The sequence below is a fragment of the Pogoniulus pusillus genome, chromosome 5 (assembly GCF_015220805.1).
Source record: "Pogoniulus pusillus isolate bPogPus1 chromosome 5, bPogPus1.pri, whole genome shotgun sequence".
Lineage (NCBI taxonomy): Eukaryota > Metazoa > Chordata > Aves > Piciformes > Lybiidae > Pogoniulus > Pogoniulus pusillus.
The window spans coordinates 39537872-39659767 of NC_087268.1; the positions used below are offsets into that span (position 1 = coordinate 39537872).

At 41.9% G+C, this 121896-nt stretch overlaps 4 protein-coding genes across 4 annotated transcripts; 3 read left to right on the forward strand and 1 right to left on the reverse strand.

Annotated features, from left to right (window-relative positions):
• Positions 1-3808: 3808 nt before the first annotated feature.
• Positions 3809-4843, forward strand: LOC135175718 (G-protein coupled receptor 183-like). Its single transcript, XM_064144038.1, has one exon. The coding sequence runs from the start codon at positions 3809-3811 to the stop codon at positions 4841-4843; it is 1035 nt and encodes a 344-aa protein (XP_064000108.1).
• A 6776-nt stretch (positions 4844-11619) lies between these two features.
• On the reverse strand, positions 11620-120357 carry UBAC2 (UBA domain containing 2). The gene is made up of 9 exons (XM_064143850.1): positions 120127-120357; positions 108917-109044; positions 103240-103359; positions 102711-102817; positions 49425-49548; positions 47042-47089; positions 33353-33598; positions 18721-18843; positions 11620-15166 (listed from the first exon to the last, which is right to left on the reverse strand). Exons 1-9 carry the CDS (start codon positions 120155-120157, stop codon positions 15059-15061), a joined length of 1035 nt encoding a protein of 344 aa, XP_063999920.1. The 5' UTR covers positions 120158-120357; the 3' UTR covers positions 11620-15058.
• Positions 59457-70729, forward strand: LOC135175719 (G-protein coupled receptor 183-like). The gene is made up of 2 exons (XM_064144039.1): positions 59457-59517; positions 67697-70729. Coding segments are annotated over exons 1-2 (1116 nt in total). The 5' UTR covers positions 59457-59515; the 3' UTR covers positions 68811-70729.
• Positions 100196-101161, forward strand: GPR18 (G protein-coupled receptor 18). The gene has a single exon (XM_064144040.1). It carries the CDS (start codon positions 100196-100198, stop codon positions 101159-101161), a length of 966 nt encoding a protein of 321 aa, XP_064000110.1.
• Positions 120358-121896: the final 1539 nt, after the last annotated feature.

Below are 121896 nucleotides of genomic sequence, written 5' to 3' on the forward strand. Positions count from 1 at the left end.
CATGAGAAGCAACTCATCCCAAGGGTTTTAGTTAGCAGTGGGGTTGGTGCTGCTGTGGTATCACAGAATCACAAGATCCACAACTTCGTTGTTAGTGCCTGCATGAGAGCAGACCTTAAGGGACAGGAGAAAGCCCCAGGTGTGAATTTATATCGCAAAATGCCCTGTCATGGCCAAGTGCTGGTGATGGCCACTGGCTTCAGACATTTGGGGCACCTGGCCAGATGGAATTTTGCCCAGCTTTATCCCAGATTTATTTCCTTGATGGTGTTAGTCTGTGGAGATAAAACTCTCATTGGAGATAGTGCGGTGAGGCTGGACAAGGAGACGTTCACGGGCAAAGCATCATCTCTTCCACTGCTAGTACCACAGTGTCCCTGACTTCATAGAAATCACAGAATCAGTCAGGGCTGGAAGAGACCACAAGCATCATCTAGTTCAAATCCCCTTGCCATGGCCAGGGACACCCTACCCTAGACCAGACTGGCCACAGCCTCATCCAGCTTGGCCTTAAACACCTACAGGGATGGGGCCTCAACCACCTCCCTGGGCAACCCATTCCAGGCTCTCACCACGCTCATGCTCAACAACTTCCTCCTCACAGCCAATCTGAATCTCCCCACCTCCAGCTTCGCTCCATTCCCCCTAGTCCTGTCACTCCCTGATAGCCTAAAAAGTCCCTTCCCAGCTTTTTTGTAGGCCCCCTTCAGATCCTGGAAGGCCACAATAAGGTCACCTCAGAGCCTCCTCTTCTGCAGACTGAACAGCCCCAACTCTGTCAGGCTGTCCTCACAGCAGAAGTGCTCCAGCTCTCTGATCATCCTCATGGCCCTTCTCTGGACACGCTCCAGCATCTCCACATCCCCCTTGTAATAGAGGCTCCAGAAATGGATGCAGTACTCCAGTGAGGGACTTCAGGGTGACCAGTATTAGTTTGTGCAGTGTGAGAGGTAGGCAAAAGGATGGTCCTGGATCCACTTACCAGTGTGGGTTCAGGATTTCTGCAGGAATTACAGCTCAGTAATGCTACATCCATCAGGTATTTTCATCAGGATGTTGAAACAGCTCGCGAAAAAGCCTCGCACAAGTTTGATGAGCTTAATTTTTGACAGATGTGCATCTAGAAAATCCCTATCTCACTAAGGAATATTTGAGATTTACTCAGCACTTATTCTCTCATTACAAGACTTTCTCCCTTCATGTGTTATAAATCCCTAACTGGCAAAACTACCTCCATTAATGGATAGGCATTAACAAATTTTTACTGTTAGTCTTAGTAGGTACCTTCCATTTGTAGTAATTCATGGCAGTGGTATTCACTGTGTAATTTCTGTACAAATGACTCACTGCACATGAGTACACAGATCAGTACTGAGTTTAAAGTTACTGTGCTGTAAAACATTTTCAGTGTTGTGCAATTAAAGAACTGTTTGAGCTTTACAAGCTCAGAGGGAAATTCGAATTTAGTTTAGCTGCAGTTCTAACCTTGACATTGTTTGGCTTCAGTACTTTTCAGTGGCACCCTGAGTGCCCCGTGATGGGAATTTCCTGGTTTATTAGGAATTTTGGGGAGGGGAGAAAAAAGAAAATGAGCCAAAGAATCCTCACCAGCAACAACAAAAAAAAACCCTAAAACTACTTTTAAAAGAGCATAAAATCCTTTTGGGGTTTGAAAAACCCCAGTGATCTCCAGTAAACAGCCACCATGGGGAAAGCCATCCCACCAGCCACAAGCCAGGCTGTGCTTCTGCAAACCTTCTGGGAACTGCTGGGTAGGAAAATACTCTCTCCCCACTGCAAGGCACATGGGTTGCCCACATCCCAGTCTCCAGCAGCACTGTGCCGTGGTCAGGACTTCCATGCTCATGTTGGCTCCCCAGCCACACCACAGCCCTGCCAGCCACCCACATGCGATGCTGCAGGGTAAATCAAAGCCCTTCACTGCCTGGCACCCTGCAAGGATGGAGTCTGCCTTGAGAAAGCTCCGAGACAAGGTGGTCTGTCCTACATTCACTTTAACATCCTAATAATGTAAATGCTTTTCCACTAAGGGCAAATTGTCTCATAGAATCATAGAAGCAACCAGGTTGGAAGAGACCTCGAAGATCATCCAGTCCAACCTAGCACCCAGCTCTGTCCAATCAAACAGACCATGCACTAAGTGCCTCATGCAGACTTTGCCTCAACACCTCCAGGGACAGCGACTCCACAATCTCCCTGGGCAGCCCATTCCAATGCCAATCACTCTCTCTGGCAACAACTTCCTTCTAACACCCAGCCTAGACCTCCTTGGGCACAACAACTTGAGACTGTGTCCCCTTGTTCTGTTACTGGTTGCTTGGCAGAAGATATTGACCCCCACCTGGCTACAGGAGCCACAACCGGTAGTCTCTCCATGCAGATGAGGCGTTTTGCCACAGCCTGGGGACACAGCCATGCATGTGTGCATGGTGTGGCTTGTGCTGGCCACGGGCACAAGGAGCTCCACGGGAGATGCATCCCAGCTTCATTGGGCAAGGTGTCAGGGTGTGGATGCACAGCCACAGGTATATATGTGCCCAGGGGTGACCTCTTTGGGCTGCACTTGAATCAGGGCTGAGGTTGTTTTCATCGTTCAGTTGCATTTTGCATCTTTGGAGAAATTTTCGGACTAAAACCCAAAGTCAGCTCAGATGTTGGGAGAGGCTGATGCTCAGGAACAGTCATTTACCTTCTTCAGCACAGCCACCACTGAGAACAACCTCCGCTGTAGCCAAATGCCTCTCACGCATCGAAAAAGAAAAACCCACCCAGAACGAATGTGCATTTTTACTAACCCCAAGAGAAACAAGAAAGAAAAAACGTCATACCAACTCCCCCCTCCCCCCAGCCCTCTCGGTGATTTTATAACATAAGCGAGTACCGAGAGGCGCTCTCACGCCCGGGTATTCGAGAACCAGCCGGTGGCGGACAGGGACGCTCCGCGTGTCCCTTCGTCCACTTCCCCACCGCCCCCACGCACACTTCCCCGCCAGCTCCCCCGCCCCCGCCAGCGTCGGGCGGGAGGAGGCGGCATCGCGGCTCCCAGGTTGTATCCCCTGGTTGCTTTTTCCGGCGTGCCGGGCTGGGTGTGCACACCTCAGCCCCGCGGGACCGCGCCGTCGAGGGCGGCAGGCAGGCAGAGCCGTGACCGGGACACCCCGCGGAGCCTGGCGGCGGGAGGCGGCCCCGAGGCTGCAGCCAGCGGTGAGCGGTGGGGCTGGGGTCGGCCGGGGCGGGGCCTCGGGATCCTGGGGGCAGGCTGGGACTTTTCCTCTCTTTGAATTCCTTCGGGTTTGTTTCCACCCTGGTCCTAGCCCGAGCGCTGCAAAGGTGCAACTTGTCACCTCTGCCCGCCGGCCCCTCCATCCCGGCTCCCACTCTGCTCTTTCCGGACACTTTGCCCATGAAGTCCCCCATTCCTCCCCGCGGTGATGAGTAGTGACATCTCTGCCACCAGGTGAGTTTGGGACCTTGCTAGTGTGACAGGCGATTCACCCTGACACACACATCCCCCCCGTCCCCCGATCCCCATCCTTTCTGGTGCTGAACCAAGAATAAGAGGAGCTGGTGAGAAGAGTGAGTCACGGACTTTGCTGACACCGAAATCACAAGAAATGCATTTTTCCAAATGACTCGAGATGTGTACCACTGCCAGAGAGGCAGGGAGCAGGGCACAGGCATTTCTCCTGGTGACAAATATTTGTCACTTCCATTATTGATGAGCTGCAAGTTTCATGTGTGTTCTTATTCCCAGGGAGAGGGCACGAGCACAGGAGGCACCATGGAAATGGCTGTTGAGGAGACTGTGTTCCCACCCACCAACCTCACCTCCAGCAATCAGAGCAGCTGCAATGTGCACAACTATCCTTTCTCTGCCAAAGTCACCTTCTCCCTCTTCTACACTGCCCTGCTGGTGTTTGGTGCCTGTGGGAACATCCTGGCCCTTTGCATCACCTTCCAGCGCAGGAAGAAGAAACTCAATTCCACCAACCTCTACTTGGTGAACCTTGCCCTCTCTGATGCTCTCTTCACCCTAGCACTGCCAGGCAGGATTGCCTACTACATCCTGGAGTTTGACTGGCCCTTTGGGGACTGGTTCTGTCGGGCCACAGCCTTCATCTTCTACATGAACACCTACGTGGGCATCTACTTCATGACCTGCATAAGTGTGGACCGCTACATTGCTGTGGTGCGCACCAAGTACCCCAGCAGGGTCCAGAGGATGAGCCGTGCCAGGGGTGTCTGTGTCCTCATCTGGTCCTTGGTGTTTCTGCAGACAGCACCCCTGCTTCTGAGGCCCATGACACGGAGGATGGGGGACAAGCTGACATGCATGGAGTACTTCAACTTTGAGGAAATTCCTAAGCTGCCTTACCTGCTCCTAGGTGCTTGTGTACTTGGCTTCTTCCTGCCTGTGGGCATCATCCTGGTGTGCTATGTGAGGATCAACCTCAAGCTCTGCCAGACGGCCAAGGAGAATCCTCTGACAGTGAAGAATGGGCATAGCTACCGGGCCTTCATGGTCATCCTGGTGGTGCTGCTGGCTGTCCTGCTATGCTTCAGTCCCTACCACCTTAACATTGTCCAGTTCATGGTCAGGAAGATTCTCTACCAGCCATCTTGCCATGAGCAGCAAGCCTTCAAGACATCCTTGCAAGTCACTGTGGCGTTCATGAACCTCAACTGCTGCATCGACCCCATCATCTACTTCTTTGCCTTCCGGGGCTACAAGCAGAGGCTGCTCATTGCCTTGAAAAGTGGCTCCAAGACCCACTCTGAGAGCAACAGCACCAGCCAGCCTCCTGGCTCCGTCTCTGTTTAGGGGCAAAAGCTCCTCCCTTTTGCTCTGGCCTGCAGTTTATGGACTGTCCCAGACTGCAGGAGCCAGAGATCTGATGCAGAGCAGACCAGCACCTCCAGCAGGCTTCATCACTCCCCCATCTTAAGCCAGGGTCTCTTGCATAGCCATCCCAACCAGGACACAGACTGTGCCTGCACCTGCACACCTGGCTTCTTTGCTCAGCACTGCTGGATCTGCTGTCATGGAGGGTGGAGAGGCTTATCTTCATCCCAACTCATGCAACTGCTCTTGCTGGGAAACACAGCCAGGGTTTTCCCAGCACTGCACTGCACCACCCTTCCACACCTGTCCTGCATCCCCTGTGGGGCTGCTGGCTGCTGCTGACTACCATGGCTGTCCTGACCTCCCTGACCTCTTTCTGGAGCACTGGGACAGTATCCCTGCAGGTGTCAGGGTAGCCAACAAGGAGCATATGCTCTTAGCACGTTTCAGGAAAAGGCTGGGATGTTACTTCTGTACAGAAAGTCACCTGCAGCTCTTCCTCAACACCGACAATAGCAGCTCTGCTCTTCTGCTGCACAGTGTCCTCCTCTTGCACTTAGGCACTGGCTGGGCTAAGCAGTAAGCAGAGTATTTGGTAGCTAGCAAAAAAAGGTCCATCTTCAAGGTAGAAGCATTGCTCCTGGGAGTGCTGCTGCCTGTGCCTGGTGCTTGGACAGCTGCTTCTTCCCCAGGGTGCCTGCCCTCGCAGCTGAAGGTGCTGCGGTTGCCCTGGGACCTGTTGGCAGGAAGGGGATGCTGGAGCTGGCCTGACTCCCAAGCTCCTGCAAATGCACCCCGGGCGCACTTGCCTGGGAAACCTTCCCATCCCTCCTTAACCTGGGGGAAGTGGAGGAAAGGAGACAAGGACTGAGGATAGTCTTGTGATTTGTCTGACCTTTGCTTCAACCCAGTGCCCTGATGAATCTGAGAGCTGTCCCAAGAGCAGGTTATGTGTGACTTACTGCCACCGTGAGATGAAAAGCCTTGAGTTTGGGTTCCTGCTGACGTTTGAGCCTGTGTGGTAAGAAAATTAGCAGGAGCTGGGACTTCCTCGGGCTCTTTTCTGAAGTCACTGGATTATAAAAAACACCACACCTTAAGATTTTACAGCTGGTCTTCTAATTGAGCTTGGAAGGGATAAAGATATGCACAGAGACATGAAAAGAAGGAAAAAACCCAGCTTCTTTTGATAGAAAGTAAATCTGAAGAAGTTTCATGAATGGATGTTTTCCATTACAGCAACTCATTAAGGTAATAACCTTTCTTTGTGGCTGAAAAGTTAGTCATATGCAGCTCATTATTGTCTTAAATGCACATGAATGAGCTTTCAGATGGTGATGTTTTTACTTATGGTAACTGTAGCATCTTGAAGGCTGCCTAAGAGGGATACCTAAAATAATTCAGGTGAGAAAAGGATTCCAGTAGGTCCTTTTAGGAGCCCTCCTCAAAGCAGGTCTAACCTCAGTGCTTGCCTGCAGAGAGGCTGTGTCCTAAAAAACATGTTATGATGGACAAGGGAGAGCTGGCATGCTGTGTAGTTATGGTGCCCTATTAACATCTCAAAGAAATGCTGGCTGAAAGACAGGCATCTCTCTGCATCGCCTCATTCAGCAGCCTACTCAAAGCAGGACTGTAGCTGGCACAACGTCAGGCTGGCCATGTCTTCAAGCTGAGGTGTGGAAGACCCAGGCAAGGAGATTCTCCCTGCTGAGGTGATGCTTCCTGTGGTGCATCACCTTCTGGATGAAAATGTTTTGCCCACCATCCAATCTGAAGCTCCCCATCCACAGCTGGGGGCTATTGCCCCTAATACAACCTACTCATGGTAAGAATTTGTCTTTGTCATCCTTGTAATTGAAATTCCCGTGGGCGAGAGCTGCCAGGAGAACAGTGGCAGTAGCTGTCGGTCTCAGTGGATCTCCATATGAACGTCAGAGCACAGGTCAGGAGTGGATAACCCTCCTCAGGACCAAAGCATAGCGATGTTCTGCCAGTCTGGAACCTGCAGCTAAAGCAAAGGCAAATCTCTGATGAAGCCTTCTCAGACAAAGGTGAAGTATAAACACAGCCTTGTTTGCTCCCTGTTGGGCTCTACTTTTCTCCAAAGACTTATATAGCAAAGCTGTCCCCACCTGCCATCCTTTTGCCACCAGTCCGAGCCTTTGGAGAAGAATACAGGTGAATAGTTGAGTGTAGGGCTGCAAAATGAGAACACTGAGTTTGTTCAAGCCTGGGAAAAGGCTCAGGTGAGACTTTATCACCATCTTCCAGTATTTAAAGAATGGCTACAAAGAAAGTGGAGATTGTCTTTTCACAAGGAAAAGTGCTAATGGCTACAATTGCTCCTGTCCATATTCCAGGTAGACACAGAAGTAAAACATCTCACAACAAAGACAATCATCCACTGGAATAATCTCCCCAGGAAACGGTGGAATCCTCAACGTTAGACACTTCTAAGATCCATCTGGACAGGGTTCTGGGTCATCTTATCTAGACTGTGCTTTCGCTGAGCAGAGTTGAACCAAATGATCCCTGAGGTCTCTTCCATCTCGGTGTTGTGCGGTTCTGTGGTTCTGTGATATGCAAATGGCAGCATGCAGGAGGGATCCGGCCTGATGCCAGCCTGGGGCCCTCTGCTTTTGAAGGTGCCCACCTGGGGACTGCAGGCAGTTAGCTGGGACTAAGGGGAGACCCAAGGGATGGAGAGGAAAGAGAGCTGGGCAGAACGGGCCAGAAGGAGCAGTTCAGAAGGAACTTCGAAGGAGGAACCTTCAGCGAGCTGTCGCTGCTCTGCTCGACCACTGCTGCTCCTGAGGTGGCCTAGAAGGCCCCTCGGCTGCTGACAGGAACATGAGGGGCGAGTGGGATACCAGCAGCGGAGGGATACCAGCAGCGGAGGGATACCAGCAGCGGAGGGATACCATCTCTCTCTCCGAGGCCCCGCAGGCCATGGCAGGAGCGCGGCCGTGCCGGAGGAGCGGGGCCGCGACGGCACTCGCCGGGGGGGGCAGTGGTAGCCGCCGCTCGTCAGGGTTAAGCCCGCGCCCGCCAATCCGACGGCAGCGGCGGGAGGTGCCCCCTAGCGGCGCGGCGTGTCTCGGCAGCAGGACGGGCGTGGGGTGCAGGGCCGGCACGCGGCAGCGTGGTGGGATCACAGCGTCAGGCGCTGGAAGGGACCTCAAAAGCTCACCCAGCCCAACCCCCCTATGCCAGGTCACACAGGAACACATCCAGGCAGGTCTTGAATATCTCCAGAGAGGGAGACTCCACAGCTGCCCAGGGCAGCCTGTGCCGGTGTTCTGTCACCCTCACAGTGGAAAAACTCCTCCTCGCGTTTACACGAAACTTCCTACGCCTAAATTGTCCCCAGGCAACCAGCAACAGAACAAAGGGACACAGTCTCAAGTTGTGCCAGGGCAGGACTAGGCTGGATGTTAGGAGGAAGTTGTTGCCAGAGAGAGTTATTGGCATTGGAATGGGCTGCCCAGGGAGGTGGTGGAGGCACCGTCCCTGGGGGTGTTCAAAACAAGACTGGCTGAGGCACTTGGTGCCATGGTCTAGTTGACTGGACAGGGCGAGGTGCTAGGTTGGACTGGCTGAGCTTGGAGGTCTCTTCCAACCTGGTTAATTCTATGATTCTGTGAATTGCCACCCATTCCCCATGTCCTGTCATTGGGCATCACCCAGCGGAGCCTGGCTCCATCCTCCTGGCACTCACCCTTCACATATTGATAAACACTGATGAGGTCACCCCTCAGTCTCCCCCAGACTAAAAAGCCCCAGCTCCCTCAGTCTCTCTTCGTAAGGAAGATGTTCCTCTCCTTGAAAGCTTTCTGTGTTACACTAGATAGAAGGAAGATTTTTCTTTATGAGGGTGCTGAAACACTGGCACAGGGTGCCCAGAGAGGTGGTAGATATCCTCCCTCTGGAACCATTTAAGGTCAGATTGTCTGGGGCTCTCAGCAACTTGATCTAGTTAAAGATGTCCCTACTCACTGCAGATGACCTTTCAGAGTTCTTTCCAACCCAAAGCATTCTATGTTTTGCCATGTTAAACCTGTCACAGTGGGTCAGTGTTGGACTCCATCTTAGAGGTCTTTTCCAACCAAAATGATTCAATGGTTCTGTGCTTATTTCTTGCTTCACCCTAGACTAAGCCTATTCCCATACTGTCTTCTGAGAAGTGAAAATGGGATTTTCCTCTAAGGGTACTGAACACACGTCTTGAGGTTGAATAACACTGTGTATAATAGTGCGGATTGCATAGGTACATTTTGCAAGCTGAGGTTTTCCTTAGCCAGTGCATGCTGTGATCCTCGTAGCTCACATGCCCTTGTGACCCAAACTCCTCTAGCACCGTGTATTTCAGGTTTCTCTCAAAGGGTGATTAGCTCACACAGCTGAGTGCAGTGCAGAAAGTGGAGGGGATGTCTGCAGATGAGATGCCTGTATCTTGTAAGCTGTATCTTGGCAGCAAACACATGGAGCTCGATCAGCACTGCCTTCTTCCTTTTAATGGTGGTTTTCAACTTAATGCTTTCATCTAAAAGCATGCATTTCCAGGAGAGCATTGCAGGACCACAGCTCCTGGTTTCATAGAATCAACCAGGTTGGAAGAGACCTCCAAGATCATCCAGTCCAACCTATCCCCCAGCCCTATCCAGTCAACTAGACCATGGCACTAAGTGCCTCAGTTACACATTACCTGTTAGAAAACTCACAGAATCACTGAGGCTGGAAAAGACCTCTGAGATCATCAAGTCCAGCCTATGACCCAACACCACAACATCAGCTAAACCATGCCACCAAGCACCAGAGCCAATCTTTTCTTAAAAGGATAGTGACTCCACCGCCTCCATGGGCAGTCCATTCCAGTGCCTAATCACCCTTTCTGTGAGGAAATGCTCCCTAATATCCAACCTGAACCTCCCATGGTGCAGCTTCAGACCATGCCCTCTTGTCCTGTCGCTAGTTGCCTGACCCCCAGCTGACTACAACTTCCTTTTTGGTAGTTGTAGAGAGTGATAAGCTCCCCTCTAAGTCTCCTCCAGGCTGAACAACTCCAGCTCTCTCAGCCTTTCCTCCTCCAGCTCCCTGTGCTGTACAATGTGTCTCCTTGGTCTGTGCTTGAAGCTGTCCTGTATCGACGCTATCGCATGGTATGGTATCCATCTTTGTAAGACAGTAAAATATTGTCTTGTCAAAATACATCTATCTACTTAAAATAAAAGCTTCTCATGGCCAAGTAACAAGTGCTGGTCTGATTGTTTGGGACAGGTGATGTGGGCAAGGTTTTTTTCACAAGAGGTACACACATTCCTTTGCCCCCTGCAAACAAATCAAGAGGTAAGCAAAAGCCCTCGGTCTACCTCCTTCACTCTAGGGTGTGCAGAGTTGCTGCTGTTTCTCTCCTGCTACACATTCCATTTTACTTGGTCAATCTGGTACAAGATGGTGAGATTCCCCTATTTGACACCCCTGAAAAAAGAGGTGGTTTCCATATAAAATTAGTCACAGTATTGCCTATTTGTATTTTCCACACAGAATCTGTGAATTCTTTCAAAACTGAACAAAGCTTAGTGTGACATTCCTCTCAGCAGCTTTTGCTTTTTTCCTTTGCAGCTTTGCTCCTTTTCTCTCAACTCCCTGGTCACGCACAGTTCCACCTCGTTCTTGTCCCTTGCTACTCTTGAATTACAGTTATAGTGCCTACTTCAGTACAGAAATCCTATTTTCGGTTCAGCCATGACCCCAGAATATTTCACCCATTTAAAAAGTGTATATAGAATCATAGAATCAACCAGATTGGAAGAGACCTCCAAGATCACCCAGTCCAACCTATCCCCCGGCCCTATCCAGTCAACTAGACCATGGTACTAAGTGCCTCAGCCAGGCTTTTCTTGAACACCTCCAGGGACAGTGCCTCCACCACCTCCCTGGGCAGCCCATTCCAATATATTCTTGCTTTCTCCAATGCTACCATTCAGGTTTTGAAACAAGTTTCCTGCAACCATGTGTGAACCCAGCTAACTTCTTGCTTCCTCTTAAAACCTCTCTTTGGAAACAAAAATCAAATGACAACAGCTTAACTACAGATTCGTTGAGATTTTCATCAGTCGCACCCATGCATCAGGTTGTACCATTCCTTTGCTCCCATCATCCACGCCTTGTCTTCTGTTTGAACTCAAAGCTCTTGGTAGCACATACCTTCTTTGAGTTCAAATTAAGTGTGGATTTCCTATGGTCCAAGTATCTCTTTATATACAGAAACAGGAGGAATGTAATGTACTAAAAAATAAACCATTCCCAGTATAAACATATAGGTAAGCACATATATATATATATATGATATACACGTGTGCATGTATATAAACACATGCAGTCTTTGTGTGTTCACGTGACTCCTAACAAAGTAGCATTTATGCTCATTGACATAAAATACTGATTACTATGGTTAAAGCTAATTACTATTACTAAAGCTGACCTCATCGAGGTTTTTCTTGTGGAAGAACACAGACAAGAAATTAACTGCCTGTACGTATCAAAACTCAGTTAGCTCAAAGCCTCATGTTGCAAAGTGTACCTACATAATCTGTACTGTTTATACAACCTCAAATGAAGACTCTGCAATTATTGTCCTCAAACGGGTGCAGTTCCCTTGCCACATCACAGCTGTAGTTCAGAGCGTTTTCAAGTCTGGATGCCTTTGCAGCTGCATCTACACTCCACATACACACGTGCCTGAGCGATGGGAGTCTCTGAATACAGACTTTTAATTTTCTTCAACGCACTTGTAGCTCCAGTTAAATTCATCAAAGCAATACATAAATATTCTTACTCACTTTCTGTATATATACATATGCATACACACACACACACATATATATATATATATATGCATATACCTATACATACACATGCACAAACAGGAGAGTCAAAAGCGTTGTCCTTTGCCCAGTACCTTGTGATAAGTTTTGCTTGCTGTTTCTTCTGTTTTGCACAGAAATCATGAGACCTCTTCTCCATCACACTTTCACAAAGGCACTGACAAGCACTAGACAGCACAGGCTGGTACATGAACCATCTGCAACTGTCCACCAAGTAGCAGGCAACACTTAAGACACTTGTTCTGGGAGAGGAAAATGGGTTTGGTAGGTACAGATTCCAGTCATTCTGCATCTTATTTTAAAAAATTAAGGCTTGAGAACCTGGTGGCTTATTAGGTAGGTTTCCACAAATTCAAACCTCCCTGTGGGTGTATTTCAAAGTATCATGTAACTGTCTAGGAAAGTCCCCAGTAAATTACTCTGATGCTGTGTCAAAAGATGACATTCCCAGTCTTTTAACAGCAGCAAACGACTTTTATTTCAACACACCAAATCTTGGCTTTACTAAAACATATCTCAATTTCCTAGGCACTTAAAATCCTGTCCGTAGAAAAGTGTTCTGCATTCTCGTAACTACCTAAAAAATACTGTTATGTCACACATGAAACAGGAACTGTGCAATGAGATACTCAAAATTGTATTTGACAAACACTGCATAGGCTGTGAAAAACACTCACTGCATTCCCAGAAATGGTCCACAGAAGTTTTACCATGAAGTGAAAATCAAGTTGCTTTGCAGCTTTGCTGTGGGAATCTTACTTCTAGGATTCTTGCACAAAGCAGGAACTGTTGTACTCAACAGCATCTGAGACTCCTCCTTTTCCACGTCTTGTTAGTAATTTAGAAATCACAACCCTGGAAGCCTTTTGGACACAAACTATTCTTCACAGATGTCATGGGGAGTTTTCAGCTGACATCACCAAGACCTACATTTTACCCCTTATGTCTGACCAAGTTTTGTGAAATGCCCAGCAAAAAGGGGCTTTCCACACAATGGTGACATTTGGTTATCTCCTGTACAGACAATGGTAAGAAAGACCTCAGACTTTGAGAATATCTCCTTACATGTTCCAGATGCCATGTTGTAAAATTTCAAGGGATAAATGCTCTTTGTGCTTGTACCTAGAGCAGGGCAATGTCTGAAAGGGCACAAGTCATATCTAATTTATTCTGGGCTGGGCAGACCTTTATTTCCTACAAAGTAATTCACCAGCCTTTAGCACTCCTTTGGATAAAATATTAATGGAGAAAATCTGTTATGTTTCAAAGTTAAAACCTGTATTTCTTTCAAAATATTCAATTAGTTCACAAATTATTTTAAGGCCTTTTTTCTTTTTCTTTTTTTTCCCCCTCCTCTTACATTTGCCCTTTGCTTTGTAAGACAAGAAGTTTCCAAAGTTCTTCTTCCTATGCCTACACACACAGGGAGCCACTCTGCTTCACACAAAGAAAACCTTTCAATTAATAAGACCCTGACTAAGTAATGTGATCATTGCAGCAAGTCAGACCCTGAAAGAGATTGATCAAAGCCCAGGAAACACAGGGTCATTCTGAACCCCCCCCCTTATTTCACCCACTGGAGAATACTAAAAAATACATACAGGAGATTGGTTTTATTAAAAAATATGTCATGTACCAAAAGCTGCACAATTTTGGTTTAATTTCTGGATAAGGACTTGTACTCCTGAAGGACTTTTTTAAATCAGAAAAAGCAAGGCATCTCTCTCTCCCTAAATCTTGTCCTGCAATTCCCTGGTATTTTCAGACCCTGCTCAATTTTTCAGACCATGTGAGACTGTACAGAGCTGTACTTTGGTGCACACACGTTCATTTGGATTTCCAAACTATCCTTCCTTCTCCTGTACTCTTTCACCTCTTGCCCTCTGCACCTGCTGTTGCATTTGTGATGCTTCTGATAGCCTCTATTTTATTCTAAGTATGTATTAAATATGCCTCTCTGTGTATAAACAGACACATATACACACGATATACAAACACAAGTACATACAGAAACATACATCAAATGTTTGAGATATGTGTGTAGATTGGTTTTACAGAGTCGCAGTTTGGAATCTTGTTATTACTGCTTTGTTTTATAGAGATGTTCAATCCTCTCCATCTCATCTCCTGAGGTTCCTAAAGGAGCTGCTGATAGTGAGCATTTCTGAGAGTCGAGCCAAGCAAGCTCATTTATCAGTCTGAACTTCAAACCCAGTATAGTACTACTTTGGCATTACTGTCCTGTTCCCTCCTGTGCTGGCCTCAATCGCCCTTACTGTTCCAGTCTGGGATCAACAATAAGTTGCTTCAGATGGTGAGGATTCAGCAAATGCAGCATCACCCACATCTTCGACAGTACAAAACTAGAACTATATATAGAAAAGTTACCTTTTTATAATTTTAAGACAGTATGTAGCCAGTTCAAAAAATGAAACCAGCAATTGGACACTGAGCATACATCCATTGTTACAGAGGTCTGTCTGAATTAGACATGGCAGTCAGGGAAATCATTTCCAGTTATGATCTTGCTGTATCATCCAATTCACCTTTATTGCTTCCACTGAGTACCTTCATGAGCTGTAATATGAACAGCAATTCACTCACTGTAAAAATGTCAATGTACAGTAATCATTCACCAGGGTTTGTGACACGCACATGAATCTTCTCTCACCCTATCTGTGTATTATATGCTGCATCACAACTTTTATTTGAAAAGGAATTCAAGGAATAAAATATTACAGACATTAATAAAACTTTCCAAAGAATGACAGACTATTCCCATAACCCTTTACTGATCTGAATATGAAATCAACTTCAAACCTCTTATTCCTGTAATTAAAAAAAAATAAATCAAATCCTGTAAAGCAGCATGTAAGCAAGAGAAATTAGGCTGGTAAATGAAGAAAATACAATTATTCTTGAGAAGTAAAGGTAGTTGTTGTGGGTTTTGGAGTTTCTTTTCCTAGTTATTAGGTCTGGTAACATCTAACAAGGCTTTACAAGAACAAAAAAAAAAACCACCCACCTACTTTATTTTTAAAGTAAATTTAGGTGATACCCAGTAATAAGTAGAAACTAAAGTTGTTTTGAAAAGGATAACCAGACTAGAGACCACCAAGTGATCTGAAGGCTTGGGAGCAGTTCACGTCATTCCTTAACATCGCTTTGAATCACCAGTGACGCGGAGCCAGCTTCCCTTTCTGACGCTCTTGTGGGGACGACTTGCCTGAGTCTGTCCAGCAGGTGGCTTTGATCCTCTTTCAGACGTACAAACCCATCAAGTGAAGTTCCTTCACAGAGAACACCATCAGTGCTGCAGTAGAAAATTAGTGGCTACGTTTAAGTCATTATTTGAAGCCCTCAGAGCTTCTAGAGCGTCTCCCCTGGAAAATCCCATTTCCATAAGTCGTGCAACCTGGAAAAGAAAGAGCACAACACTGCTTCAAAATCAGAGTTTTGTTCCTGCTGTGTGCACACTGTTCATGTTCACAGTGCCAGAGATCACTTCTCCACTGATCAGGATGTTCAAAGGCTTACCATTCTAGACAGTAAGGAAGCATGGCTATGCACCATCACAAAGACGTTTCTGGGACAGCATGCTTGCAAACACTGCGGCAGAGGTGACTGCTTCTGACCCAATCACTTGCTGAAAGTGCCACACACATGTTTTCCTAGCTGGCCCAGTTTTGAAAGAGTCAAAAACAAAGTATGGCACCTCACATGACAACTGCAGTCTGATCTCAGGGCTTGCTGCTCTCCACAAGAACGGCCTTGTCACCAGACTCCATAGCTCCTGAACCTAGAAGTCCTGGGGTATAGGAGCTGTGTGAGACACAGCTGCTCCTCCTCTGCATGTACAGAGCCTGAAGCAGCAGAATGAAGCTCAGCAAATCACAGCAGAGGCGCTTTACATCTCAGGAGCAATCTCCCCAGGGTGCAAGAGCAACATGCAGTAGTACTTTAAATGGCTTTTAAAAGAAAGGTGTCATTAAAAGCAACCTCCCCTCCCTCTAAGATGCCTCCAGAAGTTTCAGTGTTTTTAATCTTCACTTCCTTGGCAACTTACTGAAAAATACACTTATTGCCCAGTATGCCCAGAGGTGGGGTCTCTTTTTTTCTTAATCTAACATTTGAAAATGCCTGCCTTTGTTGTCAGAACAGCAAATATGGGCACTGGATCACTCTTGTGCCTTTCTTGCTCTTCCCCACCTTTAGAAACCAATGTCAGTTTTTCACCTTCTCTTAGAGAGAAAAATGAATTATTACTTTCAGCATCTCTGCAACAATAGCATAACTTCAAATTGGATTTCATAACCTATAACATTCTGAAGCTTACTTTGTCTGATTTTTCACTTTTAAGAATGGGGTTTTTTAATGAGAAAAAGGGCAGGCAGTGGAATAAAAGCTAACCACAGAAACACGTCTCAGAAGACAAGTTTTTACTGAGGCTACCATGAATTCTAACCTTAAGAAGCAGTGGATGGAATTGCAATGTTCCCATTACAGAAATATTCAGCAAGCATTACATGGAATAGATTGTAACAACAAAAAGCTTTTTTCATCTGAATGTATCTTAACCACAAGAACTGAATCCAGCTCCAGGAAGCAGAGATGTATACTGGTAGCAGTAATCTAAAGCGCTAAAAAACCCACAAGAAATGCAGAGATTTTTGTACCAGAAGCCTTGCAAACAGTTTCAAATTTTAATCTGGAGAAGAGAACCTTGCATTTCTGCCATTGTAAGACAGCTTGTGCAGTTATTAGTGCAGTCCTGAGCAATCAAAGGTGGTTAGGTCCCTTTTTTCTTTGCAGGGTAACTAGACAGTATTGCAAATGACAGCCATCAGCTCTTCAACTTCAGTGCAAGAGAAAATGCAAGTGTACATTGCTTTCATAAATCTGGGCCTGAAGGCTTTGGCTAAGAACTGGTAAATCAGATTAGTAATTAATAACCATTTCTTTAGTTCTAGCCCTACAATAAACATTCCCAAAGGTTAGAAGTTGTCAATAAAACAAATAACCAAACCAATCCAGCAGAGAAATCTTTTATCCCACTCCATATCTGGCACTGAATAGGCTTTCAGGCCAGCTAAAAGTAAGTTTCTGAGTTTGCCTGAGAAGGTGTTGTTTTGTCAGGGGGTGACATCTGTGAAGTCACCAACTGTGTTGGGGTTTTTTTTTGTGTATTTTGTTTGTTTGCTTGGGTTTGCATGTGTGAGTTGAGTTTAATTCTGGGTTGGTTGTAGGGTTTTTTTGCTGGTTTTGTTGGGGTTTTCATTTTTTTCCAGTTTTTTTTTTGGGAGGCAGGAGTTTATTTTGGAGTTGGTTGCTGGTTTTGTTTTTGTTTTCCTTTTTTTTGGTGTCTTGAGGTATTATTTTCCCTTTTTGGATGTAGCTCAGCAGGCTTACAGTCAATATTGGCCACACAGTTAAAGTTTTGAACACTTTGAACATAAACAAACATTAAATCAAAACTAGAAATCAAATCTTAGCAAAGATTTCTGTTTGGGACAGGCTCATTTTAAACTCACTAGAAATGACAGCACAGTGCTAGAAAGTGTTGATTTACCTCCCTAAAAAAAAATCCAAACACAATAAAACCCAAACTAAAACAATCAACCAAGCAAAAATGGAAACAAAAACTTGCCCTTGAAAACTCCTCTTGTTCAAGGGTAGCAGAGAGCTTAGACTGTAACAAGGCCAGTGCAACTAACAGCAGAGAGGCTGAGAGGTTACAGCTGGAGAACCTGATTGCATGCAATAAACCCTGAAAACAGAAATAAGACTCAGCCTAAATTCTTGAATTTCCTGGTAAACCATTCTCTCTTTTGAGAATAAAATCATCAACAAAAGTCTAAAACTATCCAGTAAGTCTATGTTTGACAGAAAAGATACAAACTTCTCTGTTTGTATCAGTATATTAAATCAGTCAACTCATAAAATCATCCACAAAAGTCTAAAACTATCCAGTAGGTCTGAGTCTATGTTTGATAGAAAAGATACAAACTTCTCTGTTTGTATCAGTATATTAAATCAGTCAACTCATAAAATCATCCACAAAAGTCTAAAACTATCCAGTAAGTCTGAGCCTATGTTTGATAGAAAAGACACAAACGTCTCTGTTTGTATCAGTATATTAAATCAGTCAACTCATAAAATCATCAACAAAAGTCTAAAACTATCCAGTAAGTCTATGTTTGATAGAAAAGATACAGACTTCTCTGTTTGTATCAGTATATTAAATCAGTCAACTCATAAAATCATCAACAAAAGTCTAAAACTATCCAGTAAGTCTGAGCCTATGTTTGATAGAAAAGACACAAACGTCTCTGTTTGTATCAGTATATTAAATCAGTCAACTCATAAAATCATCAACAAAAGTCTAAAACTACTCAGTTGGTCTGAGCCTATGTTTGATAGAAAAGATACAGACTTCTCTGTTTGTATCAGTATATTAAATCAGTCAACTCATAAAATCATCAACAAAAGTCTAAAACTATCCAGTTAGTCTGAGTCTATGATTGATAGAAAAGATACAGACTTTTCTGTTTGTATCAGTATATTAAATCAAACAACTCACATTATTGAGGGAAACATCTGAGTTTTAGACCAAGAGTGTGTGCAGCCCACAGCTAGCATAACATTTATATTACAAAAAAACCCTACACTTTACTTTATTGGCTTTGAATAGCTCCCATCAGTGAAACTGTCCCATCTTTAGATACAAAAGACAAGCCCTTAACACATAAGAGCAGAAAACTCCCCAGTCGATGTGTTGCTCTGATTTGGACGGCAATGACAATTTGCTGTCTCTGCACTGTGACCGTTATCTGATACACTGATTTGTGCTGCTACAGAGAACGTTTTAAGAAACTGTGTCAACAGATAACAAGGAAAAAAAAATAGTGTAGCTAATTCCTAATCGATTTGTTTTTAAAAATGCCATTTTAAAATAGAAAAATATGTTACCTGCTCTTCAGAAACCTCGGTAGGTGGAGGTGTGTCTTGTTCCGACGGGCGACGGTCTTGGTAATTTGCATTATGTCTATGACGTAAAGGAGGAAACAGTCTATTCCAGTTAATCATCCCACCCTGAAACCAGATACTTCTGTCAGTCTTGGCAAAAAGAGCTACAGATCATAGAATCATAGAATCAACCGGGTTGGAAGAGACCTCCAACATCATCCAGTCCAACCTAGCACCCAGCCCTAGCCAGTCAACTAGACCATGGCAATAAGCGCCTCATTGATTCTTTTCTTGAACACCTCCAGGGATGGTGACTCCACCACCTCCCTGGGCAGCCCATTCCAATGCCAATCACTCTCTCTGTCAAGAACTTCCTCCTAACATCCATCCTATACTTCCCCCAGCACAACTTGAGAGTGTGTCCCCTTGTTCTATTGCTGGTTGCCTGGGAGAAGAGACCAACCCCCACCTGGCTACAATGTCCCTTCAGGTAGTTGTAGACAGCAATGAGGTCACCCCTGAGCCTCCTCTTCTCCAGGCTAAACACCCCAGATGTTTTTAAACAAAAAAGATCATTTATCCCACATAATACGAAAGGCAAATACTGCATTTCAAACAATGAAAACTGATGGAATCTGTCAGAAGGTAAAACGTTGGTCTGGTTACTGCTTTACTAGTTATGAGGAGTAATCACTGTAAATTAAGGAGAAGTGCTAAAAGAAGGAAGAAAGGATGTTTTGTATGGATTATGAAAGACCTAGTTTACTACAGTACTAGATTTCTGAGGCTGAAGGACTGCTCTCTTTACTGAGAGGGATTTGCCTGGCAAGAGATGCAACAGCATGCCCTGCAAGCGCTTTGCATGACTGCTGCTGCACCAAAACAAGAGCACAAGAGGTAAGATGGGGGGAGCAAAAATGGATTCTCAGTGCAGCAGCAAAACTATATCAGGAAACACAGAACAAGCCCAGTCTTTGGGATACCTGTGATGTCCTTGTAAGTGATTACTGCTGTGATATCAACACAGCTGTTATATATGTGCACACCACCTCACTTAACTTCTGCCTGTTAAATACTGTTGCAAAATCTGGCTATATTACAGCGCCAAAACATTTGGTAACTACAAGGTAATACTACAAATACACAGCAGTAACAAACATATGGTGTGAATCACAAAACTGAAACTTTGTTTTAGCAACCAAGTTTGAAGTTTTCTAACAGTTAGCTGTTCAGAATATGAAACATGAATACTAAACTACAAGCTTTATAATTTATAATTCCAGAAATAATCTTCTTTTAATAAAAAAACATCTTTAAAGGCATTTTGTATCACACTAAAACCACAGGCCTTGAAAACAGGAAAGAAGAGCAAACCCCAAATCTGTCTTTACTACATAATTTGTTAACACATCTTCTGCACTTTGTGTTGTCCTTTTCCTTCTGCCCTGTTCACTCTGTTACTATGGAGAAGCTCCCCCTCCCTTGCTGTTTATGTAGGACATGGCCTTCCTTCCTCTAGTTGCTCTATTTTAGTTCTATAATGTTGTTTCTCAGAAGACCTTCCTCTTAGGAGTTTTCTTTTCTTCTCTCAGTGAGGGCTCTTCCTGCCTTTATGTACCTCTAGAACACGAAACGTTTGCTGCTCAATCTGATCACCAGCAGTTAAACCTGCTCCTAGACCAAAAAGAAAATAAAAATCAGTGTATTTAGCTTTCCTGCCCTTCCCTTTGTTTTCTCTGTCTCACCAAAGGACACCCAACCGTGGCAGGCACCACAGGGGGCAGTGCAATAGCACTTTTATAAAGGCATCTGGGGAGTCAGAAGAATGAAACACTAGCTTGTGAAGTGTTCCAGTCCTTCTTATATACTACAGCACGTTTTTGCCCTGTGTAGAGTCATTGCTGGCAGTTTCCACTGCTAATGATTCTGTACTGTAAAATTTATTGTGCAGCTGCATTTCTGTTTTGCATACTGCCTAAAACATTTGCTTAGAAGTCATGAGTCCTTAACCAAAGAATTCCCTATAAGCCTTGAGTCAGCCAAACAGCGTAGCATAGTAAAAAAGGAGAATTGGGTTGTAGTTTGAAACCATTGAAACCAGACAGGGATCTCAGATCTTCTACTGACACCACTACACACTATTCTGTGGTCTTGGAAGATCACATGTCCTGTACATCTATAATTTCCCCTAATTCAGTATGACCATAGAATCATAGAATCAACCAGGTTGGAAGAGACCTCCAAGATCATCCAGTCCAACCTAGCACCCAGCCCTAGCCAGTCAACTAGACCATGGCACTAAGTGCCTCATTGAGACTTTTCTTGAACACCTCCAGGGATGGTGCCTCCACCACCTTCCTGGGCAGCCCATTCCAATGCCAATCACTCTCTCTGGCAACAACTTCCTCCTAACATCCAGTCTATACTTTCCCCGGCACAACTTGAGACTGTGTCCCCTTGTTCTGTTGCTGGTTGCCTGGGAGAAGAGGCCACCCCCCACCTGGCTACAGCACTATAGTTCAGGAGGAGACATACACTGATGCTGTTTTGCCTGATTTTAGTCATTTGAAAAGATGTGAGTATGAGAAAATAAGACATCCAGGAGTCATTCACATTAAACTGTTGAAGTGAAAAATCCCAACAGGACAATGACACAATCCTTGGAAGCATTAGAAGTTATACAGAATAATGTATAAGAAAAGCAAAATCTACAATAGAAGTAGAAATTTACCACTATTCCAATGTATCTGAAGGCTGAAATAAATGCACCTCTCCAGCTTTGCTCTCAGCTTTAATACTGAGCTGTCTACTCTAGCTTGGTTTTGCATCCTCCCTGTCCTTTGCACTGTCACCTAACACTACAAAGAGACTTGTCAGCTTCCTTATTCTAAACGTACAACATATTTTAAATTAACATATACAGAATTTGTTGCTTTGAATAATGATTAAAGAAAGCATATTCCTTACAAAGGTGAGTGTTTAGTTTTCAAAGTTTACAGCAGGTATCTTGATAAACTACAGATGTGAAGTGATGTATCCCAGGCAACAGAACAAGGGGACACGGTCTCAAGTTGTGCTGGGGGAGGTATAGGCTGGATGTTAGGAGGAAGTTCTTGATAGAAAGAGTGATTGGCATTGGAATGGGCTGCCCAGGGAGGTGGTGGAGGCACCATCCCTGGAGGTGTTCAAAAAAAGCCTGTATGAGGCACTCGGTGCCATGGTCTAGTTGATGGGATAGGGCTGGGTGCTAGGTTGGACTGGATGATCTTGGAGTTCTCTTCCAACCTGGTTGATTCTATGATTCTGGAGAGTTCCATATGAAGACTGTTAACCCCTTTCCAAATGAGATGAAAACAGTTACAAAAAGATCTTTTTTTTTCAGCTGCCCTTAGAATATTCAAATTACCTTTGAAAATTGTGACTACCATAACCCATCAGTTCTTAATTATATTAACAAGATATGAACATCCAACATTCAACAATAGTAAGTGTTAAAGGCTGAAGCTCCTAATGGCATGTGAACACTGATGTTCAGCATTAATTCCAACACTAGAATCTCCCTCTCCTCTGTGTAGTACTTTACACAGTGCATTAAACCCAGGCACATATTAACTGCAAGAAAATGGTTTCTCCTCACAGACTTGCTTCTAATTACACGATGGACATGCACAAAGTCAGGCTCCAGAGAGCAGAGATTCAACTGCAGCAAGAGCTACGGGACTGGCACTGTGGCAAATCCCGTATAGGAAAAGAAAAATCTGGAAGTTCAACTAATGTCTCAGAGTCACACAAGATGGAGATCAAGGTTATGGTGACTGTGTTAAGATTTTCAGACAATCTTAGCTACCACAGCAGAATTTTTTGTGAATTTTTGATCCAAAAGTGTCTTAATTATTACAAGTTCCAGGTAAAACATCTTCAGAAGGAGATTTCCAGACTAATACTCTACCTTTTTTGGAGCCCTGCTTCCCAGTTTTTGGATGTCTTCTGTATTGCAGTGGACTTTGACCATGCTACCACACTTGCTATGTGAGAAGTCAGGGAGATTTCACATGAAGACATCCAATCTGATGAATTTATTTAGAAGTGATGCTTCTAAACCATCTAAGAGTCCCTACTGGGTAATCAGCAAAATGTATTTATGCATTTCACAATATAAGTACTTAATAGGACTGATGAGCTCACACCCATCTCCTAACCCGCTGCAGAAGCCTTGTCTCAGGTAACAGAACTCTCTGGAGTGCTCCAGAGCAAAGGCAGGAAGGAGCTAATAATTAAGCACTGAATATATTCAAAGATCCAGTACATAAGCTCCTTTCCTGAGCAGCACCTTAAGTGACAAGTATCTGACAGTCTAATTTATTTAATGAAGCCCAGAGAGTTCTTCTGCAATTTCAATTTGTTGGTTTGTTTTAAAAAGATGTGAGTTTAATGCCACTAAATGGTTTGAGCACTGAGACTTCACATGATTCAGGACTAAGTAAGGAGGCTGCATTAAACTTCTTCCATCCAGAGCCAGTTTCCACATCTCAGGCTGTCCTGCACTGAGATTACCTGAGGTGAACATTTGTCTTTGTCCTGAATCTTAGGTGCTGGAGAGCAGCAAGCTGAGAGCCAAGGGTGAAAACAAGGCAAGCAGTGGCAGCAGCCTCACTCAAAACATGCTGTGTTCCCACAGGATCCAAGTGAGAAGAGCAAAGCAGGTCCAGTGACAGTAACTATTGTCAGCCAGAAGTCCAAATCACCAGGGACATGTAAGATCAAGCCTAAAAATTGAGTCAGCAGGTCAGGAGCAAGGATGGAGATACACTGGTTGGTACAAGCACCAAGTGCAGGGACCTGAACTTAAAGGCAACTCCTACTCACAGTGAGTGAGGTCTCAGCAAAGCTTCTTCTATCACAGCTCCTTCTCACATGAGTCTGCTCCAAGGCTGAAGAGCTGTACTGCACCAGAGCTGTCTCTCTGCACAGCTAGCCAACCCCCTAGAGAGTCTGCTAGTGCACTCAGGGACATGACACCAAAGCCTTCTGCCACTCAGTGCTCTGGATAACAGCCACTTGTCACTTGCCTACGTAAAGGCAGTATTTTTTGTTCACATCCGCTTCCTTCATCTATTTTTTCCCATGCCCAATTGTGTGAATGATGCAAGATTTAACAGAACAAAAGGAAAAACAAAATTTGCACATACAATTCCTCCATTGCTTTTTTTGTGCTGCAGGTTGAGCACAAGGAGCTTCAAGGGGGCTTGAAAAGTGCACCAAGCTCACTATAGTCAAGAAGCTGAAGAGTCGCGGTCCCTGCAGTGGGATGCCATGTAAAACTTCTAATCTCCACTGCCAGATGACGTTTTCATGGCATTAATCAGAAACTCTGTTTTGAAAGACCTGATTGCTGTGCTACTAGAGGGAGACAAGCACTGAAAAATCCATCATTCATGAAAATATTTTGCACAAATTGGTGACTGTGCCCTTATTTCTGTCCTCCGCACAGTCTTCCACATATCAGCAGGAGAAACACTTGACAGAAAGAATGCTTCATTAATTATATGGCTGGAAGGTTGATAGACATACCTAAGAAAGGCCTTTCCCCCTCTCTTACTTCTAGGTTGCATTTTTTTAAATAAAGAAATATTCAGTTTCCTTTGACTTAACAGTGAGTGAAAAGACTGGGTGAATCACTTCATTATTCTAGTCTAGTCTATCCTATTCTTATTCTTTGTTACTGCCTGATAGGACACAAACATATTAAAGAGAGCATTTTATGTTTCTCTGACAAATCACTACTAGGAGTGGTAAACTCTGATGGTGTTGGTACTTCACAGTATCACCAAGGTTGGAAGAGACCTCATAGATCATCAAGTCCAACCCTTTAGCACAGAGCTCAAGGCTAGACCATGGCACCAAGTGCCACGTCCAATCCTGCCTTGAACAGCTCCAGGGACGGCGACTCCACCACCTCCCCGGGCAGCCCGTTCCTATACTTCTCTTATAGGAAGAGAAAAACACTAGTCACAAGTTTAGATGACCAAAGAATGAGATTTAAAACCAGACTGGATCAAGAGAATGGGAAAAGAGCAGCTCTTCATCTCAGAAAGGGTTGTAAGGAAATGCTATGTTGATGACCTATTCTTGAATAGCTGCCAGGGCTTTACGTACTTCAGTTGTGCCTTATGAGGTCATATCCTTGATGTCTGTTTTGTTTTGGGTTGGTTGGGAATTTTTTTATGGTGTCTAGGACAATACTATTTACAAGGAAAGGAGTATCCTCCTTTCCTACAGAACAAGGAAGGGCTATCTAGAGCTAGTAATGCCTCTAATTGTACAGCCTGCTATAACCCCCGTTATGCCATTTCTTTTTACATTGTCTCCTTCCTCTCTGAAACACAGCTCTACCTGTTTCCCATATACATACCTGCCATGGATTAACTTCTAAAAATACTTTTTATCCAAAGCTTGCCAATTAAAAATGTTGTATTGTGGATAATCACTAAATACCCAGTTAAGTAGCTGCCACATCTGCACATTTTTAGTGAATCTTGAAAGAAAGGAAAGAAAAGCTTTATAAAAGTCCTCTTGAAAGTGATGCCTGTGGTTAAAGTATTTTGATGATGTTATCTCAAGGGTAAGGTTAATGCCATCTTGCCATCTGTTTGCACAAACAGGAAGTGCCTCCTGTTCACCTTTTCTTAACACAACAACCACAGCTAATCTTTTTTTTTTTTTTCATTGCTTTGCATTTGATATTTTAAAGTAACATTGAAATGTTTGCTACTCTGTATACAAGCCATGATTTGGTACAGACATAAATACTGTCTTACTTCCTTCATATAAAGGTTAGTGTTTTCTAAAGGAAGTTAACTGAAGGAAGAAACACTTACTTGATTTCCAGACAATCTTTCCCCCACAAATTACTGACACCAAAGTGCACATACTGATGATATAAACAACGTAGTCATGAATGACAGAATAGTATCTGCTGCCCTTAACACTAAGAAATGGTGACATTTCCCAAAGACTTATTCAAATGTCTACCCTGCCTCTTTTTGTGAGCAAAAAACTCTCTCTTATTTTTTTGTTAGGTTATTTGCATTTGATTTGGGGTTGGGTTTTATTTGTTTCTTTGTTTTCTTACTTTATTACCTTTCTTCTTTTCAAAGGAGGTAGAAATGTAACATTAGTGTCCTGAGCATCCTTCTTAGTGATGGAATTTTTCACCAAGGAAAGCAGCAAATTTTAATGATGTCCCAATTTCCTCTGAAACATATCCTACAGCCAAAGACTCTCTAGCCAAGAGGCTCTGTCTCCAACTCTTAGTTGCTGCATCCTGAACTTTGATGCCTGCATTGTCCCTGAGGAGCTCATATGTCAGAGAAATTCAGAAATCCACATGTGGTCTTTTCTGAAGCTTGATCAGCTACTTCCTTTGAAATATAGGAGGAACACCTTAGTCTGGCCTCTGAAGCTGCCTGAAAAACAATGGAAGGAATTTCAGCACAGGCACAATGCCTTCCTAGCAGCAGAAGCCAGAAATGCCAAGAGGCAGACATATCAGTTCCTTCAAGGCTGCTTCTCCTACTGCATGCATTCAAGGATGGTGCAGGGAGTAGCACGTACTTGTGCATGCCTAAGCACTTGGCAGCATTTAGCAGGATTTTCAGACTTTGTCTGCAAAAATATATTGGGCTTTGGATGTTCTGTAGACAGCAGAGACAGGTCTTCAACCACCTTTTCAAAGAGCTTACTTTTCCAGACTTCTCAGCTTCCTCTGCTTGTGTCATCTGTTCATCCAGACAGAGCTCTTGCTGTGGCATCACAAATAGGGCCATGACTACACACATACATTCCTGTCATACTACTGGCAGTGTCACTTTTTTCCAGAGAAATATCAAACATACATAGAAAAGTACATTCCCATTATTAAAAACTAATCTTTGTAAGTAAGTGTCTTGTGAGAGATGAATTTTAAAGGAATTACAGGATTTGGGGCTGTTCTTATGTTTGACACTTGACAAAGGACATAACTGGGATAGAGTTTGTACTTGAGGAAACAACGTTAGATCTGTTGCAGATGTATTACACAATATAGAGGCAGCTCTAATCCTCACTGCATGGTTCTTTGGATACTGACTGTCAACAGTGGATAGTTACTAAATCATGACAATTAGACAGACAATCTCTAACTCACCTCCTGTGCACAAACCTTTTCAAACAGTAATAAGTAGAGGCCAAAGTGAAAAATCAGAACTCCAGAAGTGTTTTGATTTGACAAGTTGACACAACAAACACTGTGCACAAAGAAAACTCAAAACCAAATTCTCCAACCTAACCACATACCTAAGTATATAAAGGGTTAGTGATCATGATGTGGAAAGCCCAAACAGATCAGCACCCCATTTTGGCATATAAAGACTCAAGCTCTGTCTTAGGTTGCAAGTAGGAAGGGTTTCCATTTGTTGACATCCCAAAGTCAACATAGCAGGTGTCACCCTTGCAACACTGCTGGTGTAGCTTTTGTATCTCTTGTGTCTTTGAAGGCAGCACATTAGGGAAGGAAGAGTCACTGAAACCAGCCTGCAATTACAAAATGTGCTAGGATTAGAGCTCTGATCAGAAAACCTGAGCACTAGGATGGACACTTACCATCTGAGCTATCCTGCACTCCTGGGTACCCAGGGAGGTCCCAGCTGACTGGAGGCTACCAATTACAGATCTGTCAGTCTGACCTTGGTGCCAGGAAAGGTTCATCCTAAGTGCCATCACATGGCACTTACAAGACGGCCAAGCAGTCAGGCCCAGTCAGCATGAGTTTATGAAAGGCAGATCCTACCTGAATAATCTGATCTCCTCCTACAATAGTGACCTGCCTAGTGGAGGAAGGAAGGGGCATGGACATTGTCAACCTGGACTTCAGCAAAGCCTTTGACACTATTGAGAGGAGGCTCAGGGGGGACCTCATTGCTGTCTACAACTACCTGAAGGGACATTGTAGCCAGGTGGGGGTTGGTCTCTTCTCCCAGGCAACCAGCAACAGAACAAGGGGACACAGTCTCAAGTTGTGCCAGGAAAAGTATAGGCTTGATTTTAGGAGGAAGTTCTTGACAGAGAGAGTGATTGGTATTGGAATGGGCTGCCCAGGGAGGTGGTGGAGGCACCGTCCCTGGAGGGCTTCAAAAAAAGCCTGGGTGAGGCACTTAGTGCCATGGTCTAGTTGACTGGATAGGGCTGGGGGATAGGTTGGACTGGATTAGCTTGGTTGATTGTATGATTGTATGATTCTAAGTTTAACAAGGCCAAAACAAACCAAAAACCAAAGCCAAAACAAAAACACCAACAAAACCAACAGGCTTGTTATCAACACAAAGAAAGCATTATAATTACAGAGAGTAATCAAGACTTGAAAATGCCAGAAGAGTGCCAGAAAGAAAGGATGAGTTAAAGGGTTCACCGAGGTCTGAAGGACCTGTGAAAAAGTTCTTCACTGAGAGAGTCATTGGACACTGGAATGAGCTGCCCAGGGAGGTGGTGGAGTCGCCGTCCCTGGAGCTGTTCAAGGCAGGATTGGATGTGGCACTTGGTGCCATGGTGTAGCCTTGAGCTCTGTGCTAAAGGGTTGGACTTGATGATCTGTGAGGTCTCTTCCAACCTTGGTGATACTCTGTGTGTGTGTGTGTGTGTGTGATGATTTCAACAAAGGCCTGGGATGTGTCCACACGTGTACATCAGCACATAAAAGAAGGCAGGAATGAAGGAATACTCACTCTAAATTTAACCACAATGACTACTGCGCTGCAGGAAACACATTTCATTCATGGGCTCAAATAAACCTCCAAATCACTTATTAGTTAAGAAAGTTCTTAAAAAATATGATGATGTCAAATCCTGTAGACACACAACTCAGGAGTCTGACATCAAATAACTTGTTTTATCCTATTGGTATCCTGCATATAGCTGTCTTTGAAGCTTATGGCAAGACTGTTAAAGGCTGTTTCTATTCAATAATGTCACAAATTTCCAGAGTAGCCTTAATAACCACAGACTAGTTAGAATGGAAACCCAGTTAGAGAAAAAGAGTTTGTGTAACACTTTGATGAAAAATTTACTTACTCATTTATTCAGGTAAAGCTGTTAATGACACATCCATCTGTGGAACAGTATGAATAAGCTACTTCCATCCAAAGTCCTGACTGTGAGAGCAGGACTTTTAATCTATTAATCTATTATTAATCCATTTTTTTTCCAAGGTCAGGAGTTTACCTCTTAGAAACAACCAGGAGGCAAATCAGCAATTTAGCCTCACAGTCCTTAGTTGACAAAATAAGAAACTTGTGTATTTCTCAGGATGAGACTCCTCATAACAATACAGACACTCAGTGTGCCTTACCCACAGAGCATCCCTCCATTGTCCCCAGAGACAGACATCTAATGAATGAACAATTAGAGGAAGTCACATTGTTATAGAAGAAGTCTGGTCTTTGCAAGCAGTAAAATCTGCTATAGAGATGCTGTGTGATACAAATCAAGGCAGGGTCTGGCCTTGCTGAAAAGTAATGACAGCTGGAATAGAAGAACAAACAAACAGGACAGAAAAGACAAAATAAGCTTCAAGGGGAGGGCAGGGCAGAAGATAAGTTATGAAGATTTTAATATATGCCTGTACACTTATCACACAGGCTGGAGCAACCTGGTGAAGGTCTTTTATGAGCCAAGAAACTGAAGTGAAGCCAAGAAGCAGATCTGGGTGAATGAAGGAATAAATACTTGGTAGACACACAAAGCATTTTGTTGATGCAGAAGGACTGAGGTCCATACACCAACCCCCTAAATGAGCACTGGGATGAGCCCTCAAAGGGGAGGTGGTTATTCACTTGTCAGCAGAAGGCAGTGACCACCTTTTTGGCAATTTTCCATTACCTTTCACATATGTCTCTTTAGTGACAACAGTGCTGTCAGCAGTACCTAGGCACTGACTCCTCCTTTATCTATTTGCAGTCTGGTTAACTGCCAACCTCCCTACAAGTTTCTTAATAGGAAGTGAAAGTCAAGTTGACTGCCTGCTACCACACTGGTGCACAGATGCAGCAGTCACTTCCTTTTTCCCACCATGGCTTTCATTTGGGTTAGAGAAAGATAAACTTTAGAAAAATGCTGGGAAATGGAAGAGATCAAGAAATAGAAAATTAAGGAAAGGAAGTCTAAAATGTTCATTGATACTACAGTATTGAAAGCATAAAATACTATCCAAAGTTCTCAACTACATCTTGTCTAAGAGCAACAAGGCAAATCCATCTCTAGAATTTTACAAGCTTCATGATGCATCAGGAAATGATTGCTGCTGGTTAAGATGTAATGGGAAAGAACATCCCCCAAAGTGAAGAAGGATTTTGTACAGGAACAAAAACAAATTACAAGGAACAATGGAGATGAAATTGTCATAGAAATGAAAGATTGAAAATGTGAGGATGATATGAAAGATCAGATAACAAGGGAAAAGGAAAGACAGGATAGAATACTTAACTAGAAAAGAGGACAGACAAAAGAGTGGGAAAGAAAAAAACCTAAGAAACAAAATAGTAAGCTGGTATTTTTGAGGGAGTGAATACATACAGCATGCATTTTATTCTACTGTCTCAAGAGATGCAAGGATGTAACACTCAGTAATTCTCCATTTATGACAAATTCATCATTTCTCAGGATTATCCATGGAAGAAAAAAGAAGAACAGGAAGTTTCCAACATGCACACTACCATCTGTTTAAGGGCTTTATCCACAGCAACTAGAAATCAAGACAAGTCACCACATAACCACGCTCCCCTGAGGAACTAGTAACGTAACATGTTCTTTTCAGTTTCTAACAACAGATCCAAACACAGTATCACTGAACATTTAAGGGTTGAGGTGAGGTACCTCAAGTAATGAAGTTAGTGGTTTATGTTCAAGTTATACCACCTAACTCAACCTACTCCTCAAAGTTATGGGTATCAGACGACCCAGCACTCAGTGCAGAGCTCTGTGCTTCAGGCTCCTCCAGACCAGAACATTTCAGCTAGAGGAAGACTGGAAAAGGTAAAGTTGTAAAGAGTTGGCAGCCAAGCAATTCTGGAGTGGTTTTTTTTTTTGTGTTGGGGGTATTTTTTTTTTGTTTTGTTTTGTTTGTGTGTTTCTGGTTTTGTTTTTTAAGAAATCATGTGAAGTGAATTCTGCTTTGGATAAGAGTCCAAGCATAAAAAAAATGATTATATACTTCCCCCTATCTTGGAGGTACAATAAAAACAACTTCTGAGAAAATCTGGGGTGGTTTTTTATTTTATGTTGGCTTGCACAACTTGCAAGGCTCCCATCCTTCAGAATTTCTGGCAAAGACTTGAGGAATAAGCTTACTACAAAAAGCATCTATTTAAGAAAGAGGCTTTCTTACAGCTGGAACAGTCTGTCACACTCAACATTGGAGCCCTGTTGAAACCACTTACCATGTTCTTCTGTTCTCCTTCCAAAATCCTATTAGTATGTAGAGAAATTGCACTGTCTCTTCTCAAACATAGAAACTGAAGAGTAAAGGAGTAGGAGGAATGGGCAGAGCACCTTTTCAAGGGGCAGTTAAACCAAACTGCTAAACTATAGCATACTGTGGAAAGTTAAAAGTTTGCTCTCCTCACCAAACAAAATGGAAAACAGAACAGAAAATGTTAATTTGTCTCACTTGCAGCATATTACTTACAGACAGCATATTGGCACTCCAAAATATGCACAATATTCTGCTAGAATATAACTTGAAGCCATATTTGATGACAGATAAATACTTCACAGTTTTGACTATTTTCATTTGCACAAAAAAAATCCCAAAACAAAATAAAACACCTTTCTAAGAGACTGATCAGCTTCACTCTCACAGGTAAAATTATGATCTAAATTCCATCTGTAATGTGATCTGTTCAACTCCACTATCCTCAAATTACACCTTTCCAAGCCTCTAATGGTACTGCCCAGGTAGAGCAATCCAGAAAACAGTTTCCAATTAAAAAAATACTGTTCTAAGATTTAAATTAGCCTGCTTTTCACCTTTACCATTACCTCTCAACATCTGTGAATGGTGTTACTATTTAGTTGGCAGACAGTGAAAAAAGACTGGTAAAGCTTTCACACTGCCTTCTGATGACTGGTTTCACAGATTACCACTATCAGTTAACTGAATGCTGCACTCAAGTCAAAGGCCAAACACTGAAGGTAACCTGAAACTGTTCCAGTAAAGAGGAGGATCTTAATGAAGGTCAAACAGTGTTCATTTATTTCCCTTAAACCTCTCTACCTTTTTAAAGAACTTTATTTCAAGTCAAACATGAAGAGACATTTTTCCACTTTCACTGTTCATAGCCTAAGGAAAGAAGATGTGAAGAAAATGTTATCAACTCTTCTTTTATAATCTGCCACTCTGAACTTATTTGCCACCTTCAATTAAAGAAACATTATAAAGATTGTGCTTCATAACTGGAAATGGGTTCTTCCTCCTGTCTGAAGAAACTTGGCTGCACTCTTCCCAGCAGCCTATGGTCCAACTGACACTTCTGATTCATTTTCTATTACTGAGTAATTCCTACTTCAGTTCTTACATTGAAACTGATTAACGTCGTAACAGGACTTAGAGAAAAGTAGATTAGGATCTTTCCACCTGAGGAATGATTTAAGCAGATTAAAACATTAAGAAATCAAGGAAAACAAGAGTGATGTTACCAGGGACTGAAAACAAAGATTCTGGTAATGGAATAAGGATGACACAGGTATAGCTACTTGCATTACACTACCTCAAACACAGTGAGGAATTGTGTTGCAGTACAGAGCTGTATTTCAGACAAAGGAAACTCAGTAAGACCTCAAACTGCTAGACTTTAATCAAATTATGGGCAATACAAGTTCACACAGAATGCAAAGCCTGTGTTGTCTGCTAGGTCTGATAGAGTAGCAACCCATATATCTAAGGTACAAGAAAAAAGTAGATTGAGACACCATTTGCCTTGTTTTACTGCTCTACAAGACAAAGTATGTGAACATCTTCATTTGCTAGTTTGACTAAAACAGAGAAAATAGAAAGGATCTGTTATTATACTCAGTGAGGAAACAAAGCAAGAGCATTAAACACAGCACAGAAAGTCCCTGTGGTTGACCTCTGCAAGAAAGTTAAAAGAATTCAATTTCTGCACATTCTTAGAAGAAACAAACCTTATTCAAAGTACATCTGCAGTCAAAGGAGTTACGCAGACCATTTTCAACCTCTCTGAAAAGGATGCTAACAATACATATTCAGAAGAGTAGGGAACATTTTGACCTCCTAACTTTCCATAACTGCTCTTACTTAAAGACCATCAAGAGGCAATCACTTTTATTTACCAAAAATGAGACTGAAAGTCAATGCCAGATGAACTGATATCCTTACAGTATTATCTGACATTCTGCTTAGACCTTATATAGTAGTTTTAACATATAAAGCTATGTAAAACTCTTGAATGGCTCTTAGCAGTGCACCAAAGACCGAGGAAGAAAACCAAAGAAATAAATCCTTTTTAAGAAACACAAAAAGATAGATGAAGCAAAACCATATTTTTCCCATAACTTAATGCACCCCTTACAGAATGTATATCCATACCTGCTGCTGCCTTTGCCGTCTCATTTGGGCAACCTGAGACATCATGATCTGACGATCCAGCAATTCCATTCTCTGCTGCCTCTGGATGTCGACTGTTGCTCCCATTCCCACTCGAGCTTCATTCGTTGGTTCCGCAGATGAGAAGATTGGTTCAAGAGTCCAAGAAAATATCTTTGCTACCCAGGTGGGCACACAAAGAATTCGATGAATTTTTAATACACTGCTATTGTAGAAAATCCCAGAAACCTAAAACCAAAAAAGGGATGTTAAAAATAATCAAAACAAATGAAAATACTCCACATTTATTTTGTATTTTGCTGCAGTTAGCAGTTGGTCTGGTTTTTTTTTAAAGCACTTTTCATTGTATGTACCCAGAGTGCTCAGACAAGAATCAGAGAAAGATCAGGGGATTTCTTCAGCTCCAACTTCCCCACAACAACAGACTTCTAAAATCTGTGTACTGTGTTTGTGACTCAGAATGTGCCTGGGGTTTTTTTGTTTGTTTCTGAATCTGAGCCCAAACCAAGCAATCCTTTCCCAATCAGATCAAAACCCAAATAAAATTTTCATTTCTGTAAAGGAACAGGTCAGGGTATGCTGCATGCTGACTTGAGATGATCCATAGCTTCTCTCAAGGATGCTGAAGCAGTGGAAACATCATTAAGAAAAACAACCCTCTTAAGAGGAGGCTCAGGGGAAATCTTATTGCTGTCTACAACTACCTGAGGGGTGGTTGTAGCCAGGAGGAGGTTGCTCTCTTCTCTCAGGTGGCCAGCACCAGAACGAGAGGACACAGCTTCAGGCTGTGCCAGTGGAAATTTAGGCTTGAGGTGAGGAGAAAGTTCTTCCCTGAGAGAGTCATTGGACACTGGAATGGGCTGCCCGGGGAGGTGGTGGAGTCGCCGTCCCTGGAGCTGTTCAAGGCAGGATTGGACGTGGCACTTGGTGCCATGGTCTAGCCTTGAGCTCTGTGGTTAAGGGTTGGACTTGACGATCTATGAGGTCTCTTCCAACCTTGGTGATACTGTGATACTGTGAAAGCTTCTGTTTCCACCAACCAAGTCTTTCCTTTTAGTAAAAACAAAATCATCTTGAGTTAAAATGAAGAATATGCACAGACCATCCTTATCCCCTTCAATCTTTTTTGCACTATGAGGATGGAATTAAATGGGATGTGCTAAGAGGAAGGCCATAATCTCTGGCATCATAATGAAGACTCTCTGTAATAAAAAAATTCAGTATTCAAAGAAAAGTCTTGACTGGATTTCAGGAGTGACAGGGCACTGAAAGAGAAACTTCTTCATGACCTCAGAAATTCTCTTCTCAGCTCTAGTGAAACTGTTCCAGATGAATGTATGCCCACAATCAAAACTTGCACATGACAACTGGAAACAGACAAAACTGCAACTGCTAAAGACTAAGTGAGGGGAAAATCCTTATTGCTTTGCAATTCATCTTCTTTTGGTATGTAGTACTTGGAGGACCTACTTAGCAAGAAGGTCCCTCAGTGGCTAATCACCTGGTCCTAAAAGTGTTATGTAGACAGGCTCCTCACACAAGAAAACTTAAACTGCAAGAATATCAGGAAGGTCTTTTGAGGGGGAGCATAAATTGCAACTAAACCAGGTTATATGTATTTAATCAGATGGTTTGTTAGACACAAAATGCACAAGCAGCATCAGAACCTACACATTACTATCCTTTCTCTCACTTCATATCATTAGGCTACAGAGACACACCCCCTCTTTGGTCCCAGGGACTCTGCATGTCTGGGTTGCACAGACATAACCAGGCAGGAAAGTGCTCATGTTGAAAATGCTTTGTGCAGCATCACACCACCATTCTCTCGCTTGTCCCAAACGTCTCTCCAAGATACTGATCTCTGCTCTCTCTTATCACCTAGAGTCCTCTGTCAAATTTAATGCTTTCAGGGCACCCTAAATCTTGAACAAGTTCAAGAAGTCAGAAGAACAAAAAAGCAAGCAGTGATAGGAAAATCTACATCTCCCAGAATGTATGACAAATCTTAGCACATGTCTGAACGCATTAACCACAAACAGAATCATTCTCTTATCAACTCAAGATAGAAAATACAGCAAAAAGATAACAGCAGCACGTCCTTAGTCTCAGTACTTTGAGACTTGTTTCAGAAAGGAAAATGTACTGCAAGCACCAACTAAAAGCTGCATCAGTAAAAGCATTCTCACGTTTTTCTAAGTAGAGATGGCTAGTCACAGAATCATAGACTTTTAATATTGTTGAGTCCAACTATTAACCTATAACACTGCCATGTTCCACCACATCTTTAAGTGCCACGTCTATATGTCTTTTAAATACCTTCAGGGTAGTTAAAATGCCTCTCTCCAGGGCAGCCTGTTCCAATGCTTGACAACTTACTCAGTGAATAAACTTTTCTGAGTAACAATCTAAGCCTTCCCTGGTGCAATTTGAAGCTGTTTCCTTTTGGGAAAAGAGACTGATGTCCACCTCATTACAACTTCCCTTCAGGTTGTTGTAGAGAGCAAGTCATTCCAGAGCATTTTATTAGAAGAAAAGGCTTTATACAGCTAAAGGTTTATGGACATTGCCAAAGCAGAGAATGGCACTTGGCACTGTGTGTGAAACTCATACAAATCGCTCCTATTTGCCCTCCTAGCTTCACTGAGCTCACAGGAGTAGCATGCCTAGTCTATAGCCAATGCACCAGTTGCAGTGCACTATCTTTTCTATTCTGTTTGCTCCTCAACATCAGTATAGCATCTTTGCCACTCTTTGTTCTGACTTAGTCAAAAACTAACTCCATAATTGAAACATGGACTTCACTGCTCATGCAAAAGGAGGTCCAGAAGTTTGACAATATACAATTCACACTAAAATCTAACATAAAAGCACCCAGTGAAGGAATATGACAAAACTGTGTGGGACTAGCAGAAAAGAAGTATATTTTCTACTTAACTGTGGACCAGTAATTGTTCAGAGGAATCCTGCAAGTCTTCACATGTGTGAACAGATGGAAGTACAGGAGCTAGGAGCAGGTGTCAATCTGTTGGAGGGTAGGAGAGCCCTGAAGACAGACTGTGACAGGCTGGATGGGTGGGCAGAGGCCAATGGGATGAGATTTAACAAGGCCAACTGCAGAGTTCTACACTTTGGCCACAACAACACCAAGCAGTGCTACAGGCAGGGGACAGAGTGGCTGGAAAGCAACCAGGAAGAAAGGAATCTGGGGGTACTGGTTAATAGTAGCTGAAGATGAGCCAGCAGTGTGCCCAGATGGCCAAGAGAGCCAATGGCATCCTGGCCTACATCAGGAACAGTGTGGCCAGTAGGACAAGGGAGGTTATTCTGCCCCTGTACTCAGCACTGGTCAGGCCACACCTTGAGTCCTGTGTCCAGTTCTGGGCCCCTCAATTCAAGAGAGATGTTGAGGTGCTGGAAGATGTCCAGAGAAGGGCGACAAAGCTGTGAGGAGCCTGGAACACAAACCCTGTGAGGAGAGGCTGAGGGAGCTGGGGTGTTTAGCCTGGAGAAGAGGAGGCTCAGGGGGGACCTCATTGCTGTCTACAACTACCTGGCTGTAGCCAGGTGGGGGGTGGCCTCTTCTGCCAGACAACCAGCAACAGAACAAGGGGACATAGTCTCAAGTTGTGCCAGGGCAGGTATAGGCTGGATGTTAGGAGGAAGTTGTTGCCAGAGAGAGTGATTGGCATTGGAATGGGCTGCCCAGGGAGGTGGTGGAGGCACCATCCCTGAAGGTGTTAAAAATGAAAAGCACTAAGTGTACACTGGCAATCCACCTTGTTACCTCCACATCTGTTGGGATTTCAATGCCAACTCTCTTTCCTCTCTCCCTTGAATTAACTTCCAATTAGAAAGCCATTAGATGGAAACATAAGAAATTTTAAATGCTGTGTGCTCAGTTTTAACACATTTTCAAGAAGTTTAATCTAGTGAAGAAGAAATACCTACTTATGTATTTTGAACCCTGGAATGGAGACACTGGTAGTCAAAATAAATCTTGTGATTCAGTCTGGTTTAGTGTCATACCCTCATCTTAATGTCAAGTATTTCCAAAGCACTTCCTTTTTAGCTGGTTCATATGCAGAACTTGATATATATCATGTAAAAAAAAACCCCAAGCTTTGACAACGTATAAAATAACTTTTCATATCATTTTTGTTACACACATAGAGAATTTGCAGTGTTAAAGAAAGTAAACAATGCATCTCTGTTTATACAATAAAGATGATTTCATTATATCCCAACTTTACCACTGCATATGAGATTAAAGGGCCACTTCTCCTAAACAAATAAGCATCCAGAGTATTTTAGGCTCTAACGAGTCACCACGGAAAGACGTTGCAGTTATGTTCACATTGTGAGAATGGAGAACTTTTGGTTGGCAATATAAAACACATCTTAGTTGTTTTCTGCCAGTCACACCATCATAACCTACAGTCTCATCCACCATGTTGTACAAAGCACAATGCTGAGCAGAGGAAATGGAGTATTCTGGAAATTGTCTGGTATGGTGCAGGAAAAAGGAAAAAAAAAGTGTGCTTATACTTTTTCAGCATATTAACATCACAGCTTACTATTAGTCCTTCACATGAAGTTTCTTAACCTCTTCTTGCCCCTGTGTAAAGCCCAACTTCCTCTTCCTTCATGTCACTCCAAACCTCTTTAGAAGGAAGTAGTTGTAGTTTCTCTTTTGCGTAAGGTAAACCAAACATGGAACCTCTCCAATATTTCACACGACAAAGACCAAAGGATCACAGAATGGTTTAGGTTGGAAGGGACCTCAAAGATCATCCAGTTCCAATTCCCCATCATAGGCAGGGACACCTCCCACTAGAACAAGTCGCTCATGATTCTATGATCCAACCCTGCCTTGAACACCTCCAGGGAGTGAGCATCCACAGCCTCCCTGGGCAACCTGTTTCAGTGTCTCACCACCCTCACTTTAAATAACCTCTTCCTAACATCTAGTTTAAAGCTACCCTCTTCTAGTTTAAACCCATTACTCCTCGTCCTGTCATTACAAGACCTTGTAAATAGTCCCTCCTCAGCCTTCCTGTAGACCCTCTTCAGGCACTGGAAGGCCACTACAAGGTCTCCTCAAAGCCTTCTCCAGGCTGAAGAGCCCCAAACTCTCATAGCCTGTCCTATGCTTTGCTACTAACTAAGATGGTTAAAATCACTGTATTTGATGGATACTAAAAAAGGAAATTAAGAGGAAAAAAACACTAGAAAACAGTGTAAAAAATTATTCTGCCTAATGGTTAGAACAGAAAATACTCAACTATTTTGTTCTGAATAATTTTCACCCTGTGTATTCCATACATTGCCATTTTCAGACATCAACAAATTGAAAGCAAATGCAGGTATTCTTAAGGTGAAGTGACATCTTTGTCACTCCACATTTTATCCTTAGTATGTTCTGGATTCTATACAACTGCAATCAAAACAAGAGGTTCAAGTTTGTGTTGAGATTCTGTATTCACCTTGATTAGAGGAATCCATTTATTGAAACCATGAGAGAAGGTGTGAAAACCACCCAATAAATAAAACCACTACATGTGTATTTTCAACTTGTGTTACAGCTACATTGTGGATTATAACTACAGGTGGCCAAGAGAGCCAATGGCATCCTGGCCTGCATCAGGAACAGTGTGGCCAGTAGGACAAGGGAGGTTATTCTGCCCCTGTACTCAGCACTGGTCAGGCCACACCTTGAGTGCTGTGTCCAGTTCTGGGCCCCTCAATTCAAGAGAGATGTTGAGGTGCTGGAACATGTCCAGAGAAGGGTGACAAAGCTGGTGAGGGGCCTGGAGCACAAATCCTATGAGGAGAGGTTGAGGGAGTTGGGGGTGTTTAGCCTGGAGAAGAGGAGGCTCAGGGGTGATCTTATTACTGTCTACAACTACCTGAAGGGGCATTGTAGCCAGGTGGGGGGTGGCCTCTTCTCCCAGGCAACCAGCAGTAGAACAAGGGGACACAGTCTCAAGTTGTGCCAGGGTAGATATAGGCTGGATGTTAGGAAGAAGTTCTTCACAGAGAGAGTGATTGGCATTGGAATGGGCTGCCCAGGGAGGTGGTGAAGGCACCATCCCTGGGGGTCTTCAAGAAAAGACTGGATGAGGCACTTATTGCCATGGTCTAGTTGACTGGCTAGGGCTGGGTGATAGGTTGGACTCGATGATGTTGGAGGTCTCTTCCAACCTGGTTGATTCTATGATTCTATGATACAGATTATTTTTCTTGGGATTTCTTTCTGGAAATAGCTACTAAGAGCATAAACCAACTTTTGCAATAATTCACTTGGCAAAAAAAAAGGTAAGATTGTAACAACAATAATCTAATTATCTTCAATTTCCTTCCTGGTTGACATGACTCATACATCTCCCAGATACTTTGATTCTTTATTTTTCTTCACAGTTCATCAATTCTGTCTTTATTGGTCAGATGCAATCACTACCAGATCTCAATCATACTTTGTGTATGTGTAAGTGTGACTGTACTGCCATTTCAGCACAGTACATCCATTCTTCACTTGTACTTGCGATCTAAGGATAAGTTCCCTTGGGTCTCTGTTAGGGGTCTGCTGGCAACTGTCATCATATTGTTAACCAAATATCTTTACATCATGATTGGATTTATCTGCCCCAATGTAGAGCTCTCTAATGTAAAACCCTACTTTAAAAGCTGGTTATTTAAAGTTGGTTTCACAGTCAACAGAGAGAAACAGACACTGTCAAGATATGACTCATCTGAAGCACACACAGAGATTAATTACTCTCACAGATTCCCTCCCTGTAACACTGAACAACTGCAACACTGCAGCCAAGATGGTGCGCATGTTCAGGGTAGAAATGTTTGACTGAAGCAGTCTACCTCTCAGTGAACCAGCTGGCACAGCTGACCAAGTAGACCACATTTTGAGCACATGAACTCCTCCTCAGACCTGGAAACCAAAAGCCACTTTTCTACAGGATCTCAGAAACTGTGGATATAAAAGAGAAAGTGACTTATGAAACATTGTTATCTTCTCCACTCTTCCCACTGTTTTCTCTTTCCTCCAGATCTGGAAATATGTGCATCTGCCTCCTCCCCAGACAATTCTAAGTTTGGTTCCACACTAACATGTTCTGTATGCCAGATGAATTGACTGCTTCTCAGATGCTTTAACTGATGCAGGAGTTAAGTGTTATCATCTTAGTTGTCATGTGTTTACATGTGGCCATCTAGTCATGCAAAGTATCTAAGCTCCCACCACAGAAGAGATGAAGACAGTACAGCTAGTAGAAGGTAAAGACACTCATCTCAGGTTTGGTGATCTGCACACACTCAGATGAATATTGATCACTGCTAGCATGCAAATACCTCACATTAGTTTTGGATGGGATTCAGCACATCCATTAGCTTACATATGCATGTATCATAGAATGATAGAATTGCTTCAGTTAGAAAAGACCTCCAAGATCATTGAGTCCAATTGTTGGCCTAACAGCACCATGGTCATTAAACCATGTCCCGAAGTGCCATGTCTACATGCTTTTTGAACACCTGCAGGGACAGTGACTCTAGCACCTTCCTGGGCAGCCTGTTCCAATGCTGACCACTCTTTGAGTAATATTTTTTTTCTTGATATCTGATCTAAACTTCCTCTGGTGAAACCTAAGGCCATTTCCTCTCATTTTATCACTTGGTATACGGACAAGAGACCAACCTCTACCTTACTATGACCTCCTTTCAGGTAGTTGTAGAGAGCAGTAAGGTCCCCCCCTCACCCTCCTCTTCTTCAGACTAAACAATCTGAATGCTAGGGAGGCAGACAGAAAGTGCTTTTCTTTCATTCCCTAATCTCTCTTATTATATTCCTTTTGCATTTGCTGAGCTTCCTGAACTGCATTGCCAGCAGGTTGAGGGTAGTGACCTGCTCTCTTTTCTCAGTATCAACAAGGCTGCACCTGGAGTACTGTGTCCAGTTCTGCACTCTCTACCACAGGAAAGACAAGAACTTCCTGCAGCAAGCTCAGCACAGGACCACAAAGATTATCAAAGTGACCATGAGGAGAGGATGAGACAAGGGGACTGTTTGGACTGGAGATAAGAAGGCTCAAGGGAGCATGTAAAAGCCTGCAGGGAGAGAATGAAAAGGCAGGAGCCAGGTTTTTCTCAGTGATGCCCAGTGACAGGACCAGAGGCAGTGGACACAAACTGAAACACAGAAGGTTCCCTCTGAACATCAGGAAAGATTTTGTTCTTCTGAGGGTGACCAAGCACTAGCACAAGCTGTCCAGAGAGGTGGTGTATCAGATGTTAGCCTTAGTGACTCTGTGAACTGTTAGAATACTCATTTGGTGGGCAGTTTATCAGCAAAATGGAATCACAACAGTTAACACGTAAAATACATGCTTAGGAAAGTACTTAAGCATAGGCAGAATTTGTAATGTGAGCAGTCTCACTGATACTAGGAATGCTACTGATGCTAATGTATTGTAAAGCCAGTGTCAAATATCTAGAAATCACAACTCAAGTTCCAAAAGTCACCAGCAAGTTTGTCTTAAAATCATTGAAGGAACATTATACTTTGACACTGACTGAAGATCTACCTCAAACTAAACATGGATGGCTGGAGAATGTCCAGACTAACTGGAGGATGAAGAAAGACGCATGGCAGGACATGAATGTGGAGGCAACTGCATACATCTTTAATCAGACTCTGGTCAAAGATTCTCTGCAAGAAAGTCACTGCATATTTAACACTAATTTTAAGTAAGTAGGAAGGATGATATTTTAAGCATTGATAATGCACTGAGGGGTAATAAAAATGCTTCTGCTTTCCCTTCAAAACATCTACAAAACATCTACAACTACCTGAGGGGTGGCTGTAGCCAGGAGGAGGTTGCTCTCTTCTCTCAGGTGGCCAGCGCCAGAACGAGAGGACACAGCCTCAGGCTGCGCCAGGGGAAATTTAGGCTTGAGGTGAGGAGAAAGTTCTTCACTGAGAGAGTCATTGGACACTGGAATGGGCTGCCCGGGGAGGTGGTGGAGTCGCCGTCCCTGGAGCTGTTCAAGGCAGGATTGGACGTGGCACTTGGTGCCATGGTCTAGCCTTGGGCTCTGTGGTAAAGGGTTGGACTTGATGAGCTGTGAGGTCTCTTCCAACCCTGATGATACTGTGATACTGTGATCTTTTAAAATGGCTGAAAGTATTCACTAAGAATTGCACAAAAGCACTTAAGAAGGTCTGAAAGAGGAAGAACAACAACAAAGTCAAGTACTCTTAGGTCTCATCAGATACTAGCTACATAATATTTTAAAGAGTGAAAGTCTGGTTTAAATATTTTTTTCCACAGCTCAATTGCATCTTACCCTGTAAATGCCAATGTCAGGAATTCACTGTACAAAAGCACCTCAGCTGAATGAACAGCAGAAAGGATGCATAAAGTTCTTAACAAACAGAACCCAAAACAATCCAAGGTAGGCTTGGGAGCATTTAACACTGGATATCTGTGGTCTAGGTAAAATAAAGTTAGTAACATCAAAATTGTGAATATAAGAACTAAAGCTCTCAAAAATCAGAACTGAAATTAAAACTAAGCACTCAATGCTGTTGGAACTTTCTATTTTAACCTTAAGCCTTTAAATTACAGATTCTCTGCAGTTTTCTGATATCATAAGTATTAAGAGTGTGACTTTCCATAAAACCTGAGAAAGGTAAATCACACTGTAGCAGAGAAACAATAGAGAAGGCTGTTGCATTTAGCTTAAGAGAAATCTTCAAAGTAATCAGAGGTTTAGAAACTTCGGCGTTTTAAAGGTTAAGACAACTTCAGTTTGCTACAGTTTGAATGCTATACAGATTCAAGGTGGTTCACATTAGACTTTGGGTATTCCAAATGTTGAAATGTATTCAGTACAGATCACCTTGCAAGCAGATAAAAAAATGACTGTAGATGGAAAGAAAGAGCCTGTAACACTAAAATCAGAGAAAGGGCCTTATAAAGACCTTTCCTCTATGAAATACAGTCCTAGATACATGGTTAGCAGAAACTCTGGCATAACCTGCATGATGAAAACATTATACTAATGAGTGGAGAGAACTGCATGTCCCAGTGGGCATATCTCATCTGGTGGTTACAGCTTGAGCTTACTTCTTGAAGCAGGTATGCTGCATCTATGATTGAGTGACCCTTGGTGTGCCCCTCCAATCTCACTCCTGCAAGAGCATAGCAATGAGAAATCTAAGATGACAATGCAAGAGATTTTAAAGGGCAAAAAAAATGGGAGAGAAGATGGTTTGCTATGTATATATCCAACAAAACATTCAAGTGGATACCATTTTCTGAGGTGTTTGGCTGTTTTAGAGAAAAAAAATACTAGGCAAACTCTTTCTATCTTCCCTTAATGGAGTGACATGCATTATGATGATGTTATTGTGGTCCCCTCCAACCCTGACTGATTCTATGATTCTATATGGAAACAGTCCTGTAAACAACCATTGAAGGTGTTTCTGGCTTAAAGTCAAATGGAAAGACATGTATGAATTTCATGATAAATTCCTAATATGAAGGTGATATAACCCCACCTCATCATAAGAAACAAACATGGACTGCATGTACCGGGTATGGTATATCCCTGGTAACACAAACTACATGAAACTGGACAGGTCTCAAATTATAAGAATAACTTTACAGATTACTGATTACACTGGATTTGTGAATTTACTCACAGTCTACTCCTTAAATTCTTCCTTCTTTGTAAATAAGGATCATGTACTGAAACAGCATGTTTTACACAACATATTAGTAACTGAAATTACCAGGCCCATACTGACATAACAGAAGAATAATCAAGAAGTAGTCCAGTTTCACCTTGGAGTAAATAGGCTCCCTTGAAGAGTTTATTCCTATGTTGATTCAAAGTGAGGAAATCTAGGAAGACCCATCTTATGGTAAAGAGAGAATCAGTAGACTTTCTGAACTCCAGTGACAAAACTCATCCTGTTGGCTGCATAACTGAGAACAATCCAGTGTCAAACTACAAACTGTCTAAAATTCCCTGCCACCATGCACATCATATCACTGCCTGCCTGCATACATCATACACACGTGGAAACATGTTTCTGTAACACTGGCATCACTCAAAACTACTGAAAATAAGAACTCAAGGTGGTTCAGCTCCCAGTTGCTCTACAGTCTGCCTGGAAATCTACCAGCATAAGCAGGGATGATCACGGAAATCAAACTTCAGTGTCACATTTTGTATCTGGAAAGTCAGATCCTGTTTAGTCTAAGAGAATCATAGAATCAACCAGGTTGAAAGAGACATCCAAGATCATCCAGTCCAACCTGTCCCCCAGCCCTATCCAGTCAACTAGACCATGGCACTAAGTGCCTCAGCCAGTCTTTTCTTGAACACCTCCAGGGACAGTGCCTCCACCACCTCCCTGGGCAGCCCATTCCAATGCCAATCACTCTCTCTGTGAAGAACTTCCTCCTAAACATCCAGCCTATACTTTCCCCAGAACAGCTTGAGACTGTGTCCCCTAAGAGAGTTAATTATATTTTAAAAGAGAAATTATGAGGCTTTAAATAAACCTGATGAGGGAACACGGTGAAGAGAAAGTGCACACTGACAACAACACAGAAATCATGTCAGCGTTGTTCATTTTAATAATGCTCATAAGCAGAAGTGTGATAGAAGTTAAATTGCAGAACAGCAGTATGTCCAGTCATATGAGTGTCTAAGTGATCCTCAGAGCTAAAAATACATTGTCACTTCAGATATAGTGAAGTGTCTAACAGGCAATGAACTAATGACTAAGTATCACATCTAGCTGACAGCCTCCATGCACTTACTCAGCCTTTTTGTATCAATACATGAAACCTTGATTTATCAAGGATAAACTGTGTTAGAAAATGTCAGTTACAAAAATACATAGGTTGTTGGAATGACTGAACATTGTTTTGACAACTTATATATTTCTGTTAATTGCACATATAAAGACACTATCAAGTAGCTACACTGTAAAGGTGACTTTACAGTTTTTCATGTCCCTCTTCAGATTACTTAATACACTGTGAAATTTTACTCCTTAAGCAAGGTTCTGACAAAATGCCAGATTATAATTTCTAATGGAGAGGAAAATGAAATATGGCAGACAGGCTGTGCAAAAAAATGGCTGAAATTCATAACAGATCTCTCTCCAAATTGTAGCATTTATTACAAAATGGTAGAGTGCAGCTCTCCACTTGCTGCAGAAAAGAAAGAGAGACAATTAATTCATCATTGTAATGAATTAATCCATGCTGGATGAGGCAACATGAAAGCTTAACATTAATTTTTTCATGTGACACAGAAATTTATCCCTGTGGATCCATATAAACCAGATTGCCAACCTGCAATTATGAAAAAAGTCATCTGTGACAAAAAAATCCAAAGAAAGGTACATTACACCTGTGACTAACCTGTACATTAAAAGGAAATTAAAATAAGAACTGCACAATGTCTTAGGAAAAAAAATACTGGAGCCTTTCTTTATAAGTCTGTATAATCAAGTACACATACAATTCCTGCCACCAGGAAAGAGGGAATCAAAATGCTTTTCCTTTTTTTCCTTTTCCTTCCCTCTCTAATGAACACCTGCTGGAAAGGAAGGGCTATTTAAAGAGTCAGAAGAGTAACAGGAAGGGTAGTGCGTTTAGAGGAAGTCACAGATCCTCAGGCAGGCACAGAAGCTTAGGCTGACCTCCAGCAGTGCAAAATTCTGGTTTGTTAGTTGTCCTATTTTCACTGAAATTTACAGTGATACCAAATTACTGAGCAGACTTCACTCCTGTTAGCTATCCTACGAGCTCACAGAACATTTTGGAATGGTCAGTGCTCAAAAACTACTGAGGTATAGTGGCAATATGTGAAGGGTCTACAGGCATTTCACCCCAAGCTTACAGCAAATTCCAATTAGCAGGTTGTCAATAGCAAGGGTACAATTTAAGCTCTTCTAAAGATTGCATGAACATAAGAATGAACTTCTTGCAAAGAAGGGGCACTTTCAGTGCTTGAAAAGTAGGCAGTATTTTGGGTCAATAAATCAGTCTGAGCTCCTCATTTGTAAGTTTATACAATTTCAAAAGATGCTTATCAGCATCGAACAGTCTGGAACGTTTAGCACAGTCTGTTTTAACACTAAGTGCCTCAGTATTCAGAACAGAGTTGAAAGGAAAAGCACAGACCACATCGACTTTATCTGCATGGTGTGAAGAAAGTGATTTTGCACCTTTAGTGTTATCATCATAGCAAGAAATAGGTGTGCTGCAGATGTCTTGGGAGAATAGCAAAGCACAAAAAATTCTCACAGTAAAGAGGTTAAAATTTTGAATAAAAGCTTGAAGCTTGCTGAAAACTGAAAAATAATAAGCAACAATGTAAACATTTCTACCATTTCAGGGGGGCAGAGAGCAGTGCACCCTGCAAGTATTAGCCATCTCTTTGCTTCTCAACAGTTTATCACCAGCAAGCCTATGCTTTACACTGTTAGAAGTTGAAGATGAAAACTTCCTACTCACCACCACAAATAAAAACATTAGTCAGTATTTTTTGTTCTTTTTGAGTACTGCAGTGATTGTATACATAATGGGTTGATTTTAAACAACATATGATCTTTAGAGCAGTAAGACTTACCAATCCACTTAAGGCTAAAATCCAGATGTAGGAACCAGAGGTTAAAAGCTAGAAGACAAAAACAGTGATTTAAAATTCACATTTTACAAAGCTGTTGTCTGAACTACTACATTAGAGCATTACATTGGCTATGTACTTATCATGACAATGGGAGAAGTCAATTTATCTCTGTGAAAATTCAGCTCAACATTTAAAACAAGATGTATTCCAGAAGCAGCAAAAGTGGAAAAAAACATGAGGAACCAACAATTGTTCTCCTTCCACAGAACAATACATTTTATTTTCATATAGCATACTAAGTATAACAGGATGTCAGTTATAGGCTGCACAGAAAAACAAGTCTGAAAGATAGACTGAAGCAAAGGAAATGACTCAGCAGCAACAGAAGAGTTCCAAGCAGGGCAGGCAGTGCAAGTGAAGCTCTCAGACATGCAGTCCCCAGAGACTAAGCATGAACATCAAAATCAAAGAAACAATGTTCTCACCCAGTGCCACATCTGTCAACATAAAATCACAGAAATAAGTTGGCATCAGTGTTTTTATAAAAATCCTGAAATGCCAACAGAGCAGCCCATAACTTCTATTTAAGTATATCATTAATCACCTGGAGAAAGTCATTACCAGCTGGAAAAAATGGGCTGAAAATTAGACCGATACTGGTTACTAAATCAGTTCTGCGTGATGCCATGACAACACCCTCTCTCTAGACTTCTTCTGACTATGCCAAGAGTGACTTGAGATAAGGGCAGAGTTTACAAATGAGAAGGCAAATGATTCTTCCCTCAGCCTCTGTGTGACGACAGCAGCTGTTCTATATGCAGCAGAGAAAGATGCAGCAAAGATACAGTGACTGGTAACAGCAGTCATCTGTAACACAGGTGGTGAGTGTATGAAAACAAAAGGCAAAGGACATGATGAAAAAGACCTCAGATAATATCATTGCTTTCCCAAAGTCTGGAATAATAGTGGCACTGATGGGTTTGGAAAAGCAAAATTACATTTCTGAAAGATCACCAAAATAAGATGCTGGAGCAGAAACAGAAGGAATCTAAAGGCTGAACAGCAAAAGGGATGATCAGAATATTTAGTGGAGCATCAGTCAATATTCTGAAACTGACCACTCATTTTAAAATATCTCTACCAAGCTTCACTGGGTGCTGTGTCGGACTGGATGATCTTGGAGGTCTCTTCCAACCTGGTTGATTCTGATTCTATGGTGCTTTCCATTACTAGTGTTGGAGCTATTTTTGAGTCCTCACAATATACAAAAATGACTACAATTGCTCATAAGTTTGTACATCTATTAATAACTCAGGCTGTGACATGAGTATCCATTCATTTGTAGGCTGCTGGGGGGGTGGTTTTGTTTGTTTGGTTTGTTTAACAACTACTTCCTTTCTGTATCTGTGTTTTTCTACTCACATTTAATATAATGCTATGTGATACTGATGGACTCTAAGTGACACTGTTTTGAACTACCTGTCTGAAGTTGTGCTGGGGAAAGTACAGGCTGGATGTTAGGAGGAAGCTCTTCACAGAGAGAGTGATTGGCATTGGAATGGGCTGCCCAGGGAGGTGGTGGAGGCACCGTCCCTGGAAGTCTTCAAGAAGAGACTGGATAAAGCACTTGGTGCCATGGTCTAGTTGACTGGCTAGGGCTGGGTGCTAGGTTGGACTGGATGATCTTGGAGGTCTCTTCCAACCTGGTTGATTCTATGATTCTATGCTAATGCTTGATATAAAATAAAATCAATTTACATAAAGGTGAATTACCTGTCACATGCTAATGCTTGATATAAAAACAATATCAATTTAAATAGAGGTGAATTACCTGTCACATGCTAATGCTTGATATAAAAATAGTATCAATTTACATAAAGGTGAATTACCTGTCACATGCTAATGCTTGATATAAAAATAGTATCAATTTACATAAAGGTGAAATTCAACATGTCAATTATTTACCAACTGTCTTAACCCAGAAAAATTCTGTAGCTTTGTTTGACCTCTAACAGACAGTGGGAAAATAAAGAAAATCAAGAATACAAGCAAAACAGAAAGGTGAATGATTTGATGCCTTAGCATTGGGTTATGTTTTCATCTATGTTCACCTAGTTCATTTTGTTGAACAAAAGAAAATAACTGTAGAATTGTCTATTACATTTTCCTGTGCAAGACAATCAAGACAGAAGACAATGGCAGAACAAATAACTTGCCCACCACTTCAGTATATAGAAATGCATGCTAGAAACATTTGTTTTTCAATATTGTAGTTGATGAGTCTATTATTAGATAAACAAACATGGAATCATATACGTGTAAGCACCAAAATTCATAGAGAAGCATACAGAAATATTAACTACTACATTAGTACATACCATACCTGTAAACCCAGTATGTAGACCAGTGTCTTGTTTGTGATAGAAAAGTGGCCTAATACTTGTGCCACTTGCACTCTTGGAATGGAGGAATAAAATGGTACAAACAGTGCAAACACAGGACCCAAGCTGCAAAAAGAAAGATACAGATGGTTAATAAGAATGATACTAGCAACAGTAATGTAAAGCAATAAAAAGTAATTAATCCTAGGCACATAACAATCAAAACCTAACACCACCTTGCAGAAAAGGTCTTCCATGCGAACAAATTAGTAGATATTTGCATTCAGCATAACAGAATCATTAGCAAATAAGAACATGTGGCCAAAAGTATCCTATTTCCAATTGTTTAGGATTGGAGGCAGCAGAAAGGTCAACTCGTTCTGTCTAATAGCAGACTGTTTGTATAAAATACAGCACACAGAAAGAGCAGCAGCAGTCTCCTGCATCAGAACAAAACCTCCTCAATTGAAATGGACAAATGGTAAGGATTATACCTGTCCTAAAGGGTTATAGAAACCACTTGACTTAGGAAGTTAATCTCTTATTATTTACCAAAGCCTAAGGAGTTAGAAGATTACCAATAGTCTGTAGTTTCTAAGAGGGGATTATTGAGTTTGATTTAGCTTCTCTTTGCCAGTGACTTCCATGTCCCTATGAATAACTGTATGAAATGTTTATTACATTTCTAAACCCTCACTGGAAGCTATTTCATAGAATTTAAGGCTCAGACACCTGTTACAACTGTCAGATCTCTAGACTGAACCTGTGAACACATAAACTAGTGTATCTCATTCATATACCCAGATCCAAAGCTTGTAGTCCTCATGATAAAACAGCCAGGAAACTAAACCATGTATTAAAGACAACTGGACAGGCCACAGCAGAACCAGTGGCAAAGGCACAGCTATGGGAGACCCCTGAAGAAAAATCATTCCTAGGATGGAGGAAGAGAAGGCAAAAAGGTCATTTCAGGCAGACATAACCTGAAATGACCTTCAGGCAGCAAACTGCAGGTGGAGGTCTGATAGAAGGCTATCAGCAAAGTACACTTCTGCCCAAGCTGAGTCCTTGCTGTGGTCCTGTAGTGTCTGGTGTCTGACAGGTGTGGGGTGCTCCAAGGGGTCATTTTTCACTGATCATCTTCTTATCAAACCTTCCAGGAGTTGCAGTTGCCTTTGCATGACAGCTATCTTCTTTTACTCAGCATGAATTCCACAAACAGCACAAGTCAAGACCTAAATAGCCTGAAGGGATCATTCAAAAATACATTTTCCTTTCAGGGGAACTACTGATAGGAGCAATATGATATGAAATGTTGGCCTGAATATTAAAAGTTACATTTCCTGAATAACTGCCAAATCCAAACCCCACAGTTATGAAGAAAACCCTCTTCAAATACTATTTTTACTCATTTAATGGGCCGTGGCTTGAGAGCATTTCATTATCATATTGCTTGTTTTATATGAAGTTTAACTTGATGAAAAGTCCCTGAGAACTTAAATGCAATCTAGATATAAAGACATTTTTAGTACTGACTGCTTTACACAGACACACTTGCAAGTATAGGGAATGCTAACTCAGAAACTAATGGAAAACTGTTTGATTTTGCACATAAGTCTTCCTATATCAACAAAAATCACCTCTAAAAACACACACAACACATTCTTAATATAAATTCAAATTATTTAAGCTTTGGGTGGCCACAGACACAGTTCTAGGAGAGCCATCAACAAAAACAATTATTCCTTAGAAGTGCTTTCATTGTAGACAATACTCACTGAAGCAAACTAGGTTTTCTAAGTGAAAAGAGAGAGAAGAAAAACAAAAGCAAAAAAGATCTTTCGCATTTTTAGAAGAGGAATTTCAAATTATTTCTTTCTACTCTTAGCAAATGACCTGAGGGAGTACCAAAACTGTGGCATGCTTTTCAGGTTTTTCACTCCTGTGACAAATAGCAACTCAGAGATGAGATCTCACATGCAAGAGTGCACTCAAGTCATAAGAAGGGAAAGTACAACAAGGAATTTCCCATGACTGCAAATATGATTTAAAACAGAGATTAGAGACTGTGGGAAGGTTCCTTAAATGTTAAAATTCACTATTAATGTCAACAGACACCACAGAAAGTACCAGTCTAGTCACCAGGGTAGTGATCCATGTAATTTGAAGTCCAGCATGATCATTACCTGACAGTGTAGAGGAACTAGCTAGAGGAAACCTAGTGATTGAACCTTTTCTTCTGAAACAGTAAGTTCACAGGCACCACAGATGTATGCTTTGAAAGACACCAGGTTTTGAGATAGGGTTCACATCCAGTATAAACAGGTATTTCATGAATATCCATTCAGGCATCCTTCTTTAAAATGTCTAAAGTAGTGCTCTTCAAAACATTTTGTGCAATTCATTTGCAGCTCACTCCACTGTGTAAAAATTTACTTAGAATCATAGAATCATAGAATCAACCAGGTTGAAAGAGACCTCCAATTGGCATCATCCAGTCCAACCTAGCACCCAGCCCTATCCAGTCAACTAGACCATGGCACTAAGTGCCTCAGCCAGTCTTTTCTTCAACACCTCCAGGGACAGTGCCTCCACCACCTCCCTGGGCAGCCCATTCCAATGCCAATCACTCTCTCTGTGAACAACTTCCTCCTAACATCCAGCCTACACTTCCCCCAGCACAGCTTGAGACTGTGTCCCCTTGTTCTGTTGCTGGTTGCCTGAGAGAAGAGACCACCCCCCACCTGGCTACAGCCTCCCTTCAGGTAGCTGTAGACAGCAATGAGGTCATCCCTGAACTTTTGTCCTCAACTTGCATTATGCAATTCTGTACTTTTACTTTCATTGATGAGGCACTTAGTGCCATGGTCTAGTTGACTGCATAGGGCTGGGTGACAGGTTGGACTGGATTGTCTTGGAGGTCTCTTTCAGCCTGGCTGATTCTATGATTTTCTACACATTACTTATGCCTTGTTTAAGAATACCTGTATAGAGATGCTGTTTATCTACAGCAAGTCTGTCAAATAAATATCTATGTAACAATACTAGAACTTGATTGCCATATTAAGGAACAACAAAAACATGACTAAAGAAAAACTGATCGTGAGCTGGCAGCTTCCACTTGCATCCCAGAAGGCAAACTGCATCAAAATAAGTATGACCAGCAGGACAGGGAGGTAATTCTCTCTCTCTGCTCTTGACAGACCCCACCTGGAATAGTGCATCCAGTACTGGTGCCCCCAGCATTAGAGGGACATGCTAAGCGAGATGGCTGATGTTACCATCACTGAAACATTGTGGTGATTAGGGCAGGTTCCTGATGCCTGAAAAAACACAAGTGTCACACCCTTCTTCAGGGTGGGCAAAAAGCAGGTACAAGCTTCACCTTTGTTCCTGGAAAAATTACAGAGCAAATCCCCTAGAAGCCACTACCAGCCACATGATAAACAAGGTGATTGCTAATGCCCCATGCTTAGATTTGACAGTTAGACCCCATGATCTTTTCCAGCTGAAACAATTCTATGATTCTGTGATTTAACAAGGGTGACTGTCACTGTGGATGAGGAAGGGGAAGGCAAATAATGTTGTTGTTCTCTGACTTGGTCTCTTCTTGTGTTCTTTGATAAAAAATTGAGAGATACATCCTGACAATGCAGATCTGAGGGAAACTGCCTGCACTGGCAAAGTCAGAGGGTTCTACCCAGCAGTACCAAGTCCAAATGGCAGCCACTGTCTAGCAGGTTCCCTCAGGGGTAAGAAAAAGGTTGCACTATCAAGCATGTAGTGACCAGGCCAAGAGAAGGGATTGCTCAGCACCTCAACCATTAAACCTACTTTCGGGCACCTTGCTTCAAGAAAGGCATTGATATACTGGAGAAAGTCCAGATGTGAGTAATGATGGTCCAATACCATACCAGGTTGCCGACATCTAGAATCTCCATCCTCAGAGACAGAGCCGTGGCACACAGCCCTAAGTATCCTGTTCTTGTTGGACAACATTTGAACCCAGGGTTTAACTAGATGACTGTCAAACCTAAGCTTTTTATTATTCTGTGAGTAATCAAACTCTGCTCCTGAAGCTCATCATCACTGGAGAGATTTCTGTTCTTGTATTTCACAAGACAGGCAGAAACGTCCAAAGAACTGGTACTTGATTCTTTCAGTTATGTTAAGTACTTGGCAACACATAGTAAGATTCATCACCTAAAAGTGGAAGACACACTCTTAATGGAGGACTTAAATTGACTCCTTTCCATCACTTCTCTTTTTCTCTCTCATTTTTGCATTTCCTCTCATCCTTTTTAACCTCTCTCTTTCATTTTCCAAGCCTTTGTTATACTGTATCAGGAACATGCATTCAAGTTCCAGGATTAACTTCTGCGAGAAACATGAGATGTCTGTGTGCAAAGAACGCCTACTGATGCAAACACGTGCTGACTCTAAGTGTATGCCCATTTCATGTTTAGGAAGTTAATTTCAGTCACATGGGGGCAGATGTGACTGAGTTGGAGGGCAGAAGGGCTCTGCAGCGGGACCTTGACCGCCTGGACAGATGAGCAGAGTCCAAGGGGATGGCATTCAATAGCTCTAAGTGCAGGGTGCTGCTCTTTGGCCACAACAACCCCATGCAGAGATACAGGCTGGGGTCGGAGTGGCTGGAGAGCAGCCAAACAGAGAGGGATCTGGGGGTGCTGATTGATACCTGCCTGAACATGAGCCAGCAGTGTGCCCAGGTGGCCAAGAGAGCCAGTGGCATCCTGGCCTGCATCAGGAATGGTGTGGCCAGCAGGAGCAGGGAGGTCATTCTGCCCCTGTACTCTGCACTGGTTAGACCACACCTTGAGTACTGTGTTCAGTTCTGGGCCCCCCAGTTTAGGAGGGACATTGAGATGCTTGAGCGTGTCCAGAGAAGGGCGACGAGGCTGGTGAGAGGCCTTGAGCACAGCCCTACGAGGAGAGGCTGAGGGAGCTGGGATTGGTTAGCCTGGAGAAGAGGAGGCTCAGGGGAGACCTCATTGCTGTCTACAACTACCTGAGGGGTGGTTGTGGCCAGGAGGAGGTTGCTCTCTTCTCTCAGGTGGCCAGCACCAGAATGAGAGGACACAGCCTCAAGCTGCGCCAGGGGAAATTTAGGCTTGAGGTGAGGAGAAAGTTCTTCACTGAGAGAGTCATTGGACACTGGAATGGGCTGCCCGGGGAGGTGGTGGAGTCGCCGTCCCTGGAGCTGTTCAAGGCAAGATTGGATGTGGCACTTGGTGCCATGGTCTAGCCTTGGGCTCTGTGGTAAAGGGTTGGACTTGATGATCTGTGAGGTCTCTTCCAACCCCTGATAATACTGTGATATTACATTCTAGACTCTGAACACTGGATATAGACATCACATTCATCTTAAAGATGTACTGTAATAAGCTCTACACCGATTACATCTTTACTTCAAAGGGCATGTTAAATTGCAACATTTTCAGTGAAAAAGAACAGCAGACCAAATGGGAACATTCCATACCATATAAAGTGATGAGATTGGTTTTGCACAGAGTAGAAAAAAGCAACTTAAAAAAAAAACCCAACAACAACCTTGAAAAAAATTAACAAGAGGTGTAGAAACTATGAGCAGAGAAGAATCAGGAGCAAGTACTTCTCATAAAAGAAACACACTACTGAAAGAGCAAATATTGATGCAAATTAAAACATTTTAACATGAGTAAATATATGTACAAAACACAGAAAAAAATGGTTCTACAATATATGAACAAATGGGTAGGAAGCTAAATGTTACTTCTGCAAAAATACCTGCTGCTGTCAGTGGAAGTTCTGTGGGATTGAGCTTGCAGAAATAGTCACTTTACTCAGAGTGACTCACTACACTTACGAACTGCGGTGCTGTGCCTTTCTTCATTTAAGTTCTTCATAAAAACATTTACCTGACAAATTCACAGTCATGTATTTTTTGGGGGGGAGAGCTAAAAATACCAGTTATAAAAGCAGCTGCAGATAATACAGGGCATGTAAACAGTGCACTTGCAATTCAAGTGACTAAGTTACTTCAACACTCTGTGTTCTTATAGGCTGTCCAGACATTGTGGTATCACACTCTGGGTGTCAGCTTTCATCCTCAAGAGATGAAATATTCACAATATTCCTTAAAGTCAGGTAATTCCCTGGAACATGACTATCCTTGACAGCTGAGCTCCTCTGCCTGATGAAGCCCAGGACTCAAAGGAATAATTTATTGTGTTCAGTATTTTTGCAACATATGAACAAGACGCCCTAATGCCTGAGGCTTCTCAATAACACCAAAAGCATTAAGGTATGAGTTGTATTACCCAACAGTCATGTATCTAGCTGCCAGTATCACAGTATCATCAGGGTTGGAAGAGACCTCACAGATCATCAAGTCCAACCCTTTACCACAGAGCTCAAGGCTAGACCATGGCACAGGAATGCAGGAATAAAGTGGGAAAAAAATCAAGACAAAACATCAAGGCATGCATCTTGATGGAAGAAGACTTCTCCTGTACATGGATTTCTCAGCAGAATCACTGCAACTTTGAGTTCATCACAGTATGAGAGCAATCAACCAAACAATCAAATATTTCACAATTCCTTCATGAAGACAGGAGTCAGACAACTACCTCTCCTTAAAAAAAGCTTTATTTTTAATGGCAAGACTATCCAATGATTGAATACATAAACTGCTCATCTCCATTGCAAACCGGTTTCAAGTTACTTTCCCTTCCCATTGGTGAGCTAATCTGCACCTCTCCTCTTCTGCTGGCTAGAATATTTCTTCCAGTTTCAGGTTTAATTTATTGATCATTAATAAGATGCTAACATATGTAATCACTATTCTTTATCTTCTTCTAAAATTCAGTTATCTTTATGCAACGTTTGTTGTGCAAAGCTGACTCACTGATCTGACCATTTGTACTCTACCAGCCTGCTACTATATACAACATCAAATTAGGTATTCACAATTTAACTGTCTCTTTTTAATTTAGATTAACTGAAGACATTTTATTTAGCCTCTGCAGAGTTACCATGACTCACTAGCAAGTCATCACTTACTGTTCCTCTTAACCAAATTACTTGAAAAATCTTTTAGTTCACAAAAAACACAGGATTCAGCTACAGGTTAGATCTAGACACCTGACCCATCTCCCACAAAACAAAAGGAGTGTGTTTTGGAAGGAAATTAGTCTTGTAGTTAAGAAAACAGGTTGGCTGGATTAATTTTCTGGTTGATCCATAAGCACCCTCAGAATTACTCAGAAGTAATTTCCTCTTGGGTAGTAGCTCTCTAGATATGGAACTGCAAAGTGAAATCCAGTACTATTTGTAAACTGCAAAAATATAGCAGGAACTAAGTAAGCATACAGAAAATAAATCATCACAGACATCATAACATACTGGTCAAAATGTTAGCTGCATTGCTTTGGTGTCACCATCTCTGAAAGTAACAAATTGTTATATCAATGCACACATTATTCTCCTAGCATGCCAAAAGCAAAACAGTAAGCTTTTGCACACAAATGGTAACACAAAACATATGTCATGCTTTTTCATACGTGTCATTTATTGTTTTAAATGTTCAAATGGTAGGACAGTCATAGAATCATCATAGAATCATAGAATCATAGAATCAGCCAGGTTGGAAGAGACCTCCAAGATCATCCAGTCCAACCTAGCATCCAGCCCTAACCAATCAACTAGACCATGGCACTAAGTGCCTCATCAACGAGATATTGAAGAAATAGCAGCTGTCTAAGAACAGAAAACAAATACCTAAAGGGATAAATAGGGAGTGAAAGAAAGCAGTCTATATTATGTAGCTCAAGCAATTAAAATCATATCATTTTAGGCTGGACTAGTAGCTAATGCAGCATTATGACTCAAAGGGTACTATCTAGTAATTTATCTTAATCAAAAAAAGACAGCATTTTATCAGATCAGACCAGGAAACACATATTGGTGTTACTTTATAATGGTAAGACTATGCTGAAATAAGCATTTCCTTTAATACAAAGCTGAGGTACTAATGTCTTTGAGCCCTTGAGCAAAAAACCACTACATGCCTCTATTTCTCAAAATTTCCCATTTCTGCTACATATTTTTGCTACTGAACAAGAAATCACACTGCGGTATTACTCTGCGTACATATGAAGCAAGTTCCCTCTCCAATTTCCCTTTAAGTGGTCTTTAATTCTCATTGCTTCATTTAGAGATACTCTACCCTCTGATGAAGCTGAATAACTGAAAAGTAATTCAAAAGCAGGAAAGGAAAAAATCCAGAATAAAACCAGTAAGTTCTCATAAAGACTTCCTGAATCTAGTGTTAGAATATAAATGCACCATAAAAACTGGGGAGCTAAAAGTCCTGGATTGAGCCTTTCATCTCCCAGGCATATAAGGGCAATCAAGCTATTTTTGCACCGGGAGTTCAGCACCAGAAAAGTCAGTGGATAGTGCCAACTAAATGTTCCAAGCAGACACAAAAGCAGCTCACAAGGCTGTACTTCATTCTGCTATAGTAAAATTATTTCTTATAAGACAGGGCATGTTTAGGAATTTCATGGTGTCATTGGATCTGCAGCTACTATAGGCCTTCTGATGAGATGGGCATGCTAACCAAGATCCTATCTCTGCATGCCTCCAGCAGTGCAACATCAGCAAGCACTTGTGCTATGAACACAGCCCTAATGTTTCTAAACAGGCATTCCACCTTCTGCATGGGTTGGATCCACCAAAAATAGCATCATCATGCACACTTGCTGGTTCTTTAAAATCAGGCCACTAAAGGAGGACAGTTTAAATAGTTCTTTGCAGTCATGAACAATCGGTCATGAATTTTGGGGGGGAATCCCAGGTCTCTCTCAACCACAGTCTGCAGCAGCAAACCACAGGGTTTTCCATTTATCTCTATCTCCAAAACCCTCTTAACAAACACACAGCATAACTCTTCTCCCAGGTAACCAGCAATAGAACACGGGGACACAGTCTCAAGTTGTGCCAGGGTAGGTATAGGCTGGATATCAGGAGGAAGCTCTTTACAGAGAGAGTGATTTCCCATTGGAATGGGCTGCCTGGGGAGGTGGTGGAGGCACCGTCCCTGGGGGTCTTCAAGAAAAGCCTGGATGAGGCACTTAGTGCCATGGTCTAGTTGACTGGCTAGGGCTGGGTGCTAGGTTGGACTGGATGATCTTGGAGGTCTCTTCCAACCTGGTTGATTCTATGATTCTGTGATTCTTAGATAAATGTTCTTTATCCAGCAAGAAGCTAATTATAAGTTACTTAACAATTTGTCATTCTATTCCTTTTCTATTCCCTAGCCAGCCAGCCTTATCAGCATCATTTTAGGGGAGTGAATCAGATTTGTCTTTTAAAAGCTTTTTATCTTCAATGTGTTTACCTTACATGTGTACTAGTAGCATTATTATTATCCTTCTTAAAATTCAACAAGCAGCTTACAAAGGCACACATCCTCCTTAATCTCTCAAACCACCAGAGTTCTCCAACTCCCTCATGTATTTTCAAAAGGCATTTCTGTAAAGCCTCATCATTTCGATACCAAACCAGTGCTGGGAATGTACATGGGCTGTTGAGAAGTCACACATCTCAGCACACCTCAGTTCCAAGGTTTTCTTGTGCTGTGTCAGATTTGATCAGTAAGAAGTAGCCTAAAAGCACACACTGATTATGCAGCTCTCAGCTACAAAGTTATTTTTAAAAGCAAGGTTTATCACTCAGGGGTTTTAGTTGGTCAACAATTAGTCAAGTAAACCTCTGGGTAAAGTCCCTTCTATGAAAGGCAGCAATGCGTAACTTCAGGGAGGAGGAGGGAGGATTGTTTCTTACTGCTCTTTTGAACAGACTAATTGTAAAAGGCTTAAAAATAGATGCTTTCACATCCTATAAAACAGGCTGCAGCAAATCAAGACCAGCATACAAACACCGCTTTTTTTTCAAGTGCTTGAACCCCTCCCACCGAAGAGGCTCACGTAATCACTCTTGAAAACAATGTGCAAGGGTAAACTTTCACAGTCAAGCCATCCTGCTAATGCCCTTAACTGCTCAGAGGATCTAGGAAGCTTCAGATATGTAAGTACAGAAAATAACGAGCTTATAAAAATTGTTTTTCACTGTACAACAGCAAACAATTTCAGAAAGGTTATTTCTTTTTTGGCATTATACTAAATATTTTCACATGGTAAGGAGGATAAATGATCTCTACATGGGAGAGACTAGATTCCTGGAGGAAATTCTGTGGTATTTTAAGTTCACATGTGCTGCCAGTTGATTATTTAAAGGCTCTGCTGACCTACAGCATCAACAAGTTATTTCAAGTCCTTTCTGATAATACAGCCTTTTGACAATCACAAGGAAATACTTGATACTGTACTGATGCATTAGCTTAGACTAATACAGAAATAACTACAGTCTAAGTAGCAAGGGAAGAATTGCAGTTCTTAAATCATTTGCTGTGCCTCACAGAACACTAACGGTAGGACAGTGCCTTAAAAGAAATCTGTGCTATCACTGTGAATGCATAGCTTGTTCTATCACATGTACTCATTGCCTACGAAACAGCAGTAGCTTAGATCTTTTTTGTAGCAATAGTAATTTAAACTAATGCAGAAATAACTACTGTAAAAGTAGTAAGGGAAGCATTGCAGTTCTTAAATCATTCACTGAACCTCACAGAACACTTCAACAGTAGGAAAGTGCCTTAAAACAAATCTGAGCTATCACTGTGAATGCATAGCTTGTTCCATCACATGAACTCCTTGACTATGAAACAGCCTTTCTTACCAGCTCAAGAACTCCTCAGCTGTTCTACTCACATCTAAATATTGCAACAGAATATTGTAAGAACTCAAAGTTTTATGAGTTAACTCCTCTTCTACCTTCTGATGTGCATATGTTTCAGAGTTTTCAGAAGGAAGTATTTTTGTGAATCACAATCACCAACCATCACATGATTAAAAAAAAAAATAAACTCCTTATTACTGCCAGAAAGCTAGAGAACAGATTTTTAAACATCTCACCAATTAATTTGGAGAGATCACTGTTAGGATCTGTTTCTCCCATTATACTGGCAAAAGAAGACAGACTGGTCAACACGCTAACTCAGCTATTATTTACCTTAAAAAAATAGAGATGGTTTGCACACCTTTGAGCACAGAATAAGAGGGGTCTGTTGAACATTTTGTTGTTGTCTTGAAGACATGAGAGACATTATTCTTTAAGAGCTCAAGTCTCACTCTTTTCCATTCAAACAATACGTAGACATATAATGAGTCACAAATTCAACCTGGATTTCTGAAGTTGCAATCCCTAAAAGTAAAGACTGTACCTGTACAAGTTCCACACTGCCAGGAAGAAAAAAAAAATCATATAAAATGTGTGCATATTTTCTAGTACTAAAATGCAAATTGTTACTTTACCCATTTTTTCCTTCTGCTGGTGGGAATGTAACTGTCAGCGGGTCAGGTTTTTGTTTCACTTGCTGCATTTTAGGATCTCTCTTTTTTACACTGAGTATACTTAAGCAAGTAAACTGAAGGGAGTTTAATCATCTCAGCATCAGCACAGCTCTTCACATTAACATGCATCTTTGGTAGAGATGATTTACTTTAGATAGTTCTCACCATTTTCACAGGACGGATCGCATTTGGAAAGAGAGATCTAACAGATAAGAAAGATGCACACTTCAAATTACTTCCATTTTTTCTTTAGCTAGTTTAGCTAGTTTAGCTAGCAGCACTTCAACTTTCTTATTTCCATTTCATTTACTGTGTCTACTATTATTTTATTAGAGCACCAAGAATAACTGCCATACAACTTTGCAAAATCTGTAGTAATAGATGAAAGCAGAGCCACAAAGACTCCAGACTGTGCATCTGCAAATTCTATTACACATTTCAAGAATATTCTAATCCTTCCTAGCCATCATTAAGACAGTGTCATTCATTGAAAGCTTACTCGGGATTCTCTGATGTGTGGCTTACAGCTGTGCACTGTGACTTCAGCAATTAGTCTTCAGGTCATTAGGCCTATTCATTGTCCTTTAGGACAGAAAAAAGTTTTTGGACAAAGGTAAACTGCCATAACATGCTAGAAGCACACAAGTGTTAAAGTATTAGAAAGAAACAGGAAGCTTTAGGGCACGCCTGTCTCTTGCCTCAGCTTTTTATTAAACCACACAGAGTTCCTAAGCTGCCAATCTGCACACCTCGATATAAGTACCTTAGGTATATGTTCCTTCTGTATTAACAAAGTGTTCTACTAATGAAATTTACTATGCACACTTTTTAACATGCATAACTTAAGCTGTTTTCCCAAACACAGAAGACAGTGTAAAAATGAAGACCAATGGTGTGGTCAATTACAAACTCAATCAGTAAATATGACTGCTTAACAGAAAACTATTAGAGATTAATGGAAATAAATAAACCTATATAACTACAGCTCTGTCTATTTCCCATGTTCTGCTGTTGTTCAACTCTGTAAGACTTACACAGCTTACATCTATAGAGGACTGTACGCTCAGTAAATCTTCAGGTCAGGCAGTGTAGGGAAAGAAAAATCTCTTTCCCAACCCTTCCTTTTAAAATAATTTATATTTTTATGCATATGTAAACAACAGTATCACCTAATACTGTCTGTTAAAGAAATGCTGTCTGTCTCAACTAAACATAGCTTAAACACAGTGACTAAACCATACTATATAGAGAGTCCGGAGAGATCTTTCTAATGATTGTAAAGTCGTGGAGTCTCCTTCTCTTTCAAGGCCTGTCTGGATGTGTTCCTCTGTGATCTGTGTTAGATAGTATTGTCCTGCTCTGGCAGGGGGGTTGGTCTTGATGATCTCTTTGGGTCCCTTCCAACCCCTACCATTCTATGATCTGCCCTGTCTTTCCAATAATTTAGTTAGTGTCCTACTTAATTCAGCTACTGAACAGATGGACCAGGGATTCATCTCCAAAGAAAGAAAACTATGAAGAAAGACAGAAAAATCACACATTAGATTACAATACACAGCTAAAATCTTCTACATGTTCCCTGTTCTGCTGAAAAGACAGATGGTGTTCCTTCAGCAAAAGCGGGAGATAAGAACAAGAAGAAAACTCATTTAGCTTACAAAGAAAGCTTTGAATCACTGCTTGCACATAATCAAAACCCATATAATCAAGGTCGCAACACTGCAGTTGCTGGCTTATACCTTAAACCTATGCCTGTTAAGTGTATGTAACATAACGACGGTACATATAAAGGTCATTATACATGAGTGTCTCTATGAACCAGGGCTTTGGATTACATAGTACCTCCAGACTGGAACAATCATTCTGTTCATCACACACCTTTTACAGTGTGGAGTGATTTGCCATTGGAATGGGCTGCCCAGGGAGGTGGTGGAGTCACCATCCCTGGAGGTGTTCAAGAAAAGCCTGGCCGAGGCACTTAGTGCCATGGTCTAGTTGACTGGATAGGGCTGGGTGATAGGTTGGACTGGATGATCTTGGAGGTCTCTTCCAACCTGATTGATTCTATGATTCTATGACTCTACTCTGAGCTATGCAGTAGAAACATAAACAAAAAGAATAATGCCTGTCAAGTATTTTCACAGAAAATCAGTATCCTAAACTAACTTATTTTCCTCTTTGACAAGATTACAAAATTGACTTCAAAAGGCACCTGTATACAATTTAGACATGCTAGATTTTGTAAGCAGCTGTTTTTCCCCAAGTGGACACTACTGATGTCAAACATCAAGAAAGAACACAGAACAGTCTAAAAGCTGCCTAGCTAACAAATCTCATGAAGTAATTGCCTGAAGATCTTTTATTTTCCCTTGGTGGTCAGAAAGCAAATACAATACTAAGACTTGAAAATGGCAAGTGAGAGAACAGTAAGGAATACTGCACTGGCTGCAAGCCCAGGCATAGTATTAATACAAATTTTAAACTCTCCCAGGAATAAGTTTTCCTCATGGAGAAGCAGAAAGCAATGGTCATGCCCCTAGACTGAAGATATCCTAGGACACAGTGAATCCGAGAGCTTCTCTGGGATCACAGTGAACTAACTTCACAAGCTCCCAGTGTTGTGCTATGCAACTCTATCTTGGATATCTAATCAACTGAGCAGAAAAAGCAGGGACAGTGAGTATGCTTCCAGGTACACCAATGCCAAGGGGTATCTGGAACCCCATTTCCTGTGTGAGACTAAGCTGAGGTCAGAATGGATGTCACACATTTTGCCTTGTGGTGAGACATTTTAGAAGTTCATCTTGAATTGCCAAAGCCATAAGATTGTATGAAAGGGAAAGGCTCCACAAAACCAGCAACTGCAAGTTAATTTTAGAGCAATTTAAATAAGAGACAGACACATTTTTTAATAGGGAGGTTGACTGACCAAAAGCTACAGCACAAGAGGCAAATTCACTTTCAGTTATTCTTCAAATTAGGACCAAACAACCTTTTAGAAAATATGCCTTAAATTAAAAGTCAGTGGAATCCATACACAAATGCTAAAATAGTAACAAAACCTGTATTATACAAAAAAAGTATACATCAATGGGTAAGCAGTCTGTGTCACTGAATATTGTATGTCTGCAGACCCAGAAAAAGTAACAATCTGAACAATCTTCTTTATAATACCAATATAAAGATGGGACTTTTAAATACTTTATGCTCTAAAGTCTTGCATGTACTTCTATGACAAAAAATCATGGCAATGTTTTCTAAAGTTATTAAATTAGTAAGGTAAATTGAAGTTCACTTGTTTTCAGGTTATACTTCAGAATAGTATGATCAGTAAACTAAGGCACTGAGGAAGGGTATTTAATGCAACAACCTTGAAAAGCAAAGATTTTGGTAGTGATTCTAGAGGGCGGCTTCAGTGGTGCATCTGGCCCATTACATCTGCAGTATATGGCCATGGTCTCATAAAGTATTCAGGCAGACAGCTCATTAAAATCAGTAAGAATCAAGCCCATGCAGTCTCAAGTTTGGAGGTAACATTCTCCATAGAATCACAGAATCATAGAATCAACCAGGTTGGAAGATACCTTGAAGATCATCCAGTCCAACCAAGAATAAAAACCACACAAAAAGCACACAAACTGGGCCCACTGCTATTTTTTTCAAGTACATTAATGGAAGATGTCATATACTCTCTATGTAAAATAAATTGATTACTAAGGACTGCTGCCAAGAAATAAACAGCGACTTGACACAAGGGATAGGATTGAAAATAATTCTTGCTTAATAGTCTAGATACCTTTAAGAAAGAAAGCATTTTTTTAAATGCAGCCCTGCTCAAGATTGACAAGAAAAAGTGATATATCTGCTCTGGGGAATGGAGTTCATCCAATAATAGTAAGAGCTCAGATGTATAAAGAAGTTACCACAACGCCAGTGATGCACATTAACTTGTCAGCTGGAGCAAATTTGCATTTGGGCCCCAAACTAGATATGCTATCTCAGTTTGTTGGGTTTTGCTTGTTTTGTTTTTTCTTTAATTAAATAAATTCAGGTAATATAGCACTTAGACACCATGATGACTGCTCAAAAATGCCCATACATACCTACATATAGAGAAAATACAGAAACTCACCTAGAGTATTCTAAAATGTGCTCCTTATGTTAACAGTAAAAATAGTTTGGGGGTAACAGGACCAAAAAGAACACGTTCCATAACAAAAGCTGATTCTCACAGCAGACAGAAGAGCCCACTGACATCCACTGTCAAGGAGCACAGTTTAGCTGATGCACGTGTGTGCTGACATGGAAAGCCCGTAAATTGTGCTCCTCTTTCTGATCCATTTGTGATCAATTTGTCCTGCATTGGAACTGCTCCCCATGCATATCCATGCTAGCACCATGAATAAACACAAACCCTCTCTAAGTTAGGTCTCCTTCTCTAGAGAGCCACAGTTTCATGAGAGGGTGAGCCATAGTTTCATAAGAAGGTGAACTTCCCAAACCTGGAGGTGTTCAAGAAAAGATTGGATAAGGCATTTAGTGCCATGGTCTAGATGACTGGATAGGGCTGGGTGCTAGGTTGGACTGGATGATCTTGGAGGTCTCTTCCAACCTGGTTGATTCTATGATTCTATGAACAGCCTCTTTTAATCAGAAACAAGTTCTAGTGTAATCTGTTATGCTAAGGATGCAACTTCATAGCACAAAATCATGTAACACATTTTGTGAAATCCTACTCTAGATTTAAAAACAATAAATTTCACTGAAATAACATTTTTTCCTAAATTATAGTAAAATGTGTTTGTGTAACAGATTTTCTACATCTTACAAATGCCTGTGTAAAGAAAACTGAATGGATGTGATAATTATTTACACTATTTATGATCAAAACCTATTACAACTTTACAGTGAACATAAATTCATGGCCATTAACATGCTGTAGTTAGTTACTGCAAAAGAACCATTTATCATAGATCTTACATTACTCTTCTGTACATATCTGCAAGAAATGATTTTATCTAAATGTCAAGGAAGAAATTAGTAGAAGATAGGCATCATGCTGGGAGTTTGAACATGTAATCAGAAGCATTTAAGTAAGAGAAACAAGAACCAAATAGCTCACTGACTCTTAACCAGGTGCCTACGCAAAACCACACCATTTTCTGCAAAAAAAAGCAGTTTGCTGCATTTAAGTAAACCAAAATGGAACAGAAGGAAAATATCCCCTAACTATCCTCAGGGCAGTAACTACCATATCAATCAATCAGTCATCAAACAGACTAACACCAAGATATCATGGATAATGTGGAATTAACTAATATTTTCTCTAGGGAGGTGGCTGAATTGCCATCCTTGGAGATGTTTAAAAGACTCATACATAGGGTGCTAAGGGACATGGTTCAGCATCAGATTAGGCAGAGTGAGATAATCATTGGACTTGATATTAAAGATCTTTTCAAAACCAGTAACCTGTCTTTCCTCCTGCCTGTACAACATAGCAAACATAGACCTAATGTACTATCTGCATGCTAAATTTACTCCTTAAACATAAGTAATTTATGTATTTTAATACACATCATCCACCATGTTTACTGTGGATGATGTGTATCCCTTGCCAGCCTAGCCAGAAGTCTGATCAGACAGGCTATTAATACAGCATGTGCTTTATTAAGTATCAACCTGAAATGAGTAGGACAATCTCCTCGAAAGGATTTTGCAGAACAGCTACTGAAGGAGTAACATTAGATGGCCTCTATACTTACAATATGGAACTGTCAGGTAACACCACACCTAAGAAATAGTTTGCCCTGGAAGTAGTAACAACAGGATGGTGTCCTTTCCATTTCTGAAATGCTGCTGGTTTGTATTTCTTAAGCCCCCCAGATCACTGCCACTTTGCAGGTCTTCCATGCTACTTGTGTCTGTGCAGGTTAAGCAGTTTCTACAATCTGCTAAATTGACAGCACGTAAAATATTTCAGCTGAGTTATTTCTCTTTTGCAGCACCACTAAAGAGTGACTAAAGCAGAAGTCTTAAGAATGTATGTATGTAACAATATCTGAATTGGATTCCAAAAGCCAATTCTTAAAACTAGTGTTAAACAAGCGCAATTGTTATTACAATGCAAATATGGTAAGAAGGATGAAAAAAACCAAGTCTCCCTAAATGAATTAAACAAAACTTCCTAAAAATTCACTGAGACACATTAAAAAGATTTTTGTCTGCTTGTCTGCCTCCTGAGGGTTCATATGAGAGGGTGATTTGCTATTGGAATGGGCTGCACAGGGAGGTGGTGGGGTCACTGTCCCTGGAGGTGTTCAAGCAAAGCCTGGCTGAGGCACTTAGTGCCATGGTCTAGTTGACTGGCTAGGGCTGGGTGCTAGGTTGGGCTGGATGATATTGGAGGCCTCTTCCAACCTGGTTGATTCTATGATTCTAAGGTCCCCTACCAGGTGGTTTCTTCAGACTCCTTTTTCACTTTGGATTGCTTTAAACAGTCTCCCACCTCCACACCACTTTCCAAACACATTACATCCCTGCTTTATTATGTTGCTTTTTGTCTTAATTATTTTAGGAAAGAAGGAACTAGGATCAAATCAGAAAAGACAAAAAGATCTATCTTACTGTTTGCTTGGTTTTGGAAAGCAGTTCACATAGTGAAGTTTCATTTCAGTTTTTCTCAGTCTTGCTTTTTGCAACACAGGTTGCCTGTTGTTATGCATACGTTGTTTATCTACATTTAATACCAAATGTTCCCTTCTGTGTTGTTTTGTTTCTGGTTCTTTCCATGTTAGGTCTACTGAGCTTCCTGCAACAACAGTGATTACAGAAATGGACACTTTTACAGCTTCCCAGACAAACAGCTCCATCTGTGACTTCTATGAGCACAAAGATACAGCACGGATACTACTGTCTGTCTTCTACAGCTCCATCTTAGTTCTTGGGGTGCTTGGAAACACCATCGCCCTCACCGTCATTTTCAAAAACAGAAAGAAGATCAACTCCACTACCCTCTACTCAACAAACCTCGTCTTCTCGGATCTCCTGTTCTGCATTGCCTTGCCTACAAGGATAGCCTACTATGCCCTGGGATTTCACTGGCCATTTGGAGAAGTATTGTGTCGAATAACTGCTCTCTTGTTCTACGTCAACACTTATGCAGGTGTGAACTTCATGACATGTTTGAGCATTGACAGGTTTTTTGCCGTTGTCCACCCTTTCCGATACAAGATCAGAAGGATTAAATACGCCAAAGGCATTTGTGTCTTTATCTGGTTACTTGTATTTAGTCAAACTTTCCCATTACTTATACAACCCATGTCACAGGAAGAAAAAGAAAGGACTACCTGTATGGAATATCCAAACTTTGAAAAAATTGCACATCTACCACTTATTCTTCTTGCTGCCTGTTTAGTAGGGTACCTTATTCCCCTGGGGATTATACTGTTTTGTTACTCTCAAATTAGCTGCAAACTTTTTCAAACAGCCAAGGAAAATCCACTGACTGAAAAATCAGGGATAAACAAAAAAGCCATCAACACCATCATATTTGTAATTATAGTGTTCGTCATCTGCTTTACCCCTTACCACGTTGCAATCATACAACACATGATTAAGAAGCTTCAGAGTGAGCCTTCATGCACTGAGAAGAAAATCTTCCAGAAGTCACTCCATTATACTGTGTTTCTGATGAATTTTAACTGCTGCCTAGATCCTTTCATCTATTTCTTTGCATGCAAAGGATACAAGAGAACTGTACTGAAAATACTGAGACGACAAGTGAGCGTATCGCTTTCGAGTGCTGCCAGGTCACATCATGAAGAAAGCTCACGTGATGTGGGAGAAACTCAAATGATGGTACTTGCAAAATCTCCCAATGGGAAGCTACCTGAGAAATCAGATCTGTAGTACACTGCAGTTAGAGCAAGTTCAAATATCTAGGGTCCACTGTAAAAATTCTTAGTGCTCCCTGTACAGCAGCTTAAGTAAGATTCCCAGGATGTCAGAAAATCAAGGACTGATGTTGGACTGAAAAAACTCGTCACAGGACAGCAGGAAAACTCAGCATTATAATTTCCTAGCTGTGTCATTGCGACTGATCTCATTTTTTTCCAGGAAATATGCACTATTGTGAATGTTCAGATTCCATACTGCACATAGAAATGCCTGGATGTCATTAACTCAAGTAAAGACTCAGTGTGGGTGTCTGAGAAAGGATTAAACACAAATACCGTACAATTCAGACTGATTACAACCAGAACACCTGAAAACTGAAAGACCCCTAGCTGAGGTCCAATTACAGCAATGGTTTTGTTAGCCAAGCCACGTAAGCAAAGAAAATCAAACTGTGAGATGAAATGGACAATTTATGTGCATATTTGACTGTCACAAGTTCTTAGTTTGTAGCCCTTTGGAGGTGAAATTGCTTTTTGGGACAACTCATGTAGATAATACTGTCAAATGTAATCACGAAAAGTTAATTGTTTGGTTCTCCCCAACACTGAATATCTCCCACATGTTAAATTACTCATCTTTGCAAGGTGCATTATTGTTCTATTCCTTTTCCTAAAGGAGAATTTTTCTTTCTAGTGTGTATTGTAAAGAGTCTCTACTGCAACTGTATATAAATTATTTATAAACATAAAAAATAAGTTGAAGCAAGAGACTGTAATACGAAAACTGTTGGAGTAGATAATCTCTTTCTGGCCTAGGCTGTTCTGTGATACAGGGTTCTTCAGAACTTCTGCTCAAATCAGGCATGGACACAAGACAAACTTTGTAGAAACAGGAATGGGCTGCCCGGGGAGGTGGTGGAGTTGCCGTCCCTGGAGCTGTTCAAGGCAAGGTTGGATGTGGCACTTGGTGCCATGGTCTAGCCTTGAGCTCTGTGGTAAAGGGTTGGACTTGATGATCTATGAGGTCTCTTCCAACCCTGATGATACTGTGATACTGTGAAATGTTCACAGTTGAAGCCACCAAAAAGTAAATTAATTAAATCTCATGGTGTGAGATGGTCACCTCTTTTTCAGCACTGTTTACATGGGAGATCAATAAATGAGAATAGCAGGACTAGCTGGGGAAGAACAAGCTTTCCCATCCTGTGTTCATTTTGCTTACCTGGGATCACCTTGGGCAAACTGAAATTGGGCCAGTAGAGACCAAATGACTTAAACACATCCTGCAGGAATCAGCTCAATACCAATTGAGTATCCAGGATGCATGCCCTGGGTTCCTGCTGTCATGCCCTTCCGTCATGTCAGTTTCCTTCCCTACTTCATTCCTGGCCTCCCTGTCTTTTCTTTTGTCTTCTGTTTTACTCACATGCCTTCACCTATCAACACAACTTGGGTTAATTGTACCAGTAGGTCGTGATGGAAAAGCAAAATTAAAGAATGTCTGGTAATTACTGGCAAAACCTATGCCAGATGTCAGAATGAAAGTTATTTACTGCAGCTGACTGTCTCTGGCATTGAGGTTGTACTGGAAGTCAGATGAAGATAGTTACATTTGTCAGCTTTGCAGTTCCTTCCTTCCTCACGTGCTGACCTCTGCCTAGCTGCAAGCATGGAGGGGTTGTTATCTGAACAGCAGTACGGAAACATTAACTTAACAATTACTGTTTTATGGGAAAGAAAACGCAAAGGACTCTATTTCCTACCAGTTAAGTGACCAAATTAGAGTTTCTAATTACAAAAGACACTATGCAATACAGGAAAACTGAGTAAGAAAAACAACAAATGACGTTTAACAGAAGTTCTCCTTAATTCTGTATGCTATTAGCAGTTCTGTTCTTGTCAGCTCTTTTAATAAACTATTTTAAATTACTATTTAAGAATTTGTTCCTATTGGAGTAAGAAATGATAATCTAATAAACCCACAGTCATGAATACTTAGAAGCTGTAGAAATAAATTTATATATATATATATAAATATTAACATAAAACCAGTACAAGCTCATTTTAGTCTGCTAAAGTCTGTTTTCTTCTTTTGATATGCATTTCATCTAACTGTGATTATAAAACCCTAAAGGAAAAATAGCTTTTTTTTATATTTGTCTGTAAAACATAACTCAAAACTGTATTGCAGCACTACATAATGCAGACACCTATCCTCAGTGGAAACAAATTTAAGATCTGTATTGAAAAATCTTTCTCTATTCCTATTTTCTCATGTTAGCAACTGAGTGACTTTCAATTTTAACACCACTCCTATGAGGACAGACTGGAAGAGTTGGGGCTGTTCAGTCTGGAGAAAAGGAGGCTCCGAGGTGACCTTATTGTGGCTTTCTAGTATCTGAAGGGGCCTACAAAAAAGCTGGGGAGGGACTCTTTAGGTTATCAGGAAGTGACAGGCCTAGGGGGAATGGAGCCAAGATGGAGATGGGTACATTCAGACTGGATGTGAGGAGGAAGTTGTTCAGCATGAGAGTGGTGAGAGCCTGGAATGGGTTGCTCAGGGAGGTGGTTGAGGCCCATTCTTGAAGGTGTTTTAGGCCAGGCTGGATGATGCTGTGGGCAGCCTGGTCTAGGGTAGGGTGTCCCTGGCCATGGCAGGGGGAGTTGGAACTAGATGATCCTTGTGGTCCCTTCCAACCCTGACCGATTCTATGATTCAACTTTGTTTTAAATTACATCAAAATACTACTTTAATAAGTCTTAAGAGTGTTAGATACTGGTTTGAGAAAAAACAGGTTTTCCTCATTTTACTACTTCTCAAATGTTGAAGAAATCAAGAAAATAAACATATTTAAAGGATAAGCTCAGCTTTGTGACCTAAAGGTACAGATAGACAGGGACAAATTATAGCTACGGCTGCTGCTGCTTCCCCTCACTACTTGTCAGCACACACCACAGCTCATGCACGTTTGTTTCAATGTGGAGCCTTCTTTTGTATGCTTATCTGAAACTGCCAAAAGAAGCAGTGGTGGTTTCAGCTGGCCTGGGCTACTGCATGTAAGTAATTTAGAAAGCATCTGTTCTACTTCTTAAACCAGTTGTGCTGCAGGTCTGGTAGCCATCACCAGAGACAGTAACAAGCTGCTGCATGGAAGCAAGGGAGTAGCAGTGAAAATTTAACAGATGTTCTCAAACATTTCTCTTCAAGATGCCCTTACCCATTCATCCTGTTGGCACTCTTTCCCCAGCACTGTTTGCCAAAGTATCTTTAAAATAGCAGTCACCTGTAGTGGCTCACCTCAGGTGCCTCCTGCATACCACACAGATATAAACAAAGGGTGTAAAGCCATACACAGTATCTCTTTCCCTTTCCAACACTGAGTGTATAATAGATGCATCTACTTTTTAAGATGTGAGCATGCCATGCCAGGCAACATACTGCTGAAGCAACATGAGCTTTGCAAAAGAAAATGAGCTTTTGCTTTGGCAAAAGATTTGATACATCCTAGGAAATGCTCCCTTCTGCGTGAAAGGCTGGGAAATGGTCATACAGGTCTGGGGCTCATTCACCCTTCTTCACATATAAATAAAGTGACTGACAAGTAGCAGCAGGTTCCAATGAGTTGCTCATTATGAACATCTGACTGAAGTTCTTTGGAAACACTGAGTCTCTATTTGGAGGGTGTAGTCCTGTCAGGATCTTAAAATCCAAGTTCATGACAAAAAAGAGATAGGAGATCTTGTAACTCTACACTTTGGAGTATAAGGCTAGGGCACTTGCTAAGGGGCTCCAACTAGACTATGTGTCCACTGCTGACATCTCTCTCTAATTTTATCTGGTAGAGAATGTGAAAAAGAAGGGAAAAAAGAAAACCCAAAAAACCAGTGGGGGCCAAATGGTGTGGTTTGGCTGCCTCTGTCTACAGCAAAGACAAAGATGTTTTGTCACACAGCATCCTCCTGGAGAAACTGTCTTCTCTTGGCTTGGATAGGCACATGCTTCTCTGGGTTAAAAACCAGCAGGATGGCTGGGCCTAAAGAATGGTGGTAAATAGAGTTAAACCTAGTTGATGGCCAGTCACAAGTGATGTTCCTCAGGCCTCAATACTGAGGCTAGTTCTCTTCAAGATCTTTATCAATAATCTGGATGAGGGGATTGAGTGTACCCTCCCAAGTTTGCACACAACAGCAAGCTGAGTGTGAGTCTTGATCTGCTTGAGGATAGGAAAGCTCTGCAGAGGGATCTGGACAGATGAGATCGATGGGTGAAGGTCCATTGTATGAGGCTCAACAAGACCAAGTCCTTGGACCAGGCTGGGTCCTGCAACTGAGTCACAACAACCCCATGCAATGCTACAGGCTTGGGACAGAGTAGCTAGAACGCTGCCTTGTGGTCCTGGAGGTGCTAGTCAAAACTCAGCAGGCTATGAGCAAGCAGCGTGCAGAGGGGGCCAAGAAGGCTGACAGCATCCATGGCCTGTATCAGGAATAATGGGACTAGAAGGACCAGAGGGGTGATTGTTCCCCTGTACTTGGCACAGGTGACACTCTACCTCAAATACTGTATTCAGTTTTGGGTCCCTTACAAGAAAGACATTAAGGTGCAGAAGTGTCCAGAGAAGGGCAACAAAGCTGGTGAAGGGTCTCAAGCACAAGTTCTGTGAGGAATGGATGAAGGAACTGGGATAGTTTAGTTTGGAGAAAATGAAGCTGAGGTGAGACCTTACTGCTCTCTACAACTACCAGAAAGGAGGTTGTAGTGAGGTGGGTGTTGGTCTGCTCTCCCAAGCAGAAAGTGATAGGACAAGAGGAAATGATCTCAAATTGCACCAAGGGATGTTTAGATTGGAGAGCAGGAAAAGCTTCTTTACTGAAAGGGTTGTCAAACACTGGAACAGGCTTCCCAGGAAAGTCACTAAATCATCGTCTCTGGCACATGGTTTAGCAGTGGATTTGGTAGTGTTAGGTTAATGACCTTAAATGTGTTTTGCAGCCTGAACAATTCTATGATTCTAAGTCTAGAGAAGAAAGTCATACAGACACCTGTTACTGAATACATGACATGTGAAAAATCCCCAAACATGCACTTTCAGCAAAAGAGCATTTAGTGCCTTTACCTTTCTTTTGGCTGAGAATGCAAATCTAAGAACCTCTACCCCAAGTGCTCAGAGACGTTCCCCCAGCTGCCTTGGGCTCCAAGATACTGAAGCCTAGCTGAACATAGGGAAATAAAGCAAACAATCTCCTGTGGTTTGCAGTCCCAGCAGAAGAGAACAATTACTCCCTCAGGCATTACTGGCTGACTCTTTTGGCTGTGGACCTGAAAGCTATGTAGATGAAGAATCTGTCAGCAACATGGTTATCTCCTAGCAAAAGACAGTAACAGCAATTGTTGCAAGTGCTAAACTTGATACCACAAGTAACACCTGAAGGTGGTTAATGACTCCTCTTAAATCATCAAACTCAGTAGTGTTACAAAAAAAAGATAAGTGTCTTGGGTTTTTTTCTCGCATTAAATACTAACACCACTCTGACACTCAAAAGTTTTCAGATAAGCAAGGATTCAGCAGACTTTAAGACAATTATGAGACAGACTGCAGCATAAGAAAAAGATAGAGGAGAAGAGAAGCTTTGCCTTACACGACCACTTTTAGAGGAACTGAAAGGCAGTGACGTACTCTCTTCTATCTCCATGCCTGTGGTATAGAGCAGAGGAAGAACTCAGGACAAATGAAGGTTTGTATCTTAGCAGTATCCCTCCATGCTGGGTCAATACATACAAGGTCAACAGACACAGAGAATCACTACAAAAACATGAAATTTATCTGAATGAAGTACTTTGTAATACAGTTCTGGTTAAGCTGCAGCCTGCAGGCTAAGGCTATGGTACAGAATTGCTTCAGCCAAGCTGAAGCCCTTTCCCAAATTAAAACTGGGTGTCATGGGTTGAACTCAAATTTGCTGCTGTTATTCAGAACCATTGTGAAAGTTTCAAAATTAAAGTGCTGGCTGGAGCAAAGTATTATGGGGCCTGAAGTTGGATAGGGCTGGGGGATAGGTTGGATTGGATGATCTTGGAGGTCTCTTCCAACCTGGTTGATTCTACGATTCTATGAGAGGCTTCCTGTTCTGGTCGCTGCTTTCAGGTTCTGGGTTTTTGGGTGTTGGATCTCTTCCACAGAGATGGTGGTGCCATCAGTGGGAGCAGGGGAGCACACTGCTTTTGGTTTTCTGGTTTATGCTGGTTTGCTTTTTTCTTTCCTGCATTTCACTGTGCTTTTCCTGCAAGCAGGCTAAGCTAACTGTGCATTATGATCATGTTCTCCTATTTTAATTAAACTCTTATCTCAATTCTTTACCTCAACCCAGAGGGTTTTTTGTGTGCTACTCTTCCTTCACTTCTTTGTTGGAGGGGTGGCACAGACAGGTTAACCCATTTACTGTGTTGTGCTGTTAAACAGGGGAATTTTGCTTAGTGTAGTAAATACTCAGATATATTTCATCATAGGTTTTCCCCTCTAAGAATATGATCCTAGCCTGCAATGCCTAACTTTGGACTTCCTGAAGCAGATCTTTGCACATGACTTCAGTCTTCAATCATTTCTTCTTCCATCGTCTGTCTGGTCCCTTTTGGAACTCAAAAGTGTTTGTGTCTGCCACATCTTGCCACAAGAAGTTCCACAGACTAACTACCCATGGTGTCTGGAGCCATTTTCTTTTGCTTGTGACACCTGTTACTTTCATTTAAAGTCTCATGCTTCTCATACCAGAAATGAGTGAACATTGTGATTCCCTATTTACTCCATCTTGCTATTCTGATTTTATAGACCTGCATCAAATTCCCTTCCTTCATCTAGTCTCTTCTCCAATGAACAGATCAAAGCTGTTTGCCACTTAAAGGTGAAAGAAAGAATAGAAATCTGTGTTTGAGCTGGATGGCAGGAGAGCAGAGCATGTCTGTACACAGGAAGGTTGTCAGCATGCTGATCTTCTTTTCCTACCACAGTAGAACACAGTTAGGCATCAAAACCAGGACCTTGCCCTGGGACTACCAGAATTGGATATCCTTGTTCATATTCATTAAATCAAGAAGAACAAGACCACAATGGGCTTTAAAAATAAGCTTGCAGGGACCTCTTGAAATTCAGCAAGTCAAATGTTAAGTCCTGTATCCAAGACAGAACAGCCCCACACAACTAGGCACCAATCAGTTAGAAGGCTGGCAAGAAAGTTCTGGGCTCCTAGTGAACAGCAGGTTAAAGACTCAACAGTATGACCTCACAGCCAAATTTAGATGGGACCATGTTCAAAAGAACATAGAGAGATGTGATCTTTCCCTTCCATTCAGTACTTGTGAGATCATACATACAATCCTGTGCCCAGTTTTGGGCTTTCCAGTACCAGAAGGATACAGACATACTAGAACAAGTCCAGCAAAGTGCCACCAAAAACGATTAAGAGGTTTTCAGAACATGTTACAGGAGAGGCTGAGAGAGTTGAGATGGTTCAGCCTGGAGAAGGAAGACTGAGAAGAGAGATGTTACTGTAATCTTCAACTGCCTAATGGAGAGGCATACAGAAAAGATGGCAAGCTAGTACCCAGCACAAGCAGCAGCAAAGAACAATGAAACACTGGGAAGCATTTTTTTAATCATGAAGTTAGTCAGACACTGGTAAAAGTTACACATAAAGGTTGTGTAATCTCTATTATTAGAGACACTCAAAACTTGACTGGATACAACCCTGATTAAATTTGCACTACCAGCACTGGACAACAGTATCTACAGAGCCTCCTTTCAACCTACAACTAACACACGAGGTCAAAACTTTAGGTTAGACAAGAAAGCAACAAGCAACTCAATGGTCTTGCAGTAAAACTAGGAAATGAGACAACCTGGTAATCTTCTGCTGTTGTCCTCTATTTAAGCCCTCATCAAAATGCTGTCATTAGCATCACTCTAAAATAAAGGTCAAAACACGGTCTATATTTTGTTCCAAAAAGTTGCATTCATTTTTCCTCAAAGCAAAATATGAATTTCTTCTCTTCCTCTTTTCTTTTCCTCAGTTGTGACAGATGTTGTGCAAAAGGCTAAAATAAAAAAGCAAGTTTTGCACCTGTTCTAAGGGCAGCAACATTTGTGGTTATCTTATCCCCTCCAGAAAAGTATACATTGTCTTATACCATGCACAAGAGAGAGCTGTGTTCCTCCCTCTAATAAGCTAGACTTAGCAGTTTCATCCTTCCTGTGGCATGTCACTTTTGAGGGAAGTTGTGGTTAGTTAAGAGGAGGCACTCCAAGGCAGCCTACTTTAAATATAGAGATGCTGAAAAGGGATTATTCTCAACTTACTAGCCTACAAAGCAGCCAGGCAATGTTTGATCAGCAGCTGCTGGTACTAAGTGGCTATAAGGACTTGATGAAACCTTAATAACACAACTTCTAAGTAAGGAAAGTTACAGCAATCCTGTCCAGAAGTAACAACAACAGATCATTATGCCCAAGTTGGACAGGAAGAGATGAAGCATGTATAAGGCACTTTAAAAAACAAACCACCACCAAAACCAAAAACCAACTGAAGAGTCCTGACAAGTTATCTCCTGACAAGACTATAAAGAGAATTCTGGGACAATTCTTTTTTTCCTTTATAAAACAGTGTATTCACAATGCCAGCTATCCAAAAAACAGCCAAGACACCCATCAGAACCTTACTCCTTTATTCACCCAGATGGAGGGAAAACAACTATTTTAAATGTGTCAGGGCTAGCTACTGGGACAGATACAAAACAATGTTATTTACACTGAAGAGGACTCCAGGGCAAAGCTTCACATTATTATCCCCACCACTTAACAGCATCTACTGATCTCTCATAGTGGCTCTGTGCTAGACAAAACCCAATAAAAATCATAAGGCAGAACACCCGGAATAAACACACTGCAAGAAGAATCAACCAGGTTGGAAGAGACCTCCAAGATCATCCAGTCCAACCTAGCACCCAGCCCTAGCCAGTCAACTAGACCATGGCACTAAGTGCCTCATCCAGGCTTTTCTTGAAGACCTCTGGGGACGGTGCCTCACAACACTATTTAAAATGTGACATAGAAGAAAGCTGTGTAGGATGAAAAAAAACAATTCAAACCACCTGAAATTACTGATGTGACATTACACTGAATTAATTTCATTAAACAAAATATTCTTCCTCTTTAACTCCTCTTTATTCAGAAGCTACAGCAGAAGTTCCAAAAAAGGCATGCCTGGATGCCACCACTGACAAGCAGAACTTGCAACCACAAATGCCAGTTGATGTCTGCAAAATGAGCAGCTTACAACTGTTAGCACAACCAGGCCATCTCTTTGCCCCTCCTTGCTTTAGTCCTCTATCATTTCAGCCATTCAGATAGCACCTGAATGCATTGCCCCTGGCCATGAGGTGTATCTCCATAGCTGGGAGAACAGGGAGAGCTGTCCACAACTAGACAAACCTACCGGAGCCGAGCTCACTGCTGAGAGCAGCTGGCTGAAGACCAGAGTCAGGGGAATGCCTCATCATCTGAACTGATTTTATGACTTCCATAAAAGCTATCTTTACACTTCCTGTACTGCATGTGGAAGCTGAACTTGGAAATAATCCATTCTTCTGACTATCACCCCATCTTCCTAATAGCCTGGCTGCTGTAGTATTTGTCTTTAAACAGTTCTTCTAAGACTGAGCAAAGTTTTCTGGCTAATTTACATCCTCTCTCAAAATAGCTATAGTGAAGCAAGGCATAAAGATGGAGCCCCAACTCACAACTTCTCAGGCATCTGATTCTAATGCTTTTTCACAAGGTGCCACTTTCTACTTGTAATCAGAAGCAGGAAACGAGTGTGCCTCACTGACCACAAACACACTGTTGGAAGAAGGTTTTATGCCGCTCCTTTTTCACAGTCTTATCTGTCAACATCTACAACAAAGGTGTAAGCAAATAAGAGTTGTAACTCCACAACCTGGTTGATTCTATGATTCTGTAATTCTAACATACACAGGACGTCGACAGCAGTGGGCAAAGAGGAAGAATGTTAAGGTGTACCAACAAGATGAACCAAGAACTGCAAAGCACCTCAAAACCCATTGCTGTCTACAACTACCTGAAAGGAGGCTGTAGCCAGGTGGGGGTTGGTCTCTTCTCCCAGGCAACCAGCAACAGAACAAGGGGACACAGTCTCAGGTTGTGCCAGGGGAAGGTATAAGCTGGTTGTTAGGAGGAAGTTCTTTCCAGAAAGAGTGATTTGCCATTGGAATGGGCTGCCCAGGGAGGTGGTGGAGTCACCATCCCTGGAGATGTTGAAGAAAAGCCCTTACTTACAAGAGCAGCACTTCTTTGATCCATCATACATGAGAAAATCAGCAGTACTTTAAATCAGAATGTTTGCAAGCACAGATACTTCACACTTCTTACCTTACCAAACAGTGATTTGTCTATCTACCATAGGAGCCATCAGTGGACAACTATTCTGTGTGTACTACGAGCAAAAGGCCCTGGAGGAACACCAGTGATTTCAGAGCTGGTGAACCTGAGAGACCTGCACCACATGCTGCCCCTGAATGGAGATTCAGTCAATGCTGTAACATGTCAAGGGTTCCCCCAGCATCGGAAGAGGTCTCAGATTCCATCACTTGCTGTTGGCACTTCTGGGCTATTAATGAAGAGTTATCTGCATTCCAAGTGTTTGTGCCTTTCTTATTGGGATTGCAGAGAGTTGTGATCAATGGCACCATGTCCACTTGGAGACCAGTGACAAGTGGTGCCACTTGAGGGTCAGTGCTGGGACCAGTGCTGTTTAACATCTTTGTCAGAGACATGGACAGAGGAATTGAGTGCACCCTCAGCAAGTCTGCAGATGACACCAAGCTGTTCAGCACAGTCGACTTGCTAGAGGGCAGGGATGCCATCCAGAGGGACCCGGACAGGCTGGAGAGGTGGGCCCAGGCCAACCTCATGAAATTCAACAGGGACAAGTTAAGGTCCTGCACCTGGGTCAGCACAATCCCAGGCACAGATACAGGCTGGGTGACAAATGGCTGGAGAGCAGCCCTGAGGAAAAGGACCTGGGGGTCTGGGTTGATGAAAAGCTCAACGTGAGCCAGCAGGGTGCACATGCAGCCCAGACAGCAACTGTGTGCTGGGCTGCAGCAAGAGAAGCAAGGCCAGCAGGGCAAGGCGGGGGATTTTCCTCCTTCACTCTGCTCTCACCAGACCCCACCTGGAGTACTGTGTGCAGTTCTGGAGCCCCCAACACAAGAAGGACACTGGACTGTTGGAGCAAGTTCAGAGGAGGGCCACAAAGATGATCAGAGGGCTGCAGCACCTCTGCTATGAGGACAGGCTATGAGAGTTGGGGCTTTTGACTCTGGAGAAGAGAAGGCTTTGAGGAAACTTTGTAGTGGTCTTCCAGTATCTGAAGGGGGCCTACAGGAAGGCTGGAGAGGTCTTGTAATGACAGGACAAGGGGTAATGGGTTTAAACTGGCAGAGGGGAGATTCAAACTAGATGTTAGAAGAAAGTTCTTTACAGTGAGGGTGGTTGAGACACTGGAACAGGTTGCCCAGGGAGGCTGTAGATGCTCCTTCCTTGGAGGTGTTCAAGGCCAGGCTGGATGAGTACTTGAGCAACCTGTTCTAGTGGGAGGTGTCCCTGCCTAGAGAGGGGGGTTGAAACTAGATGATCTTTGAGGTCACTTCCAACCTAAAGCATTCTGTGATTCTATGATCCAGAAAGAACTGTCCTCAGCTTTCTGTATGTAATACGATCTTTTATTTGTCACTTTTCCAGCTGCCAGCATGAGTAGGATAAAAGATGAATCAAAGTTCTTTCTCCTCAAAAAATATTCTTTCAAATGAAAAAGTGACTAAGTTAAAAAAGTAGTGGGTTTTGTTTTCTGGCTTTTATGAGCACAATGAAAGCAATTACAAGATTTTGTGTAGAGTAATAAAGAAAAAAAGTGCAAGCAAATTACTGGTTATGGAGAACATAACAGGGAGCTATCCTGAAGCATACGAGACAGAATCAAGCAGTGCTCCACCCAAGAAAAACTAATCATGCAGTGGTTGTAAGAAAATGAGGAATTAAAATATGCATATGAAAGAAAAAAAACCAAAACCCAAACACTTTTCAGGGTGTTTAGGGCTGCAGCAAACACTCAGAAAAAATAGCAAGCTTTTAATGCTACATTAAATTGAGAAAAAATGCTAAATACTTACAGTAATTTCTGTGCTTCATAGATACGGTCAATAAAACCCACAACTAACTTAGAGGCTAAATAAACTTCTGCTTCATTTGCTCAAAACAAATTGGTGAAAGGAAAAATACCCCTATCTATTTTACTATCTGAGTACTCTTATCTGTGCTTTCCAGAAAAAACCTTAATGGCCTCTAGTAACAACACTAACCAAATTAAATACTGTGGGCAACATCACAATGTGCTCACCTCATCTGGCTTCACTTTTAACTTCTTTTATATCTTGCAACAGGCATGAAGCAAAGATTACCAAGAGAGTGGTTAAAATTCTATTGAATCATACAATCATAGAATCAACCAGGTTGGAAGAGACCTCCAAAATCATCCAGTCCAACCTAGCACCCAGCCCTAACCACTCAACTAGACCATGGCACTAAGTGCCTCATCCAGTCTTTTCTTGAGCACCTCCAGGAACAGCAACTCCACCACCTCCCTGGGCAGCCCATTCCAATGGCAAATCACTCTCTCTGGGAAGAACTTCCTCCTAACATGCAGAAACAGGCAAGTTTTGCATTCCTGTTATCTGCACCTGCTCCTAAAGAATATATCTGTTTGGAGAAACAATTTCTGATTGAAATGTTAGACTACTTTATTTTTTTAAAGTATCTTACTGCAGATTAAAATAGTATCTACTTTTACTTTTAAAAAATGCTTGTAAAAAAAAAATAGCAATCAATTTATCTTTCCTCTTCTTTCCCTTTCATTTTTTAAAGTCCACACCACTGGTACAAAGTAACTCAGTAGTATCACCTTCCTCCTCTCACCAACTTGGCCAAAACTTTATTACCATTTCTGTTCCCTCACACACAGTAATGGGAATTGCCACACCAAACATGTTGCTCTCATAGAATCATAGAATCAACCAGGTTGGAAGAGACCGCCAAGATCATCCAGTCCAATTTATCACCCAGCCCTGTCCAGTCAACTAGACCATGGCACTAAGTGCCTCATCCAGTCTTTTCTTGAAGACCTCCAGGGACGGTGACTCCATCACCTCCCTGAGCAGCCCATTCCAATGCCAATCACTCTCTCTGTGAAGAACTTCCTCCTAACATCCAGCCTAGACCTCCCCTGGCACAACTTGAGACTGTGTCCCCTGGTGCTGTTGCTGGCTGCCTGGGAGAAGAGACCGTCCCCCACCTGGCTACAGCTTCCCTTCAGGTAGCTGTAGACAGCAAAGAGGTCACCACTGAGCCTCCTCTTTTCCAGACTAAACAACCACAGCTCCCTCAGCTCTGATTCTGATAGCCAAATACTAAATCACTCTGACAGATACAATGTCTCATAATAATATGCCTATTGTGCAGTTTCTTCACAACAATTATTGCTTCTTCTAATTGTCCTTCTTTTAAATTATCCAGGGCAAAAATCCAATTACAGCTCCCTCATCTTTAAAATGGGTTAAGACAGTTGGCAATATTTAGCCAAGTTGGCAAACACATCTAATGTTTACTTCCATAAGCTCCTTAAAGAATACTGACTGTAGAGATTAATCCTGCTGCAGGGCCTATGAGCTTCTCTCTCCTTAAATAAAAACACATTTCCAGTCTGAATAACTATACACAGTTCACAGATCTCTGATAAAGACATGCTTAGTACTTTCCACTTAATAAAAGAGACTAAAAATGGTCAAGTGTGAATGTGGTGACAGCCTCCAATTATAAATACCAGTTAGCACTCTCTGGATTTCAAAGGGGCAGCTCATTTCAGTGAAGTCCTTGCTAAGGTCTGCCATCTTGCTTTCAGCTACCAACTCTGGCTATACTTTTTATCAAATTATCTCCTCCCACTGCTTTTTCCCCCCCTCTTAAATAAGGCTAAACTGTATATTTGATGCACAGGTGCTCCTGTCTGAGAGGTGAGACAGCAGATAAACTCCACATCCCAACTGCAATGCAGAGATAAGTATCTTAATTATTGTGGAAATACAGCATGGTTCCATTTCAAAACCACCTCAGCAAACCCTGATACCAATTAAGCAACATTTGGTTTTCCTTTTGTTAGTACAGTCTGATATCTAAAATGGCACTGCTTTCTACACTGCACAGCTTTTGGCTGATAATGACTTTTTGATCTCTCCTTACAAGTATAAAAGTCAGCATGTGTTAAGATAAACTGTGGAGAAACCCAGTTCAGAGGTTATATTCTGCCTTCCTCCTCTGGCAGAGGTTACTGACTCTACAGCAATGCATGCCTTAACCAAAAGCACCTGAACCTGGACTGAAGCAATCAACTGTGAATCTCCTGGTAAAGATTAACAAAAGAAGAAAAGCCTCCATTCTGTTTTCCATCTACATGTTCCCATGGCTCTCCTTGCTACGGTGCTGGCATTCATTAAGTCAGGTTTAGAAACTTAACCCAGTGGGAAATGATCCCAGCAAAAATTTATATGTTTTATTTTTAAACATCACTTTATCTCCCTCTAACAACTGTCTGCAGGAAGTCAGATGACTTGCACTGCAAGTGGTAGGTAGGAAAGTGCAGACTAGAGTCAAGTGCTTGCTCCATTAAGTCGCAGCCAATGCTTCAACCACCTCAACCCTGCTATAAAACTGGAGTTCAGAAGTAGACAAAAAGGAGATGTGCACACAGCTAACACATCCCAATCTCCAGTTATAAGCATGCAGTTCTTCTTTTCCTTTGAGTATCTGTAAGAACATTCACTGGGGTTATTGCAAATATTCACTTCTCTTAACTGTAGCTCAAAGAAGTTCCTTGACATGGGAAGTCAGTGCTCAGGGTAAGAGAGGCAGGACTGAACAAAAGCTACTGCAAGCACTGTCTTAGGCCTGTAGCCAAAGAAATGTTTTCACTAAGGTGTAAATGAAACTCTGATTTTTATTTCTGGAGTGGACACTTGGACTCAAGACTGGTGTTTACCCCTAGTTCCCTTATCATCTCATAATCTGTTATTCGCTACAACAATAATTACATCAAAGAAGAAAAAAACACTCCTGAACGACCTTTAGAAATATACTAACAAAGCCTGTTTGTCTGTCCTAGAAATATGAGGTTTAGATGAAAACATCAGGAAGATTTTCTGACAAATGATGTGGGATGAATTCAGAGAATTTTATGAAGAGGGAAGGCACAGGATGTTACACTGCTTCGGTCACAGGGGACTGAATCTTCTTTCATACATCTGGCAGAGTGCACAGCTACCAAAACACTACATTCATCAAAATTGCTGGGCACCACAGGCTCAAAGAGCCCTAATGTGAGAAAAGAAAGCATCAAATTAACATCCCATTATCGAACAGGATCGTTAGGCAATGGCAAAACAAACAAAACCACCTCTTGTCAAGTCTGATAAAATTCGTGGTGGCAAGCCTCAGAAAAGCAGAAGGATTATGCCCAAGTATCCCTTCATGGAATTGCTTTTATTTTTTTAAGTGTACAAGACAAATAAGAAAAAAACATTTTTTAAATGGTAAAACTTTTAAAATACAGAAAGGTATTTTATCCCACAGCACAGGGAAAATCTGTTCACTTCGGAACCACAAGAGAGAAAGTGCTGCCTCTTGACTGACTTATTTCTTAACAAGGGTTAATGGACATACTTTACCAATCCAAAAGCTATCCCCAGGCTGAAAACCAGTGACAGAAAGCAAAGAAGCAGATGTGGGCTGGCTGCATTGTTAGCTGAGAGAGTCTTGAATGAAAGCTGCCTCTCAGATGGAGCAATGTCCTCAGAACTAATTTGTCTGCATCCTGCCCAATTTCTCTTTATCATCAGAAATCTGGAAATGGTGTCCTCATGTCTGACTGGCTCCAGAATAGAGGAAAACAATGTCCAAAATAGCTCTAAGCAGATTTCCTGTTTGTGACACACCTGACTTATGCACTCAAAATCCCAATTTGCCAGTAAGTACATGAAGTTCCACCAAATGACCAACATAGCTAACCTAAGCAAGAGGCTGATGTGTCAGTCTTCCTGTCTGTGTGATACACCACAGTACTGCCAGCTATTCCTGTCTGGATTAAGTTCAATCTTCATGGAAAGAGGGATAACCTACCTTACCTAGCCTGAAATTTTTGCATGTGTGGTACAGACAGGGGAATTCAAGACACAAGGTCTCTGCCCCTCCGAAGACATCAGAGAAGTTCCTCCTTTGGGTAACAGAAATCCATGACTATGTATCTGTTAGTGGTGGAAGACAAAAGGCTATAATCCTGTGACAGTACATCTTACCACTGCTGTGTGCTCTCTCAGACTACACCTATGTGCAAGCTGAGCACTGAGCAAAGTCTTATGTGTAGACCCATAACTCCAGAGAAATGTGAGAGTATACAGCCCACGGTGAGTGAAGTCTCCTCCAAATCTGGATGGATATAGCCTGGAAGCAATCAAACTCCTGCTTCTATGAGGGACAGCTGAATCATTTATGAATCTGAAGAGTAGAAAACCATCTACCAGTTGTTAGGATCCTGACATTTACTCTGGTAAATTGCCACTTGTAAGCCATGCTACTGAGCCAAGAAGAGTGCATAACTTCTTTTAAGATAGGCATTTACCTCAAGAGGCCCCCGAGACACATTCAACCTTGAAAGCAGAACCTTATAGTGGGATTGGTCCAATCTGTAACAGGGACTGCTTTTAACTTACTGAAGGACCTAGACAGGCTGGATGGGTGCGTAGAAGCCAGTGGGATGAGATTTAACAAGGCCCAGTGCAGGGTCCTGCACTTTGGCCACAACAACCCCAAGCAGCGCTACAGGCTGGGGACAAAGTGGCTGGAGAGCAGCCAGGCAGAGAGGGACCTGGGGGTACTGATAGACAGTAGCTGAAGATGAGCCAGCAGTGTGCCCAGGTGGCCAAGAGAGCCAGTGGCATCCTGGCCTGCATCAGGAACAGTGTGGCCAGTAGGACAAGGGAGGTTATTCTGTCCCTGTACTCAGCACTGGACAGGCCACACCTTGAGTCCTGTGTCCAGTTCTGGGCCCCTCAATTCAAGAGAGATGTTGAGGTGCTGGAACATGTCCAGAGAAGGGTGACAAAGCTGGTGAGGGGCCTGGAACACAAATCCTATGAAGAGTGGCTGAGGAAGCTGGGGGTGTTTAGCCTGGAGAAGAGGAGGCTCAGGGGGGAGCTCATTGCTGTCTACAACTACCTGAAGGGAGGCTGTAGCCAGGTGGGGGTTGGTCTCTTCTCCCAGGCAACCAGCAACAGAACAAGGGGACACAGTCTCAAGTTGTGCCAGGGGAGGTCTAGGCTAGATGTTAGGAGGAAGTTCCTGGCAGAGAGAGTGATTGGCATTGGAATGGGCTGCCCAGGGAGGTGGTGGAGTCACCGTCCCTGGAGGTGTTCAAGAAAAGACTGGATGAGGCACTTAATGCCATGGTCTAGTTGACTGGCTAGGGCTGGGTGCTAGGTTGGACTGGATGATCTTGGAGGTCTCTTCCAGCCTGGTTGATTCTATGATTAACTCTGTACCTAATATACATGTTTTTACTCACAAACTTCTTGTCTTAAAGACAATAGATTTGATCAATAGTGATCCAGACCCTTGCTATGTTCCATACCTGAATTTAGAGTAATGATTTCATTGAAATTTAAAAATAAATAATTTTGAGGACAGTCTCAACTCATGTAAAAAATACTTACTTTTCACAGTGAACTTATGGCTCCCATAATTTCATGGGTTTCATGTTTCTTGTACAAAGGAAATGTAGAGGGAGGCACAGGGTAGCAATGACCTCCCAGAATCATCAACATAGATGCTTGACTACACAACAACCGTATGTGCTGGGGATGGAGAGGTGGACACCAGAGGCAGACAATAGCTTCAGCCTTTCCTACCAGCTTCTGACATCTGATCTCCTACTGTGCTATCAATTCTCATGTTGCAGAACAGAACCTTCACTTCTCTCCATCTTCCTTACCACGCATATCATCCAGTTCATATCACTTAAGCAATCTGAGAGCACACCTCATTATGTGGTGGGCTGAAGAAGGTCCTCACTCACAAGCCCCTGCTGATTTAAGCACCTTTTGTTGAAATTTATATTTAGTATAAAGCTCAGGCAGGGCAGAGCCAAAGGATGGCAATTTATGACAAGCTACATTGCAAAGCATGTAAGCTATTTTTGCCTAATTTACTATGACCTATTTTTACAGTAGAGGACTAACTACCAAAATATGATTCACATACCCACTGTTCAAGATTTTAAGTTTCATAGAACTTCATAGAATCAAGCAGGTTGGAAGAGACCTCCAAGATCATCCAGTCCAACCTAGCACCCAGCCCTATCCAATCAAGAAGACCATGACACTAAGTGCCCCATCCAGGCCCCTCCTGAACACCTCCAGGGACAGCGACTCCATCACCTCCCCGGGCAGCCCATTCCAATGTCAATCACTCTCTGGCAAGAACTTCCTCCTAACATCCAGTGTAACTCTGTAGAACAGGCTAAGAAGTGGCTATCTCTCTGTCCTCCTCTTCATTCACTATTTTTTTGGCTGAGTAGTTTTTTAAAACTACTTTGGAATTTTTGGATAAAAAGGAAAAAAGACATCTCATACTTGTCACATCGTAATTAGCACATTGTAGTGGACACCATAATGTCTTCATCTGCTAAAGACTAGTAAAGACAGATTTTAATGTTCATCTTATTTACACAGTTTGACATACTTCACAGCACTTGAAAATTAAAGCACTTTACAGAGTTTTGGCTTTTTGGGGTTTTTTTGGATTTTTTTTCCCCAGTCAATACACAGCATTCACACCTCCTTTTGAATCACGACTGTAGCTCATCTTTTCTTATTCCAAAGAGGACTCTCTTAAGTATGTTAGGGCCCAAATTGGTGGCAGGAAGTTGCTTAGCTTGTTCATGACAAACCAGAAACAAAATAGAAAAGCTGTAGTAAATAAGTGATTTCTTTGCAAAAAATACTTCCCCATTAAGACCACCATATAATGCTTTTTTACACCACTACAGACCAAGGTGTCTGACGCAAAGTGATGACTAAACAAAAGGATAGTATTCAGTAAGCATAAAAGCAAAGAGGAAATTAAAAGCAAGTCATACTAAAAATCTTGTTATTTACACAGAAAGTCTGTAAAGTCCTTTTAACTCTGAACAAGAGATGTTCCAATTTCTTAATTCTTTAGTGAAGGAACCATGAGATTCTTTTTTTTCCTAACTACACATGCTGTCTTCTCTCTCATGAATATTTGTTTTTCAAAGACTCAGTTATACAACTGTGCCTTCCCAGAAAAGCATTGAACTTACTGAATCAACTTCTCTCTTTTACCCTGCTAAATGAAGAGGAGTTTCTTCAAAGTATCATTCAGTGCAAGACTTCCTTTGCAAAATTATTCAATTACTCTCCTCATCTTTGTCCTAAGTGCACAATTACACTCTTTATTTTGCAAAAGGCATGACACACACAGTATCTCCTCGTATTAGCATCATCTCCAACTACTTTGACAACTTGTTTATTCATGTATCTTCCTTTTTTCTCCACTTCAACCAAATAATAAGCTGCTCTACAAATATAAGGAGAGGGAAGAGATACACAGACCATCACTGGAACGGAGGCAGTTTGTTTGGTGTTGGAGGGGGACATTATATCCCTTATGAAAGATTACGGACTAAAGCATTATAGCAACCCATACTCATAGCAGAACTTCTACAAACAGGAGAGAACTGACATTTCTAGAATGTAAGAATTGCTTTCCTTCAGGTCAAGTAACATGGGGCACAACTGACAGTCATTTGGAAACAACAGCTGAAGTTATCATTTGTACAGAATTGTATGTCACAGACATCTACAATTAGATGCAGGATTTCCTTTTAAATTCCAAAGGGACTTCCACATCCCTGTCTTCCTTTACTATGGTTGAACAAATAAGGTGTTCCTATTTCCTGAAAGAGGAAGAGAAGAGGGGAAAAAACACAAGTTGCTGGTAAAGACAGAAAGAAAAGATGACTTTCTTAGAGATGATCATCCCCACGAAACCTGAAAATAGGTTTAAGTGGTCAGCTGTTAAGCTAAGAAGGAGGCTTCCTATTCCAACATAGGAAAGAAGGCTTTATTTTCATTAAATACTTTAATAATAAGGTTTTTCAGAACACAAACACCCACTCCTGCAGAAAAAAATTAAACTATTAAATGCCATTGTAGAACTGTTGCAGCTATTACATCTTTATAAAAATAAGATACACCAGACAAATAAAACAAAGCAAAAAAACCCTGGAAGATGCATGGTTTAAAACACACAATTGCTTCTTCTTTTTTTTTTTTAATCCTTGTGTTATGTACCAAAGCCAGAAGAATAGTAAATGTTGACTCCTGTCCTTCCTCTCCTTCCTCCACTAGGTGTCTTCTAATTCTTCACTTTTTCAAGGTAATCTCAGACTGTACACAGTAAGGAAGTCTTCACTTACAACTGATACTCAGAATTGTATCTTATTGTTCAAAAGGAAATGCCTGGGGGGAGACTTGAAATGAGTTTGTTGAGCAACAGCAGAATTAATTTGCAGTTCTAGAACTACAGAAGCGATCAAAGTTTCCATGCCATGCGGTACCACTCTCCCATGCAGGAGTCAGAGTGGTTTTCACTCTTCATCATCAAGTGTTCCTGCACAACTAGCTAAGAAGTACAGGTGCACAAAGGAATGACCCCTTTGTACCCGTTTCCTGCTATTCCAAATATCTGTTGCTATGTTACCTAATGATCCATAGAGGGCAGCATTGATGCAGTAATTAATCTTCACCCTGCACTAGGCTTTGGACAAGGAACTGCCTGGCAGTAAAGAAAACCCAGATCCAGGACTGGTACTAAAAGACTATGTCAAGCACTCACCCAATAACTGTGACAGTTTAGTTTCCGTTATCTTGACAGTAAAGAGCACTGATGGAGTTCTTGGGGTTACCTTCATATGCTGTCAAATTATATAGAAGGAACTTAGAGATGTCACAGGATCACAGGATTTTAGGGGTTGGAAGAGATCCAAGGAGATCATCGAGTCCAACCCCCCTGCCAGAGTAGGACCACACAATCTAGCACAGATCACAGAGGAACACATCCAGACAGGCCTTGAAAGTCTCCAGGGAAGGAGACTCCAAAACCTCTCTGGGGAGCCTGTTTCAGTGCTTTGGGAGCCTTACAACAAAGAAGTTCCCCCTTGTGTTGAGGCAGAACCTCTTGTGCTGCAATTTACACACATTGCTCCTTGTCCTATTACAGGGAGCAAGTGAGAAGAGCCTGTTCACCCCCTCCTGGCAGCCTTCAGATACTTATAAACACTTATCAAATCTCCTCTAAGTCTTCCCTTCTCCAGACTAAGCAGCCCCAGGTCCCTCAGCCTCTCCCCATAAGCCATGCCCTCCAGTCCTCTAATCATCCTCGTAGCCCTCTGCTGGACCCTCTTCAGCAGGTCTCTGTCCCTCTTAAACTGGGGAGCCCAAAACTGATCACAGCATTCAAGATGAGGTCTCACCAGGGCAGAGTAGAGGGAGAGGAGAACCTCCCTTGATCTGCTGGACACACTCTTCCTAATACACCCCAGGATCCCATTAGCCTTCTTGGCCACCAGGGCACATTGCTGTCCCATAGTTAAATTTGTTATCCACCAGGACCCCCAGGTCCCTCTCCACAGGGCTGCTCTCCAGCAGATCACCTCCCAGCCTGTACTGGTGCAGTTTATTATTCTTTTCCAGGTGCAGGACTCTGCACTTGTCCTTGTTGAACTTCATCTGGTTCCTCTGTGCCCAGCTCTCCAGTCTGTCCAGGTCTCACTGGATGGCTGCACAGCCTTCAGCTGGATCAGCCAAGTCTCCTGTCACCTTTACTGCCCTTTACTCCTCCACTGCACCTCACTCAAGACAAGTTTTGTACTCCCTCTCATTTCTGCTCTTTAAGTGCTATGAATTGGGTGGCTTGTATTACCACACATCAGAGAGTTCACCTACAAGCAAGTGATAGCAATGTCCCAGATGTTCTAGGACAAAAACAAAAACGCATTGACAGGCAGTGTGATTCGGAGGCAAAGGATGAAAGTGTCTGAGCATACAAGGCACACAAGTCTCCGTTTGGGTTCACTAGCCTATGATGTCTTAAAGTCATCCTCATCAACACAACGTCTGCACAAGGAAAGCTGCTGCTGAAGTTACTGGACTTTGGTTCTATGTTCTGCCTTATTCTACTGGCTTTCTTGTCAGGATAAAGCCCAGGATTTTCATCTCCTTGCCCTCAAAGTGCATGCAAGTGTGTAGCTGTGGTTTTTTGGTAGTTGAATCAGAAGGTATAGAGTCCTCTGACAGAGCCTAGCTCTGTACCTACAGTGATTTCTCTGAAGTCATCCGACTTGCTTTGCCAGCTTGCACGTTCAACTGGCCTTGGGCCCAGAGTTCAGGTACACTGAGCATATTCACACTGAACTTGCCCTTTCCCTCCAAGGACAGCGCTGTGTCAGCACACCAAACAACCTAGACCTGCCGAGATCTAATCAGATTCACTGCTATGTGACAGGAACTGAGTTCCTTTGTTCCAGCCTGGATTATGCCAGATCCTTTATCATCTTGAATATCCTCTCACGCCAGATCAACTCCACCGCAGCACACCAAGCTCCACAACTTTACAACTGTTAATCTGTGCCAGAGACAGGTACCACAGAGAGAAGAAAAATAGAAGGCTGTTACTCCATCAAAGCTACCTGCCTGGGCTAGGCACATGCACAGGGATGCAACACATGCAAGGTGCTTGAGTTTAAAGGACTTTTCTCTCAAACTTCAGGTACTTCTAATCAAACACTTTTCTGGCACACTAAAGTGTATGTAGCAATTTTAACTTCTGTAATTTCTGATTGTGTATACTCAGGTTAGTAACTCAGCAGAGGCTGTCCAAGCTCCTGAACTTCAGAGGAGTCAAAAATATTTTCCCTACTTCTGCACTAGACTTCAAGAAAAACAACCAAGTATATGCAGTTCTCAACAAAGACATTTCTCTTCAAAAACTAGGTCCATACCCTACCACTGGGATGTGTATCAAGTTTCAGAACAGTACTCCTACACACCTGAGACTTTTAAGAGCAGTTTAACAGTAAAAATATCACATATCACATTATTAGTAAGGAAAAAAGTATTTGCAAAAGCTCTCCTAGATACTTCCAAATTGGAACAACACAGCTCCTGACAATGCATACAGATTTAAAGAAGAAAATGCATTTTTACAAGGGAGTATTCATGCAGATTTTAAACAACTATGAAGTATTTGTCAAGAAAAATCTGTACTTCTGGAGAAAAAAGTATGCTTCACAATAGTGTTTTCTGTGGGAAGAAAAACCCAGAATGAACATTTTTTTAAAGTATTTCTTATTTCAAAGGCTGATACTGTTGAACAGATGACTTGCAGGTCACATGTACTGTATCTTTTTAGGGTATTTAGTGACAAAAGGTGTGTGTCCTGGCTGCACAAGAGAAGGAGTGGGGAAGTGTTGGGAATTGGCTGAAAAATAGGGGGCACGAGCCCCTAGAAGCTTGCACAATCAAGCCCTTGATGTGAGGTCTGAGCATCGAAACTGCAGTAAACCACAGCAGTGTATGTGAAGAAGCTCAAAGGAATTTGTCCTTGAGCCTTCTGATAAACAGCTGTGTCAAGATTAGGAGGGAAACAGGAGAAATATGCAAATTCCAATATTTAGGTGTGCAAAATGCTCTAGCAGTAACTGCAAGTAGGGAGGATTATGCATATTCCAATATTTAGATGCACCAAATACTAGTTAACAGTACCGCGTTGCATGCTGAGTGCACTCACTTTACTCACCCTAACTGAAAAGTATATGGTTTGTAACTTGAAGCTTGATGCTCTCAATAAAGATTTGGATTGTCAAACTAGCTAGCTCATATTGAGTCGTCCTTGGCTTTCCTGACCCTGCAGGGAAGAAAGCAACAAACAACTGCAGGAGAAACAGGATGATGATTTCATTACTGATGCTTTTTTAAAGTAAAAAATCAGGAACTCTTCCTCAAACCATACCAATACTAGCAAAAGACAGAAGAGAAAGCAAACTATGACAGTAATTAGGACAGGTCAGATACAGATAATTAGGCTGCAGTCCTATTAAGCTGCTCTGTTTCCCATTTCTTCAGCTCTGCCCCACACACCACTTATACTCATTTGCGGAGATGAGAGATAGCTACACCATGACACCACCTCTGAGTAATACACATATGGCAAAACTGGAAACAGTTACAGTAGGTTTATGCATTCAGTGCCATGACAACCTTTAACCAGTAGTCTATTCTTAAACCTTCACTGTAGTACAACACATATGGGAATAAAAAATGAAGCACGATTTCATCAAGGTTGAGAACAGCAACCCAAAACTACATGTAAACTCACCCACAAGACACTGGTAAGTTAATAAACTGACACATGGGAAGTTGCTTCCTGCATCACTGGTGCACTGGACTGATTCAGTTATTTCTTTTCAAGAAGTCCAAAAGATGGAAATGTTCAGAAGAACACAAGCTCAAGCCTGCTCCTTACCAAACTGAAGTGAAGAGTGGTCCTTCTGCCTTTCTGCATGGAGAACTTCTCTGTATAATCTGCACAAAGCTTGCATTACACAGTAAGCAGAGAGGCAAAACAGTTTGTGCATCATGACTAAACCACTGAAAGACCAAGTAGCACATTACTCCTGCAAATGCACAACATGAAGACAGTATCTTCAGTGCTGCACTTCGACATTGTGGCAGTCAAACTCATTTCTTCTAAGGCTTAATGCCAGTTAGTGAATAACAGACCACGTGTAATAAAACCACAAGGGCATACTACCTTATTCTCAGACATGAAGCACATTGGCTTAGCTTTTAACTATTCAAAACCTTCAACACAACATAACTAAAATTATCTTTAGTCCCTGAACTTCAGAACAACAAAATAAGACCCCGGAAGGAAACAGCATATTTATTTCAGTAAACGCTAGAGTGCTTAAAGTACTCACCCATCTGAGGGAAACCAATGCAACACACTCATTTCTAGCTGATAAACAGTACAGAAGAAGAACAAAAATGGTCAGGTGCTTCCTACAACAGAAACTAAAGCACCAGAGGAATGCAGCACAGCAGCACAGCTCATTGTCTTTCACAAACCACAACCCAGCTTTTCACTTGGGTGTTCACATCCAAATGTCTATCACCCTGCAGCTGCAGCAAGCCTGAACACCTGCACAGAACAAGCACACGCTCGCTGGCAGTGCAAATGCTGGTGCCATACAGAGCTGGTCCCTCCATGCTCAGGAGGAAAGCCTTTCAGCCTGGCAGCAGCAGAGTAGTTTGGCTGCCTTTTCTCCATCAGGCAGACTGTGGAAAGCCTGAGTGACAGCAGAACACAGTTTGACATGTATATGCTATGGCAAACCAGATGGAAAGCTAACCTGCCAGTAAACTCAACCAAGCTGCTGTTATCCACCTCTGTAAACTATTCCAGCTGCTCTCACAAGGTATGACCTTCTGTAGGGTCAAGAAACCAGGCAGCCTCTTCAGACAAAATGAGTCACAGCTATAAAACCTTACCCTTCCGACCCCCCCAGGAAGACAGCAAGCCAAGAGGCAGTGCACAGCATATAACTTTTCCGATTCCAGGCTCAACATCTGCCTGGTTTCGATCCAAACCCAGAACTGCTTTTGTACTCCTTTAGCTAAAGAGGCACCATCTATCCACTTGCTTAAGTACATGCACTGCACAATTCAGATGAGAAAGGACCTCCAGACACCCAAAGGTTATTTTTACCAAAATAAAGTAGTCTTGCTTAGGATAGTTCAAAAGCCTCATTATTCTCTTCCAGGAGCCACAGACTCATTTTTAAACCTTTAAAAACATATATGACTGTCCTGGTTTCAGCTGGGATAGAGCTAATTTTTCTTCTTACAATGGCATTGAATTTCAATGAGCTTTCATTGAACTTCATACAGTAGGAGTGATTCACCCTGCTGAAGCACGCTTCAGAGTTGTTTGGCTAAATGATAAAACCACTGGAGAGAGTTTAGTACTGCATTTAAGAGGTCTGTGAAACGATCCAAAAATTAAGTTTGGTATTAGGGCACCTAAACAAGAAAGACCAAATAATTCTCTACACACTAAAACCCATACCCACATTCCTCTGTGACTATTTCACCCATTAGAGTGATGTAAGCAAATACCTACACACTACCACAAACCCATTCCAGTTGAGACAAATTACCTGACTACAACAGAGAGGGTGTATCTCAGAGAAGCTATCTTTAGCACTGAAAATCACCTTCCTACACTACTTTTACAGCCAGTGAAGAAGATGTCCCCACAAACAAACCTAAATCTAGCTACATATGAACTACAGGCCTTGCTGCTTCTGGCACCACAGGCAAATACTGGCAAATTCTTGACTGCATGCCAGGAAGACGCTGCAACATTATGGTACTGTCCTCAATATACCTTTCTCCTTCAGTTTTGAGGGGTAGAGGAAAAGAGGTACCCAATTCTCCATATTCTGCTTCAGTGTCCCAAAGATGACCCATCAGAGACTCGGAGCTTAGTGAGTACTTTACAAAGAAATTGGAATGATACCCTTCTCTGAATGGCTATTTCAAAGCTTGGGTCTCTTCCACTTCGACAAAGATAAAACATAGGCAGTCTTCTTTACCTGCTCCTCTTTGTGAATACTCTCATCCTAACAAAGATGTCTGTTGCAGTGACACAGATCCTCAATTCAAGAGAGGTGTTGAGATACTGAAACGTGTCCAGAGAAGGGAGATGAAGCTGGTGAGAGGCCTGGAACACAGCCCTGTGAGGAGCGGCTGAGGGAGCTGGGGGTGTTTAGCCTGGAGAAGAGAAGGCTCAGGGGGGACCTCATTGCTGTCTACAACTACCTGAAGGGAGGCTGGAGCCAGGTGGGGGTTGATCTCTTTTCCCAGGCAACCAGCAACAGAACAAGGGGACACAGTCTCAAGTTGTGCCGGGGGAGGTCTAGGCTGGATGTTAGGAGGAAGTTCTTCACAGAGAGAGTGATTGGCATTGGAATGGGCTGCCCAGGGAGGTGGTGGAGGCACCGTCCCTGGAAGTGTTCAAGAAAAGCCTGGATGAGGCACTTAGTGCCATGGCCTAGTTGACTGGACAGGGCTGGGTGATAGGTTGGATTGGATGATCTTGGAGGTCTCTTCCAACCTGGTTGATTCTATGATTCTATCAGAAACCTCTCATCATACAGCATTGCTCTTCAAGGCTCTTAAGCAGGAATGTTATTGTTTTACACAGCAAATAAAATGTTGAAATATTGCCACTTTGATAGTAAAATATGCTACACAGAGTGTATAAGCAAGCTGTGCATTCAAGTGAATCAAACTTCTCATTTCAAATGTAGCAAGTTGCTATCACTTTCAGACTGACTACTGTCCAAGGCAATGTAAGTAAAATGGGGATTTCCACCAAAAAAATACTACGCTTTATAGAAAATCAATTACTTTGTGCTTCTATTAGGAACTTCTGCAGAACCAAGATGCATGTTCTTGCAGAAACCACTGTATGTAAACATTGATCACAAAAGATGCTTTTGTTACACCATAAGCATTTTTAAATGTATTTTTTAAAGATTCATAGTACAACAGCCTAGTTTGACCACACTGGAAATAATGCAAAAGCTTGTCTATTAAAGGTGCTAGAAATACCACTTCACAGACACTACACTCATGTGAAAAAATAACTTTCAAGCATGACCAATGAAAGAGCTAAGCAGATAGATTACATCATTGTTTCCTGCCCATGAAGAGGAGTTATTTTAGTTTAAGTGAAGCTGAGCAGAGAAGCGGAAGTCTAAACCTGCTACATACTCAGGGTTACTAAAGGAGCATCTCTGAAGAAACTTTGCAGTGCACAAAAAGTGAGTAATAATTCATGCTAACAAAGTAACTTGGATGGTTATGTATATTGCTAAGATAAACTTCTTTCTTCAGAAGCTGAACGTGGGAATTAATTATAGAACTAATGAAAAGGTATTTATTTCTTTAATGCACTTTCAAGGTATTGACAGCATTCTATAAATAGCATTTAAAGCAAAATAATTGCATTTTAAAAGCAAACTGTCACCAATACCATTGTTTATTATTTTTAACAGTAAATTTAAAAATATGTGATAGATAAAAGCATTTGAAAGTATGTTACTGCTAAAGGAAAGAAGCTGTTTTCAACAAAAAACCCCAGATCTTCTTTCTTGGTCTCTGCTTCACTGAAAGCCATGTCCTTCTCAGGGATATGTGTGCAAATATAAGGGAGAGCCAAAGAAAAAGTGGGAATTGGGAACAGAGGTACACAATCCTTTAAATGAAGTCACTGTTGGCTACCTCATAGTAAGAAATTGGAGGCAAAGGTGTAATCCTGGGTTTGTTCTGAAAGTCTTTACTTTCATACGCAGCACTGAGATGGGCTTCACAATTCACATCAGACATTTAGGACCTGAGCTATTATTAGAAACTTAGAGTGATAAAACATACTGACCGCATCACAGTAATGGCTCAGAATTAACACAGAACAGACATCCAAAACCAAGTGACTCTAGGGTCTCTTCAGAAAGTGCTTTAATTAATGCTAGTAAGCATTCCCTTTATGAAAAATGGCAACTGGGGCAAACCCATACACTCGGGCACCTGAAGGTCTGCACAGGCTGACATCAAGTTATCAACCTGAACTCTATGTAGACAAATACTGATGAAAATGGAGAACACCTGCCTTCATGTATAAATGCAAATCAGTAACTAAACACCTTTAATAAAAACCCCTCACTGTTTTTTACCTACATAAATGTTACTTTTTAGATCCTTGAAAATTAAATTCAGAAGAAATATCCAGTTATAACGCAGACACGCATTCAAATCCACAAAGCCTGGGAACAGTGTCTTCAACAACTAAACAATGCACAACTGCAGCCTTTTGTTACAGGATGTCCATTCTATGATATATCTGAAACTAGCACAAACTTGAAATAACCATCAAACAAGCTATGGAACAACTGGCTATCTTGATAGAAGCTCATGCCAAACTTGGCTTCCTCTCTTCCCATCTGAATGAGGCACTTAGTGCCATGGTCTAGTTAACTGGATAGGGCTGGGTGCTAGGTTGGACTGGATGACCTAGGAGGTCTCTTCCAACCTGGTTGATTCTATGATTCTATGATTTTTTTTTATGATCAACACCAGCCTTCTGGCTATTCTGGAAACAGGACTTTAAAAAAAAAAAACCAATTACAGGCACTGCAAGTGCAAAGGAGAGAAGAGCAAAACCAACACCAAAATGTTTGTTAACATTAATCTATAAAAAGTGAATTCTACTGCCTGACCTATGCATTACTACTCAATTCACCTGCTAAATCAGTTGAGATCTTCAGACAGGTAGCAATGCATTATGTCACACACAACCACTAGAGCAAGAGATGTAAAAACAGAACAAAAGAGGAAAAAAAAAACAAGCAAAACAAAATAATGAAAATGTGTGAAGGTGGTCAGGGAATATTAAGCAATATTTGGACAATGTCATGCAACAATAATGGAAGTAGAACAGTATGTCAGAGTATCTTAAGAGTGCTACAAGCATGTGCTACAATATTCTTTTATTTAAGCATATGCCATTGTGTGAATAACACTAAAATTAACTCTTTAATATTGTTAATGTTAGTGTTATTCACACAACATATTTTAAAGGCATTCATATAGATGCTCTCTGGTTTTTTTTTTGACCAGTATTATATGCATAGCTTTTTCCAAGCAAAACATAAATTTACATGTTCTAACAATCTGATCAGAGAACTTATTTTTGAGGCAAGAGTTTAGGGCCAGATGTTTGAATGCTTTTCTTTTTTTTTTTAATAGCTGTAACATGGAGAATTGTAAGAAATTCAGAAGTCCAAGCCTGGAATTTCAAAGCAGAAACTAAAATGACACATTCAGTAGTTGTACTTAAGTTAGTTGCTCCATGGATACTCTTCTCAAAGGTAGTCTGTGTTTGCCAGCGTCAAGCCAGGACACCACATTAATAAACACTGGTTTAATTCTGTGTATATTCCTACACCACAGAAAAAAAATACCTGGTAAAATCAGAGTAAAAGCATAAACCAGAGGAGCAGTAATAATAAGTTTTTTTTTTATGTATTCTCCACTTTTGGAAATAAAATACACAGGAACTATTTACTCTTCTGCTCTGGAGGACAGTTTTGGTTCCTAAATGATAATGTAGAAGTTATTTGGCTTGCTGTCACAAATGGGAAGATCAGACAGATTAACTCATTCTTTCCTCCTCCTCTTCACAAAGCTGCCACAGGGCTGGGTAAAAAGTCAAAGAGAATGAACCTTCCCATGCAAAGTCAAGAAACTGTGATCACAGCAATAGCCAGGAAATCAAGTGGGTGCAAGTGAACCAACGTGCCCATCCAAACATTGGGTAAGGTCTGCCATCCTCAAGTGTCTCCCAAGTAAACCAGAGGACAATGTCTTTCAGCTCTCATAATCTATTTCTGCATAATGACACTTCAGATGTCCACTCCTATGATCAAGAAGATGAGAGAAGTAATCTAACTGTGGTCTGAAGCAGTTGGCTACCAATGAACAACTTTTTCCTCCAACAAATAGTGCAAATGTAGGGCCTGGTTGGAGACTGCACTGCTTCCCATTTAATTTTTTTTTATAAAAAGGAAGTCTATCAAGCTATTAATCTCATTCATATGTCAGGTAATTAGTTTGGATACCTTGGGATTAAATATTGCATTAGAAGCTATGCAGCTATCAAGATAGCTTTGCAGTGTCTTTCACAAGTGACAGCATGTACTTACTCTTTTGGGAGCTAAATAGTTCCTACACAAATAAAATGCAAAGTCAGTACTTCACTTTGCATATCCAAACGTCACTACATGTCAGGCTTACTTAATTCTTTTCATAACTAGCTTTAGTCATTATTTTTTCAAGATGGATAACTTGAAGAAATTATTAATTATTAAGAAAATAACTCTCCTGCCTCAATTACAGCTGTTTCAATCTAATTATGAGCTACTGAAGCACACTCAGTGAGCTGGTCAATATTGACTTTTTGATTTTATCTATTTTTAGGGTATTTATGAAGTGCAACAACTGTCTCTAAATTCAATTAAAATATGACACCTGGAAATCACCACCCTGAAGAATACCGAATTGCATCACTGGTTTTCTACAGTTTTGTATTCACAGTGGGATTACTGGTGAACGCCACTGCACTATGGGTATTCAGCTGCACTACCAAGAAGAGAACTACTATAACCATATATATGATGAATGTGGCATTACTTGACATCATTTTTATATTTTCCTTGCCTTTTCGAATCATCTACCACGGGAAAGAAATCTGGCCCTTTGGAGATACCTTCTGTCGGATTATCAGTGCTTTCACCGTATTTTATCCAGCCATTGCACTGTGGTTACTCACTTTTATAAGTGTAGACAGATTTATGGCTATTGTCCAGCCCAAACATGTCAAAGAACTTAAAAATACCAAAAAGGCTGTGATGGTTTGCATTGGAATCTGGACAATGACCCTCGCAACAACGTCCCCATTGCTGTTTTTACAATCCGATCCAGACACAGCCTCGAATTTCACCACCTGCATCAAAATGCTTGATATCATCCATTTAAAGGAAGTAAATACACTGAACTTTTCTCGTTTGATTTTTTTCTTTTTGACTCCCTTGTTTATCATGATGGGGTGTTATTTAGTCATTATTTACAATTTTATCCACGGCAAGACTTCTAAACTGAAGCCTAAGGCCAAGGAGAGATCCATAAGAATTATAGTTACTCTGATTGCTCAAGTACTTGTTTGCTTTGTACCCTTCCACATTTGTTTTGCTTTATTGATGCTGCAAGATGAAAATACAACTTACAATCCCTGGGCAGCCTTTACCACCTTTCTCATGAATCTCAGTACATGCTTGGATGTGATACTGTACTATATTGTTTCTAAGCAATTTCAGGCAAGGGTCATCAGTGTAATGCTCTATCGCAACTACCTTAGAAGCGTGCGCAGGAAAAGTTTTCGAACTGGAAGTGTAAGATCACTCAGCAATATGAACAGTGAAATGATATAAAAAGAGACCAAAAAAAAAAAGTCAGGGGACTTCTAGGATGGAAACAAGTGATTCTTTTTCTGAATTCTAGCACTGAGACTACACTGAAGAATGTTCTATAGAGAGAAGTAACAGGCACATTTGTTGCACTGTATGACAGAACAGAATAATTGCACTTCTTTACATTTGCTTGACAGCTTTTGTAAATGAACTAAAAATGAAATGAACTAAAAACCCATTGTCAGTATCAAATTTTGCAATGCTTTTGTCATCTCAAAAGATTATGAATCTTTTCAGACATGAAAAAGTGACTGTGAGTATAACAAAGCAAACAACACTTAAGAACTGTGATGCGATATATATATTAATTCTTTATATTTGCACAACCAAATGCTCCTGAAACTCTCACACATCTAAAATTAACTTCATTCCCCCAAGATCGATGTTAACAAGCCTTAAAAACACTTATACATCATTCAACAAAATATTTCTTTAATGCAGATCCTTTTTTACTGACAACATTATGTAGTCACAGACAAAAATACTGAAAGGTATAATAGTCAAAGTACTTATTAGTTCCCTGTGAGTATGATGTATACATTTATTACACCCTATTCTTGCACAAAGTATATGAAAATATTGAATTTTTCCAAACATGCCAGCAGCTTATGTCCCAGCAATGAACTTAAAAGTAGCAAACATGACAAGTAACTGTAGTACTATTCAAGTATTCAACTCCTTTTGAATACTCCCATGCTACAAAAAAATATGTCTTTATAATGTCAAACATATGATTTTTCTCCCTTATTAAATCAGACCTGAGCTTCTTTCAAGAGACACAGTAAGAAGGAAGAAACAGAAGAAAGGCTAATATGGTCTTTAATATAAAAAATCTATCTCCAAGAGCTTTTGTTACCTCAGAGTGTATATGAGTCTGATATCACCTGTTAGACAATTAACAACAAAGACTCTGCAAGATGTGTGGCTCAACTGTGATATGTCTATCTCTTCTTAAGTGCAGAAATCTCAAAAATAGGTTATGTGAAACTGAATCACTAGTTAATTAATAAAAAGGATTGAAGAATTCTTAAGAACCTCAAATTCAAGCACTAAATGGATTAACATGCTCTAACATTCAATTTTTGAAACACAGCCAGATGAAATACATACAACTGCATGTGCATTTCAAAGTGAGCAAAAGATATGCCTTACAGCTGTGCTGTCTTTGTGATTCAAGAAAGAAACTGGCACCAGCTTGATTTCAGACGATATTGAATTGAACAAAACCAAATACAGCAGTGATTTGTGCATGGCAAACCGTGTTTCTATCATGCTGACACTTGGGGCTACAAGTAATTTATAATTATAAATTAATTAACCACAGATCACAACCAGAAAACTAATGTTTGAAAATATAATAGCTGTGTCAAGAACCTTTACACTGTAGTTCAAAAGGAAATTAAATCCCATGTGAAGGGATACACAATGAAAGAATTTTTAAACTGAAACTTCACAGAATAATGCCTTCAAACTATTAGCTAAAATAACCAATCAATTAGAAATTACTTACAAACCAGAAGGCAAGCTGTTGATGGTGATGCCAAATATATACTGAGCAGCTTCTACAAGGAGAAGATCAAACAATGCTGAGAGCATCCAAGCACCCAGTAAAAATGACTGGAAAGAAAAAGTTTAATTTTAATTAATTCAACAGTTCAAAAATAAGGTTTTGATGTATCAATAAAAGGGGAAAAAAGGAAACTACTATAATTCATTTAAGACAAATAAAATCTCTAACACAATGTGATTCTAGATCTAAATGGCTAGAAACTGAAGAATGAAAAGTTAAATTTGTCACTAAAACTCAAGTCTTGTAATTTTCAGCCAATGCAGCCTCAAACTTGAATTAGAGTAATCAACTGACTGCAAGAAACTATCAATATCAATTCAGATTTGTGGAAACCAAATTATCTTTAAAACTCTTTAACATATATTTATATACAAGATGTTAGTAAAAACACTGCAATGTTAATCCAAGACTACGAGGTTCTAAACAGCTTAGAAAACAGTTTGCTAAAACAAATGTAACTGGAACTTACTGAAAATTTTCTGCTGCCATATCTTCTTTCAAATATTCTAAAGTTGTAAATGAGCAGACTGCTACAGAATGTGTCTTTCAAATCAAGACATACTGTTCTCCCGCATATAAGTCTCCAAACCTAAAATGTTAAAGGTCACCGCATTAAGTGTCTCTTACTTCAAGGAAATGCTCTACAGAATGCAGTGCATTTAAGGAGGGAAATAAAGTGAGTACAATGTTACAGAAACTTCAAGAAATCTGTTCAAAAATAAAATATTGTCAAGGAAGAAGTCTACCTGCTGAAATAAATCTACAATGGAAACGAAGGCGAGTCAAATGCATTTTTATGTCCCTAGTTTGCAGTTTCTCTCTACCAAGCTGGACAATTCTGAAAAATAGGTAATTTTCAAAGTCACCTCCAGATATCAACTAGTCCAGTGTCCTGTTCCAAAAGGATATAAATGAGATCAGCTTGCCTGGAGCCATGTCAAGCTGAGTCTTGAACACTTCCAAGGATGAAAGTTCTGCAACCTGTCTGAGAAACCTGTGCCAGTGCTTGGCTACCTCATGGTTTAAATCAAATTCTTACAGTCAGGCAGAATTTCCCATGTCCTGCCTTGCACCCTCTACTTTTTGCACTACCTCAGAGCACCTGCAATCTAGCTCCAGATTTTCCATTGATTCTGACCACATACTTGTAGACAGCAACAATGAGTCTCCTCCTTGCTCTCTCTTCCTAAGGCAGGGCAGACCCAGTTCTCTCAGCCTTTTCTTGTCTGTTCCATGCTCCAAACCTCAGGCTCTCTTGGTGGATCAACCCCACTGCATCCATATCTTTCCTGTATTTATCTGAGAACTTCTGTGACTAACGTAGAGCATTGTGTTAAGTAGAGGAAGAAGACCACTCATCTCAAATTAACTGGTCACACTCTCACTAATATGGTCCAGAAGATGGTTGGCCTTCTTGGCTGCAAGAACACACTGCTGACTCCTGCTGTATGCTAAAATTCATGGTGTTTCTCTGCAGAGTGGCTTCCCAAGCACTTGTCTCACCCAGTCTGTATTGTTGTAGGCTAGGGTTATTCCATCTCAGACACAGGACATTTCAGTTCATGAAGTTCTTATCAGTCCATTTCTTGGACTAAATAGCAGCCCTGCCTTCTAAGACACTGACCATTCCCACTGATTTTTATCCACCTACAAACTTGCTTGAATCACACATTATCCCATCATCCAGGTCACTAATGAAGACATTAAACAGTACTGGTCCTAGTATTAATCTCTGAGGAGCTTTCCCCTAATGAAAACTTGCCAATTAGACTTTGCACTGACCATAATTCCATTGAGAGTCCAACTAACTTTCCACCTATCTTCTTATCCTGTTGTTTAGTACATACCTCACTGATCTGGCTTTAAAGACACAATGGAAGACTGGGTTAAAGAACTTGCTAAAGTCAAGATATGCAAAATCACTGACTCCTTTCTTGTCCACAGCACCACTTGCCTCGTGGAAGAAAGAAAGCAGTTGGTCATGCATGCTTCCTTAGAATTACAGCATGACTGAAGTAGGAAGTGACCTTTGGAGACCACCAATCTGACATCCTCACTCATAACAAAACCAACTAAGGATTGTTAAATGACTACTTCCAATCTAGTTCTAACTGTCTCCAAGGATGGCAACTACATAACTTCTCTGGGGAAAGTGTTCTTCTGTTTCATCAGTCTTACAATAAAAAAAAACAAACAAGTTTTTTCTTCAAATGGAATTTCTTGTATTTTGATTCATGGCCATTCCCTCTGGTCCTTTCGCTGGGACTGGCTCACTCTCTTCTTTGCTCCCTCCCACTGGGTATTTATACAGATTGGTAAGATCCACTCCAAGCCTTCTCTTGCACAAGCTAAGAGCCTCTCTCAGCCTCTCCTGACATACCAATTGCTCAGCCCTGACTATACTGGTGGCCCTCAGCCACCATCAGCATCATCTCAATCATTTGTGTCAGGAAGTTTCTATCAATACACTAGAGAAACCTCCTGGACTGACCACACTTCAGGATGATTATACTCTGCTGTAGGACTGACCAACAGCTTGCAGGATGGTTAAAAGTCCTCCACAAGGCCCAGAACCTGAAATCATGAGAGTTTTTTCAGATGTCTGAAGGCGGCTTCATCTACTTCTTTGTGATCAAGTGACCTGTTGTAAACACCACCACCTAAGGTGGTTGTGCTGGTTTACTCTCTAATCCTGACTCATAAACTCTCAAGTTCCTCATGTCTGAAAAGAAATCTCTGTGTGCTTCCACTGCTTTCAGATAAAGAGCAATTTTCCTCTTTGCCTGTCCCACTTAGCTTGTATCTGCCTACTACAGCAGTCCTATCACATAAGCTAACCCACTACACCCTCATGACCCCAATAAGATCACAATCCTGCAACTGCATGTGACCTTTTAATTCCTCTTATTTATTCCCTATGTAGTATGCATCAGTATAAAGACACCTCAGAGAGGTACCCACTTACACTGACTTCCCAGAAAACATATGGGAGTCTTCCACAAAATGCTGTCCTGTAGGCACTTCCTTATTTAAGTGTGTACACTTGAAGTAGGTCCTTTCTAGTTCTGTTTTCTTGATTACAAGATCTCTTCTGTTCACATCACCCTGTCTCCTTTGCTGGCTAACTCATTCTACTACTTCCTCACTTACCTGTGAAACCATCTCTCTTTTCTACACTGCTCCTGTTTTGAAGTTTTCATCACCAAGCTGACCTGCCTGTTAGCGCAGATGCTTTTGTCCCACTTGGTCAGGTGGATTCCACCTCTTCCAAGTAATCCTCCATTCTCAGAGAGAGTCCCATGGACACAAAAGGCAAAAATGTGTTGCAAACCCCAGCTGTGGAGCCAGTTGTGACCCACAAGATGCACTGAGAAATAGCTTCTAGAAGAATTTGCTCCAAGACATTCCTAGGGACCAAAGTAGTGCTGACTGGCCTGATGTTATCTAGAGACCAAAGTAAGGCTGAGTGACCTGATGTTACTTGGATTCTCCTTTCTGCCCTTCCCAAAGATTGGTGTGGTGCTTGCCTTCCTCCAGTCATTGGGTACCTCCACCTATTGCCATGATCTTTCAGAGATGCTAGAGAAAGGTCTTACAATTACATTTCCAGCTCCACTGGCATCCTTAGAAGCAATCCATCTGGATTAAGTGATCTCTAACTCTATTTTTCTAAGTGGTGGATACTGCTTTGCTTTTGCAGACTCTGCTAGGCAGCTTAGGGACCCTGGAGGAAAAACATACTAGTACAAACCAATAAATATATCTGCTTGAATACCGCAGCCTTTGGCACATCCCCATATGGGGGGGCCCTCTGCCATAATGAGGATTGGGCCCACACTCTCCTTAAGCCTTTCTTTCACTGGTGATAGAATTTAAAAAACTTTCCTTGCTGCTGTTCATCTCCCTTGCTAGTTTTCAGCTAAGTGTGGGTCTCCCTGCTCTGTTTCCTAAGCCACAGTCTGATAGGTACTCTCCCTTTCGTTGCAGTCCTAAAACCAACATGCTGCCTGAGCCTTATCTTTCTCAAGGCCTCAGTCAATGCTTCTGCCTCTAACTTCCCTAGGATTGAATAAAAAAGAAATGGGATCTCATTGTTCTAGCTGCTCCATCTAAACATGCCCAATGTTAAAATGTAGGCAGCAGTATCAGTATCACTCCTTCTGCAGGCAAACTTGTCAGGGCTGTGACCTGAAAGCTGAACATTTCATAATATACTGAACAGCTCTTGCATAGACTATAGAAAGCTAATTGCTCTTTACCTTAGCCAGCTTAAAAAATACATAGGTCTAATGTAATCTTCATTTTAAACATAGCATTTTCACTGCTCTTGAGGGTCCTCTTTAGTACTATATAGTATATATTTTGCTTTCCAAAACAATATACTCTTCTTCAACTGCATGCTTTATTTCCTATGCTTTCAACTAGCTTTAACAAGTTTTAATATCCAATATCCAAAATGCCTGTTCAGCTCCTGAAATTCTTCCATTCCATTAAACTCATCCCCACAGATCAATTTATTCTAGCAAACTTACTTCATATTCTCATCCAAATACCAGCATCAGACAGGATTTAAACAATCTGCTCTCCCTGATACCAGAGGTTCACAAATACATAGCTTATAGCTTATTCCAAAGGCTGTAACAATAAATCAAACAAGTTAAGAAAGAAAGCATTCAAACCCAAAAATTTCTCCAAGCACCACAATCAAAGTATCATAGCTTCTACAGATACTTGCAAATGTTTATGCCTGAGACACAGTGAAGACTCTTTGTTTGAATAAAACACAGCTACTAATGCTTTTCAGGAGACCAAACAATTGGAGAGGACTCCTCTAAAGACAAAGTGCAAAGCAAACAAATAAGCAAACTCCAAACCCATAAAATATCCATTTAAAACTTGAGTAGTTTCTCAGACTTTCTCCTTCTCCCCAAACACTTGGTTCTAAGACTTTTACAAGACAGGCATTGATTTCTATATTTTTGCTGCATAGCATTTGCAAGAGACTTGGAAAATGTAATCAGTGCTCTTGCAGAGCTGAAGGCCACATCATTACAATGGAATTCTTGTTCTTGACTATAAAGATCACAAACAGTGCAACAGCACAGAGTATCACTAGATATGCCTAATAATCTTTTAAGGCTGCAACCAGCACCTAGGAGGATGAAGACTCACTCTTCAGTGACAAACACATCACTGGGTGGAGATTGAGATGACCATATTGATCCTGAATGTGTATCCTGAGTATGTTACCTTATGCATCCTTTTAAAGTTACAGTTGGAAATCGCAAAAGACATTAAGCTGACTACATACTTCTTTTTGATCCGACTACAACATGTGGGGGAAAATAATTGCACAGGCATTTGCTGATCATTCTCTGTTGAGCAGCAGTTTGCCATTTCCAAAAACTAAAACAAAAAACCTCAAATCCTCACATTTTCTATCTCATTACTTCTAAATGTATTATTTCAACAATTGCAACTGATACCAGTGGATACCTAACTCAGCTGAGAACAAAATCTTACAAGATGCAATACTGTAAAATATCCTAGTTTCAACTGGAAATGAGCAAGAGTATCTAGTAAAATAAGTAAACATTCATCAGGTGATGAGGAAGTTTGTCACGCTCCTCAGCAACTTGGAATCTTCAAATTGTAAGCAGAAGTTCTATTCAAGAGGCAAATTTTAGTTTCTTGTATCTAACTACAGTAGAAGTTACCAAGTGTTAAAATAGATCATATATAATTAGTACACCTGACCTCAATAGTCCTCTTCAGACTGAAGAACTAAGCACAATAAGGAACTGACATTCATATCAAAATTGGTGTAGAATTACTCAAGCTAAATTGCACTTCGTTTACAGTCAGCTTCCAAATGCCAGTGGCTGGTAGGAAAAATGATAGTAATCAAATCAATTCCCATGCAAAAGAAAGAAGTGAAAAGCTATGTTTATTGTTTCAGATCAGTTTTTCTCATTTGTTCCAAAAAGTCATGAACTGAGGTGAAGCTAAAACAGGTTAAGAACAAGCTGGTCTACAACAGTGAACAAAGGGGAAAAAAAAACCCAGAGAAACAGATTGGAAAATAAATCACACAGAACATATTTTGCAGTCTCTTTCCCCTCCCCCCAAAATTAAGTGACTCTTACCTGAAAATCCTCTTTTATAGCTTTTAAGTTATATGCAAAGAACTTCTGATAATGTTGGAAGAGCAGAGTCAATAGAATTGAGATGGCACTTGGGACTAGTAAGAGACTCTTTGACAATGGTGCTTTATCTGAAAGACAAAAACAAATGGAAAAGCTCTTTTAGAGAAAAGTCTATCACATTTTTTAAAGTTCCATATCTAAACAGGTGATTATAAAATATAGCAGCAGTGGCACCATCTTGATTTGTTATCTTGACAACTTCTCAAGTTCTTAAGAGCCTGCAAATAAACAGGAAAAATGCACCAGCCGAGGGAAGCCTTTAGAGATATTAATGACAGTTAAAGATTAATCAGACATTTCATTTTCCAGATTCTCTCATTAAATTGCTTGGTTATAATTAAGCCTAAGCTTTCTGCATCTCTAGATTTCATGCCCTCCTATAAAGTCCTCCTGAGGTTCAATCATGTTTCAGGAAATACAACAATCGTTCTTCTTTGCTAGCAAGACATACATGCACATCTAGTTAAAACAAACACCTTTGTCTCCTTTGCATTAGGGATTAAGATTTTTTAGAGGCTATGCAGCAAGGAACCACATGAACACACATTCTGAATAAATGGATTTTCTCTTCACCATGTTTAGATACACTGATGATAGAAAGACTGAGAGAGATGAGTCTCTTCAGTTTGGTGAGGAGAAGACTAATGGATGATCTCATTAAAGTTTATAAATACATAAAGGGAGAGTGCCAAGAGGACGGAGCCAGGCTCTTCTTGGTGATGTCCAATGACAGGACAAGGAGCAATGGGTGGAAGCTGAGGCATAGGAGGTTCCACAGAAACATTAAGACGTTTTTTTTTTTCACTGTGAGGGTGACAGAACACTGGAAGAGGCTGCCCAGGGTGCTTATGGAGTCTCCTTCTCTGGAGATATTCAAAACCCACCCAGACGCATTCTTGTGTGATATGCTACAGATGACCCTGCTCTGGCAGGGGGGGTTGGGCTAGATGACCTTTTGAGGTCCCTTCCAACCCCTAACATTCTGTGATTTTACATGACGTTAATCCTCCATTCAATTGCCACAATAATTAATAATCTGTTAATTAATTAACTTCACATTTTTGAAACAGAAATTCTTTCCCCCTACTAGCACAAACTTTTTCAGATAAATAATGTATCTCCTGCAATGTTGTTGTTTTTTCCCCCAAGTGTTTCACTGTCTAATGTAGTAGCTTGCTTGACTTTTCAACAGCACATAGATCATTCTCAAGGACTGATGCAAGGTCATCAGTGAAGAAGGAACTGTCATACTGCCATGGAATATCTCATGCATTAAGACTCAAAATGACTAACAATCCCGACTAGCTACACAGACCGGAATGACTAACTGCACAATTGGGCATTCTAACACCCAAGTTAGATTCCTTACTTAGAACATAAATGCAAAGCTTAGAAAGCAAAATGCTAGTCCAGTGGACTTACAACCACATTCAGGATGGACACATGCTACCAGGTTACTGGCAGCACCCATAGAGATGTGCCCAAGGAGGAGAAAAAAACAATGCCTTTATACCACATAAAGAAAGTAGAACTGCAGGATAAAGCCTCATTTTGACCCTGAAGAGTTAAAACATAGGAAATGCTATCTTCAAAGACCTCGGAATAAATTTGCAGCCCCAGAGTGCTCCTTACGTGGCAATTCTTTCAAAGAACAGCTTGTAATAGTGCCGGTGTTGCAATACACATTCTGAGCTTCCAAGTGAGCAAACCCTGTAACAAGTAGCAGAGCATGCCTGTGCTATAACGAAGAGCGAAGAACTAACTTTCACTCCAGACCTTTGCTTCCCCCCCGGTGCAATGGAGAAGATTTCCCCTAAAATGCTCTCATAATCTCACAGACAAGTATCCCCACCACTGTGCTACCAGTGTGCAGTGTGCAGTTGATCCTAAAATGTGACATGAATAAGGAAACTACTTCTACATCTTCATATCCCTCCCCTGCACTCATTGCAAAGCACACAAATCCTCTTCTTCCACAACCTACTGCTTCTTTGGCCACCCACTTTCAAAGCACAGAGAGTTAAGGAATAGAAGTGTCTGTCACAATTGCTCAGGCAGCTGCAGCTTCAGAAGCCACCACTGTACTAATAAGAATATGAAAGTTGGGGGTAGCAGCAACAGCTACGGGTTTTAAAATGATTTCCTGTTCCCTGCCTGTTTTAACCACACACGGGTCAAGAGACCTGTTAAAGATCTGTCAATGCACGCAGTCAGACCAAACCACTGTTAAAAAGGGCTTTGGGGGGAGCAATTTCACTCCTTGTACCTCTGTTCTGGGACCAAGACTCAGACATTGACCTGGGAGAGGACCTTACTGCCAACACCAGCTGATAAGCAGCGGCTGCAGAAGTTCAAATTAGCTCAGGACATTTTTTTGTGGGGATCCTTACTTAGCTTACACCACAGCTACAGATGAAACATGCCGTGCAACAGCCTTTTTTAACAGTGTCATCTGCAAATTTCCCCAACCCTGCTGTTATGAGGCAGACACACATCTTCCCTGCAGAAAATTAACTGCTGGGGACTACCATAACGGCACAAAATATACACAAGTATTTTTTTTAATGCTGATGCACAAGATCTGTGAGTCTTTTGAACCATAAACTATGCACATCTGAATGCACATTACTTCCCAAATGCACCAATGGAGTCTGTATTTTTGGGAGGTTGTTTTTCCTGCACTAAGCCATCATGCAGACATTAATCTATTGTATTCTAAGATCCTCCCAGGAACCTGTGGCAGGTTCACAGGCAAACAGTGATGTGTTGAAAAGGTGAGAGTTTCCAAGGACTCTGCCTACTACTTTCCCTTCAGATTAACCTTTGCTACACACAAAAGATAAACATGACATCTTCTGAATGTCTGGAACCCTTGCTTGTCCTTTATTGTAATGGTCAATGAAACCCACTGTTAGACATGCAAATCTGAATACCAACCTTTAAGTGCTTCCTAGATTTCAGTGTGTGCTTTTGGGAGACTACAGACCTTACTATATCTGAAGAGTAAGATTGTCTTTCATGCATCAAGTCCTGAGCAGTGGTCAAGGACAAATGAAAACATGTCACGAAGGGAGGACTACAAGAGATACACACTCATGTAAGATTGCTTGAGGAATATGGAAGATACTAGGAGACCTGTGTGCTGACTGATAGGATGAAATTGAACCAGAGGACAATTTTTTAGAGTTTGTTCATCCTTTGAAAAACAAACAAGAAAAAAAAAAACAAACTAACCAAACAACAAGCAAACAAAAAAACCAGAGGGCCTTGAAAAAGCAGTGACAGTACTGCTTCCTGAAAATACCACGACTGAATGAAGTACTCGGGGTCAGGAAAACAGCTCTGGCCCCGGGTCTAGACACAGAGCACTGGAAGATCTTGTGTTCAGACTGTCACTTCACAGCGTACTCTGGTGGTTAATCATTGCTATACCTGCAAGTGAATGAACACGGTAAGAAGAGTGCCACTGCATGAAGTTTTCTGTCAAATGCTTGTAAATTAATGCAGAAACTGAGAGGCAAATAACATTAATGTATACATTAATACAGTCAATAAAGAAAACAAGTATGATCATGCTTTACATTTATTTCTAAGAGACCTTAGTAAGACTGTAATTAAACCAGTTGCCTACATATTCACCATTTAGAAAACTGCTAGGTTTAGCTTAAGTCACAAACTATAAAAGAATAAGAAACTATGAAAAGAAAATCAACCAACCAAACCCAAAAAAGCCTCAAAATCTTTGCTTATAAAAGGGATGCTTGAAAAGAATGTGAAGAAAAGCTGAAGTTAATAAAAAAAAAACCAAAACCATTTACCTCACTGAGCTGTCTCTTCTCCCTCCCAGCCACAGAGCATATTACCACAATTAATATACACTGTCACAAATACCAGGTATGCTTCACAATACCACCTGAAGATCCCCACGCCAGATTGAAATGAGCTGACTCTGCAGCAGCAGCAGAATAATCACATCTTTGCAACACTCAGTGCATGGCTAATCGAGAGGATGTGGCTATGCTGCTCCCAGGACTCACTGCATGGTGGCATGCTGATTACAGAATCATAGAGTGGTTTGGGTTGGAAGGGACCTCTAAAGGTCATCTAGGCCAACCCCCTGCAGTGAGCAGAGGCATCCTCTACTAGATCAGGTTGCCCAGTGCCTTGTCAAATTCGATTGTGAGTATCTCCACAATCGAATACCGCCCTGGGCAACCTGTTGCAGTGTTTTACCACCCTCACAGTAAAGAGCCTGTTCCAAACATCCAGCCTAAATCTGCTCTAATTTAAAACCATTGCCTCTTGTCCTATCACTACAGTGAGCCTTTGTAAACAGTGCCTCTGTAGCCCTTTTTATAGGCTTCCTTCACATACTGCAAAGTCACTATTAGGTTTCCCCAGAGCCTTCTCTTCTCCAAGCTGAACAACCCCAGATCCCTCAGTATGTCCTCGTAGGAGAGGTGTTCCAGCCCCTTGATTATTTTCATGGTCCTCCTCTGCACCCACATGTCCTTCCTGCACTGAGGGCTCCAGACATGGGCACAGTACTCCAGGTGAAGTCTTACCAGAGCAAGGTGACAGAATCACCTCTCTCAATTGCTGGCCACACTTTTTTTGATGTCTAGAATGCAACTGGCCTTCTGGGCTGCAAGTGTACACTGTCTGCTCATGTCCAGCTTCTTATGCATCCCAAAGTCTATTTCTGCAGGGCTGCCCTCAATTTCATCATCCCCTAGCCTGTACTGGTATCTAGGAATGCCCTGACCTAGATCTATGACCTTACGCTTTGCATTATTGAATTTCATGAGATTTCACTCAGTCCACCTCTCCAGCCTGTCCAGGTCACTGTGGATGACATCCTGTCCTTCAGGATCAGCTCCACCACTGAGTCCAGTATCATCTGCAAATTTACTGAAGGCTCTCTCAATCTCACTGTCGATATCACTGATGAAGATATTTAACAGCACTGGTCCCAATACACACCCTTGAGGGACATCACTTGTCACCTGTTTCCATCTGCACATTGAGCCACTGACCACTACCCTTTGAATGCAATCATCCAACCAATTCCTTATCCACTGGATAGTCTACCCATCGAATCCATATCTTTCCAGCTTACAGGGAAGGATGTTATGGAGGACCACGTCAAGGGCTTTACAGAATTCTGGACAGATGACATCTGTTGGTCTTTCCTTGTCCACTGATGTACTTAAACCATTGTAAAAAGCCACTGATGTGCAAGCTAATTTGTTTTCCCATATAGTAGTGTACTAAGTAATACTGTTGCACACAGAAATCTGATATATTTGATACACACTTCATATTTCCTTCAATTAATTGTACCACAAAGTATTAGCTTGCATAACTTTATTTCTTCCTGGTGCCTGTGCCCAACACAGTTCAGCCTTGCTGGTTATGCAAACAGAGGAGCCCTGCATTCCCTACTTGCCTCGGAGTTTTTAACCAATTGCTACCCCTGTACTACAAAGTTTCACAGAGAGGTGAAGATGTTAAGTCACACTAGTGGAAATGCTTGCATGTAAATTCAAAGGGCTCTACTCCCTACTTCTACAAGAAGTAGTCTGCATATAGTAGGAAAAGTTGTTAAATATTTCCCAGGTGTAGCAAGTGGATAGGCTTTAAAACATGGACTCAGATTTTATTTTTATAAAGACTAAATCATAGAATCAACCAGATTGGAAGAGACCTCCAAGATCATCCAGTCCAACCTAACACCCAATCAGACTTTTCTACTACACTCATATGCAGTACTGCAGATAGCATGAAGATGGTTGGGAGAAGATTATTACAATGTCTGCAGAAAACTTTGGTGTTGGCCTTACAGGTTTAAGCTGTTGGAAGGGCTTTTGGTGTCTTATGCTGGAAAAGTCACCCACACATCGTACTTTCCTCCTGGGATCAGGCATGTTGCTAAACATGCAGCAAATGCAGAAAGGCAGCACTGCAGTAAATCAGCCAGCCCAGTGTCAGTCTTGATGCACTCATGCTTGCCATTGCACAGCCACTGGTGCTTCAGCAGCATTCTTAACAGCACACAATTTGCTGTCAGACTGCAACGCAAGAAACTACTCTGGATGTGGTCCCACAAACCAGCTCTCGAACCTTTCTTTTGAGTCAGGTGCTGCAGCATGCTTCCTGAACACATTTTGATATTGGTTTACAAGTCAACTGGGTTAGCATCTTGCTAAGCCATTTGAGTATGCCTGTACTGTGATTCCTATTATCCAGAATAGCTGGCCTTTTTTTTTTCACATGGCAAACCAACTCCTTCCAATATTCCGGATAACAGAAACTGTTTCCCTTAACAAAAGCAAAATGTCTTTTGTCTTTTAAATGGTGTCTTTCCTTGTTTCTTGACTTCCATATCTCCCAGCTGTAACATGTAACCAGGTATGTTTACTTTAACTTCTCCTCATTCAAAGTTGTCATGCAGTGAGTAAGAATATTATCATCTCCCAACACAGTCATCGTCTGCTACATATGGCACCGCCTGTCTGGAATTCAGCATATCACTGCTAGCAAAGGATCTACTTGTCTGAACTGCCTGACATGCACCCAGTGTTTGGCCATTTGCTTGTTGCAGGGGTTTGCTTTTATACATGTCTCTTAAAACATCACTTCTCAAGAGCCTCTCTGCCTATGCATGTGATTTTAAAGATCACTGAACAGGAGAAATAGGATGGAGAATTTCTACCGGGAAACTCTTCAACTAGGATAATAAATACAAGAGAAACACTTTATGCAAGAACTCATCTTTACTGCTGTGCTCAGACACAAGACATCTCCTTAAAAAGCACATGGACAAGGTCAAGGACTTCACTACATAGGCCCTGCTATTGAAGCATTATTTACAAGAAAGTCTAAATTCAATAGATGTGATTAAACTTCTGAGGAATACATGAGGATGAAACTGTAATAAAGAACTCTCACATTTTGAATATTCCTTGAAGACAAACTTTTTCATAGAAAAAGACAGTATCATTCATCTTGCTGAACTAGAGTCAGAATGTGAAATGAACTTTTATGTGCAGCTATATCACAGTGGCACTGTCATGCTAGCACTCAGTACAGAGATGATCCATAAAGTTAGCTCAAGGTAAGTAGTACAGAAATCATTTGCACTTTGTAAAAACTAAGAAAAAAATTGTTTGTTAACCATAGTAGAGGTATATTAGCAGAAACAAAATTTGGCCATCAACCAAGTGAAGATCCATGTAGTAAAACCAGCCAGAGTGTCTATCAATTGCTACATCTAGATGGTGCTTCCTAGAATTATTTCATCGACCCACTATAAATAATGCAGCCTTACCCTGAATAATGAACAGTAACAATCAGGACAGCTACAGCAGATAAACTGACTTCAGAAAAGCTTTGCTGAGCTAAACTTAAACTGTCAGTTTTGTAGTAGTATGTCAGGGACACCTGATGATGCAAAGGCAAAATGCATTTAAACAAATCAGACAGTATTTTTGTCTAGAAACCTCGAACTGCATCTACATAGTAATCAGCACAGAAACACAGATTAACTCCTTTTACTGGTGAAGTTGCAATACTTAAGTTTTTAATTTACTCACTCAAGATTTGTTCATGCATGCAGCCAAAGGGTTTCCAAAATAAATGTTATAAATAAATTGTGCTAAAAGAAAGCAAAAGTGTCTTGCTCACACGTGTCCTAGAAACAGTATATCAGCATACTGTCAAGCAGCATTGGTCTACTGAAGTTCAGTGATCTCTTCTGCTGCATTCTGTCACAGTAAACAGTAACTTAATTGTATCAATCATACAGGGGTTTTATTTTAATTATAAACTATCTTCTCTTGAGCACACACAGTTGCCATGTCTGGGATATAATAAATGACAGAGCTGACTAGAGAATCAAAGTTCCATGATTTTTTTACAGCAATACGAATAACATATGTTAAATGCCCAAAACTTGTTATAATTAAATTATTCTGCATTGTGAGGGTTAAAGGCCAGTTTAAAACACATAGGTAGCAAGCAGCTTGAAAATATCCTAATCTTGTGTTTCCCTGTAGTACAAAAGAAGAGGTTTGTTCTCATCAAATCTTCTAAGAGATTGATTTAGTTGGGGCAATTAAAGAGGCATTAATTATAAAATATGTAGTTATTGTTTTATTTCCAGAAAGCCCCAGCCACAACTACATACAAACTAGTTAATTTTGGGTTCTAATTTGGTCAGGAAAATCTTCTCAAGGATACTTATGGGCAATTCATTCATTTGGGAGAATCAGAAAATTGGAAAAGTTTAGCCACAAAATGGCTTTGCCCCACTTACAAATAGGCAGCCTGGAGCCCTAGGGAAGGTCTGTGCTGCTCACTGCGGTGGAGTAGAAATTTCAAGATAGTCCCTGGCTCCTTTGTGGCAGTGTTGGAACTGCTCAACTGTTGAGAGGCTTCCAGATCTTCCCAGAGTGCTGGGAAAGAGGCATATGATCTCTGACCTGATTCTGGTTCCTCTTAGCATGGAGGTTTGCAGAGGGGCAGGCAATATCTCTTGCAGATGTGCAGTGAGCATGATGTGGTGGCACTTCTTGCCACATCATGAGACATTTAAATGCCTTCTCCTGGGAAAGCTGAGGCACTTAAGTTTCCAGGTAGTTCAAGCCCAAAATATCAGGGCCAAACTGTTCTGATGCACCAGGCAGAGCAGAACACATTGTCCAAGAGCAGTGAGGCAGAGGCAATTCAGTGAGGCAGAGGCATCAAGGCAGAAGCAGCTCAATTGCTTGCAACTTAGCTCAATTTATATTACTTGCCCAAGTGTAATGGCTCTTTTGGCCACAGAAATTCACCAATCAAAACGGCATTTGCAAAACTGACCATATTAGGTGAAACCAGGGCTTGCTCACCTTTATTTGGGCAAGACACTGACAAGCACCTAAACACCTGTGAGTACCTTTTTATCATTTTGAAAGGGGACATAATGGCCCAAGCCTTTGTATTCCTCCAACCCTTGCTTACCCCATCAGCAGAATGGCGGAGCAAGCCAGGACGTACTGCAACATCAGGTACTGGTTCATTAACTGCCTAAACTGTCAGATTCTGCACATCAGTAACTACAAAAAAGCTGGGGAGGGACTTTTTAGGATATCAGGGAGTGACAGGACTAGGGGGAATGGAGCAAAGCTGGAGGTGGGGAGATTCAGACTGGACGTGAGGAGAAAATTCTTCACCATGAGAGTGGTGAGAGCTTGGAATGGGTTGCCCAGGAAATGGTTGAGGCCCCATCCCTGGAGGTGTTTAAAGGCAGGCTGGATGAGGCTGTGGGCAGCCTGATCTGGGGTAGGGTGTCCCTGCCCATGGCAGGGGGGTTGGAACTAGATGATCCTTGTGGTTCCTTCCAACCCTGACTGATTCAATGATTCAAACTGAACCCTACGTACCTGTCCACTACTGCAGCGGACACATCCACTACAAAGACAGAAACAAAACTCCAAAGTTACTGGAAATCTTCAGACTTCCACAGTTTTACACTAGGTGAGCATATGTTACCTAAATCTGAGCCTCAGAAATTGTCACAGTACCTGTAGCAGTCAAATCCTATTGAGAAAAATCACTTTGGGTCAACAAGTGAGTTCAGAAAGACTGTATGTTATACCAGTTTTCCCAATGAAAACAAAAATTACACCAGTAAAACATTTACTTTTTGCATAATGGTATCTCGTCTTGGTTTTTATCCTAGCACAAATATATTTCTTATAACTGTAATTTTTCACTCATCCTTCTGATCTTGGAGAAACTTTTAAACACTGACTTTCAGCCAAATAGAAGGAGTTTTCACTTCACCTTCCTTCTCATAGGATTATACGTGGATATATCATCAAAATGTTGGTGCCCACCTATTAGTGGGCAGCGGGAATAAAAATCAGGAGCTGCGAATCAAGCACCAGTTCTAGTACCAATACCAGTGTTACTAGATCCATCTGCAAAAATGAGACTCAGCTTGATAGGATGCTGGGCCATCTCATTTAAACTACACTATCACCTGGAAAGGTTGAACCAGACAATCCTTGGGGTTCCTTCCAACCTGGCATTGTGATACTGTGAAAAACAGTCTTGCCCTCATTCAGATGCTTCAAGCAGAATAGAACTACAACTAATGTCTCTTCCTCAATGTCACTTAATCCCCCCCCCCCCCCAGTCAGAAGTTGCTTTCACAGTCAGATTTGGATTCTGTGTGGAGCATGCAGTTAGTGAGCAAAGTTCTGACTTAACATTTATCCCAGTCTGCTCTGAGGACTGCAGTGCCTAAGTCCACACCACAGTCAGCTGAGTTCGTCACGTTCACTTCTATCCGGAGAGGATTGTTTGTCATTTAAACAAGTTCAGAAGCAAGCTTCCATGTCTGTGAAGCCTGTTCAAGTAACACTGGGGGGTGAAATTATTTACAAGTGCCAAGCGTAAAAAATAAAGTTAAACACAGCCAGAAATGTATTTACTTTTTTATCTGTCTTCCCAATAAAATGGTTTACATAATAACCTTCTCTTGGGGGGGGAAAAAAAACAAAAGTTCTCTTTTCTAATACATATTTAGGCATGTAGGTCTTTATCGATGTACACACACCGACCCGGGGAAGTCAGCCCCGGGCCAGCCGCGACGAGAGGGCCGCTCCTCCTCCGCCCCGGCACCACCCCTAGCCCCGGGCCGCACCAGGCAGCAAAGCCCGCCAAGCAAAGCCCCTCGAGCGCTTCCCAAGGCACTGCTGCCACTGGAGCAGCTCCAGCTCCGGTACCGCCGGACGCGGCTCCTCACCGCAGAGGCGGACGCAGGAGACGCGGTAAAGCCCGAGTTTAAAAGCCCGGCTGAGGCCAGGCCGCGTGTGCAGAGAAGGGGCAAAGAGACCAGTGGCTGCCTCAAGGGAGGTGGCAGCACCGCGTCCAGGCCAGGCAGCATGAGCCGCTCGGTACTTCCCTCCGCGGCGCCCGCAGAGCTACCTCACTGGGTTCCTCACGGCAGTAGTGCCCCTCGCCCCAGCAGCACGGCCCCATCCCGTCCCCGGGCAGAGGGGGCCGGGCCACCCGCCGCGGGGGAAGACGCCGACACACCCCTCGCCGCCGCCCTCCCGTAGCTCCGTCCTCCCCGTAGGATATGGCGGACCGGTACTCACAAAGCCCGTTGGAGCCGGTGCTGGTGAACATGGCGCCGGCCCGGCCCGGCTCAGCCCAGCCGCGGCGGGGCCGCTGGCGGAACCCCCAGAGGCCGGGCAGACCCCAAGGAACCGCGGCGGCCCGAGGACTGCTAAGGCAGCCGCGATGGGCCAAACGTCGCCGCCAGCCGAGCAGCCGGCGCCCCCTGCCGGGTCCGCCGGGCGACAGGGGAGGGAGGCAGGGCAGGAGCCGCGCTGCTTCCCGCGTCTGCTACTGCTCGCTCGGCATTCTCGCTGCCAGCTGACCCTGGCGCTACAGTGCGAAGCCTTAGTACAAGGAGTGCCTAGTACACAGAATGTCTCCTCTTACTTAACCGGCGGTGAGACTGGGGAGGCAGGTCCCGGTAGCTCGTCCTGTCAGAGGTCGCTCGCAGTTCCGGAGGCACAGGGAAGGGCACTTCAAAGCTCGCGAATAGCTAGTCAGGGATGAAACGTAAGTTAAGCCCATGTACGTTATATATGATTAGTTCTGGCTTATAAATATGATTTAAATTTGAAATTTGTAGGTGCCTTGGATAAGCTAAGCTTGACTCTTCACACTTTGGAAAACTCTGACACCCTAGGCTCACCCTAGTTTTGGGCGTGCACAAGGCAAGTGCCTTGGGCAGAAGGGCTCTGCAGCGGGACCTTGACCGCCTGGACAGATGGGCAGAGTCCAAGGGGATGGCATTCAATAGCTCCAAGTGCAGGCTGCTGCACTTTGGCCACAACAACCCCATGCAGAGATACAGGCTGGGGTCGGAGTGGCTGGAGAGCAGCCAAACAGAGAGGGATCTGGGGGTGCTGATTGATACCTGCCTGAACATGAGCCAGCAGTGTGCCCAGGTGGCCAAGAGAGCCAGTGGCATCCTGGCCTGCATCAGCAATGGTGTGGTCTGCAGGAGCAGGGAGGTCATTCTGCCCCTGAACTCTGCACTGGTTAGACCACACCTTGAGTACTGTGTTCAGTTCTGGGCCCCCCAGTTTAGGAGGGACATTGAGATGCTTGAGTGTGTCCAGAGAAGGGCAACGAGGCTGGGGAGAGGCCTTGAGTACAGCCCTACAAGGAGAGGCTGAGGGAGCTGGGATTGGTTAGCCTGGAGAAGAGGAGGCTCAGGGGTGACCTTATTGCTGTCTACAACTACCTGAGGGGTGGTTGTGGCCAGGAGGAGGTTGCTCTCTTCTCTCAGGTGGCCAGCACCAGAACGAGAGGACACAGCCTCAGGCTGTGCCAGGGGAGATTTAGGCTGGAGGTGAGGAGAAAGTTCTTCACTGAGAGAGTCATTGGACACTGGAATGGGCTGCCCGGGGAGGTGGTGGAGTCACCATCCCTGGAGCTGTTCAAGGCAGGATTGGACGTGGCACTTGGTGCCATGGTCTAGCCTTGAGCTCTGTGGTAAAGGGTTGGACTTGATGATCTCTGAGGTCTCTTCCAACCTTGGTGATACTGTGATACTGTGATACTTGGGAACTGTGAGTAAGCTCTCGTTACAGTTAATGGAGACATAGCCAATACGTTCCGTGGTGTCTGGAGAGCTTTTTAGATAGTCATGTGAAAGTGCCTACTTTAGGATTAAATTAAGTGCTCCCTAGACTGAATTGAGCTAACCCCCACAGGCTGTAATGGTACATCGGATGCCTGGCTGTCTACCAACGTGGCAGACCCCTAATGTAAGGCGAGCCAAATACCCAATCTCATTCAGATGTGGTATAATATGGCTGAAATTATTCTGGCACTTCATTTCAGTTGTG

Coding starts and splice junctions, on each gene's coding strand:
- LOC135175718 (XM_064144038.1), top strand. CDS start 3,809: ATGGCTGTTGAGGAGACTGTGTTCCCACCCACCAACCTCACCTCCAGC.
- GPR18 (XM_064144040.1), top strand. CDS start 100,196: ATGACACCTGGAAATCACCACCCTGAAGAATACCGAATTGCATCACTG.
- UBAC2 (XM_064143850.1), bottom strand. CDS start 120,157: ATGTTCACCAGCACCGGCTCCAACGGGCTTT. Junction 109,045..120,126: donor CACCGGCTCCAACGGGCTTT/GTGAGTACCGGT, acceptor TTTGTCTTTCAG/ATAAAGCACCATTGTCAAAG. Junction 103,360..108,916: donor CTATAAAAGAGGATTTTCAG/GTAAGAGTCACT, acceptor TTAACATTTTAG/GTTTGGAGACTTATATGCGG.